Source organism: Garra rufa, chromosome 3 (genome assembly GCF_049309525.1).
Source record: "Garra rufa chromosome 3, GarRuf1.0, whole genome shotgun sequence".
NCBI lineage: Eukaryota > Metazoa > Chordata > Actinopteri > Cypriniformes > Cyprinidae > Garra > Garra rufa.
The window spans coordinates 10,050,136-10,194,314 of NC_133363.1; the positions used below are offsets into that span (position 1 = coordinate 10,050,136).

General features: G+C 35.8%; 3 protein-coding genes and 1 pseudogene across 6 annotated transcripts in view; 1 reads left to right on the forward strand and 3 right to left on the reverse strand.

The window, feature by feature from the left end:
- Positions 1-6,923: 6,923 nt before the first annotated feature.
- Positions 6,924-12,654, reverse strand: LOC141330959 (serine/threonine-protein kinase pim-2-like; annotated as a pseudogene).
- Positions 12,655-16,365: 3,711 nt separating this feature from the next.
- On the reverse strand, positions 16,366-108,952 carry mical2a (microtubule associated monooxygenase, calponin and LIM domain containing 2a). 3 transcript variants are annotated; one of them, XM_073835665.1, is made up of 29 exons: positions 108,818-108,952; positions 84,588-84,950; positions 72,466-72,673; positions 70,729-70,845; positions 63,247-63,348; positions 55,857-56,012; positions 55,335-55,435; positions 53,075-53,332; positions 52,836-52,951; positions 50,575-50,701; positions 48,987-49,077; positions 46,960-47,107; positions 42,901-43,100; positions 40,672-40,778; positions 40,519-40,587; positions 40,301-40,435; positions 38,703-38,816; positions 37,592-37,837; positions 34,572-34,679; positions 31,571-31,645; positions 29,618-29,752; positions 28,068-28,183; positions 27,888-27,957; positions 27,300-27,389; positions 24,469-24,573; positions 23,720-23,900; positions 21,282-21,358; positions 21,110-21,188; positions 16,366-16,815 (listed from the first exon to the last, which is right to left on the reverse strand). In XM_073835665.1, the coding sequence occupies exons 2-29, from the start codon at positions 84,846-84,848 to the stop codon at positions 16,772-16,774; spliced, it is 3,636 nt and encodes a 1,211-aa protein (XP_073691766.1). In that variant the 5' UTR covers positions 84,849-84,950; positions 108,818-108,952; the 3' UTR covers positions 16,366-16,771. The 3 variants fall into 3 exon arrangements, with proteins under 3 accessions (XP_073691766.1, XP_073691765.1, XP_073691764.1); XM_073835664.1 differs by lacking the exons at positions 24,469-24,573; positions 27,300-27,389; positions 27,888-27,957; ... (4 more) ...; positions 37,592-37,837; positions 38,703-38,816 and having other exon boundaries at positions 16,366-16,568; positions 16,755-16,815; XM_073835663.1 differs by lacking the exons at positions 24,469-24,573; positions 27,300-27,389; positions 27,888-27,957; ... (4 more) ...; positions 37,592-37,837; positions 38,703-38,816.
- Positions 108,953-115,408: 6,456 nt separating this feature from the next.
- dkk3a (dickkopf WNT signaling pathway inhibitor 3a) lies at positions 115,409-128,015 on the forward strand. Its single transcript, XM_073837519.1, has 7 exons — positions 115,409-115,658; positions 116,933-117,058; positions 119,434-119,511; positions 122,722-122,814; positions 125,103-125,244; positions 125,351-125,507; positions 127,239-128,015. The coding sequence occupies exons 1-7, from the start codon at positions 115,461-115,463 to the stop codon at positions 127,324-127,326; spliced, it is 882 nt and encodes a 293-aa protein (XP_073693620.1). The 5' UTR covers positions 115,409-115,460; the 3' UTR covers positions 127,327-128,015.
- A 3,561-nt stretch (positions 128,016-131,576) lies between these two features.
- The window catches only part of usp47 (ubiquitin specific peptidase 47), a 52,892-nt gene continuing 40,289 nt past the window's right edge, over positions 131,577-144,179 (reverse strand). For both annotated transcript variants that reach the window (XM_073835669.1, XM_073835670.1), the window contains 10 exons: positions 143,085-143,204; positions 141,463-142,258; positions 138,986-139,161; positions 138,762-138,842; positions 138,554-138,669; positions 135,443-135,561; positions 135,228-135,358; positions 135,104-135,151; positions 134,885-135,015; positions 131,577-133,051 (listed from right to left, as the gene is read on the reverse strand). In XM_073835669.1, the coding sequence (XP_073691770.1) occupies positions 132,877-133,051; positions 134,885-135,015; positions 135,104-135,151; positions 135,228-135,358; positions 135,443-135,561; positions 138,554-138,669; positions 138,762-138,842; positions 138,986-139,161; positions 141,463-142,258; positions 143,085-143,204 (1,893 nt within the window). In that variant the 3' untranslated portion in view covers positions 131,577-132,876. The remainder of the gene's footprint in view (positions 133,052-134,884; positions 135,016-135,103; positions 135,152-135,227; positions 135,359-135,442; positions 135,562-138,553; positions 138,670-138,761; positions 138,843-138,985; positions 139,162-141,462; positions 142,259-143,084; positions 143,205-144,179) is intronic.

Here is a 144,179-nt window from a genome sequence, read left to right on the forward strand (position 1 = left end):
AAAACAAAGAAGCAGACATGGGGAATAGTAAGAAAAGAAGAAGGCTGCACCAAAACAATTGTTTTAGTTTTGACATTTTGACATGTCTATATTCATATGTTGACAAGGAACATCAGAAGTGAGATGTTCATGAACAACCTTAACCTTTTCATTCTGTGGATGGCAGAAAGAGATAACCTTCTGCTTTTCAACGTCTGCTTCTTCTCGGTCTTGTCTGCTCAGAGGAGATAGTAGTCCAGAAAGGGCTGTAGATATGCTTCAGATGCCATACACTTTCAATTTTTTCACTTTTTTTTTTTTTTGTTTGTTTTGGCATTTTTCTGAAGGGATGCTAGAACACAAAATATTATTTGTTTTGTGATATGGATGAATGCTTCACAGACAGAGACTGACACAAATTTATATTTGGAAAACGTAAAGTAGTAGTTGTGTAATGTGTTACCATTTGATATTTTATTTTCGAAGTACAGATTAATTGTTTTTCTTTTTTTTAATAATACAGAAACCAGACTGAAAAAAGCATCCATGACATTTTAATACAGATTTCAAGCTGACCAGTAGCAAAAACAAATAATAGAGCTTTGTAGTTTATGGCGGTCAATATCGCCCTCTGCTGGTCATAAACTGTCTACAGACACTCGCCTGTCCAGAAAAACTGATAAATGTTTAAAAAACTGATAAATGTTTAAAAGCTTATTTTAGAAATATATTGCTATTTTTTGTAATGATTCAAACAAAACAACACTGAGAGCTGCACAAATAAAATGTTAACATTTATCTGTACTAATTCTATTATGCAATTAAGAAACGACTAATAGATGTTTAAAGGCATATATACAGTATAGCCTATACAGTTGAGGTGAAAAGTTTTCATACACCTTGCAGAATCTGCGAAATGTTAATTATTTTACCAAAAAAAGAGGGATCATACAAAATGCATGTTATTTTTTATTTAGCACCTGAATACGATATTTCACATAAAATATGTGAAACTATTATAGAAGGGTCAAATGGTCACTGATGCTTCAAAAAAAAAAAAAAAAAGAATGAGAAGGTGTGTTCAAACTTTTGGTCTGTACTGTATATTTTTCTGTTTATTAAAGTTTTTACTCTACATTTGTGCAGTTTTCAGTGGGTTAGTGATATTTTTTAAATATATATAAATTAATAAATAAATATTTTAAATGGGTTTTTATACAAAAACTGCTTTTTTATGTAAAATTCACCCACATTTCTAACTTTAATTCATGGGGATAACATGGATAATTTCACATGGTTTAGTGTAAGATTTTTGCCCATCTTTTGGAAAATCCAGTTTTAAAAGTAAAAAAACCAACTACAAATAACTTTTACCAGTAGGTGGCTGCAGAGCTCCACTATTTGCTATTTGACCACCTGAAAGATATTTTTCACAAGTTTTTTCAGTTGAATTCATATCTACAGTACAGACCAAAAGTTTGGACATGCCTGAATGAGAAGGTGTGTCCAAACTTTTGGTCTGTACTGTAAACCAAAATGTATTACACTCAAAATTTGTATGGAGATACCAGTGGGTGGACATCTAGATGAGAGCTTCAAAAATAGCCAATTCTCTCAGTGAAAATTCTACAATCTTTTCAGTTGTGTCTGTTCAAAAAGGAGAAGGATCTATCCAACTTAAAAACCAACACACAATTGCCAGCATATTTTTGAATAGGAAGGTAACATCATGAATTGAGACTCTGTCTGTGAAGATATTGATGCATCAATTGGCCTTAAGCATTGCCGATTTTAAAGCGTAACGTTCTGCTACCTGAACTCTAACACTCTTAAATGACCTTGAAGAAAGAATATTGTCTGACCCCCTTTTACTACTGCCCATCCAGTATAATGCTTGTCACCCTCACAGAAGCTACTTCCATCTACGAAGAAGTCTCTTAGTGGTTCATCACGCACAAAGTGTTCCCTGTCTCAAATGACAATGTCAATGCAGTCATGTTATGGTTCTTGATTAGGGTCGCAGGACCAATTGTTGTCTGCTAGCACTGTCAGTTGAGGTCTTGTGAAGGCATTTTTCCATTCACCAAGTTTTTGATTCAAGATCGAGTTCATCTTGATTTCTTCTAGCTCATGCAAAAAACTGGATAGAAATTCTAGTGAGAAATTCCACGATTTGATCCCAAGACCGGTTGAGAGTCCATTCTGCACAATCCATTCTGTCCCAAAACACAGTTGTAGTGTGTGGTCCAACAGAGTACTAAGATGGAATATTTAGACATTTCAGAATTCTCTAAATGACGTCAGAGCCTCCAAGGCTAAAAAAAGCCATCTCAAGCTTCAGTCACTGCACTGAAGGCATTTTAATCTTTGCCAATAAAATCATGATGTCCTTTAAGGGGGTCGCACACCGAACGAGAAGCGCAGCGAGGACAGCTGGAGGTATCGCACACCGGACGCGCACATTCTATACGCGCCAGCTCATTTTTAGGCTAGATTCCCATTCATCAATTAGTAGCATTTTGTATTATTATAAGCAATTTCAACATTCCTTATGCTGTAGCTAGTAATATGATTTGTTTGCTCAATAAAAAAAACTACATGCTATTTTGTTGTGTAACGTATACTTATTTCTTTGTAAACTTCAATTATAATCGTATTGTTGTTGAGGCAGTTTATTGGAGTCTTAATTAAACATGAGGGTTTGTATTTAAAATAAAATAATTGTCATTTTGTGGTCAACAGTATTGATATTTTTAAGGACATTAAATGACAATGCCTGTACTGTACATTATTTTATGATTGTACTGTACAATTACATACAGTTGCTCACTATACATTTTACCTCAGATCGTACGTAAACAAAATTGAACATTCTTACCTGAAAAACCGATGACATCTGCAATCTTCCTCCAAGCTGATGAATTCCTTATGTTAAATCTATGATTTGTTGCAAATAATTCTGTCTATTTCTATTTCCCTACTTCCTTGATCAGTTTTTCGTCGTCCATCGCGCTCAATGACCTGAATGACGGTTGTGACCTTGTAAATCCAATAGATGGCAGTCAAAGACAGTGAATGTAATAATGACAGGCAAATGTTACATAGGACTTTAGATTTTGCGTAGTCTGTGTAAAAATGTCTCGAGAAAATAAAATATGAATTAATTATATAGGTTTAAATTTTTTTCAAGCTGTAAACCTAATGTAAGTAGTATTTTGCAGCAGTGGTATCTTGTTTTTTTAATCTAATAGGACGATTTGAGACAAATATGATGTTATTTAATATAAAACTATGCAGATGGTGCTCTGTGGCGCGGCAGAAATTTGAACAGCTTCCTGACGTAGCTGGGCGCCGCGGACAGACACCGAATGGCGCCGCCGGTGTGCGTATGCTCATAGAAAACTATGTGTTCGAATTTTAAAGACGTGGCGCGACGCGACGCGGCGCTGCGCTTCGCGTTCGGTGTGCGACCCCCTTTATACGATCACGATTTCCACTTCCTGCAGCAGAAACACTCCCATAACAAGACATGTCCACCTCCACGTTTGACCATCGGAAAGGTGCTCTTCTGCTCATAAGCCTTGAATTTTCAGGCCAGTCATACTGTTGTTTGGACACAATCGCTCTATAAAGCATTCTTCCAGAACTCCACGGGCCTATCCAAATGATTTTTATCATGTTCAAGTCAGCCTTTAGTGTTGATCCTGGTCCAGAGTGGCATTTGACAAGACACTCCAACATGAAGGCCACACTTGTTTAGTGTTCATATAAAAAATAATTTGAGCCCCTGCTGATTTTTTACATTTGCCCACTGACAAAGAAATGATCAGTCCATCATTTTAATGGTGGGTTTTTTTGAAGAGTGAGAGAAAGAATAAAAAACTAAAAATCCAGAAAATCTAATTTAAAAAAAGTTATAAATTGATTTGCATTTTAATAAGGGAAATAAGTATTTGATGCCCTATCCACTATAAGATGTGTCCCATGTGTCTTTTATACAGGTCACAAATTGAGATTAGGAGCACTCTCTTAAAGGGAGTGCTCCTAATCTCAGCTTGTTACCTGTATAAAAGACACCTGTCCACAGAAGCAATTAATCAATTAGATTCCAAACTCTCCACCGTGGCCAAGACCAAAGAGCTGTCCAAGGATGTCAGAGACAAGATTGTAGACCTACACAAGGTTGGAATGGACTACAAGACCATCGCCAAGCAGCTTGGTGAGAAGGTGACAATGGTTGGTGCGAGTATTCGCAAATGAAAGAAACACAAAATAACTGTCATTCTCCCTCGGTCTGGGGCTCCATGCAAGATCTCTCCTCGTGGAGTTTCAATGATCATGAGAACAGTGAAGAATTAGCCCAGAACTACACAGGAGGATCTTACCAATGATCTCAAGGCAGCTGGGAGCATAGTCACCAAAAAAACAACTGGTAACACAATACGCCGTGAAGGACTGAAATCCTGCAAGTGTCTGCAAGGTCCCCCTGCTCAAGAAAGCACATATACAGGCCCGTCTAAAGTTTGCCAATAAACATCTGAATGATTCAGAGAAGAAATGGGTCAAAGTGATGTGTTCAGATGAGACCAAAATCGAGTTCTTTGGCATCAACTCGCCGTGTTTGGAGGAGGAGGAATGCTGCCTATGACCCCAAGAACACCATCCCCATCGTCAAACATGGAGGTGGAAACATTATGCTATGGGAGTGTTTTTCTGCTAAGGGGACAGGACAACTACACTGCATCAAAGGGACGATGGACGGGGCCATGTACTGTCCGGGCCAGGGCATTGAAGCCAACCAAGGCATTGAAAATGGGTCGTGGATGGGTATGACCCAAAACACACAGCCAAGGCAACAAAGGAGTGGCTCAAGAAGAAGCACATCAAGGTCGTGGAGTGGCCTAGCCAGCTTCCAGACCTTAATCCATGGAAAATCTGTGGAGGGAGCTGAAGGCCAAATGTCAGCCTCGAAACCTTAATGACTTGGAGAGGATCTGCAAAGAGGAGTGGGACTGAATCCCTCTGGAGATGTGTGCAAACCTGGTGGCCAACTACAAGAAACGTCTGACCTCTGTGATTGCCAACAAGGGTTTTGCCAAGTCATGTTTTGTGAAGGGGTCAAATACTTATTTCACTCATTAAAATGCAAATCAATTTATAACTTTTTTGAAATGTGTTTTCTGGATTTTTTTTTTGTTTTGTTATTCTGTGTCTCACCGTTTAAATAAACCTACCATTAAAATTATAGACTGAGCAAATCATTCTTTTCCTCACTGTATAAATAAGGCTGTCAACTGTATTTCTATTACCTCAAGTGCCTTTGAAATCTTTCTGTAGTCAAAGACTTTCTAAGGTAATAAAACAATTTCTTTTGTCTATAGCCTTTGCAAAAGCTCTTTTGACATTACCATTTTTGATTTTGATTAGATCATATTCAACTTTAGCACATACATGGGCTAAATATGTATCTGTAACAGCTCAAGCTAATTAAGTTTTGTTATAGATTTTCCAAAGGCTTGTGTTTTAATACAATTTTGTACCCTACCATAAAAACAGGTGAACTAAAAACAGCAATGTCACTCGCTGTTCAAGTATTCTCTGACTACATTTAATTTGAACAAAGATGGTCGCAAATAGCTCTTGTAACTGACGATGAAAGACCAATATGAGATCATCTCCAAGTTGTCATGTTACTGTTTGTAAAGGACTCACTGAGTGCTGAGAACCAGACACCATTTTGGTGAAGAAGAGGTACAGTAACAAACAGACAAAAAAAAGTTTATTTATTTATTTAGTTATTTTTAATTATAATTTTTAATGACAATAGCAACAACAACAACAATAATAACAATTTGTTAACAACAATATAAAATAACAATTAACATTTTACATACTTTAAATACTATGTAGATTGCATTTACATGGGGTCACCAAATATGCAAGTACTGCCAGACACAAATATTACTGCCTTAAACCAAAGTGCCAGATGCTACCAGGGTTTGGCAGCTTCACAAGATCCTAAGGCATTAGACTGCAGGTGACTGCCAATGGAGGAACCTCTGTGGCTGTTTGGTAACCAGGAACAAAAAAGAAAGAATGTATAAATCAGTCTTATTATCTACATACATTACAATTAGAAGAGAAATTTGCCTTCAGATTTCTTCTCGTCACAATAAACAAAAAAGCATTCATTATTCTTTAAAGGGGTCATCGGACGCAAAACTGACTTTTATATGTTGTTTGAACATTAATGTGTGTTGGCAGTTTGTGTACACAACCATACCTACAATGATAAAAATCCACCCAGTGGTATTTTTTTAATCTTTAAAAGTAATATCCGCTTTTTAAAATAAGGTCATTCTCAGCTTCCGATCGCCATTGTGTCGACTCAGGTGCAGGGGAAGACAAGAATGTCTCCGATTGAGCAATTGAGGTGTTCTGTTGTTGGATGTAATAATGAACATAGCAGTCGTCATTTACTCCAGACATCTGAGCCGCTGAAGACACAGAGGATTAATGTTACTTTCATTTTTGAAAGGACAGCACCGATCCCGATCTACATACGTGTCTATGTTCGTGCAAATCATTCGTGGAGTATGAGGGTTTTTTATGCATCTTTGCAAATGGCCTTTCTTAATAATGTGCTAGTTAGCAAGTTTTGCAGCTAAACACGGCTAAAGTAAACATTACGGCTCATCCAACGCAGAGAGGGGCGGGGCGAACAGAGCTCATTAGCATTTAAAGGAACATGCAACAGAATAGCTCACTCTAAAAAGGGAATGTTTTTGTCATGGTAAAAAGAGTGTTTTTTACATTACCATTGAGAAATTTTTAACCCAAGTATGTTATAGACTTCTCATTAAGACCCTAAAGAATCATATCAACTTGTGGAAAATGGGCATCCAATGACCACTTTAAAAACAAATCTAAATGTATCTTCAAAATCAATTGTAGCTCAGTACCTTAAACCAATCATGTAAAAGGATTTCCTCCAAATCAATCCGCTGGTTTGGGTTTTCATTCAGCAGGGATCAAATCAGGTGACAGCATTCTGGAAGAGAGGAAGAGATGAGAGATTGAGATTATTACTTTTAACTGCTTTCTTTGTATTAAAATGTAAGATTTGACTATTACAATACAATCAGAAAATCAGGTATAATTTCTGTATTATCCATCTTTTATAAAGCCACTTGGCTCAGGTGTTATTTTTCCCTCTTTGTTTCCTTGTTTTGTATGATTTCAATTACAGTTGGTCGTCTTTGTTGTAATGAATGGCATCTTACCGTTCGACAACTCATCCCTAAACCAGATGCCGTAATTAATCAACTCTGTGTCTTTGGGTTCTGGGAAGTCTCCACACACCAACAAGAACAAATTGGTTTCCCGTGGCACTTGTGGTCCACAAAGTACTCAGGCGGGCAGTACTCTAGTGTGCCTGAAAGAAAAGAGTTTTTCCTGATAAGTAAGCTTGAACTACTACATATATTTTCACTGTAAAAATATCTGGTGTTATTAAATAAAACATATTATGAAAGATGCATAATACATACCACAAAACTGTTCATAGCCAGAGTCCTGCAGGAGATCCACACACCCGAAGTCAATCAGTTTGACCTCAAGTGTTTCTGGGTTGATCAGCAGGTTCTCCAGCTTAATGTCCCTGTGAAATACTCCTCGTTGACAGCACATGTAAGCGGCCTTTGTTGCCTGCATCATGATAACCCGTCCTCACTGAGGAAGCCTCCCTGAAACATGGCATAATCGAACAGATCTTTGCAGGGTGAGGGACGTTCCAAGACCATGATGTAACGTTCAGGTTGGTCTTGCCAGTCCAGCAGCTGAATGATCTCTGGAACTCTGGACTCCTTATTAACAAGGAGTAAAAGGCCAATCTCTAATGGAAGGGGTGCGGGATGACCAGGCTAGAAGAAAGATCATTGTTAGATGGAGCTCCTTTCCCAAATAAGTCTTGGACAAATTGATGTCAGTATGTTTGCACAGCGAGCATAGCCTACTTACAACACTGCTGCATTTCATGTTCCTTGGCTTGCTGGCAAATTTCACTGCCACCTGAATGACAAAACAAAATATTTATTGCATTTACTGTACAACATGACAAGTGCACTTAATAAGGGACACATTGACTTACAATGGACACAGTGTAACAAAACAATGTAGTTAAGTATTGTAAGAACACGACAATACCTCAAGGCCATCCTCCCAGCGTTTCCCTTCATAGACGCAGCCGTTTCCTCCCTCACCAAGCAGTTTGCCGATTTCATACCGGCTCAGAAAGTCATCTGTTAATAGATTAACAATTATAGATGACATGAAGTGAACATTGACAGTACTGTGTGTAATGTTTAGGGCAGTAAACTTACCCTCAGTTGTCAAGTCCACTTTGCTCTGGTGAGCTGATGCTGGACTGACTGGACTGTGGTGGACTGGAGCTCAAGGGCTTCGAACCTGCTGATCTCTAGGAGGAAGGTCTTGAGGATCACTGGAAAGAGATTCCTTTAGATCATCTACCGACCAGGAAATCGACTGCAGAGAGATATGATCTAAAAAGGGAAATAACAAACAAAAGGTTTTATGACAACTGACATATGATATTTTGGAACACTCATCTTTGAGAACAGAAAGTTTCCCCTAATTCATGAATTAGATTTCCATTATTAGATACACATATTTAGCTAAAACTGTGATTTTTTATGTACAGACCTTTAGTATACAGAAAACATTTACACATTTCCAATTGGTCATTGGGTTTACCTTTAACTTGTCTCTCATATATCGTCACCTGGTCTGATCCGCTGCTCCATTTAATGGATTTAAGAGACAGCAGATTTTCCAAACTCTCCCTCCTCCTTTTCTTTCTCATTGGCATCTCCTGTTTTTCACCAGCACCGATGGGCAGATGGTTCTCAGACGTATTGGTGATGGATGTTGGTGGTGTACTGAAAGAACTTTGTTTTCTCTTTCGGCCAATGACACAAGATGTCTGCTTGGTTTCATCTGTGTTTAAAGATATATGACATGTCCTAGAATAAAAATCTGATTGTGGTCTTGATCAAACGTCAGTTGAATTTTCATTAAGTATATGATATTGTGGATATTTCAGATACTGTGATGAATGAAACGTCATCCTTGAAAACATATAATTTATAAATTAGGTTTCTAATAGATACTTATGTGTAACGTTTATGATATAAATTGCTCTAGTGAACAGAAAACAGGTGCACGTTGTCAAGTGGTTGTTGGATTTACCCTCAGCTCGTCTCTCAACAATGGCTGCAGCAATCTGGTCCTGAACTTTTTGACCCTGACCTGAACTGCTGCTCCAGTCAAACAAATGAAGTTAAATAAAGTAAGAAAATGACAATACCTCAAGGTCACTCTCCAAGCGTTTCCGCTTGTATGCTGGAGATGGAGGGGTTTGAGCCTGTTGGTCTTTGGGAGGAAGGACTTCAAGACTACTGAAAGGATCCTCAAGAGACCAGTCAATGGACTGCGGAGAAATATGTTCTAAAGAGGGATATAACAAAAAAAGGATATTTCAGTAAAGCATTTTTCATCTGTTTATGACATGTCATGGATTAAAAACCTGATCATTACCTTTGCCATTTCATATGGTGTGGATTATTACCATATGTTAACTAATGACACTTCATTCTAGAGAACAGAAACATTTATTTAATCAATTTATTCCATGAATAGATACTCATATAATAATATGTAGACTTCATGAGACAGGTCTCATGCGGCATTGGTGCTGGGTTTTGGTGGTGTACTCTGATGGAAATCGTAAACCCAAGCCCTAGAACTGTTTTTGGGGGGGATTTCCCGTCCTCTGGTCTATAGGCTACATGCCTCTGCTGAATTATTTTTATCTACCTCCCCATCTCAAATGATTCGTTATACGCGCTTTAATGTCCTGTTTTGAATCAAATGATTCGCCATGCGCTTTGACTTTCCTTTTTGAATCAAATGATTCGCGATACGCGCATTGACCCGTTCTGAATCAAATGATTCGCGAGTGGTTTGGAGCGCTTTGAAACAGTGAATCATTTTGCGACGCAGTGGTTTACTGATTCGGAGTTAAAAGGCTCTGTTAATTTGCTTACTTTCTCTATATAATTGATTCATTGTTTTAAATAAATCATTACAATTATAGGCATATATGGTGGGTATGTTTTGGCGCTGGGATGCTGGTTTTAGCTGGTTTATGCTGGTCCTTTGCTGGTTTTGTCACCGAGAAGCTGCAGCCGCGGCCGAGATGATTTTTTGGTTTGCCGTCAGAACAACGTATACGTTTATATATGCACGTTTCTTTCACGGCCGTAGCCAGCTATGAGGTCACCGAGGTCCGGACCTCGGTCATTTTTTATATTCAAAAATAAAATGTCAAGCTCTTTGAATGATTATTTAGCCGTTTAAACCACCTAATATCACATGATTGTTTGCAATTTTGCTGCGAGAAGTAAACGGAGCTTGAGAACGCGTTGAGTGAGAGCGCGGGTTCAGCCTCTGTTTGTTGCCAGATCCACCTGTTATACGTGATTTTTGACTCGTTTGTCTAATTTAGTGCGACACTTTGGGACGTTTATAAAGTGGAAAGTTGAACGTTAGTGTTAGTGATATATTAATCTTATTTACAAAACACAAGCTTTGAACTTATTTCGGATATCGTTTTCTTTCTTTTTGTAATTGCTTGTTTTTCGTAGCAATGTCTGGCAACATTGTACATTCGTAAAAAAAGCTTATAGACCATCTGTAATTTAATTGTTGACAGGAAGATACCACAATCGGTAAGATAAACGCAGTGATCATCGTTAATATCTGAAATAAATGTATAACACTATCAAAAACAATAGCATAATACAAATCTGTTCGTTACAGATGAAATGGGCTACTATGCCAAATAACGTTAACGTTACTGGCCAGCAGGAAGACGTCTCATGCTCTTTAGTTAACCTCAAGTCATCAAAAAACATTAATTAAAGCAGTGTTTCTCAACTGGTGGGTCGCTAAAACGTTTTGAGTGGGTCGCGGAGTGTGCAGTCAAAGAAACAACAAACGTAATTCTGTTTTTTCTGACGCTAGACTATTATTTTGAAAGACGTGCGTGAAAGCGGTTGACTCTTCTATCAGTAAGTTACCTGAGAAAAACGCTTTTTCCTCATTCAGTATCTACGGTCAAATATCAGATGTTATCAAGTTTTATGTCAGTGTCATTATTCTAACGTTATTTTTTATAACTTATTATAAAATAAAAATTCCCTCAGAAAAAAAACTTTCCATGTAAAACATTATACTGAAAAAAAATCTTTCACAATCATCTACATGTCTGTCTATTTTGAAGTTTAGGCTATATGTAGTGCATTTGTGGGTGTTATTATAGCACAATTCTTAACACCTTCCTTCGGACCTCACTAATTTTCAAACCCTGGTTACGGCCTTGGTTTCTTTTCCCCTCATATTCTCTACTGACGGAAATCCGTCACAGACTTGTTGCAGGTAACGGAAATCCGTCGCAGCGACGGAGAACTTTAATCCATGTTATTTTGGCAAAATATTTATCATTTTGAAGATTCTGCAGGTGTATGTAAACTTTCGACTTGAACTGTACACGCCATACATAATTAGCATACAAACACACACACACACGAATATAACGGGATGATATCCTTATAAGGACAACAACATAAAAACCAAGCAAAGTCATATTTACAAGAATGAATCGTAGAATTCAACTGAGTTTTAAAGTTGGAAACGTTTATGACTAGGACTTAAAAATAAAAAAAATACAAATAAATAACTTTTAAATATACAGATTATTAACACAAAATAATAATAAACATTTATTAAGCAGTAAAAAAAAAATCACCATATAATATAACTTACGGTCTGAGACGACTGGCCTGGCGCTGTGACGTTGCTCTGCAATTGTTCTGCTCCGGTTAAACCACTTGAGGGCGATAATGCACCATATTTACTCTCTCTCGTTCATGCCTCATGAGGCTTCTATGAATTTTGAAACTCTTTGGTCTTATTTTTATTCATAAATGTATCATTCATTCATTCATTCAGTCAGTCATTCGTGTGTTTATGACAATAGGAAATATTGTTTCTTTCCATGCACATTAGTCAAGTAGGCCTATAACCTATGGAAATGGAACTGATCCATCATCCGATCTGCAAACAGAATAATCAAATTAAAATTAAGTTTTAAATAAACTGAACTTGCAACATGCAAGCCACCTTTCCTTGTGTATTTAGATATGACTAAACAAAATCTTGCATTTGTTTCAACTGAATCTGTGAAATTTCAGCAATAGTGACTGAAATGCTTCAGGGATGTGAAGTGCAGTATTTGTCATGATCGGGGCTGTGGGGTTTCCCTCAGCCACCTGAGGTCGCTGTTCCCTGCACTGCACTTCCTAATTGTTATCACCTGTCTAGATGTCATTATCACTCACACCTGCTCACTATCAGGACTATAAGAACTCTCATTCCCCACTACTCATCGTGTCTGCATTGTCTTCCATGTCTGTCTCTGAATTCCCCAGATCAAGTCGTGTTGTGCCGTGTTGGCCTTTGGTTTGTGTTTTGTTTGATTTGTTTGTGTTTAATTAAATTATTCTTACCTGCACTTTGGACCCAGATCTCCTCCATCACTCAACCGTGACAGTATTATTTGCATATATTACATTTAAAACAGATGTCAGAATGGATTTTGGCTCTGCCTTTTAAGAACAAACACACTAATTAAAAAAAAGAGAACAAACACACTCACCTAAAATATGAAGCATACTGCTGTTTTGTGTGATAGTATCCATGCTGAAGCACAACACTGTAACTAAGTGAGATAATGATGAAGAAAGCAGGAACACTGTCACACATTAAAGTGATGCAGCCTCGACCTCAAACCCAAAAACCCCCTATCTGTCTAACGTCCAGCCAGAAAAGAAGGCCTCATCCAGTGTCACTCTGAACACTTATCAGCAGCACTTACAGGTCTTGAAAGGATTATTTTCTCACCCACTTGAGTCTGGTAATGGAAAGAATTTCGGAGTTCACTCTGGAGATGGATTTAGGGATGCACAATTGTGATGTTTACATTGTTTTACCATACTAAGAAAGGGATTTGTGAATATATGAAAAGAAGTTCAAACTGTAGATGGTATTAAAGGGGATAAGTGAGTGGAAAAAAACTAATATGAACATTTCTTATTTAAAAGTGTTTAAGGATATCATATGCATGTACAGTTAACGTTAAATGTTTACATACACCTTGCAGAATCTGCAAAATAATAATGTTAATTCTGTAACTTCTAAAGAGAAGTACTAAACGGAAAAAAAAAAAAATGATGTTTCGGCAAAATAATAAAAATGTACACATCTTCATTCTGTTCAAAAGTGTGAACCCCTGGCTATTAAAAGAGACTTTCTTCACATTTAAACTGAATTTTGAAAGTTCAAACTCGGGGCACCATATGAGTCCATTATATGGAGAAAAATAAAAATGTAGCTACACATTTCATTCTCTTCAAAAGTTTCCACCCCTGGCTATTAAAGAGTTAACTTCCAGAACAAAGAAATTATAGATAATGTACTCCCTCTTGTCATCCAAGATATTCATGTCTTTCTTTCTTCAGTCGTAAAGAAATAATGTTTTTTGAGAAAGACATTTCAGGATTTTCTTCATATAGTGGAACTTCAGTGGTGCCCTGAGTTTGAACCAAAGTCCTTTTAAGACAAGTCATGTCACCCGGCGGCCATCTTTGAAACGCCTCTCGGGCATCAAAGTGCAGCTCCTATCTCTTTGAATGGGGAAACATCAAATTCTCCAAAACTGTTCGCCAAACTTACGATTAAATTTCATATTTGAAATCTCCAAAGAAATCCAGCAAGAACTGCCTCATAAATATAGTTCCTTGTGCTTGAATAGCGTTAAAAAAACGCTTATTTTTCGGGCTAGATGAGCCAATGCACATGCGCAGTACTGAACGCACGTCTTAGAGCGCCGGCTGTTTCTATAGCAACCGGGACTTCTAACAGCAGATGCAGTGACGCGCTGACTTTACTAATCAACGATTGGCTCTTTCACTAAGAAGGCGGAGCTTCGCGGCCGAGATGACCGCTTCATTGTTCCCCATTCAAAACTACACGAGTGACATGTCTTTGGTAATCTATAGTCTTTGGTTTGAACTTCCAAAATGCAGTTTAAATGCAGCTTTAAACGATCTCAAATGCGGTTGTAAACGACCCCAGCCGGCGAATAAGTCTCTTATTTAGCGAAACGGTTATATTCATAAAATTAAAAACTTCAATTTATATAGTTTTTAACCTCAAACGCTCGTTTTGTCTCGCTCTCCCTGAACTTTTTTTGTTCAAGACAGTTAGGGTATGTCGAAAAACTCCCAATTCACATTCTCCCTCAAATTAAAAATCATCCTACATCGCTGTTTTACCTTTTTTGCTAAGTGTGTTTGATCTTCTTGGCATGTGCAAAGACTGGGACAGTACTTTTTATAGTGATGTGGGATGATTTTGATATGATTTTTGAAGTTGAGGGAGAAAATATGATGGGAGTTTTTAGACATACCCTAACTGTTTTAACCCAGATTACAGAGTTCAGGGAGAGCAAGACAAGACCAGCATTTGAATTTAAAAAGTACTTAAATTGATATCACTTGATAAGACCCTTCTTCCTTGGCTGGGATCGTGTACAACTGCATTTGGGATTGTTTAAAGTTGCTTTTAAACTGAATTTTTAAAGTTCAAACTCGGGGCACCATATGAGTCCATTATATGGAGAAAAATAAAAATTTACACATCTTCATTCTGTTCAAAAGTTTCCACCCCTGGCGGTTAAAGAGTTCACGTCCAGAGCAAAGAAATTATAGATAATGTACTCCCTCTTGTCATCCAAGATATTCATGTCTTTCTTTCTTCAATCTTCAGAAATTATGTTTTTTGAGGAAGACCTTTCAGGATTTTCTTCATATAGTGGACTTCAGTGGTGCCCTGAGTTTGAACTTCCAAAATGCAGTTTAAATGCAGCTTCAAACGATCTCAAAAGCGATTATAAACGACCCCAGCCGAGGAAGAAGTCTCTTATTTAGCGAAACGGTTATATTCAAAAAATAAAAACTTCAATTTATATTGTTTTTAACCTCAAACGGTCATCTTGTCTCGCTCTCCCTGAACTTTTTTCCGGTTCAAGACAGTTAGGGTATGTCGAAAAACTCCCAATTCACGTTCTCCCTCAACTTTTAAGTTTTGTAAGTACTTGTAATCGTCCTACATCGCTGTTTTACCTTTTTTGTTAAGGGTGTTTGATCGTCTTGGCATGTGCAAAGACGGTCGGTACTTCTGTAAGCGATGTAGGATGATTTTGATTTGATTTTTGAAGTTGAGGGAGAAAATACGATGGGAGTTTTTAGACATACCCTAACTGTCTTAACCCAGATTACAGAGTTCAGGGAGAACAAGACAAGACCAACATTTGAGTTTAAAAAGTACTTAAATTGATATTGCTAGATAAGACCCTTCTTCTTTGGCTGGGATCGTGTACAACTGTATTTGGAATCATTTAAAGTCGCATTTAAACTGAATTTTGAAAGTTCAAACTCGGGGCACCATATGAGTCCATTATATGGAGAAAAATCCTTAAATGCTTTCCCTCAAAAAACATAATTTCTTTAAGACTGAAGAAGCAAAGACATGAACATCTTGGATGACAAGGGGGTGAGTAAATTATCTGTAAATTTTTGTTCTGGAAGTGAACTTATTCCTTTAATGCATCATTTTTTCTTTCTAGAGCATCAGTGAGCATTTGAACCTTTTGTAATAGTTGCAGTAGTCCCTCAGTTGTCCTCAGTGTGAAAAGATGGATCTCAAAATCATAAAGTCATAAAGGCATTGTTGGAAAGGGTTCAAATACACAAAAATGCTGAAAAACCAAAGAATATTTGGGACCTGAAGGATTTTTCTGAAGAACAGTGAGCAGTTTAACTGTTCAGGACAAACAAGGAACTCATGAACAACTCACTAAACAAACAAACAAACAAACAAACAAAAAACAGGTAACAACATTAAGAATCATGTGTATGTAAACTTTTGAACGGCGTAATTTTTTATAAATTCAGCTATTATTTTCTCTTGTGGGCTATATGTACACATCCTTTATGTGAAATATCTTATTCAGGTCAGTACTAAATAAAATATCATGCATTTTGTATGATCCCTCTTATATTTTGGTAAAATAATTAACATTTTGCAGATTCTGCAAGGTGTATGTAAACTTTCGACCTCAACTGTATGTAACACACACAAACTAGACCATAAAAATAAGTAAAAATGACAAGACTTTGATGACAAAATCTTTCTTTTATTGCAAGTGTATGGCTTAACATAAATAAGGCAACAACTAATGTTTCAAATGGAAAACGTACAGCAAAAAGACTTCAAACAGTTTTACAACATGTCCAATAAAAGGTGCTACTTTAACAAAAGGCCTAAGGACCTGCTTTCATAGAGGCACACGGGCGCCTGCGTGTAGGTTTCTGAAACGTAAGCCACCTCTGAAACAGAAAGAAACGAAGAGAAGACAGAGGCTGCATGAGCAAGTAATTAACAAGCCTTGAAGAAAGACAGAAAGAGAAACATGTCAGACGAGACGTGCAGATGAAAGAAACAGAGGCAGGCGGTTAGTGTCATGCAGGCTCTGGAAGGTCAAAGACACAACAAGTGACCTTGCAGATGATCACCTTTGGATGAGCATTGCTCACAGCAAGTCAGGAGCAGACGCAGAGGAGAGGTCGAAATAGACTACAAGTGAATGAAAAAGGAGAAACGTACATGAGAAGTGAATCATATTAAACGCAGCCTGTAAACAGTGTTTCGAAATGAGCTGCTACTGCACAGAAAATGATTTTGTTGGATTTAATCATCCGTGCTTTATTTTCATGCATGTTGTTAGATGATCAATCTGCAATCACCGTTCATACCAATTAGATCACAATCAAACAATCGCCTTCCAGTGTCAACAAAAAGTATGTTTCATATTATTAATACTTCTCAGTAAGTTCTGACTGGAAACAAATGTGCATTTTAATTGCACTTCAATGCGTTACTTTAAAATCTACAAGTACAGTATTGCCCTGCCCTCAGACAGCAGCACATGATAGGTAGCAAATGACATCAAAAGAAACCGCAGACATAGTCCAGTGACTCAAATGAGAGGACGTTTACAAGTAGTGTTTTTGCCACAACTCACAAGTGTGACACAAGTCAAACTAAAGCTACTGTACTGGTGCATTAGTAGTTTGACGGTGCATGCAATGTGACACTACCTTAAGTGATTGAGACTATAAGAGTAAACGGATGACATTAATACATGTGCATTTGGAACTGTTCATGAAAACTATATATATAAGCCTGAGAACAAAGTATAATGCTTACATATTTGCTTTTTGTTACATGTAGGGATGCATGATATTCACCTTTTTCTTCCCGCAAGAGTTATTTTTCATTTGTAAAAACTGGAAGTCTCGCCCATAGGCTTACTTTTGCGTTAAAAGAATAAAATGGATATCTGTGGTCATGTTAGCCAGTAAATGTGACTTTTTTAATGTTAGCTGTATCGTTCATTTAGGTTAAATAAACAGATACGCCTATAATTAATTGATAAATTATGGCCAAATAATCATAGGTCCCCACATTTAAAAAAATAAACAAAAATAAAATGTTTAATCAGAGCCTGTATGATTTTATTTTTCTTTTCTATTAATTTATTTTAAATGATCATTATTTTTTTTTATAATTTGATATATTATCCTTGTTATACTTTTTTTTTTTTTACTCCAAAGGTCATCATTGTTTTTTAAAAATGTTTTCTGTTGTTGCACCTGGCATGCGAAAGTTTGGGAACCCCTTGCAGAATCTGTAAAAAAAACAATAATTTTAACCAAATAAGAGAGATTGTACAAAATGGATGTTATTTTTATTCAGTACCGTCCTGAGTAAAATATTTTACATAAAAGATGTCTACATCTAATCCACAAGACAAAAAATAGCTGAAATTATTAAAATAACCTTTTTCAAAAGTTTGGGACCCCCTTTTTCTTATTACTGTGTGTGCTTACCTGGATGATCTCATGTTTATGAGTCCCTTGTTTGTTCTGAACAGTTAAACTGCACACTGTTCTACAGAAAAATCCTGCATATTCTTCGGTTTTCCAGCATCTTTTGCATATTTGAACCCTTTCCAATAGTGACTGTATGATTTTGAGATCCATCTTTTCACATTGAGGACAACTGAGGGACTCAAACACAACTATTAAAAAAGGTTCAAACAATCACCGATTCTCCAGAAGGAAACACGATGCCGGGGGGTGACAACTTTTTAAATTTGAAGATCAAGGTAAATTGTCCTCTGGGAAACATGCAAGTATCGTCTGTTGTTTCCAAAGGGCAGTACTAAATGAAAAAAAAAAAAAAGATATTTCAACAAAATAAGAAAAATTTTAAACATGTTTAAAAGTTTTCACCCCCCTCAGCTCAATGCGTCATGCTTCTTTCTTGAGCATCAGTTGTGTTTGAGTCCCTAAATTGTCCTCTCAGTAAAGAGTTATGCAAATATGCAAAAGATGCTGGAAAACTGAAGAATCTGCAGGATCTGGAGAACTTTTCTGAAGAACAGTGTTTAGTTTAACTGTTCAGAACAAACAAGGGACTCATGAAAAACCATCAAAAAACACAAAAAAACAGTCGTAGATCATTCAGGTAACCACACACAATATTAAGAACCAACGGTTCCCAAACTTTTGCGGCTATTTTAATAATTTCAGCTATTTTTTGGTCTTGTGGACTATATGTAAACATCTTTTATGTAAAATATCTTACTCAGGACAGTACTTAGAATAAAAATACCATGCATTTTCTATGATCTATCTTATTTTGTTAAAATGATTTACATTTTCACAAATTCTGCAAGGGGTTCCCAAACTTTCGCATGCCACTGTATATCTACTGTCTTAAAAATAACTGTTAAAAAATAACTGTTATGGGCTAAAATGTCCATGTTGGTGCATCCCTTCTAACATATACAGCACTCTTGTGAAAGTTTTCATGACTTAAAGTTAAACTTTAAGATGAGCTTTATGGACAGCATCTGTGATATACTGATTAACATAGAAAATAATAGCAAAAATCATATTTACAGTAATACACTTACAATTGAAATCTACAGGACCAGACAATACATGGGATTAAATGTTAAAATGCAAAATTATCACATAGTTTTGAAAGTCCAGCCACAAGTCAGCACATTGTGTTAAAGGGATACTCAAAAATGAAAATTACCCCATGTACTTACCCTCAAGCCATCCTAGGTGTATATGACTTTTTTCTTTCAGACAAATGTAATGGGAGTTGTATTAAAAAATGTCCTGCCTCTTCCGAGGCTTATAATGGCAGTGAATGGGTGTTAAGATTTTGAAGTCCAATAAAGTGCATCCATCCACCATAAAAAGTACTCAACACAACTCTAAGGGTTAATAAAGGCCTTCTGAAGTGAATTCATTTGTTTATATGAGAAAAATATCTATATTTGCAACTTTATAAACTTCATAATCTCAAGCTTTCCAGTGGATGACGTAAGATGTAGGCATAGCATAAATATAGATTAGAATAGTCTTCCGAAAACCAAGTTTTGTTTACAGCAAAGAAAAAACAGTCTCCTCTGGGCTTATATCAAAATCGACATTTTGCTTTACAAATCTGCATTTTGTACTTCTAATTTGCAACTGGTGTTTTGTTTTGCTCTCTCCAGCTAGAGATTATGGTTTATAAAGTTGTAAATATGGATATTTTGTCTTACACAAACACATTAATTAATTTCAGAAGGCCTTCTTTCTTTATTCTGAGCCATGTGGAGTATTTTTATAATGGATGGATGCACTTTATTGGAGTTCATTTAACTCTGATTGTATTTGTATAAAACAAGAAAGTCACCTAGGATGGCTTGAGGTTGAGTAAATCATAGGGTAATTTACATTTTTGAGTGAACTATCCCTTTAATACAGACTAGTGTGTTACCTTTTTGACAATTTTACAGCTTAGACAACACACTTTTGTTTTAATGAATTTTTACAGATGCACTTTCCACTTTAAACCCTCTGGAATGTCTTATCCCACAGACTTCCACTGTAATTCTTGTTTGTTTTAACAATATCAAGATTGATTTGCAGTTATTTTCTGTGGTAGTCGATAACATTTTCACAGATGCTGTCAGTAGATTAGCTTGTGCTGAACCTGAAACATTCCTTTTAACAGCCATGCTGTATGTTTTTCATAAGAAGTGTAAACATGCGAGAAGTATGCGACTTCCATGTTCGTAAATGGTTAACAGAGTAGACGTGATGTGTTTGCAGCTTGATCGGTCAGGTTTTGTAAACTTGTAGTCTCAATAAAGAACGTTCATTAATAATTAAAAGCAGAACGTCACTCTTAATCGTGCATATAAAGGCAACTCACTCATTAAAGTGCTTGAAGTTCACTCTGTGTTTGACACTTTTTTCTCTTTACTCAAACCTTTATAACTGAGAAAGGCTTTGGTAATTTGTGCACAATCCAAACAAAGCCATTTAACTTCCACTCTATTAAAAAGTAGGAAATGAATGCTGATGTGCCGACATCTCATGTTCAGTTTGTTTTGTGCATGAAAACATCTGCTACCTTTATATCTCAAGGTTGTGTTTTTCAGTCCACAGCTATTTTCATCTACATATTAACTGTTTTAAAGTAACCTGATGATTTTGCTCTCACACTAAGGCCCAGTGGCCCATGTGCTCTTCAAGCCAGCGCTGTAGAGGCTGTAGATTGAGCGGTTCGGCATCTGCGTACATTTGGACAATCTGTTCATGGAGAACCGCGAGCAGAGGCAGACTCACACTGAGCAGTTCATACAGGAAGGCGTAATCCGCAGCATTATCCCTCAGATGGACTCCTGTGGCCCACGCTTTACCATGCAGCCAGTTAAACACACGACGAGGCACAGCACACACAGCCTGGCTCACATGCAGCGGCCAGCGCAGGCTTCTCTTCAGGGAGGACAGGATACCTGAAGACTCGTTCTGGAGACACTGCTCACGTCCTTCTGGACTCCAGCTGGAGCCGTTGGGAGAGACGTCGTTACACGTCTGAGGAAAAAACATTATTAGGAAGGGTGTGGTGTAACACAAATATTGATGAATTATTACAGTAAAAGAAGAGATAAAGTATTGAGCTTTTACCGTGTGTAGAATTGGTGTCTTTCCATTCTTGACTAAGGGTTTCCGTTGAGCAAAGTGGAGTTTGCAGTACAACTTTCCTACAGGAACAAAAGAAACCATTATAATTTATTATGTAAAAGTGTGGTCACATTTACCATTGCTCTTTTTAATATTTGTGGGAGAAATTAAGCAATTACAATAGGAATCCAAGCATTCTGGAGGTTATGGCGTAAAAATGGAAAAGATCTCCATGCAGATTACACTCATTGTTCAACCTGGTAATGCGAATAAGCTTAGTTTGAAAGTGACTTCAGTGTAAGCTGTGCTTCATGCATTGATATGCTATTGACAATGCACCATTATAAAAGCAAAATCACAATAAAATATCAGGGACTCATACTATTCTTGTGTACTGTTTATTAGGGGTTCAAGCGCGTAGGATTAGCATGCAGACCACACTAAAATGCACGCCTCAGATTTGATTTTTCAGCTATCTGGATTTTTTGCAGGCCTACTTTTGGGAACTAGTCCTAGGTTTTTCACCCTATTGGAACCAAACCAGTGCTGGAAGATTCTCTGAAGAGCAAATACCAGTAATTATTAAAAAGTCTAACTTTCAACTCACTGTCGCAAAGGGATGTCAAAATGTTCTAAATGGGTAGAGCTACTTTTAGTAAAATGCCTATAACTTCTAAAGGGAATGAGATATTTTAGCCATACTCAGAACACTTATGTAATAGCTCAATCTGAGGTCGCAGGACAAAAATCGTGGAGCTTGGCCACTTTGTGTTGCTATAAGAGGGTAAAAACATTTTTTAAAAATATACCAATGCGCCCCATTTTTTTTATCAACATGAAAATCACCGTGCACGGTCTTGATCCAAAGTGCCACAAGTGTTTATAAGCACATCTGCGCATCTCGAAAAAACATGGCGATATCACATTTTTCAAGGGCATTTAGAAAAGGGGCCTGTCCAAAATTTACCCAAAATCCCATAAAGCCTAAAGGGAAATTCAAAAAGGTGATTCTAAACAAGCATGCAAAGTTTTAGTGAGATCAGACCACAGCTGGCACTATAACAGTCATAAAGTTACAAAACATAATATTTCCATGGTAAATTACCTGCATTTCGCAAAAAAAAGGCTTGTTACATAATGTCTTTTTTCATATCTGCTTAAATGCCTTAAATGAACTCTGGTAATCGCTGCTTGCAGCTATATTTTTATATGATTTATTTGGAATTTATTTTCCTGTTTCAGTGTATTGGACATGGCCTTTTCACCTAATGCAGCATGCTATTTATAGAAATAACAATGTGCATGTTTTGCTTTCTGTCTTTTTTTTTTTTTTTTGTCTTAATAATCATTTTATTTATTGAAGAGAACGAATGAAGCAAGAATTAATTTTTTTACATTTTACACTGCAATTAGTCAAAGTGCTTGCTGTGTCGGAAAAAATTCAGAAGTGCTCAACTTCATGCAAATGTCAGGTGAAAAACACTAGGCAGTGGCCAATCGCTGTCAAGAGCAGGTAGTGAACAAATTGCAGTTTATGCAGTTTCTAATGGACTTAGTGCATAAATCATATTGTTTATTGAAACCTTTGCAGTTACATTTGTGACCCTAGACCAGAAAACCAGGGGTAAGTAGCATATAGTAGCATATTTGTAGCAATAGCCAAAAATACATTGTATGGGTCCAAACTATCATTTTCATTTCAAGCCATCATTTTCAAGCCAAAAATCATTAGGATATTCCACGAAGGTATTTTGTCATTTTCCATTTTCCATAAATATATCAAAATGTAATTTTTGATTAGTAATATGCATTGGTAAAAACTTTTTTTTGCACCCTCGGATTCCAAATATCCCCTACACCAAACCCAACCCTAAACCTACCCGATAATGTTAACAATTGCAAAAGTGATATAAAAACACATTTATTGATGCAGCCGTGCTATTTTAACTTATGCAGATTTGTTTTGTCAACCTTAGTTTAACGGGGTTCGTACCGGAGCTCTACATCACTTAAGTGCAAGACCATATTACTTGATACCGAGCAAACCTACTGAATTACAAAACTCTTGCATATGAAGCTCTATGTTACGACAACAGGCAAAAGTATTCCACTCGCATAGGATGTTAAAATTATTTTAAAGTCATAATATAGTATCCTGCAAGAAACTGTGTGAAAATTAGGCTTTGTTAATTAAAAACGCTGTACCTGTGAATCATACTTTGTGTGAAAATGACTAAAAGTTGTCAGAGTTTTACTGCCTCCAGTGTTTTGCATAATTGTGTATGAGGCACGTATTTCCAATGAGCCTATTCTGGCTAAACATCTTCTTTTGTATTCCACAGAAGAAACATGAGGTTGAGTAAATGATGATTTAATACTCATTATAGGGTAAAACATTTAATAAAAAGCAGTGAGAATGCAGTGCAGGCCCTTCACAGTACCTTCCTCTGAATCGAAGGAATGTCCTCCCTGGCGCAGCGGAGCTCTGCAGGTATGACAGCGGAAACATTCCCTGTGGAAATGAAATCCCTCTGCGCTGAGCCTCTCTACTACAAACACCCGTTTCTTACACGCATGACACACATCTCCCAGACTCTGAGGAAACTCTCTTTTTATGGAAGGCTAAGGAAAAAAACAACAACAAGATTGTGTCAATTAAAACATGTTCAAAATAGCCCTAAGAATAGCATGCACAAAGTACCTGGATGACCTATTGCAGGGGTCCAAACTCAGTACTGGAGGGCCGCTATTCTGCAGAGTTTAGCTACAACAAGCTCCAGAACACCTGCCTGGAAGCTTCTAGTACGCCTAGTTAAACCTTCATTAGCTGGTCCACGTGTGTTTAAATGGGGTTGGGGCTAAACTCAGCAGGACAATTTCGCCCCAGAAGTGAGCAATTGGCAAAAACCGCAACTGCTATTGACAAAATTATGCAGTATGTTTCCAGCAGTGCTGGGTACTACATTTCACAATGCACTGTTGAATATTGGTCAAAAATCAGCTTGGACATTTTTCTGTATTGCAGGGAAGTAAGAAATTCACACAGGTTTGTAACAACATTAAGGTGAGTAAATGATGACTAAAACTGTTAACATGAACTGAGCTGCACAGTATGACTTCATAGAATTCCTAGATTAACTCATAATTGTTTTTGGATTAAAAACAACTGAACAGCTGATCTGTGGCTTACCGGAGTGTCTGAGCTGCTTGCCTGGGGCCTATGATCATTTTCATAGAGGGTAACCAGGCTGTCAGCTCTAGTGCCTGCTATCAGAGACACTTTGCCTACTGTGCGCTATACCAGCCAATGAGAGAGCAGGGACAGAAAGTGGAGAAAAGAGAATGAAACAGAAAGATAAAGCAATACAAGGCAGAGCATGAGAGGACACGCCAGGAAAATCTGAGAGAAAAGAATTCAGAATGCATTTAACACCTTTCTGTCAAACAGCGAGTTTAATTGATTAGATACATTCTTTGAAACAGACTGCACTGCTTTATTTCATAACTCACTGAGCTGCCTAAGTAGGCTCCGTCTTAAAGCATAACAAAACATGGTGTAAAAAAAGGCAAGATGCATCAAACACCCCTCCTTGTTTTAAGCAAATTTTAAGTTAGCATTGTGTTTATAGTGATATAGGCTGACTTAGAAGGCAGGGTTTTTTCCGCCATTGCAAATGCAGGTTTATTAAATGAGAAGTTTACTTCTAGAACAAAAAATTACAGATAATTTACTCACCCCCTTATCATCCAAGATGTTTATGTCTTTCTTTCTTCAGTCGTAAAGAAATTATGTTTTTTGACGAAAACATTTCCAAAGTGGACTTCTATGGTGCCTGCGAGTTTGAACTTCCAAAATGCAGTTGAAATGCAACTTCAAAGAGCTAAAAACAATCCCAGCCGAGGAAGAACGGTCTTATCTAGTGAAACTATCTGTTATTTTCTAAAAAAAAGTACAATTTATATACTTTTTAACCTCAAATGCTTGTCTTGTCTAGCTCTGTGTGGAATACTCTGTGTATTCAGGTTCAAGACAGTTAGGGTATGTTAAAAAACTCCCATCTCGATTTCTTCTCCAACTTCAAAATCGTCCTACATTGCTGTTTTGCCTTTTTTGTAAAGGGCATTTGATCTTCTTTGCACATTCACTTTGTAAACACTGGGTCTGTACTTCTGCAGCGATGTAGGATGATGTTTTTCGACATACCCTGACTTTTCGACTGTCTTGAACTGGAATACACAGTTCATGCAGAGCTAGACAAGGCGAGTATTTGAGGTTAAAATGTATATAAATTGTCATTTTTTTTAAAAACACCAGATTGTTTCAATAGATAAGACCCTTCTTCCTTGGCTGGGATTGTTTAGAGTCCTTTGAAGCTGCATTTTGGAAGTTCAAACTCGCGGACACCATAGAAGTCCACTATATGGAGAAAAATCCTGAAATGTTTTCCTCAAAAAACATAATTTATTTACGACTGAAGAAAGAAAGGCATGATCATCTTGGATGACAAGGAGGTGAGTAAATTATCTGTACATTTTTGCTCTGGAAGTGAACTTCTCCTTTACACAGCAGTGTCTTGAAAAATAAAACACATTTGCTGAAGCAACCATGCTTTAGCTTACTTCTATAAGGCTTTGAGGTCTTTTGTTGAGTGTCGAGACCTGTGTTCAACAGGACTTAATTTTCCTGATGTGGCGGAATACGGGCGGAATATCGGACTCCAGCCATAAAAATGGAATTCGGAATTTGGCAAAATTTGGATGAATAAATCAAAAGTAGGTCATTACAATAACTTCAAATAAGATATAGACCAGTGTGAGTATTAAAAACTACAGAAAGGTTTTCACAGTAACCCATCAAAATAAAAGTTTGGTTTAACTTGAAGAAATTGAGACAGAAACATATTTCTGTAGAGTAGAATGTACGTCTCAATTATTATAACAATTCCAAAATATTATTAAAATAATTTTCATTCTATGTTTTAATTATAAGAGTAGACCTTTGTTGTTCAGCCTTTTGTTAGCCAAAATGAATGTTTAATTTCAATTGATTGTAAATTAAATTATTGTATGCCTGTATAAAACAAAACAAAACAGAATCCCAAAAATGTATTTTTGATTACTAAAATTAAATTCAACCACTAAAATGGAGTACAGAAAAATTATAATGAAAAAATATATACTAATTTGAAAAAAAAAAATGCATTTCATCTTCACATGGTAAATGCAATACTGTACTAGGTGAGCTACTGAGCAAGTTTACTATATCAGAAAATCCATAGTATATAGAGCTGCTTATGTGCTGCTTAAGTCAAAATGTTTTAACTTACAAATCATGAACTGTTGAAGTTATGAAGTACTGTTGTGTAGGGAACCACTTAAAAATTGGTCTTTTTTAATCAATCATCTGCCCCTGTAATTATGATTTGTATAAAAAGGAAGACATTTTTGCTGGTGTTTTACAGCCTCTAAAGTTAATTTCAGCTGGAAACTGCAGTGAAATGCATGTACAGGTATGCTTTTGTAGAAATGTAGCTAGAGTCACATATTTTTCAAGTATGCCATGTTGCGTCTATAGACTGTAGGCATCTCACTAGGTTTATAGCTCACAATGAGGGTTGTCAGTCATTCTGGAGATACCTCTTAGGCCCGTAAAACCCGTAAAACTTGAAAAACTCCTATGTTGAGCCTATTATGTAATAATCCAGTCACTTTGAACTGTTCAGTGGGTGGAGCTAGAGTTTCAGGTCAGGCGTCTGGCAATGGAAGAGAGGACTTTTGGAATGCTCTCTCTCCCTGTGGTCAGCTGGAATGTAAGGATGCTTACAGCCAAGTGTGCGCTACAATGACACGTTCTCATTAGAAAACCAACCATGTGAAGAGAGACAGTCCATCAAAGAGAGATGCCGCCCTGATCATAGCTCTCCAGTCCTGCCTACAACATGCCAACAATCTCACGGAAGACTCATTCTAGTCTCCTGGAAGATTGCGGATAAGCGTCATTCCGCAGATATGGTCATATACCTGTTTGGGGGCACATGAGTCTCCATTTGACTGAGGAACATCTGTTTGTTTTCGTATAGTAAAGGATGTTGTGCTACTGCTGGTGGCAGACTGAAAATGTAGATTTGAGAGTTTATTGCAGCAAATCTTTGGCTAATTCAAATGAAAATTTACCCAAAAATAAAAATTTAAAAATTGCTCCAAACCTGTATGACTTTCTTTTTGCCACTGGAACTCAAAATGAGAAATTCTCAAACAACTTCTTTCCAAGAAAACATTTTTGATTTATTTGTTCTTTTCAAAAAATGACAACGACAAAAATGCCAAAATTTCATATTTAATTCAGTGTTACTTGTCATTTCTTTGTAATTATTTGTGAACTTTACTAGCAATTTCTGAGAGAATATTGTTTTTAATTGAAAAATCATTCTTTACTGAAACTCTCAAACCTCTGAGACATGCAAGTTGTTTCTTTCATGGAAGAAAGAAAGCTATACAGGTTTAAAACGGCATGAAGGTGAGTAAATAACAATATCAGGTTCATACTGTACGTGGTTCATACGTATGTTTTACGTTCAATCAATTAATCAAACAATTATCTTGACTCACCATTTGTGAGTTACTCTTTGCTTCTCCTTGCATGTTTATGCCATAAAGTATTTCTGGATTTAATTTACTGCTTTAAAAGAGACATGAGGAGAGTGAAACTAAACAGTATTATAATAAGCACTATTGAGAACTATTGAGGACAAACAAGAAGAGTGTTAAAAGTCAAAATCACTGCTATACCTTAATGAAGAAGCAGAGGAGAATGTAAAGAAAAGATGGAGAGAAGTAGGGCATTCTGGGATGGGGCGAAATGTTATGGAATTAGTTTGATGAGGATGGATAGTGGAAGAACTGGTCTGTTTGGAGCAGAGATGGAGAGACAGATTAGACAACAGGGAAATATGACGATTTTGATTGACTGTGTGTTAATACTAATTCAATGATCTGGAGTCATTTATTTTGCTTAGCATGACTGGTACATAAACATATGTATTACTATAATATTCAGTTGAAGTCAAAAGTTTACATACATGGTTTACATGGTTTTTAAGCATTTTTGTGCATTTGAACCCTTTCCACTGATGACTGTATGATTTTGAGATTCATCTTTTCACACTGAGGACAACTGAGGGACTCATATGCAACTATTACAGAAGGTTCAAACGCTCACTGATGCTTCAGATGGAAACACGATGCATTAATAGTCAGGGAGTGAAAACTTTTGAATAGAATGAAGATGTGTACATTTTTCTTATTTTGCCTAAATATCATATTTTTTTCATTTAGTACTGCCCTTCAAAAGCTACAGAAAATTCTTACATGTTTCCCAGAAGACAAAATAAGTTAAATATACTCTGATTCTCAAATTCAAAAAGTTTTCACCCCCTGGCTCTTATTGAGTTGTGTTTCCTTCTGGAGCATCAGTGAGCGATTGAACCTTCTGTAATAGTTGCATGTGAGTTTATGAGACCTGAAGGATTTTTGTAAAAAACAGCAGATAGTTTAACTGTTCAGGACAAACAAGGGACTCATGAACAACTATCAGCTAAACAAAAAAACACACAGTATTAAGAATCAAGTGTATGTTAAACTTTTGAACAGGGTCATTTTTTTTAATTCCACTATTATTTTATCCTAATCTGCTTATTTTTCAAAAGTAATCATTTTATTAGCTGTTCAACTCTTGACAGTAGAAAAATATATTTTCCATACCCTGAAATAACAGAAACTCTGCCTATATAACATGCAAACATGTTGGTCTAGCTTTCCAAATATGTTTACTCATTGAAAATGCAAAACAGGAAGTTAAGATGGTGCCATGATACCTTATCAGGTACTTTAAAGTTTGTGTTTTCCTCTGACTGGGGGATCTGTGTTTCGCTTTGATGGCTAAAATGAGATGTTCTGCGACTGCTTAACTGTAACCACAAATTGAATCCCATTTAAAATGTCATAAAGCCGCACTCTGAACATACAATAATGATAACTAACCTACAATTATTTTGAAGATTGACTAAGTCGGTGACCTTCAGCATGCCACATGTCAAAACACTTATGGTAAATCCCTCTCTACTGTAATTATACTTCCTAACTTAGCTGAGCAATGAGGGACCACTCACCAGATGAGACAGACTCACTGATTCTCCCTGTACCTCCTGTTTAAAATGCTGCATGTGTAATGGTTTGGATCTAGAAACCTTAACCAAATGGATGCCGATGGAAGAGGACAAAAAGTAAGAATTAGATTCAGCAGACTAGGACAGTGTGTAAAATTTTGCACGTGCCCTTACCTGCTGCAACAGCAGAGAGGGACTGGAGGAAATGAGAGGAGGAGAAGGACAGGAAGCAGCAGTGCATTGCGGAATAGAGCATGAAGGGGTGGTCAGTGGGATGGAATGAGGGAAATGGAGAGATGAAGAATGAGGCTGCACAGACACAAAGCATGAAAAGAGAGTAAATTGGATTAGTAGCTAAATGGATGGGTTGAAGATCTTCAAAGTGATGATCAGGGCCAGTTGCAAAAAAGGTTTAGACTGGTCTTAGAAGTTAGTCATTAAATCTGGTCAGACTGGTCATTAATTTTAAAATTCAGTTACTTGGAAATGTTGATTAGTTGAATCCAGAAAGTAAGACTAAGTACTCCTTGGATATCTACTAGTTAGTGAAACTAGTTCTTAAGTTTATGCAACTAGCCCAGATTCTATCTAAGCTTTCAAACTTTTGGTACCTTTACCAAACTTTCTTTGGTAAAGGTGTGCCAAGAACCTGCATTGACAACTAAAACCATAAATGGAAAAAAATTCTGTTAAATCAGTGATCCCAGTGTCACTCAACACAACTTTACACAACAGTTACTTTAAGCTCAACAATCAGTTTACTGTTTGGTTTATTTAGTGATTTTTAAAAAATTAGTATTGTTATCCATATATGTATTTTTCTAATCTGATTTCATGATGAAAACGTAAATTTCATGACACGAAATACGTTATGCCATGTACGTTTTGTGACATATTCAATGTGAAATGTCTTTCAGAACAGATGAACATACATATGGTACGTTTTATGTGACGTTGGTTTTGTATGTGTCACAGAAGTTCTGACTTCATTACGTGGCGCTACAACTCTAATGCTCCGTGACATTTTAAAATAACGTACACTGTAAAAAAACAATTAGTTCAGTCAAGTTAAAATAATTTGTTACCCAGCTGCCTTAAAATTTTAAGTTAAATCAACTCAAATATCTAAGTTGTCACTTAGTACACCTTAACATTTCAAGTTGACTGAACTTAAAATTTTAAGGCAGCTGAGTAACAAATTATTTTAACTTGACTCAACAAATTATTTTTCACAGTGTATCATCTGCACCTAAACCTACCGGATAGTATGAACAGAAGCAAATGTGACGTAAAAGCGCAATTGCAAGCATGCTATTTTAGGTAGTTTTTCAATCATTTAGCTCTTTCATCGTTAGCCATGTTTTTTACAGGATTCGTAACCAAGGATTCCACATCTTAAGTTCAATTCTATGCCGGCTGAGCTACCGAGCAAGCCTGTTACGTCCGGAAAGCGAAACATATGGAGCTGTTATCATAAATGTGTACAAATACGATTACAAGTGCTCACAGTTTTACAGCCTTTAGTGTTAATTTCTGTTGGAAACTGCAGTAAAATGTACTTATTAGTACGAATTTTGCGTCTTGCGAAAAAGTTCTCTCAGGTACAATTTCATCATGAGATCAGGTAGTCATTTTCTCTATAGGAAAATTGTTTTTTAACAACTTAAAGACAGATGGGTTGTGAGCTCTGAGGTTGTTAATAGACAGTACATGTTTTTGTTAAAGCCATCTGTTCACATTTTCTCAACTGATTTTTAAAATGATCATGTTTAACAGTGGAATTCTTGAAATTCATGATTCTGAAAAAAAATTCCACCAATCAGATAGCTGTGGTGAGCAAATCGCACCAACAGAGCTCTGTAGTAATCAACATCGATTTTCCTGTAATCACGTCGATCTTGCTAATTTTCAAATGTTTTTTTTATTACTTAAAATAAAAGTTTGTTATGTTGTGATTCACCTTCAGCCGCTTGGCTTAGTTAATGGCTTATAATGCTTTAGCAAACAAGATGAATCCCTAAAGGGAGAATTTATTAAAATAATTCTTCTGAAACCAATGCTGCTGAAAAAGTAGGAAGGCACTAATGCAATCTAAAACATGCATGTAAATGTTTCAGGAAAAAGCACCTTAGAGCTTTTCGCTGATTCTCTCTTCTCTTCGCAAAGCTGCATGTCTAGCTGGCCAGCCTGAGGTATATCCGTCTTATTAGGAGTGGCGAAAAGAGCAGCAGAAGGACATAACTGATAATGATTCATTAAAGGCTGTTAAATGGGCAAGCAGTATTAGGAGTGTTAAATGGAAAGAAGTGCATGTGTAAGTAATGGCAGGCACTGTTAAAGGACAGGAGACTTTTTATGAGAGGACATGGGAGGATATACTGTAGGGAGCAGTAATGCATTCTGGGATTGGGTGTGGTGGGGTTAATGTGAAGATGGATTGGAAGGTCAGACAGCAGAGGAGTCAGTCCGTCCAGAACAGAGATAGCTTGAACATTCAGTATGAACTGAGAACATTGGATTACAGGACAGGCATTACTCAAAGGAAAATGTATTGCTTAAGATGTTGCTCTTTTAAATCCCAGGACGCCTGAGTTCTTATGTTTAACTGTCAGTAAAGAACTTTATCGCTGATGTTTCTCCAGAAATTCCATGATAAAAATAAACAAAAATACTCAAACTAAATGAGCAGTGGGAATTTAAATGGATAGCTGCAAATAGAGTATTTGATATTTGAGTACATACGGTTGGGGTCAAAAGTTTACATCCCCCTTTGAGAATCTGTAAAATGTTAGTTATTTTAAATAATCTCAAAATAAGAGGGATCATACAAAATGCATGTTATTGTTTATTTAGTACTAAGCTGAATAAGATATTTCACATAAAAGATGTTTACATGTAGTCCACAAAAGAAAATAATAGTTGAATTTATAAAAATGACCACGTTCAAAAGTTTACATTCCCTTGATTCGTAATACTGTGTTCATACCTGATAGATGTTCAAGAGTCCCTTGTTTTTTCCTGAACAGTTAGACTGCCTGTTGTTCTTCAGAAAAATCCTTTAGGTCCCACAATTTTTTGTTTTTCCAGCATTTTTGTGTATTTAAACCCTTTCCAACAAAAACTGTATGATTTTGAGATCTATCTTTTCACACTGAGGACAACTCAGGGACTAATATGCAATTATTACAGAAGGTTCAAACACTCACTGATGCTCCAGAAGGAAAAACTATGCATTGAGAGCCAGGGGTGTAAACTTTTGAACAAAATGAAGATGTGTACATTTTTCTTATTTTGCCTTAATATCATATTTTTTCATTTAGTACTGCCCTTCAGAGGTTACAAAAAGATAGTTACATGTTTCCCAGAAGACAAAATAAGTTAAATTTACCCTGATCTTCAAATTCAAAAAGCTCTTAATGTTTTTTTCTTTCTGGAGCATCAGTGTTTGAACCTCCTGTAATAGTTCCATATGAGTCCCTCAGTCCTCAGTGTGAAAAGATGGATCTCAAAATCATACAGTCATTGTCGGAAAGGGTTCAAATACACAAAAATGCTGGAAAACCAAAGAATCTGTGGTACCTGAAGGATTTTTCTGAGGAACAGCAGGCAGTTTAACTGTTCAGGACAAACAAGGGACTCATGAACAACTATCACTAAAAAAACACAGCTGTGGATCATTCAGGTAACAACACAGTATTACGAATCAACAGGGTCATTCTTTTAAATTTTATATAGCACTTTGCAGATTCTGAAAGGGGGATGTAAACTATTGACTTCAATTGAATTGAACTTTCTGTCCTTCCACTGAATTGGATCTGACAGTAATGTTGCACAACAGTGTGAGTATCTGTTTTCATTACATGGTCACTATTGCTTTGTCTGTTATTGTAGATCGTTTGATACAAACTGAGTATTTATACATTTTTCAACCTGAATCACAGCAGCATCCACCTATGAAAAACTGCAAAACTGGTAGCCAATCATAGCAGTGGGCATTTACTTCCAAATCTACAATCCGCCATGCATTCAAACAGACCGTTCTGATGAGGGCGGTTAAAAACAGGAGTGAAAACAGCCTATTACTTCTAAATTATGATGTATTTTTATGTCAAATCTTGATAATATTATAAGAGGATCTCAGAGAACATAAATAACAAAATAATTTAAAAAAACCAGTTCATGACCCATTTAATTATGCAACTTACTGTCCTTGTGGAAAATGCTAAAATTATCCATTCAGATTTAGCAGTTGTTTGAAGGCTCTGGAGGACTGTTCAACATATGTTAGTAACTCTTTGGAGTGTTTTCAAAAGCTAAATATACTCAACTGGTTCATAGAAATTACAAGGAGGAGCGCCTGGCCTGCATTTTAATGACGGATGACAAAACCCAGAACATGCGTGTTATACAGTACGAAGCCAGAGAGATGCACAAATACAGAGCAATTCACACACACTGAGAGAAGAGCTAGCATCAGTTTTTGCAGATGTCGCTTAGTTTTAATGAACTAGTGTATTTTTTCAGCGACTGCATATTCTCACAGAAGCACTGCTAGGAAATATAATAAATGCACAGAGAATAAGGATGTTTGGATCATCTGTGGACACCTGGACTGATGGTTTCTCCTTATGTTTGCAGTAAAAAAGCTTCTTTTCCAGTCTGAGAGATCAATTTAAACGCTTACAGGACTTCTGAGCAGCCCAGACCTCTTTATAAAACCAAGAGAGGCATGTGAAAGTCACCAACCCTCTTGGTTCATGAAAGAATTGCAAGAAAACATTTATTCCAAAAATCTCTTTAAAGAACAACCAAATATCACCTAAAATGTTATGATGTTCACTGGCATACATTGACTTTATTAACTCTTTGAAAGTAAAAGATGTCGTTTGAATTTACCGCGCACTACAGTACGTCCTCAGCTGACCCACATCTGTTCTGCTAGACAGATTATTAACCAATTATGGCTGAGCGGGGGTTCAGGGAATTAATTACTCAGTATGCGATGATATCTGCAAAGACTGCAGGTGCATGAAACGATGCTCAGTCACTCAGTGATCACAGGCCAAAACCGCAGGGCATGCAACAGCAGCTGAGTGAGGAAAGCAGACACACGCAGTAACATAGTCACCTGATGTGGAGAGCAGGCCTCACCAGAGAACAGAGCGCTCAAATGCACAGCCTTCTCCTTTATGCTTTTTTTATGAAACTCCCTGACCTTTTGAGTCTGGGCTTTTTTCTGAGTGAGGCCGGTAGAAAGAAAACAGCAAGAAAAAAGTGGAAGAGAATAAAGACTGAGCCTGTGGTGAACAGGAAAATCTGTGGTTAGATCCCTGTCCATTAATGTGTTTGACATTTATTACTTGTCGATAGAATTGTAATTAATGTCATGTTTTTTAGGCCGTTAACTATGAAATTGAAATACATACATATTCATACAAATTCTGAAACATACATATTCTGAAACAATATGTAACATTTATATTTCATAATTGTGGAATTAGTTTTTGTTATTTATAAATAAATAAATAAATATTCTATTATGAAGACTTCATAAGAACATATGAAAAGTTTTTTGTAGCTCAGTCTTTAGAAAGAGGACAGGACAGTAACAGTTTTAATGTCAAAATAGGTGGATGCTTTAAATGGGACATTCTATGAAATGGGCACATTTTCACTTTAAAAAGATGATTTAAATAAATTTCTGTGAGATTTTAGACTTTCTGTCTAACAAAATAATGTATTTAAGTAATAAAAAATAGCACTGCGCCATTTCAGGCTAATTATTTAAACTTCAATATAGGTTGGAATTTTACTATTTGCTTAGAAAAATGAATGGCAACAGGGTTGACTGCTGTTTTTACTATTTATATTATTAATTGACATGCTTATTAAAATGAAATGTAATGATCCTGTTTTCAATAACCAATTCTTGATTAAAAATATTGGTAACAGGGTTGATATTTTAATAAATGTGAACGTAAATGTGAACAGTATGCTACTTTGATAAGATATTCTTATAATGTTAACAGGGTTGACTGTTGTTTTCACTATTTATATTATTATTGACATGCTTATTAAAAACAAAATGTAATGATCCTGCTTTCAGTAATTCTTGATTTAAAAAAAAAAATCATGGTAACAGGGTTGACATTTTAAGATTTGTCTCCTTCTGACAAAAATGTAGTGATAAAAGGGATATTTAATATTTTAAGTTACAATAATGTAATTGTGAAAAGCATGTTATTATGATAAGAGATTCTTATGATAGTAACAGGGGTTGACTGCTGTTTTTACTATTTATATTATTATTGACATGCTTAATGAAAAATATTTTTTTCTTGATTAAAATCATGGTAACAGGGTTGATATTTTAAGATCTGCCTCCTGACAAACAAAATGTAGTGATAAAAAAAGGGATATTTACTACTTTAAGGTACAATAATGTAAATGTGAACAGTATGCTACTTTAATTCTTATAATGGTAACAGGGTTGACTGTTGTGCTTTCACTATTTTATATTATTGTTGACCTGCTTATTAAAAATAGATTCAATTATACTGTTTCAATAACTAATTCTTAATTAAAAAAAATCATGGTAACAGGGTTGATATTTTAAGATTTGCCTCCTGACAAACAAAATGTAGTGATACATTTACTACTCTAAGATACAATATTGTAATTGTGAACAGTATGTTACTTTGATAAGAGGTTCTTAAGATGAAAATAGGGTTGACTGCTGTTTTCACTATTTATATTATTATTGACATGCTTATTTAAACAAATGAAATCAATGATCCTGTTTTCAATAACTAATTCTTGAATAAAACTCATGGTAACAGTGTTGATATTTTAAGATCTGCCTTCTGACAAACAAAATGTAGTGATGAAAAGGGATATTTACTGACTGCTGATTTTACTATTTATATGACTACTGACATGCTTATTAATAGTGACACTTAATGATCCTGTTTTCAATAACCAATTCTTAATAAAAAAAAAAATCATGGTAACTGTCATGACTCTGGGCTGCGGGTTTTCCCTCAGCCACCTGAGGTCACTGTTTCCCTTCATCTTGCACTGTACTTCCCTGATTGTCTACACCTGTCTTCGTGGAAAAAATCCTCCCCGCTGGACCCATTCTGGGAGTCTGCATTCTGTCACGTGAGATAGAGGAGGTCAGGGTCCAAATGCAGGGAAGGGAAATTTATTAACAAAAACACAAATAAACAAACATAAACCAAACCAAAAGGCCAACACGGCACAACACGACTTGAACAATAAAAACATAAACTTCAGGAACGAGAATCACTGAAAACAAACCACACAGAAGACAGGTTACAGGAAACAATGCAGACTCACAAGAGTGGTGGGAGAGTGGAGATTATAAAGTCTGTGGTGATAGTGAACAGCTGTGGAGGAAACGAGTGTCATAATCAAAGACAACAAGACAGGTGTAGACAATCAGGGAAGTGCAGTGCAAGATGAAGGGAAACAGCAACCTCAGGTGGCTGATGGAAAACCCGCAGCCTAGTCATGACAGTAACAGGGTTGATATTTTAAGATATGTCCCCTGACAAACAAAATGTAGTGATAAAGAGATATTTACTACTTTAAGATACAATAACGTAATTGTGAACAGTATGTTACTTTGATAAGAGATTCTTAAGATGGTAACAGGGTTGACTGCTGTTTTCTATACTTATTTACTAATACTATGCTTATTTAAAAACAATTAATGATCCTGTTTTCAATAACCAATCCTTGATTAAAACTCATGGTAACAGGGCTAATATTTTAGGATCTGTCTTCTGACAAACAAAATGTAGTGATAAAAAGGGATAGTTGTGAACAGTATGTTATTTTAATAAGAGATTCTTATGATGGTAACAGGGTTGACACTAATCCTGGAAAAACACCTTCACGTTTTTTAAATAATATATTTTCCACTTAATATTGACTGAAAGAATAAAGACAAAATATGTCCATCTTAATAAGGGACAAAGGCAGAACCCATTATGGAGAATGTTCCATGTGCATTCAAAAAATGTATTGACACTGTTAAATATATGTTTATAGCATATCTCAAAACTGGAGGAGCCCTACTTTTAATACACATATTAGACCAGAAGGAAGATGCTGGTTGTTCACCTGGCTAATCTCCTCTTCCACCCTCTGGAGGCGCTGAAGCATTGCTCTCATGGCCACCACAGCTGATTGGCAGGTGGCTGTATTTCCTGAGTTTGACCCGGCTGTGTTCTCTGCCTCTGATTGTGTGTGAGTGTGTGTGTGAGTAGGCTGAAGTGGTTTCCTCTGTGGAATCAGAGGACTGGAATGAAGCGAGGGGAAGAGAGGAGCCGAGGGCTCAGTGTGTCGTACACAGGCAATGGACGGAAACTGTGAACACACAGCACATGTGGGCAGCGATGGATTTGGGCTGACGCACTAATAATACACAAACTTGGGGAAACTTTGGAGTGTATCTACAGCGAGGCAGAGATTTACACTGTGAAATTTAATGGTGGCTTTAATTGTATGATAAATTACTCAAGACACTCTTAAAAATAAAGGTTCCAAAAAGGAGTTTTTACAGGAATGCTATAGAAGAACAATTTTTGGTTCCCTAAAGAACCTTATGAGAACAGTTTTTAGAACATTTAAATCTAAAGAACCTTTTTCAACAATAAAGAACCTTGAATGGAAAGCTTCCACTGATTTTAAAGGTTCTTTTTGGAACCATAGATGCCAATAAAGAACTTTTTAAAGTATAACCACAAAACCAGTCTTAAGTCGCTGGGGTATATTTGTAGCAATAGCCAAAAATACATTGTATGGGTCAAAATTATTGATTTTTCTTTTATGTCAAAAATCATTAGGATATTAAGTAAAGATCATGTTCCATGAAGATTTTTTGTAAAATTCCTACCGTAAACATATCAAAATGTAATTTTTTATTAGTAATATGCATTGTTAAGAACTTAATTTGGACAACTTTAAAGGTGATTTTCTCAGTATTTTGATTTTTTTGCACACTTAGATTCCAGATACTCCAATAGATGTATCTCGGTCAAATATTGTCCTATCCTAACAAACCACATATCAATAGAAAGCTTATTTATTGAGCTTTCATATGATGTATATATCTCAGTTTTGTAAAATTTTACCTTATGACTGGTTTTGTGGTCCAGGGTCACACACACACATATATATATATGATATATAGTATTTGTTTGTGGGTGTACATTGTCTTTGGTTGTTCTACCTGTTTTTTAGGGGGTGGGGGTGGTGGGGCTTTCTTTCTGATTATGTTAAACAGAGGGCTATCGGTCATATCAAGCGACGGAGGTCTTGGAGTCCTCTCATCATTAGAGTCAGACTGAAATCATTATACCAGGAGCAGTTTCAGAGAAAAGGAAGCCAGGGTCAGAAGGACAGAAGGAAGAAAAGAGAAAGAAGAGATTAACTAGGCACAGAAATACTCAGATCACTCCTAGTAAAGTGATTCTCCAAAGCCAAAATGTAAAAGAATAGTTAACCCCTAAATGTTTCAATATATCAATATATATAGTAGTCAACATTTAAAGTGGATAACAAATGTTCATTAAAAGTTGTCCTAAGAAAAGAACGGGGGTTGTTTTGGTTTTAGGACACATTTGATGAACAGTTTTGATCTACTTGAAATCTTGACTACTGTATACTGTCCAGACCTGTATCTTAATGTCAAACCATGTGCACCACATCATGATGTAAAATATTTCAATGTTTGCGAAAGATACTTTAGAGCACCAGCAGAGATTTTCTGTTACAAACATCTATTGTATGGCTTCAGACAGTTTTTCAGACAAAATCTACTGTATAGAGCACTTTTATAGTGCATTTTAGAGCTCTACCACCTTTACTTTCATTATATGGAAAAGAGCGGCAAGAACACTCTGCTAAATAACTGTTTTTTTGTGTTCCGCTGAAGAAAAATGGAAATAATGCGGAATTACATAAGGGAGCGTAAACAATACCAGAATTTTCATTGTAGGGTAAACTATTCCTTTAAAAAAAAATGTAATGCAATTCTTCCACTGATGCTGTGAGGTCATTATTTATCTATATTTATCGATATTTACTACTTTAAAAAGTAAAAAAAAAGTATTTTATTTTGATAAGAGATTCTTATGATGGTAACAGGGTTGACTGCTGTTTTTACTAGTTATATTATTATTGACATGCTTATTAAAAATTTAATTGAATGATCCGGTGAACTATTCCTTTTAAGAAAATGTAATTCAATTCTTCCACTGATGCTGTGAGTTCAGACAAAGACAATTCTTGATTAAAAATATTGGTAACAGGGTTGATATTTAAAGGTCTGTCTCCTGACAAACAAAATGTAGTGATAAAAAGGGATATTTCTTACTTTAAGGTAAAATTATGTAAATGTGAACAGTATGCTATTTTGATAAGAGATTCTTATGATGGTAACAGGGTTGACTGTTGTTGTACTAGTTATATTATTAAAAATGAATTCAATGATCATGTTTCAATAACCAATTCTTAATAAAAAAAAATCATGGTAACAGGGTTGATATTTTAAGATCTGTCCCCTGACAAACAAAATGTAGTAATACAAATGGATATTTACTACTCATATACTACTACTTAATACAATAATGTAATTGTCAACAGTATGTTATTTTGATAAGAGATTCTTATGATGGTAACAGGGTTGACTGTTGTTGTACTAGTTATATTATTATTGACATACTTAAAATGAAAAATCAAACTGAATGATCGGGTGAACTGTTCCTTTAAGAAAATGTAATGCAATTCTTCCACTGATGCTGTGAGTTCAGACAAAGTAGTATTTACCTGTCTGCGAATAGTGCTTGCTGTGCTGTCTTCAAATTTTGCTAGAAGTTGGGTGGCCATAAACTTGACCTTGTTTTCTTTCAGTTTCCGCACCTCACTGGACAGGGAAGAGCTCTGACTGAAGGATTTGGTTGTCTGGAAGAGATGTAGACCAATCAGAGATCACTTCCAGTTTCACATTCTTTTACTGGTATGTTGCTTTATACTATAATACTGACCTCTTCTAAGTAACCGATTTTCCGTCTTCTCTTGAATATGGCATCATTGTCTTCAATCTTTTTATCATTCTAAAGGACAATATGATATTTTGCTTTAGATAGTGACACAAATTTTAAGAGTGCTTGTAATAGATCAAACGCATTGTATACTACCTTGGGTATGCGTTTACGCGGCTGAAGTAAATTCAGTGACTTGTAAAGAGGCCTGGGAGAACCTGATGGATATTTTTCTGTATTTGCATCACCATCTCGCTTTGAATCTACAATAAACCACATGACACACATTTGCATGACATTTGAGAATAAACAACTGCAACAAACAAACATTGTAACCAAACACACAACATTTTACAGCAGAAGAAGCCATCTGGATGTATGTCATTTATCTGACTTCAGACATGCTTCTGCTGTATTAACTTCTTTGAGGCCAAGCAATATATAATGTGGCATATTCATGGCCTCCTCCACTGCGGAGATGTGCGGATCTGTGGGGCGGTAACCTGGTTTCAGACAGACATGCATTCCTGGCATGACTGCGTGACTGAAGGAATTGTGTAACACAAATGTTCAAGTGCAAAAGGCCAGAAAAAAATACTTCTCTTTAGGGGTTTTCCATAAATGCATTGTGTGCTTCCTTAATGGACACACCTTATGCAAACTCTAACTAGGTGGAAGACGTACTCAAAGCAGGTAATAGGTATTGGTCAATCTAAAAGGTTCATCTCTGAACACCTTTAGTGGGCTAAATGTAACAATGTCATGTATATTTGAAGGCTTAAAGAGTTGAAGAGCTATTTTTATGACAATAGAGTAAGTACTATGTGACTATGACCATGTTTAAAGTGGAATACAAGCATAATGCTTACTGCATACTATATAGCATATACCGCATACTGCCAACTTTTACAGCATTTGAAATAACGAATATGCAATGTGAAATGTTTAATAACTAGTATGCTGGATTGTTGTCATTAATGCTGCATATTTAATTTAACAACTATATTGTATATATTTGTATTATATTTGTTTTTTTTGTTTTTTTGTTTTTTTTTAACTCAGAACAATCAAGTAGACTGATATTACATCCAGTTCAGTTGAAGTGAACGAATGAATTGAAATGAAGTGATTATTGAATACTGAACTGAATTGTTCACTATTGTTTCAAGTTTGGGGTCAGTAGGATCTTTAGTTTAAAATTAATTATTTTATTCATAGTTTCATCCAATTAACTGCTGAGTGAAATTGAAAGTGTTTAAAATAATTGTGTTTAAAATAATTGCTGTTCTTTCAATTAATCAAAATACAAAGAGAAATGTTCAAATACTAGTATGCTAGATATTTTATTTATGCGTATTTAATTAAGAAAATGCCATCCATCTCAGAAAAAAAAAAAAAAAATCTCTGGAGTTTGATCAAAATTAAGCAAACCTTGTTGTATATAAGTACACTACCGTTTAATTTGTTTTTAAATTTTTTATTCATTATTATTTTTTCTTTTTATTAATACTTTTATTCAGCAAAAATGCAATGCATTGCAATATAAATGCATTGCTAAAATGTTACAAAAGATTTGCATTTTAAATAATTGCTTATAATTTATCAAAATGCAAGGAGAAATGTTTAAATACTATATTGCTAGACACTTTATTTATGCATATTTAATTAAGCAAGTGCCATCCATCTTGTAAATAACAAATATTATTTTAAATATATCATTAAAAAATGAGAGTAAAGGCATTTATAATGTTACAAAATATTTCTATATTAATTAATTGCTGTTTTTTTAACTTTCAATTCATCAAAATTCAAGGAGAAATTTTCAAATACTAGTATGCTAAATATTTTATTTATGCATAATAATTAAGCAAGTGCTGTCCATCTTGGAAATAAAAAATATATATTTTTTAAATTAAATATTTTTGTAATATATATATATATTTTTAATTTCTGAAGTTATTGTATATATGTATTTTTTTTAGCATTTTAATTATTTTTTATTTTTATTAATCCTTTTATTCAGCAAGGATGCAATAAATTAACGCATTAAATGAAAATACTTACAGTAAAGACATTTACAAAGATTTCTATATAGTGTAAAGTATAAATAAGTGCTGTTCTTTTAAACTTTTTATTCATAAAAGTGTCCTGAAAAAATTATCAACAATTATTACATTGTAATAATTGTTCATAATAATCCCAGTTTGCACTATATTTTGATCTCTGTAGATCTTTCTGCAGACTTGGTGAGCATATGAAGACTTACTGACCCACTTTTGAACAGTAGTGTACTTATTTCTGCAAAAACGCTACAAGTAGTATCATGCTAGTTTGTCATTGCAAACACAGCCTAATAGGGGTGTAACGCATGAGTTCATGATCTACCTGAGGGAGGTAGAGGTGTTCCCCGGAAGAGCTCGTAGAATTTGGAGAGGTAGTTGCCCATGCTGGTCTTGTCCGGCTCCTGACCTGCCGCCATCTCTTTTCCCGTGATGAAAGCCTTGATGCCAAACTCCTTCTCGGCCACATCAAATGCCAGCTGAAGGTTTCTGGCACAGTCTTGCTCATTCAGAGAGTCATAATCACTACAGGAAACAAGGTGATAAGAACAGAGAGCATGGGACCTAAATTCAACAAGCTGCCCTCTTGACATTCAGGCAAAGAAAGGACAATGTGCAGCTGTGAAACTTCTCTGCTTTCTTTAAGCTACTTTTGACAATCTCAAATGACAGACTTGAAAAATGGCCCTTGATAAAGTTAAGAAATGTTGCACATGGTTATGCTGTTCAAACGCTTTCTCAGCCAAGAATGCTGAAGTTTAAAAGTCACTCTGTTTAGATGAAGTATCGCGTGGCGGGATATCTGTTTTCGAAAGGAAAAATGTGTAACACGGGAAAGCGATTTCTCAAGGGGTCAAAGTGCTTTTCACATGTCCTGCTCATGTTTGGGATTACACAGTAACTTACTGTGCAATGGCAAAAGCTAATAAACATACAGGAGAGTTGACTGGAATGGTTGCCAAAACAAAAGATGATTTGTGGGCATGTCAGGAAGCAGACCAAATATTTATTAAATGTGCTAATGACTTAATTCCATTGCTAATGTTTCACTCATCAGATGAACATCATCAAAGTGTCATGTAAACTACTGTTTACTAGGGACTGCCTGATTCATCCTTTATAATGGACAATATTAGGATACAGTGCTTTGCGAAAGTATTCATACCTCTTCATTTTTTTCACATTTTATGTTGCTGCCTTATGTTAAAGGGGTCATATGATGTTGCTAAAAAGAGCATTATTTTGTGTATTTGTTGTAATGCAATGTGTTTATGCAGGTTCAAAAAACATTATTTTCCACATACTGTATATTTCTCTCTGCGCCACCTTTCTGAAACGCTTCGATTTTTACAAAACTCATCATTGATGGAAACTGAGGTGTTCTCTGATTGGCCAGCTATACAGTGCATTGTGATTGGCCGAATACCTCAAGCGTGTGAAGGAAATGTTTGGAAATGAAGGAAAAGCATTTGTTGCATCCAGTGGGGACATAACTATTGATTATAATGAATCATACTGGCTTTTTACGCGTTGTGTTTTGTCGCGCTGCGTAAACAACCCTATGTCTGCATTTGGGATCGTAGAACGAGAAACAACAAGCACTACTCTACACTGCTCAAAACTCGCTTTTGAATAGTCAGTATTGAATTCTTTAAATATGAAAACGTACTTACAGGCCGTCAGTCAGAAGCGCAGACTTTCCTTGCAACATTGGAATTGCCCCACTTTATAGCCTTAAACTTTTATGTACAGCTGGCATTGTAAGATGCTCTCCCAGGTTCAGGAAACAGTCCTTCGTGAAATGCGCAGCACGCACTTGAATATTTGCATTGTACTGTTCTGGAACAGTGTTGTAAATATAACTTAACCACTGATATCTAGTTGTATCCTCGTTTGGAATGAAAACAAAGTACTTTTGCTTTTGCTTTCGCAATGAAACACACTGTGTCTCCACAACATGGCGGCTGCAACACTACTACAGCCGGTAAAAGTTATGGCTTCCTATTTTCCATATACATATGGGCGGTGTTATGCTAATCTACTCACCCTGTGACGTGGACATGTGGGGGCGTGTTTGAACGAGCTGTTTTAGGGAGGTGTGTTTTAGGAGGAGTCTTAACTTTTATAATAAATATCTCTTTGGATTTGAGACTTTAAGCTTTGCAACTTTACATTTCTTATCTATGCACAAACAGCTTGTAACCCTGCAAAGACAAAGGAAAACAAAACAAAACAAAAAACGCATCATATGACACCTTTAAGCTGCTAAATTACTTTTTTTCCCTACATCAATCTACACTCCATACACCATAATGGCAGAGCAAAAAACAGGTTTTTAATATCTTTGCAAATGTGCTAAAAAAAACCTTAAATGATTCCATTGCATAAGCATTCATACCCTTATCTGGGACAGTTGGAAATTTAGCTCAGGAGCATTCATATACAGTAGCTTGTAGATATTACTACACTTCGAATGAAGTTAACCTGTGGCAAATTCAATTGAATGAGTATGATTTAGAAAGGTCACATACGTCTAAATAAAAGGTCAGTTGAAAATGCATATCAGAGCAAAAACCTAGCCCTGAGGTAAAAAAAAAAAAACTGGAGAGTTTACAAACAGGATTGCATCAAGCCATACATCTGGGGAAGAGTTCAGAAAAAGGTCTGCTGGTTTGAAGGTTCACAGAAGCATGTAGTCTCTGTTACCCTTAATGGAAGATGTTTGAAACAACCAGAACTCTTCCTAGAGCTGGCCTGCTGGCCAAACTGAGCAATTGATGGAGAAAGGCCTTGGCTAGAGTGGTGACCAAGAACCCGAAGGTCCTTTTGGTTGAGCTCCATTATCATATATGCAGATGGGAGAAACTTACAGAAGAACAAACTGCACTGCTACCCTCCACCAATCTGGGCTTTAGGGTTGTGTGGCAAGACTCAATCTTCTCCTCAGTGAAGACATATGTGACCCTGGACCACAAAACCAGTCTTAAGTCGCTGGGGTATATTTGTAGTAATAGCCAAAAATACATAGTATGGGTCAAAATTATTGGTTTTTCTTTTATGCCAAAAATCATTAGGAAATTAAGTAAAGATCATGTTCCATGAAGATTTTTTGTAAAATTCCTACTGCAAACATTTCAAAATGTATTTTTTGATTAGTAATATGCATTGTCAAGAGCTCAATTTGGACAACTTTAAAGGTGATTTTCTCAGTATTTTGATTTTTTTGCACCCTCAGATTCCAGATTTTCAAATAGTTGTATCTCGGCCAAATATTGTCCTATCCTAACAAACCATACATCAATAGAAAGCTTATTTATTGAGCTTTCATATGATGTATACATCTCAGTTTTGTAAAATTTAACCTTATGACTGGTTTTGTGGTCCAGGGTCACATATGAAAACAAAAAAGCATCTAAATGACCCTCAGACGGTGAGAAACAATATTCTGTGGTCTGATAAACCTCCATTCCAAGCATCATGTTTGAAGGAAACCAGACACTGCTCATAACCTGCAGAGTACTATCCTAAAAGTAAAGAGTGGTGGTAGTAGCCTCATGCTGTGGGGCTGTTTTTCAGTGGCAGGGACTGAGGGACTCATCAGAGTGGAGAAAAAGCTCAATGCCTCAAAATGTTGAGATAGCCTTAATGAAAACCCAGTCCAGAGCATTCAAAACCTTAGACTGGGCAGAAGGTTTAACTTCTAACAGAACAATGACCCTAAGCACACAGCAAGAGTGGTTTACAGACAACTCTGTGAATATCCTTGAGTGTCCAGACACAGCCTGGGCTTGAACCCAATTATACATTTCTGGAGAAACCTGAAAATGTCTGCCAGCCCCCATCCAAGCTAACAGAGCTTGAGAGGTGAAGAGGTGAGGCGAAGTAGGGCAGATAATTGTCAAAAGTTGATGTGCAAATCTTGTTGCATCATACCCAAAAAGACTTGTAAGGTGCTTCAGCTAAGTATTGAGTTAAGGGTATGAATACTTATGCAATGTACTTATTTCAGTTTCATTTGTAATACATTCATGAAGTTGTGACAATTCTGTTTTTGCTTTGTCATTATGGTGCATGGAGTGTACATTGATGTGGGGAAAAAAGTAATTTAAAGCAGTTTAACAGAAGGCAGCAACATAAAACATGAACAAAAAAATGAAGGGGTATGAATACTTTCGCAAGGCACTGTACCATGGTACTATATATGAATAACGGTAATCATACAATATCACTACCTACACTGTACCATAGTACTAGGTAAGTGTTAGATGCAATAATTATGTGATTCTACTGATCAGGATTGTTTTTAAAAAGGAAATTTACAAAAAGGAAAGACACTGTTCTGATGATGTTTCCTGCAGAAGAGAGACGTTGTAAAGAATCATACATCAGCTGTGGTCTGAAGCGATGTATGAGAGCACAGAGAGCCAGTCCACTGCTCCAACAGGAAGTGAGGTCAGTCACATTCACACCCTTGTAGCCTTCTGTCTGCTTCTGACACCACGTCAGTAACCGACTCGGCCTGATCTCAGACTCTGTTAAACACACACAAGCAAAGGAAAATGTTATCGTAAAAACAATTCTGAGAAGCTGAGACTTCAGCTATATGAAAACATAAACAAGGGTTGATCTGGAATGAAAGTCAAGGTGACGTCTTCTCTTTGTCAGGTGTCTGAACTTGCTGCATCAATCTCACAGCAGCAGAACCCTCCTCTTACGTAACACACCACTTATTAATGTTTCAGAGTAGTATGTCACCTTGACAGCTAACAACTGTTTGTAGGTGCAGCAAAGCCATGTGTCAACATGCTCAAAAGAACAGCACTTGTGGAAAGGATTTATTGTGATTGATGTAGGAAACAGCGGCATGAGCCTAAAGATATGTGGTATTTCTGTTTTGGCCTCTTGTTCCATTTCCTCTTAAGAAAAATGTAGACAAGGAAAGAGGAAGTTCTTTTGAAAACTGCACATACAGCACATTTCTAACTGATGTATACTACTTGTCAAAATATTTTTTATGCTTTTGAAAGACATGCTCGCCAAGGCTGCATTTATTTGATCAAAAAATCAATAACAGCAGAAATACTGTGATATATTATTACAATTTAAAGTATTTGAATATATTTTAAAATGTAATTTATTACTGTGATGCAAAGCTGATTTTTTTTTAGCATCATTACTCCAGTCTCTGATTTGATGCTTATGAAATATTTCTTACCATTATGAAGCATTAACCATTTTTGCTGCTTAGTATTTTTGTAGGAACTGTGATACACATTCAAAAGTTTGGGGATTTAAGTAAGATTTAAAAAAAAATAATATTTTTTCTTTAATATTTTTAGACTTTTATTCAGCACTGACACATTACATTGATCAAATGTGACATTTCAGTGTTACAAATATTTCTATTTCAAGTAAATTGTCTTCTTTAGAATTTTCTATATCAAAGAATCCTAAAAAATTAATTCTAAAGGATTTTTGTTATTTTATATTATTATATTTGGATTATTTAAAATAGAAAACGTCATTTTAAATGGTTTCACAATATCACTGTTTTTACTGTATTTTCACTCAAATGTGTGCAGACTTTTGAGCATTCAATACCTTTTTCAATCATTCAATCAATCAATCCACATTTTTGTAGGATATAGTAGTGTATATTTCGGTATCTATTCATTATTGAAAAGTTTAATACAAATGCAAAAAAATCAGTGGAACACAAATAAAGATATTTTGTTGCTGCGGCTGTTTTTCATAAACAAAAGCAGACGTGGCAAGGGCCTCAAAAGACTTTGAATATAGTGTACAAATCATAAATGTTGTTTTTATAGCCCACTGTCATCATGTTTTATTGGACGGATATAAGCAGCATGGAAATAAGCAGCATGCATATTGTTTTTTTTAAACTTCTTTCTTTGTGTTTCGCAAAACTAAGAAGATCACACAGGTTTGGAACAACATGAGGGTGAGCAAATAATGAAGGTCAATTTTTTAGGTGAACGATTCCTTTCAGCAGCCTGTCTGGAGCGTTCCTTACTCCTTACTTAAGGTACTTCTTTTCTTATTTTGGCTCTGCTGGTAATAACAAATCTCAGTCTGGGTCGAATTCCCTCAGCGGAAATAAATTCTACCTCTCCCTGAACCTGCCACATCGTGGGAGGAGTGAGCTCGCTTTGCTGTTTTGAGAACGTTCCTAAAACAGGAGCTGCCTGTTATCTGCAGAAGGTACTGTAGGAATGCTGTAAACACTTGTCTTAACGCCAGTTACTTGCCGTTTGTCTATGATTATCAAATGCAAATCTCAGCTCTCATATACAGTGGTGGCAACTCTTGAGGAACTGGAATGTCCACTCAAATGAAAGAGCTGAGGTTAATTATAGATATGTGTTAGACTGATTAGAAGGTTCTTCTAACCTCGCCTGGCCAAGTTGACAGGGCGCCGAATCGTGGCAGCCCGTTCCAGAGAGCACGACTTCATCTCTCCACAGATATAGTTGTTGCAGACCTACAAAGAAGAAAAATACAGTAATGATAGATTCAGTGAGAGCAAATGTATCAAATTTATATTTACGACTCTAAATTCTGATGGGATGAGCCATGTTATAAAGCCTTGCACTGCAAAAAATGTTTTTCTTCTTTTTGTATTGTTTCTAGTCAAAGTACCTAAAAATTCTTAAATCAACAAGGATTTTCTAAATGACTAAAAACTATTGTCTTGTTTTCAGAAAAATCAAGTCAAAATTAAGTGCGTTTTTGCATGAAACAAGCAAAATATTCTGCCAATGGGGTAAGAAAAACAATCTTGTTTTCTGTTTGAAATAAGATTTTTTTTGCTTACCCCATTAAAATATTTTTTTTTATTATTATTATTTTCAAATTTGTTTGGCTTCCTAAAACACCAGTGTACAACAAATAACAGTATACCACAAATAAAAAGAGCATTAAGTCCCCTTTAAAGTTCAGATACAAGTCAATTCACTGACTTCTTTCTGACTTAAGTTTTCTTAGTTAAGCACATTGGTTGAAGCTCTTAATTTTAAACTTTCAAAGTGCATTAGATAGAATAATTTAACTTTAAAATGTACAACATTTTCATTTTTTTTCATTTCAGTAACCATTGTATTGTGGGCTATTATTGTGAGATATTATTATTTTGATAATGTTATATCATGATTTGGTGCTCAGTTATTATTAATTATTAATTGTGCTCAATTATTGATAATGGTTCTTATTATTATAAATGTTGAGAGTTTTGGCTGCTTAATATTTTTTATCAGATTACTTTATAAATATCTTTACTGTCACATTAATTCATCCTTGCTGAATAAAAGTATACATTTCTTTTTTTTATCTTACCTTGAGACTTGAATAAATGGTACTGGTATAGGTTTCCACACAAAAATATATCGGAAAAATTGTGGCTGCTGTAACTTCAGCTATTGCCATCAAATAATAAATTATGTTTTAAAATATAGTAAAACAATTATTAGTCACACTTTATTTTAAGGTCCAGGTCTTGCTATTGCCTCAATAAACTCCTAATTTGCTGCTTATTAATATAATAGTAAGGCAGTTGTTAAGTTCAGTTTTTGGGTAAGATTGGGGATGTAGAATATGGGGTGTCATGCAGAATAGGTGCTTTATAAGTACTAATAAATAGCAAATATGTTAATAATAGGCATGTTAATAAGCAACTAGTTAATAGAAGTGCTCCCTATACTAAAGTGTTACCCAGTGACTTAATTTTTTGTAGTAATGTTTCACAATATTACTGTTTTACTGTATTTTTTGATAAAGCAAAGCATAAGCATAACAGGCTTCTTCTAAAAATAGTAATTATTCCCAACTGTTGCCAAGTAGTTTATTAGTTTATTTATCATGACTGACATAAGTGTTAAAAGCAGTAAGACACTTGAGGTTGCAAATTGCAGTGATTTTACCATTTTTTATATTTTTTTTTTATGATAATGTATTGTATAGTACGTGATAATTATGGTCTTACCTGGTGTGGCCTCACACAGTTTGAATTAAGGTTGGGATAGCGTGTTCCTGGATCTATGGAGTACAAATCAAAGTTTTTGGCAATGTTTTCAGGTGTTGTCTGAGGTAGCAATCGGTACAGACTCTCCCTAAGAAAAAAACAACAACAAAACAACTACATTAACAAGCTATTAATGGTATAAGTACCTATTAAAAGGGAACTATTATGCAAAAATCACTTTTAGAACGTGGTTGTTTAGGGAGCCCCAGTGTGTGAAAACACAGCCTATAATGGTAAAAATCCACTCACTCATTTTTTTATAATCCCAATAAATCATAAAAAGTCTCTCTGAACACATGATTCCAGATTTCTTTCTTGTAGGAAGAAATCCTGCCCATTCATGACAATCTCTACCCTAGAGATAGACACAGCCCTAAGTGAGAAGCAGCAGTCCACCATTACTGTTTTTTTGCTGTAGATATACAATGTCAGCGCCAAAAGAGGCATTACAACTGTTGTGTTTTGGGATGCACCAACAAACATAGGAATCTCCACAGACTCCATCTGAGCAGCTGAGGACACTGTCGTTAAATTTAATTTTCGAAGGAAATGTCCCAGAAAAAAAATCAGTAAAGTGTCCTATATGTTTAGGGATCAATACCAACGCTTTGTGTGCAAACGTAAGCTCCAAACAAAGTATGTATCATGCTTTTGTATTCCCAATTGCCTTTCTGAAAGAGCTTTTTGGCACTCTGTAAGGCTAATGTTGCTAAAGCTATCATTGTCTCTGGCTGTTTTCACTGATGCTGCCTTCATGTGCTGCCAGAATGATCATAAATAGGAATGTGGTAGTTAAAAATTGCAAATGAAAGCAATGTGAATTCGACCACTTGTATACGTTCAGCTCATAATCATAAGTGGGACTTATAAAGTTTGTGATCCCAAACGATAGCACACTGAGAGCAGCTATGTTGCTATTTTTATCACGCCATGCTCCCCTTCTGTGTAACAATTATTATGCACAGTACAATCAGATGACTGACTTTTGTAAACCAATTTCGTTTCGAATATATAACACTAAACACTGCTACTGAAAGTTTCTGATATATTCAGTGCATGAGATTGTCCTGTTTTGTTTTTGCCGGCTCTTGAAGCTCCAACCTCTTTTGAAAAGAGGGCCGGGAGCACCAGCTCATTTGCATTTAAAGGGACAAACACAAAAGTGTCGTGTTTTGGCTCATACCCTAAAAGTGGCAATTTTAACAAGCTATGAAACTTTTTTTCTGTCATGACAACTCTCTGAAAAGTTGGCATGGTAATGGATATGACAATGTTAATGTATTTGGTCTTGGCGGAATAGATCTGCTACGCTGCTGCTGCTGCATTGCTGCTGCTGTTGGTTATTGCTGTAGTTGTAGATTATTGCTGCTGCTGCAAGCAAGAACAGAACTTGCTAATGTCAAAGCATATGGCGATACGATGCTGTGAGTATTTAAGACATACTGCTGCTGCACAAATAGCATAAAATGACTTGTAGCAGATCTATACAGGTGGAGCTGGGGAAAGTGAAGGGTTTCAGAGGAACTCTGAAAGCATGCTGCGAAATGCCCAAGTGAATGCTACCAGCCATTTAAATAGCTGCAAGCGCATTGGTTGCATACGCAACATGACCCAATCAGCTTGAACTAAGTCGTATAACTCTGTGATTTCATCAGTTACGTTAACAACCCATCAGCCTGAGTTGGCATGGTAATGGATATGACAATGTTAATGTATTTGGTCTTGGCGGAATAGATCTGCTACGCAGCTGCTGCTGCATTGCTGCTGCTGTTGGTTATTGCTGTAGTTGTAGATTATTGCTGCTGTTGCAAGCAAGAACAGAACTTGCTAATGTCAAAGTATATGGCGATACGATGCTGTGAGTATTTAAGACATACTGCTGCTGCACAAATTGCATAAAATGACTCATAGCAGATCTATACAGGTGCAGCTGGGGAAAGTGAAGGGTTTCAGAGGAACTCTGAAAGCATGCTGCGAAATGCCCAAGTGAATGCTACCAGCCATTTAAATAGCTGCAAGCTCATTGGTTGCATACGCAACATGACCCAATCAGCTTGTGCTAAGTCGTATAACTCTGTGATTTCATCAGTTACGTTAACAACCCATCAGCCTGAGTTTTTATGGCAGAACTAAGTAGAGTTTTTATGGCAGAACTAAGTATTTGTCTGGCATTTAGAGCGAAAACTTCACATACTGTAAACACTCTGAGGACCTTCACTGACCTCTCTGCCAGCACCTCGAGTGGATTTCTTCCCTGCGCCCAACTTTTTACCATCCAGGCTGTGTCAAAGGCTGCCAGGAAGCCGCGGGCACAGCCAGTCCCCATTGGCCAGAAGGGCTACAGTAAGACAGACAACCACAAACACGTCACCAGAATAAAACGTAATAATCATACATACAAACACGCACAAGAATGTTGATTATTTAAATATAACTGCACAGTAATGTAATATCTCCTCACTTCTAGAAGGCTGTCTCCCACTAGTGCCACCAGTACACTATGACCAAATCTCTCCCGGACCAGAGCGGCATTTTCTGAGGCGTACATGCTTGTGAAATCGAACATGGCCACATCGTGCTGATCGCAGTGGTTCATGGCGTAGTCCAGCGTGGGCAGCTGGTAGTGGGTGGCGTAGTCGGCTGCCTCTCGTGCATACGCCAGCAATGCCTCTTGGTTCACATTCTCACTGTTCAACAGTGCCTCAGTGTCGATGTAATCCTAGTTAATAAAAAAAATTATGTTACTATACTAAACAAAGTATGTCTACTGACTGATTATGCTCTGTCATAGCTGGTAATTGGGCCAACATAAAATGGCATTCACAATGTATTTTGCTTTCAAAATATGACATTTTTCTGTTTATGAATAAAACAGGCAATATGAAAAAAGCTTAAGGCTGGACTTTCATGAAATGTGCAATGACTGAGTGATTAAATTGTAAAAAGTTATTATTCAATACAAAAATACAAACAGATCATTAAGATTCTGAAACACTTTTCAACAAAAAAGCCTTTTCAGTGACATGATGGTAAATTTGTGCACTGATCTATTTTTGAAATTAATTGAAAAGTGTGCAAGATTAATAAAATGATTCTTTAGAAAAATTAAGCAGTGAATCAGTTTTGTTTGTGAAGTCATGCAGTGTGACCAACATGCAGAAACATGTAGAAAATGAAAAAATACATATGTGTCAAGGTCAGTGAGTCTTAAAATATCAGATAATTAGACCTAGATAATTTTTGACATGGCAAGGTTCAGGTTGTAACATAACTAATTCAATTTCAGGCTGTAAATGTCTAATTAAATATGATTCATTGAATTGTACAATCATGGTAAAATCACAAAAAAAGTACTGATTTTTAAAATAATTTTTGAAAATATATTTAAATACTGTTTTGAAAATATTAAGACATGTACACACATTTTTACAAGTTAAAAGTAAAATATGTTATTACTTGATGAATAAACCATTTTTTAATTTAAATTAGTTGAAAATAGTAGTGTAGATATATATTATTCAATATATATAATATTGAATAATATATAATATTTGGGATCAGTAAGATTTGTAATGTTTTTAAAGTCATCTGCTCATCAAAACTGCATTTATTTAATTAAAAATACGATAATTTTGTGAAATATTATTGCAATTTAAAATAGTGGTTTTGCATTTTAATATACTTAGAAATATTATTTATACCTAAATTTTCAGCATCATTACTCCAGTATTTATTCAGTGTCACGTGATCCTTCAGAAATTATTCTAATATACTGATTTATAATCAATTTTGGAAACAGTTGTGCTACTTAATTTGTTTTTTTGGAACCTGTGATACTTTTTCCTGGATTCTTTGATGAATAAATTTTTTTTTTTTTTTTTTTTAAACAGCATTTTTTTTTAAATATAAATATTTTCTAAAAATATACACTACCATTCAAAGTTTAGAGTCAGTAAATATTTTCTTTCTTTCTTTCTTTAAAAAAAATTTACACTTTCATTCACAAGGATGTGTTAAATTGATAAAAAGTGTTAGTAAAGGCTTATATTGTTAGAAAATATTTCTATTTTGAATAAATGTTGTTCTTTTTAACTTTTAATTCATCAAAGAATGTATCACCTGTATCACAGGTTTCCAAAAAATATTGATAATCCAACATTGATAATAAATCAGCATATTAGAATGATTTCTGAAGGATCGTGTGACACTGAAGAAAAATGTAGCTTTGCATCACAGGAATAAACGACATTTTAAAATATATTCACATAGAAAACGGTTAGTTTACATTTAAATAATATTTTACAATATTACTGTTTTTTCTGGATTTTTGATTCCACACTTCAGTTGACCAGAAAAAAATCCAGATCTTTGCAAAACAGACACTAAATAAAATATCTGGCTCCAGACAGTGCAAAAAAAATAACTGGCCACAATCCAAAAGAGAATTTCAGTGAACACCGTCAGCCGCACACTCAGTTCTAGCACTCAACTCACTTTGCCAACAACCCTAATGTGCGTCAGTGACAAGGCCCAAGAACTGAGAGTACCAGAGAGCGTTTGTGACTGTGTGTCTCTAGCCCTGATAAATATTTGCTCGTTAGGAGTGTTTATGAGCATTTGGACTCATCGTTGTGTTTTTAAGCGACTGCTCCCTCCATCAAGCAGGAAGCTGAGATAAAGAGTTCACTCAACGCCAGCCACAAAAAAAGCACCAAACTCACATGAATGATGACACCCTTGTCCAGCAGGCTTTGCTTCTTAGCTGTCATGACAAAGTAATGTGTGTTGTCTTTGTAGTAGACGATGTTCTCTAAATCAATCCCTGCGAAAGAGACAAAAACAAATCTGTGTCAGACTCTCATCTGTAACATCTCCATGCCTGTAATATGACAAAATGAATCTCTTGAGGTCAGAGTGAGTTTAATACAGGATTTTTCAGGAATTCAGTTTCAAAGGGGTACGAGTTACGACAGGTATACAAAAGCATACGTAAGTGCTTGAAGGGAGGACGCCTATAATCCTCTGGAGGATAAACATTTACGTGACAAATCTGAGCTGGAGGACGATAACTGAAATATGGCCGCTCCTAACAGCAGATAACACTGGAAAACACTAAAGAGGTGAAAGTACATAGTTGAGATGGTTGGGAGATATTTCTTTATTATCCAGAAGGGTTGGATGCTTGGTTTAGACTAACTAATGGGTTGTATTTTTAGTGGCTAATGTGGCTGTATTTTGCTCACCAGTTTCCTGTTTGAGATCCTGAAAGAATTTCTGGTTGAAGATGAAGGCAACTCCACTTATCTCCTCGACCTTTGCCTCAGCGGTGGTGTTTCTGTTGATAAAGTTTGCTGTTATGGCGATGGCCAGTTTGCCACGGAATTCCTTCCTCCTGAACCCTGGGAGAGAGAGAGAAAGACAGAGAGAGAAGAAGGGGAAAAGCTTTAAAAAATAACGTTGTGTTTGTTTCCTCATGTTTGTAGAGGTACACTAATGCACCACCATGCCACTTTACCAGTATTACAAACTCATTATTATAGGTTCAAAAATACTCAGTTTAACCGACGTCAAAGTCCACACTGAATACTGTCTATCTGAAGATATATTGGGGTTTAAAAGACAATATTCAGTAACATTATCAGTTTAACTGTACTAACTGTTTCAGGATTTCTCTCCAAACAGTGGACTTCTATGGTGCTGTTTGAGTTTGAACTTCCAAAATGCAGTTTAAATGCAGCTTAAATGGGCTCTAAATGATTCAAGTCAAGAAAGAAGGGTCTTATCTAGCGAAACAATCAGTTATTTTCTAAAATTTTTCACTTTTATATACTTGGTCATCTTGTCTAGCTCTTTGTGAACTCTGTGTATTCCGATTCATGACATTATGTCGAAAAACTCCCATCTCATTTACTCCTCCAACTTCAAAATCTCCAAAGTCCACTATATGCAGTGTTGTTTTTGACAACCATCTTAGATTTAGTCATAGTCTTAGTCTTTTGGACTAAAATGCTTATTAGTTTTAGTCAAATTTTAGTCACTTCTATATGTGATAGTTTTAGTCCAATTTTAGTCGACGAAAAGTCAAAAAGGTTTTAGTCTAGTTTTAGTCGACGGAAAGTCAAAAAGGTTTTAGTCTAGTTTTAGTCAAAAAAGGGGAAAAAGTAGTCTTTTAACAAATTAATGTAGGTCAGTAAGTATTTTGCTGTTGGGTAGTGTCACTTGTAAGTTCTGAAAATAGCAGATCTATATTTCAACACAATGTGAGCTTCCGGATCGACTATTTTCACCAATAATTACAATAATGAAGGAATGTTTTAAAACATAAAAGACAAACAAGGATGGAATGCTAAAACGGCTTGCCATACTAGTATGGCAAAGAGTATTTAATGCTAAAACGGCTTGCCATAGCGGCAGATATTTTCCGGTTTTAATTGGCATGCACAATAAGCAGAAATGTCATGCAATTTAAACGTCTGACGGACCACCCACTAACATTTTAGTCTATTCTCGTCTCGTCAACGAAAACTCACACACGTCTCGTCATGTTTTAGTCATCAACGAGCCATTTTTATCTCGTCATCGTCTCGTTATCGTCATGAAAAAAAGTGGCGTCAACGAAATGATTTCGTCATCGTCATCGTTGACGAAAACAACACTGACTATATGGAGATAAATCCTGAAATGTTTGCCTCAAAAAATATAATTTCTTTGCAACTGAAAATGAAAAACATGAACATCTTGGATGACAAGGGGGTGAGGAAATTGTCTGTTAAATTTTGTTCTGGAAGTGAACTTCTCCTTTAGTAAACTGAACTGAAACAACATTGAACTAAATTGAGCTAAATTATGACACTATTGTCTTCTATTGAGCTGCCTCAAATTTTTAATCATTTTACAGAATTGACACAGTTATTTTCCTGTTGAAGCTGGTTTAAAACAATCTGTATAGTATAAAGAGGTATGTAAATAAATGTGACTTGAGGTGACCATGGTTATTATTGCAATTAAAACTAAAACAATAAAAACATTATCTAAAATAAAATAAGCACTAACTGAAATAAAATCTTTAAAAACGTGCCAGGGCAACATTTTAAAATGTAACTTATTCCTATAAATTTTCAGCATCATTACTCCAGAGTCCAGTCTTCAGTGATCAGAAATCATTCCAATATGCTGATTTGCTGTTCAAGAAACATTTATTATTATTATTATTATTAATATTAATATTCAAAACAATTGAGTACTTTTTTAACATTATAGAGAAAAAAATATAAACTAATACTTTTATTTAGCAGACATGCTTTAAATCGATCAAAAGTAATGATATTTGACATTTATAACGTTTTTTGAGCAGCAAATCAGAATATTAGAATGATTTCTGAAGAATCATGTGACTAGAGTAATGATAATAAAAATTCAGCTTTGAAATAACAGGAATAAATTACATTTTAATATATATTAAAATAGAAAACAGTTCATGTAAATGGTAAAAATATTTCAAAATCGTATTGTTTATGCTGTACTTTAGATCAAATTTAATTTAATTTAATTAAATTTAAATCTAATTCAAAATATTAACAAAAGCAGTATATCAGTAAGACAGAAATAACATAGTAATCAATGTTTAATAAACAGTTATGGGCCTTGCAAAGGGCCACACAAATACAATATTTATGAAAACGTTTTCTCTATATTTTGATCTCTTTCCACACATTAGCTGAATTTTGCAGTTGGTTATTGAAAATGCTGACACAATTTTAGGTGAACTATCACTGTGAGTCTGTGAATTAAATCTCTCCAGTTGTGAATGCCTTTAATATTCAGCTGTGGTTTTTTAAAGCCCCTTTGCATTTTATGTAAATAAGTTCATCCCAGCCTGGCAAATTTTACAAAAACAGCACAAGCTGTTCATTTTTAATGGCCGCTGAGAGGGCTGACTTGGGTCGTGGAGAATTGGCTCTGCTTTCTCATCCTAAAAAATAATGTATGAGGCTCTACAGAGCTTCTCTTAACCAACAGACACAGATTTGATCAAAAGCCAGAACTGTTCCATAACTGCCATGTTATTAACTCACCAAGACATCAGTTCTCCTCTTCATCATCTGCGTTACTCTGTCAAAATTCAGCTGCTTTCGTCTGACCACTGCTCTGCCTCAGACTAGGATATATTTAACTTTCCCTAGACGCCCTGAACTAGCTCAGTTAATGTCCAAAACAAGCTGGGTTTCTTTTTTCCCTGAAGTTACTCATAATTGGGCAATGAGCTAACATCTCATAGTTTGGAAGGCCCCACAAATGACCTTTTTTGGAAAAAGCATCTGATTAGGAATAAGCGCAAAGATGACGAACCTGGAAAACAGTCTCCAACGGACACACATCATCAACTGAAAAGCGCTCAGAAACCCTGAGAGCTCCTCAAGAGCACATGTTGATTCGCTGATCTCATATGTAACCCGTGGGCGGCTGGTGACATCATGCTGTATCGCTTTACACAGCAGAACTTGATTTTATGGCTTAATAACCTTCTTGGATGAAACAATCCATTCTAGGGACTTCAGCCAAGAGCACAGGCCAAATTTTAGGAGTTGCTGAGGTTGTTTTAATGATAGAAAACGCGTAAGAATGAGAGGTTTTGGATTATATCTAAAGAAGTTTTATTAGTGCTGTTCACAAAAAAACTTATTCACCCTCAGGCCATCCAAGATTTAGATGAGTTTGTTTCTTCTTCGGATTTGAGAGTTCAAAGGTCCCATGTTGTCAAAATCGAAATTTCCTGGCTTTTTTCATGATAACTGAGGTCTAGGGGCTATGTAACTACCATATGAGTTTCAAAACAGTCAATCCACAGTAAACTGCACACAGCCTGCTTAAAGTAGTTTAAACAGCTTGAAAAGAAACAGCTTTCTTATCTACTCAGTCACCGCCTTCAGTCACCACCCTGAACACCAACCACTGTCCCACCCTCCTTTTGTCAAACCCAGACAATAACGCATCCATTCCATTGTTGAGCAACAACAACACGAAAACAAGTCGAGAAAACGCTGTTCAGTCCATGGATGTCAGGAAACTACATCATTGCACAGGCTTCTGAACAACGTTAATATAAGAGACCAGTGGCAGTCAACTTCAGCCTCTTTCACACAGCCATTCCGGTAAATACATGGATAATGTTTCCCATGATTTGTTCCGGAGTTGTTTAATTTGGTTCATTCACAGTTGTTTTCCGGAATCTGTGCGTGCTTTACACACAACCCATAAAGACGTGTGACGTTTGGATGTGAGATGTAATGCGACGTGTACGATTAAACTGAAACTAACCTGAACAATCTGTGCTTCAGTGCTGATAGTGAGGAGCTCCCTGATCGCTGCTTCATTCCACTTTGCACGTATTTTTTCGTCGTGAAGAGTTGCAGGGTAACGTGCATCATCACTACAACACTGCCTTTATGGTTCTGGCTTTTGTTCACACAGCGCTCGTCCCGTAATTTTCCAGAATGAAAATTGTGAAAGGGGCTTTACTAAAGCAGCAGTTATGTAGCTTACTGCATTCGGTGTTTGAAAAAGAAAAAACATTAATGATCATTCTGAAATATCCTGTTGAGTATCAGCAGGCTAGGCTCTCTCTATGGCTCTGGGCTCGGCTAAAGCATACATGACCGTAGTTACCTGTGGTTGGCCTGGCTGTGCATCACTCAGAAAACAACAGGCCAATCAGAAGAGAGGCTCATGAATATTAATTAGATGGGCCAAAATCGACATGTTTTGACAGAGCTCCTAAAAAAGGAGCTGTAAAAATATATTGAGATGGATTTTGGCACTTATACCGCAAATATATATTCTTAAGGACATCAACAACTAAAATAAACCTCCAGAAATGTGTACAATATGGGACCTTTAAATAACTTGTTTACCAATGGGTCTACTTCAGTAAATGGGTGCCGTCAGAATGAGAGTCCAAACAGCTGATAAAAATTGCACTATACACTCCTAAAAAGGAAGGTGCTTTAAAAGGTCTTCACAGTGATGCCACAGAAGAACCATTTTTGGTTCCTCAAAGAACTATTCAGTCAAAGGTTCTTTAAAGAACCATCTCTTTCTTACCTTTTTATAATCTACAGAACCTTTTTACGCCACAAAGAACCTTTTGTGAAACAGAAAGGTTCTTCAGATGGTTCTTTATGAAACCATTTAAACAAAAAAGGTTCTTCTATGGCATTGTGAAGCACCTTTATTTTTAAGAGTGTAGTCCACAATCAATCCATACAGCTTTTTCCTTTAGAAGACATTAATAATGGATTGGAGTGATGTAGATTACTTGTGAATTATTATGATGTTTTTATCAGCTGTTTGGACTCTCATTCTGACGGCATTCATTCAGTGCAGAGGGTCCATTGGTGAGCCAGTAATGCAATGCAATGCAGTGCAATTTCTCCAAATCTGTTCTGGTGAAGAAACAACTCATCTATATCTTGGATGGCCTGAGCATGAGTAAACTGTCACCACATTGTCATTTTTTAGGTAAACTATTCCTATATGTGACCCTGGACCATAAAACCAGTCATAAGGGTATTTTTTTTTTTTTTTTTTGAGATTTACACATAATCTAAAAGCTGAATAAATAAGCTTTCCACTGATGAATAGTTTTATTAGGATAGGACAATATTTGGCCGATATACAACTATTTAGAAATAAAATGTTGTCCAAGTTGTCCAAATGAAATTACTAATCAAAAATTAACTTTTGATATATTTATGGTAGGAAATTTACAAAGTATCTTGATTTTTGGTATAAAAGAAAAATCGATAATTTTGACCCATGCAGTGTATTTTTGGTTATTGCTACAAATATAGGGTATCGCCTTTGATATTATTTTTCTCGAAATCACTAGATGGCAGAAAAACATGCTATAGCACTTTCCAAAACATCTGCTTTTCAAGATACACGTGCAAATTTGGCTGATGCTTGACAGGATTGCGGGCAGCAGCGAAAAGTCGATTCTGTGCTTACTTAATCGAATATTTGATGTTTGTAAAAATGTTGTAGATTTAAGTAGCAATTGAGTATCGCTAAAATTCTTGAATATATGTGACCCTGGACCACAAAACCAGTCTTAAGTCGCTGGGGTTTGTTTGTAGCAATAGCCAAAAATACATTGCATGGGTCAAAATTTTTGATTTTTCTTTTATGCCAAAAATCATTGAGAAATTAAGTAAAGTTAAGTAAAGATTTTTTGTAAAATTCCTACTGTAAATATATCAAAATGTAATTTTTGATTTGTAATATGCATTGTTAAGAACCTAATTTGGACAACTTTAAAGGTGATTTTCTCAGTCTTTTTGATTTTTTTTTTTGCATCCTCAGATTTCAGATTGTCAAATAGATGTATCTCAGTCAAATATTGTCCTATCCTAACAAACCATACATCAATAGAAAGCTTATTTATTGAGCTTTCATATGATGTATAAATCTCAGTTTTGTCAAATTTAACCTTATGACTGGTTTTGTGGTCCAGGGTCACATATCTTGAGACAAAGGTCTTAATGATTTTCAGATTTGTTTAAGATAATTAAATCAACTGTTTTTAAATAACAAAACTATATCTAAAAGTATGGTATTTGGGGTAAAAAGCACCCCTGTTGTTGGGGCTAAAAAGCACAACAATTGACATGATAATTAAAAGAAGGCTGACTTTTCCATTTGTTGACATGACATTGTTAGGTTCAGATGGTAAATATCATATATTATGTTGGATGTCCATCTTAGCGATAATCACCATGTTTAGAATGAAACCATCATATTTGAAACATGCTATTAATCATATTATATAATAAAATATAATTTATTGTTACTACTGTAAATCTATATTAAATTACTATGGGATCTCTTTCAACGCTTTCAGAATCTTTACATTTTAAAATGATTTTGTGTCTGTATTTTAAAATATATGTTTTATTTTAACATTTTAATGACAGTATATTTATTGAACAAAATTGTATTCTTTTATTTTTCAAAATAAGCAGACAATAGTACAAACTTTGTTAAAGTGAATGTTTTGAACAAGTATTAACAAGATTTTAACCATCTGTTTCTCCATACATTTTTCTGCAATCATACACTTTGGGCACAATGAAAAGCTAATTTTTTTCTTCGGGTGTGCCTTTAGCCCCGTTTTACCCTACCTGTACTACTTAAGACTGGTTTTGTGGTCCAGGGTCACATATATGCTGTTTTACTCCTATTTTGCTCATATTCTAACTTTGGCAGATAACCCACCCTGCACCGTTTGTGTTCTAGACTTCAATGATGCCTAAAATTGTGTGACTTGTTGAGTAGTGTGCTATTACATTTATTTGAAAGACCATATGACATGCTATTTTCATGCTATCATATTTTAGGCAGGTATAATTTTAGTTACTGCTAGAACAGTTTGTAATCATAGAGCAAAGATTATTATAGCCTCTTAGTTACTGTGCAAACAGAAACCCTCCATGTGTATTTATTTTAGTCTTTATAATATATGTAATTCAGCACGGCATACAGATTTGACATTTAATTTCTCATGAGAATATTTTGTAACGGTTTTGTTAAGAATTGAGCAGCAATTGCATCATCTTCATTTAAGTGAGCTCATACCTTCTAAAGAGTTTCGTCTCCCATCAGCTCCCACCACCACATCAAAGTCGAAGTCGGCCACAGGGTGATCCCCAGGCCGGATCTCTGCCCTCCAACCTGGCCCTGTAGAAACAAAAGTATTCATTCAGTCTGAAAAATTACAATTGAGATCTCTTTAATATCTCATAGAAAACAATGAGATTTCCAGACACTTATAGATGCTTCAACTAAGAAAATGACCCTAGTAATCATGTGTTTCCTCAACAATATCTCAAACTGTGCTCATATTTGGCAAAATATCAAAAGTCAGCAAAAGTCTAAATCTTAAGGAACTTAAACACTGCACATCAAGAATTTTCTGAGCGCATTTGTTTAGGAGGTTAGTTCACCCAAAAAAAATGAAAACTAGCCCATGATTTACTCACCCTCAAAGCATCCTAGGTGTATATGACTTTCTTTTCTCAGACGAATACAATCAGAGTTATATAAAAAAAAATGTCCTGGGTCTTTAAAGTTTTTTAATAGCAGTGGGTGGGTGTTTCTGTTCAACAGTCTAAAAGAAGTACAATAAAGCACATCCATCCATAATTTAAAAAAAAGTGCCTCACATGGCTTCACAATGGGGTGAATAAAGGCCTCCTGTAGTGAATCGATGTGTTTTTGTAAGAAAAAAATCCATATTTAAAAACATAATAATAATTTTTCTCTAGCTTGCGCTAACTATCTTACATGCAAGCCATTCCGTGTGGATGATGAGAACATATGTATATCGCATGCGCTGCTGATCTCGCAAAATCCAACGTTTGTTTACAGGAGTAAAGTAAGTAAAGTAAAGGAAAACCAGTCTCCTCTTGGCTTATATCGAAATCCTCATTTTGTACTTCTAACTCATGACCATTGTTTTATTTTGCACTCTCCGCTATGCTTCTGCGTTCGTCACTTCTCAATAGTGCATGTGCTATGCATACGCCCTATGTCATCCGCTTGGAATGGCTTGCGCAAGCTAGAGAAAAGTGATTATTACATTTTAAATATGAATATTTTTCTTGCAAAAATGCATCGATTTACTACAGGAGGTCTTTCTTCACCCCACAGAGCCTTGTGAGCCAACTTTTTTTATTATGGATGAATGCGGTTTATTTGACTTCTTTTGGACTGTTGAACAGAAACACCTGCCCACTGCCATTATAAAGCTTGGAAGAGCCATGACAAATTTTAATATGACTTCAACTGGTTTCATCTGAAAGAGGAAAGTCATATACACCTAGGATGCCTTGAGGGTGAGTAAATGATGGGCTAATTTTCATTTTTGGGGGAACAAAGCCTTTGATAGATCTACACTTTTACTGCATGTCAACAATTGACTAATTTGTTAGGAGGAATAAAAACAGACTTATGATGCTTTTCAGATGATTCTACTGAGGAAAGGGTACCCTAATATCCTATTTGTTTTTCTTCTTGAGTTTCAGAGATGACAAATTGGCAAAGATGTCAAATTCTGCAAAACTCAGAGTTTTAAATATGAGCTTAAACATTATTCATCAAACTCTCCAAAGACTGAGATGCTACCGCTTTAATTTCACAGCTCTATACCCTTACTGCAGACCAGGCACTGACTCATTTGTTAGGAGATATAAAAATAGATATAGCATGCTTTTCAGATGATTCTACTAAGAAAACAACCCTTGTAATCAATGTGTGTTCTCTTGAGTATAAGAAGAGGCCTTAACAATGTCCATAAACAACTCCAAAAACACAATTATCTAAGCTGTTATTCATGTTTCTTTTATACACTACCAGCCAAAAGATTTTTTGTTTTTTTTAAATATTTTTTTTCTTTGCTCACCAAGCCTGTATTTATTTGTACAGCAAAAACATTTATTATTATGTTGAAAACAGCTGAGCAGAATTTTTCAAGTCTCCTTGATGAATAGTAAGTTCAGAACTGCATTTATCTGAAATGGAAATCTTTTGCAACCTTATAAATGTCTTTATCATCACTTTTAATCGATTTTAAGCTTACTTGCTAATTAAAATCTGGAATTTCTATCATTTCTAATGTTACAAAAGCTTTTTGACCCTTCTATTCATCAAAGAATCCTGAAAAAAAATTACTCAGCTGTTTTAAATATTGATAATAATAATAATAAATGTTTCTTTAACAGAAAATCAGCATATTAGAATGATTTCTGTATGATCATGTGACACTGAAGACTGTAGTAATGATGTTGAAAATGTAGCTTTGATCATTACTTTTAAAAATAGATTCAAATAGAAAACAGCTATTTAAATAGTAAGAATATGTCACCATTTTGCTGTTTGTGTTGTACTTTGAATCAAATAAATGCAGGCTTGGTGAGCAGAAAACACTTTTTTACAAAAATTAAAAATCTTACTGTTCAAAAACTTTTGACTGGTAGTGTAGCTCTATATTCTTACTCCATGCCAACGATTGATTATGTTGTTTCTATTTTTATTTCTTCTAAGTAATTTCAGAAGAAGCATCTAAGACTTGACACAAAACTGGGAACTCATTAAATCTCCCAAGCAATATTTTTTTCTCCAGGGAGGACAGGAGCTGGGTGGAGCGATAGGACAATAAATACAAATATGAAAATATTTCAAGACACTTCACCCAAGTTCACTTCAGATGAACTGTTCTTGCCGTAAGTGAACCGCAGGTTGTTTGAAATGAAAATAATCTGCTAAATGAAAACATATTTGTCTAGCAGCTACATATTTCAACAAGATTAGGTAATGTTACTCATATATGCATTATGCAATCTTGTCAAGCACACTCTGCATTCCAGAAACACACAGTCATAAGTCATTCAACCATTAATAATAAAAGCCAACTATCAGAGTACAACTTAAAAGCAAAATCAACCAAAACTGTCTAACACATACAAGTTGAGAACTTGAGATCAAACCCAACTATGAGTATCGCTTCAAGGCCATAGTACAGGGTCACAGCAAGAACACATGCTTAATTTAGAAAGCTCTTTTGTTTTTATCAGCCTGCTGTCATTGCTGTTGAAGGGAGAAAGATAGATTGCTAATGGTCTAGAAGTCTAGGGGAGAAGCTTACGCAATGTTGTTCTACCATAGAAGACCAAAGTGGCCACATATGGAAATACGCTCCTTGGACCTATGAGTTGTGTTTCTAATTATCAAGATCAACTAATCAGTTTCTTTGTTTCTCTGATCTTAAAAATCTTGTGAAATGAGATAGGTGTGTAACAGGTGAACGCTATGCATGCTATGTAGTCATAAAATGACGCTTGGATGCGGCAGGGGAGAGAGAAGTGGATCTGAACACTTTCCATGGGCATTAAAATTGCATTAACAACTCTGCAGGTGTTGTTTGGTTGTCATGGAAACAGCTATTATAGTGAAGCAGGAAGCACTCCGTCCGTTCATCTTCCTGATAATGACAGACCAGTCCAGAAAACCTTAAACAGCTCCAAAGAAAACGTCGTAATACAGAGGCAGCAATCAAAAGAACCGAGATTTATCAAGAAGACTAAATGAACATTTTAATACTCAACCATATGTGGTGTCTAGTAAAACTATGGGTATATAAAGTTAATTAAATCAAACTATATATATGGGATATATGAGCTTTCTTGATATATAAACAGGCTTAGAAAGCAAACTGAATAGTCAGTGCATTTTTTATACCAGTAAAAAAGGACACACTTGACTAAATGTAGGCCTATGTTTCTTTTAATTAACACAGACATTTTAAATATTTTTTTGTTGTTTTAATGGATAAGTTGCATAATCATATAATGAAAGAAAAGCAAAAAATGTCCAGCATGTGTGTGAACTCTCCCAAAACTCTTCCATAATGGAAAAAATAAAATAAAATAAAGCTAAATAAATCTTGAAATAAGAATAAAATAAAATCTTAAAATAAAATAAAGCAAAATTAAATCTTAAAATAAAACCTCAAAATACAAAAATAGAATAAACTACATTTTTAAAATAAAACCTTAAAACCTTATAATAAAAAATAAATAAATAAAGTCAACTCTTAAAATAAAACAAAGCAAAATAAAATCTTAATATACAAAAATAGAATAAAATTAAATTAAATCTTAAAATAAAATAAAATAAAAATGTGACATTATTTTTGGTTCATGTTCCCTTTTAAACACTGCTCGTAAATCATTAGATTAAATTACAAATTATTATTTTTTTTTTTTATCATTATTTTCCATTATTTTAAAATTGTTTTCCAGAGAATATAGTAATGCATTTATAATACCAGTGAAAATGACACACTTGAACTCTCCTAAAACTCTTCAATAATGGAAAAAATTAAATAAATGAAAACAAAATAAAATAAAGCAAAATTAAATCTTAAAATAAAACCTTAAAATAAATAAAATAAAACAAAATCTTAAAATAAAATAAAATAAAGCAAAATAGAATCATAAAATAAAACCTTAGAATAAAAAGTAAAATACACACATCCTGATATAGAAGGCATTATGGTTGAAGGAGAGAAGCATATCATTTCGCTTTATGCTGATGACATTATGCTGTATCTGTCTAATATAGCTACATCGCTCCCTACCCTCTGCGCCCTGTTAGAGGAATATAGCTGCGTCTCTGGGTATAAGATAAATAAGCAGAAAAGTGTCATGATGCCTCTTAACCCAGCTGCTCAAGGACTATCAAGGAAAGACATTCCCTTTTATTGGGACCCCTGTAAACTATGTTATCTTGGTCTGCAAATACCCAACCAGCCACATCAGATTTACTCTTTAAATTATGAACCGCTATTTAAAAAAGTTGAGGCAGATCTGGATAGATGGAAATCTCTTCCAATATCCCTAATTGGAAGGATAAATTGTATTAAAATGAATATCCTACCCAAGTTCCTTTACTTGTTTCAAGCACTGCCAACTCCAATTCCGAAAGCGTTTTTTAAAAATCTGGACAGACTGATATCTAGATTCTTATGGAACGGTAAAACTCCCAGAATTAAGCTCAAAACCCTTTGCCGTCCCACTGAGCAGGGAGGATTAAACTTGCCTGATTTTCAGTTATATTATCTGGCTGCCCAATCCAGAGCTATTTGGATCTGGATCCAAAACTTGGAACACCCTCCAGCTTGGAAACAGATTGAACAGTCCCATACGGCGGAAGCGTTGTCTAGCATCCCATTTATTTACCGTTATTACAAGCAGAAAAATGTAACTCAAAATCCAATAATAAAACTTACATCTAAAATCTGGGAGGAAATTAGAACAAAGTTCCATAGTGTCCGCACATTGTACAGATCTACCCCATTCCATTTTAATCCGGTTTTACCTGGGATATTAAAAGATGGCATTACTAGAGACTGGTATAACAGAGGCATATGTACTTTTGGACATCTATATGAGGACAATAATTTGAAATCCTTTGAACAACTAAGACATTCTTTTGGGCTCCCCTCTGCACATTTCTTTAAATACCTACAAGTTAGGGACTTTATTAGGGTGCAGCAGGGTGGGAAACTTATCCCCTTGGAGGATTTTGAGGTAGACTGTATGATGCGAGACAAGCATAACTCTAAAGGCTTCCTATCCTATGCTTATAACAGACTAATGAGCCTGGCAAAAAATAAAGCTCTTACTGCAAAAGCTAAGTGGGAAGCGGACATTAATTATGCTTTTAATGACTTTGAATGGAAGGAGATTTGCAGTAGCTCTCAATTATTCTCCTATAACAGTCGACACAGACTCTTACAGTTTAATCTTATACATAGGGTTTACATGACACCTCATCGTCTTCATAAGATAAGTAGTAAATATTCTGAATACTGCCCTAGGTGTAAGACTGAAACAGGGTCCCTTCTTCACATGTTTTGGACGTGTGGGTGTCTGGAGCAGTACTGGGGATCTATTTTGGACATTATTACAGGAATTTTGGGGGTGGAAATCCCAGCCAATCCACGGCTGACGATATTAGGAGACCTGTCGGTCTTACCAAATAACACGAAAGACAAGACTCGCTTCGTCAGACTAGCCCTAATTGCAGCTAACAAATGTATAGCTATCAACTGGAAAAGCGAGGAGCCCCCTGGTGTTTCTTTGTGGCTTAAAGAGCTCTCGTCGTACCTGCCACCAGAAAAGATCATGTTTAATCTCAGGAAAAAACCATCAGTCTTTGATAAATGCTGGGGAGGATTTCTGACCTTTTTACATAATAGAGCTGCCCCTGTAAGCAGTGTCCATGGTCAAAATTGAAAACTGTACTGCAGTGGCCTGCAGGAGTCCTGGGTGGTTCCCAGGGCAGGGCTGATGCAACTTTCCCCAGGCCGTTTGTTGTCTCTATCTTCTGTATCAATCTATCTCTGTGCATCTTGTTTTTAATAATATTTAATATATATATTTTTCTTTGTGTTGTTTCCTTTATTTTAATTTTTTTTTTTTTTTTTCTGATTATTACTGGTGTACTGGGGTATGGTGTATTGCTATGATTTCTTGTTTTTGTTTTTCCCCACTCTTGTCCAGGGGAAGGGGAGGGAGGGGGGTTAGGGGGGTAATGTGGGATGTTAATTGATTGCATTGACCTTGAAGTGTTGTACGAAATCTTAATAAATAAATTGTTCAAAAAAAAAAAAAAGTAAAATACAATAAAATCTTAAAATAAAATAAAGCAAAATAAAATCTAAAAATAAAACCTTCAAATAAAAAAATAATAAAATTAAATAAAATTAAATCGTAAAATAAAAATGAGACATTATTTTTTGTTAATGTTGCCTTTTAAACATTGTTTGTTAATCATTAGATTAAATCACAAATTATTTGACTATTATTTTTATCATTATTTTTCATTATTTTTAAATTGTTTTCCAGAGAATACAATAGTGCACAACATTTTAAATAAAATACGTTTTTTGTTTTAATGGATACGTTGCATAATCATATAATAAAAGAACAGCACCTCTTTCTCACACATGCCTCCCAAAACTTTACCATATTAGAAAAAAAAATAAAATAAAAAACCTTAAAAATAAATAAAATCTTAAAATAAAATAAAATTAATAAAATAAAATGCACCTTTAAGCAAAAAGTGACATTATTTTTGGTTTAAATAAAATAAAACCTTAAAAATAATACAATTAAATAAAAGCTTGATCCAAACAAAGGGTAGCTTTTGAAGAAGTACATATAGAAAATAGCACTTTATGATGGCCCCATATTACCATCTGTGTTTTTACAGTTTTCTATTTTTTTATTAGCCAAAAACAGCAGAGCATGGTGCTAGCAACACCAAGGTCATTGTTTCAGTTCCCAGGGAAAGCAAGAACTGATATAAATGTAAAATGTGTACTTTGAATGCAATGTAAGTCGCTTTTGAATAAAAGTGTCTGCCAAATGTAAATGTAAATGTAAATGTTTACTATTCTTAGAAGTAGCAATAATAAACATTGAGTAGGTGTGTCCAAACTTTGACTGCTAGTCCTGAGAACTAGCAGTCTGGATCTGATGCCGTCAGTCTCACCCTCATTCTCCTGGTCCTCTGGAGGTTCCACCAGTTTGACGAACTCCACATTAACATGAAACTCCACACCCAGAAGCAAAGCGATCTTCAGGAGCATGAGCTGGAGTTGCCGAATGCCTGCCAAACCCAGCCAGAGCAAGAACCATTAGCCTCACAGTCACGCTAACGCTGCCTCACTTATAAAAACACCAAGCAGAAGAACTAACAGATGTGAGAACAGAAATATCGTCATTGGAGTGGCAGGATAGTATTTTCACTTAGTGCTTCATCATTTGGCTAGTTCATCCAAAAATGGAAATTCTATCATCGGCTCTTTTCCATACAGTGAAAATAGATAGGGACTGGGACTGTCAAGCTCCTAAAAGGACATTAAAACTACATAAAAGTAGTTAATATGACTTTTGTGACATATCCAAAATCCTAAAAAGTTATACGATAGCTTTGCGTGAGGAACAAACTGAAATGTAAGTCTTGACAGCCACTGGTCACCATCTACTTTGACTGTATGGAGGTAGAAGCCTTTTCTTTTGCATTCTATATATATGTGACCCTGGACCACAAAACCAATCATAGGTAGCACAGGTATATTTGTAGCAATAGCCAACAATACTTTGTATGGGTCAAAATGACCAATTTTTCTTTTATGGCAAAAATCATTGGGAAATTAAGTAAAGATCATGTTCTGTGAAGATATTTTGTAAATTTCCTACCGTAAATATATCAAAACATAATTTTTAATTAGTAATAAGCATCGCTGAGAACTTAATTTGGACAAATTTAGAGGCGATTTTCTCAATATTTCGATTTTTTTGCACCCTCAGATTCCAGATTTTCAAATAGTTGTTCGACCAAATATCCCATATATCAATGAAAAGCTTATTTATTCAGCTTTCAGATATTTCAGGATTGCAAAAAAATTACCTTATGACTGGTTTTGTGGTCCAAGGTCACATATATACAGTGCCTTGCGAAAGTATTCATACCCCTTCATTTTTTATGTTTTGTTATGTTGCAGCCTTATGTTTAACTGCTTTAAATGACTTTTTTCCACATCAATCTACACTCCATACATTTATGTATGAGTATAACTGTATTTTGTACATTAAATATGATTAATATGCTGTTAATTCAGTATATTTTATTATACTTGCCCTTTAAGTTATTTGTACTTAAATACTTAATTTAATTAAAAGACTACATTAGGTGAACTCAAAGTTTTTTTTAGCTACTATTACTAAATTAAATTGAGTTTGACATTGTTATTTTTGTATTATTCATATATTATTGTAGTTTTTATTAATATTTTATATTCACTTACATTTTTAAAGCGTTTGTATTTTTTTATTTATTTTTGTTTGATTTCTTGAAATTATTTCTAGTAAAAATGTGATGTGCTTTGTCATTTATTTATTTATTATTTATTTAATTTTTATTTCAGTTTAAGTTATTTATCTTTCATTCCAGTTAGTAATTTTAGTGTTTTAAATTTATTTAAATTTATTTAAATTAGTTGCCAACTCAATTTAAATTAACAAATATGCTTTTAGTTATAGTTAACCATAATAAACATGCTGAGGGAATGAGTTTCCTCAAATAATTTACTTATTAGGGTTTTGTTTTGTCAAAACAATGAAAAGGAGAATTAAAAAATGATTGCTGCTTTAAACAAGGAAGTTATGATAGGGTGTTTATAATATGATTAAATGAACACAGAGAATAAGTTGTTTCAGAACTCACTGATGTGGTCTATTGCTCCAGCACAGAACTTTCCGTAGAACTTCTTGGCTCCTAAGGCCCTGAGGTCATGAATGGTGTAGGGCCAGAGATGTAGGACGTTGTTCCTGGAGAACGTGTCTCTCTTCTCTATTACCACCACTTTGGCTCCGAGGAAAGCTAATTCGATGGCAGTCCGCAAGCCACAGGGGCCTCCTCCAATTATCAAGCACTGAAAGTTGGTCAGAAATTGAGAGAATCAGCAGGGCAAGCATTTAACCAAGGTCACTGTTTTCATTCAAAAAACTAAGTACAGAACAAATGGGTGGTGCATTGTTTTCATTGCTTTTGAATTTCCACAAATATGTACAAAAGAAGGGAATACAGATGTCTAAAGACATCTTTTCCTCTCTAGGACCTTTGTGTGCTTTGTAATACCTTGTGTATTTTGCTTTATTGAAAATCAAGGAGCCTATTTTACTCTGCGGTGAGCAAACAGCTCTTGCCCACTCTTTGAGGAAGTGTCCCTGAAAGCAGAAAATCTTAGCAGACAAGCTTAAGAAAAAATGAAGCAGTAATGCAAATGTTTGTCCAAACACCACATCACAACCGGTGTCAATAACTGGAGGCGCGTGTGTGATTTCCTCAGCATTTAATCATAATTACAGTCCTGTCATATCAAAGGCATGATTCATGCATCAGGCTTAAATGAATGCATGAAGTCAAGACGTCAGGTTCCAGGACGTGTCTGAGAATGTCTGCTGTGGGTATGACTTCATCCTCTCTGGTTTAGTGATGAAAGATCACTTTTTATGTGGAGAGATGATCTCCACACAAATCTATTCTTGAGTCACAGAAGTGAGCCACATCTTGGACTCACATCAGGCTTTAGCTTATTTTCAGTCCAGATGGTACAATGTACCTTTTTTTCTACTTGATCTATTCATTTCCTACCCCTCCTTTGATTTCCCGCACACATAGTCAACTTCAGGACGGTTAACTGACCTCAAAATAAGGAAGCAGCAGTGAGGGCAGCTAGCGCTTCCTGTCACAGTGTGCGTACGGCAAAGACTCTCTGCCTGTGCTGTGATCAATATTGTGATATGCTCGGGTTTCAGCCCCTCCTGATCCTGGATCTTATCATGTTTATGTAGACCTCACTGTCTGTGTAGATAGTTGTCCCTGGCACTGTGTCAGTTGTGGCTATTTACGGATCTCAGTCTGCTAGAAGCACAGATAATGCCATTAAAAGGTCTTCAGCTTTCATTAATAAAAATAAGACAAAAATTTAGACATTCTGTGCTTTGTGAGTGTGCGTGTAAGTTTCAACCCTGTTACTTACAAATATATTTGTGTGTGAATAACATGGTTGATAGTGCCAATAGGAATGTGTGTGTACTGTTGAGTTTCAGGGTTAATAGCATCAAAAGGAGTCTACAAAAATATATTCAAAAAATAACAGGGTTGAATGTTTCAATAGGACTCGTGTGTGTATTTTTGAGTAACAGAGTATCGATAGAAACTGTGTATGTTAAAGTAACAGTATTACAGGTATCAACAAGAATGTGTTTGTGTTTTTGTGAATAACAGGGATAAAAGTATTAATATAGACTGTGTATTTTGAGTTTGAAAAATCAACAGCAATTGTGTATTTTTAAGAAACAAGACTAGAAGGAAAGGAATGAAAGGAAAGGGCATGATGTGTGCCCAAGTATGGTGTCCCATACTTGGAATTTGTGCTCTGCATTTCAGCCATCATAGTGCATACACACACAGTAGAGAGTAGTGAACAAACACACACACACACACACACACACACACACACACACACACACACACACACACACACACACACACACACACACACACCTCAGTTGTGGTATTGAAGGTGGATGAGAGTACTGTATTAGAGCATTTACTCCCCCTACCTACAATTTCTGCTGGTACCAAGATACAAACTCTCTAACTATTAGGCCACAACTGCCCTCAGCTTCCAAAAGCATCAGCAGGAGTGTTTTTGTGAATTACAGGGTTGAAAGTATTAATATAGACTGTGTGTATTTGAGTAACATAGTTGAAAAAAAATCTACAGCAATTGTGTATTTTTAAGTAACTGGATTAAAAGTACCAGTGTGAGTGTGTTTGTGTATATGTGACTTACAGGGTTGAAAGTATCAACAGAAATTGTGTATTTGAAATAACAAGATTGCAGGCATCAACAAAAGTGTGTTTGTGTATTTGTGAAGAACAGCGTTGAAAATGTCAATATCGACTGTGTGTGTGTTTTCTGAGTAACAGAGTTGAAAGAGTCAATAGAAATTGTGTATTTGATGTAACACGACTACAGGCATCAACAAGAGTGTGTTTGTGTATTTGTGAATAACAGGGTTGAAAGTATTAATATAGACTGTGTGTATTTTAAGTAACAGCGTTATATAAAACAACAGCAATTGTGTACTTTTAAGTAACTAGATTAAAAGTATCAGTAGGAGTGTTCTGTGCATTTGTGAGTAACAGGGTTGAACAAATCAATAGAAATTGTGTATTTGAAGTAACATAATTGCAGGTAACAGCGAAAGTGTTTGTGCATTTGTGAATGACAGGGTTGAAAGTATCAGTATTGACTATGTTTGTTGAATAACAGAGTTGAAAATATCAGCAGAAACTGTGTATTTTCAAGTAACAAAATTAAAAGAATCAATAGGAGTGTTTTGTGCATTTGTGAGTACCAGAGTTCAAAGAATCAATAGAAATTGTGTATTTGAATTACAAGATTGCAAGTGTCGACAAAAGTGTGATTGTGCGTTTGTGAATAACAGGGTTGAAAGTATTGATATTGATTGTGTGTGTTTTCTGAGTTGAAAATATCAACAGCAATTGTGTATTTTAAAGTAACAAGATTAAAATAATCATTAAGAGTGTTTTGATCTGAATAACAGGGTTGAAAGATTAGAAATTGTGCATTTGCAGTAATAAGATTGCAGGTATCAGCAAAAGTGTGTTTGTCTATTTGTGAATAACAGGGTTGAAAGTATTGATATTGATTGTGTGTGTTTTCTGAGTTGAAAATATCAACAGCAATTGTGTATTTTAAAGTAACAAGATTAAAATAATCATTAAGAGTGTTTTGATCTGAATAACAGGGTTAGAAGATTAGAATTGTAAAGATTAGAAATTGTGCATTTGCAGTAATAAGATTGCAGGTATCAGCAAAAGTGTGTTTGTCTATTTGTGAATAACAGGGTTAAAAGTATCAATACTGACTGTATGTTTTGTGAGTAACAGTTGAAAATATTAACAGCAATTGTGTATCAAGTAAAAAAATGAAAAGTATCAGTAGGAGTGTTTTGTGCATTTGTGAGTAACAGGGTTGAAAGAATCAATCGAAATTGTTTATTTGCAGTAACAAGATTGCAGGTATCAACAAGTGTGTATTTATGTATCTATGAATAACAGGGTGGAAAGTATCAGTATTGACTGTATGTTTTCTGAGTAACAGTGTTGAAAATATCAACAGCAATTCTGTATTTTTAAATAACAAGATTCAAAGTATCACTAGGAGTGTTTTTATGAATTCGTGAATAACAGGGTTGAAAGAACCGACAGAAACTGTGTATTTGAAATAAGATTGCTAGCATCAACAGGAGTGTGTTTGTGAGTAACGGTGTTGAAAATATCAGCACCAGTGTGTAGCAGTAGTGGAGAAAGTATTGTGGTTGGAGGAATGCATACCGAGAAAACAAGCAAGTATTAAATGCCTGAGGGGAGATCTGTTATTCATCAGTGCTGCAGGTATGAGGCTGGCAGACGCAGGTGGCCACTGCACTGTCTGGACAGGTCTGTCTCTGCACTGCTGCTTTTGATTACACTGGATGGACCAGTTACCACCAGCACAGACTGACAGGCCAGGTGCACAGTTTCTGTTTGACTTTACCTTAACTAAAAGCCGCAGAGAATGAACAAAGGCAGCCTATTCAGAAAAGACAGAGAGCCTCGCAACCACTCCAGGGAAAAGATTTACCATCCCCACAGACTAATGAAACGCTCCATCAGTCAGAGCAGATATGAACACAATGATAACTCTTTTGTTTCTGCTCATCCCCACCCTGAAACCGAGCAGAACAGTAGTCCAGAGGTGAAGTTTCCTGTTGAGTCAGCATGGACCTGTTTCCTGCCATCAGTGGGTGCCCAAAATCATGCACTTATTTTGGTTGCCCATAGTACAGAATATCTTCTTTTCGTAATGAAATCAAATTGAGAGCAAATGTCTAATAACTCCTGCTTGTCAGATTTTTTTTACTTGAGAAGTTAGTTATATCTGTCTCCACCAGAGTTTCAGAACATCTCAATAATGTCTCAGATTGTTTTTCTGACCAACAAAATCTACAACCAAAAGTCTGAAATTTTCAACATTTAAACACTCAATATTAAATCTACTATTACAGTTTGTCAATAATAGGCATGTAAAAATTTTTTTTTAGAAAAATCTGAGACAAATATTACTCAAATTGAATATCAATTGGACAACTGAGAACATCTAATTCCCTAAGCTATGAAAGAACAACCTCAGAGCAATAAAACAATTCTGTGTCCTCTTTTTAAAGTCCAGCCAATCAGTGTACAGGCCAACGTCAGCTACAAAATCCCATCACACCACTGGTACTTCAGGCTGGTTCAGCCTCTTTTATCTCATGGAAAAGTCTGTAGGAAAGGAACTGGCGGCATGACCTGCCAGATGAGACTTCCTGGTGAAAGCCACGGTATGTGTTGAACCAACAGTCACTTTACACAAAGCCCAGTGGAACAGAGACCACCTCGCTGCGGGACCAATAACTTAAACCCAGACACACATACTTATCCTGCTTCTAGCACACAATGTGATCACAGTTTGCTTGAGCAGTTTGCTCAATTAGACATCACACCACTAGAGAAAGCTGCTCGATGGACTGAAGCAGACCACCAGGAGAGCAACCCAGACTCACAATCATTGAGGCCTGCATGAGAATAAAAGAGGCAGCCGAAATTGCTGATACTTCTAGTGTAATGGAACAAAAGTCCTGGTAATGGGTGTTAGCATATAATGCCACTGTATGATTTGTTTACATTTCCCAAGTAATCACTGTTGATACCTCAAAATCACAGCTGTAAGCATATGTCTAGCAGACTGCACACATGCTTAAACATACACAAAGAGAAGAACTTGACTTTCCCAATGTGGAAAACAGTGCCTCTTTGCATGAGCTCACAAGAGTCTGGGTCAGGAGCTCACTCTGCTCAGACTCAGCTCCAAGTATTTACCACAAAATCCGGTGGTGAAACCACTACACCACCCCTGAAAAACAGTCCAAAAATGTATGAGACACTTTTTGTGTCAGCTTTATTTAACTGCTGCCCAATGTGGGACTCCATTTAAGAATCATTCTGTAAAACAGATCAATTCCATAACAACGGGGAAAATTCATTAAGTATTTCAAATATGAATGACAACAAAGAAATTAATAATTTTATTTAGTAAAGATGCAGCTGATCAAATATTATAGTAATTACTTTTACATTATTACAAAATATTTATATTTTTAAAAAATCTATTCTTTTAAATGTTCTTTTTATTAAAGAATCTGTATTTTTAAAGTTTCCACAAAAATATTAAGCAGCAAAACTGTTTAACATTAGTGTTTGGCATGAATAATAATAAGTAATGTTTATTTTCCACCAAATCAGCATTTTAGAATAATTTCTGAGGATCATGTGTTACTGAAGACTTGCGTAATGATGCTGAAAATTCAGTTTTATTCATAGGAATAAATTACATTTGAAGCTATATTAAAATAGAAAACATTTATTTTAAATTGCAATACTACAGTTTTTCCTCTGGAATCTAATGTTAAAATTATTGTCACACTTTTTTTTGCACTGAAAGTCCAAACTTTCAGATTAAGCCTTTGGTAATAAAGCCAGTATAAAACAATAAAACAGGCAGTTGAGCTGTCCCGCTGGTTGATAAAGAGAGAATGAGCTCATATCCTGGACAGACTGTGAATCTGGCAGACAGTTGGAGGCTGGTGAGCAGTGATATCGTGTCACTCTTCCTAAACCACACCTTTTTTTTTCCCAACTCAACTCAAGTCACAACAGGATGAAGGGGCAGATGGTCTGTTATTCATCAGGATGTTAAAACACCTTTCATATGCCAGTTTCATGTGCAGAGTTAACTAGGTGCAGAGAGGGGAAAAAGTATTTGATCCCCTGCTGATTTTGTACGTTTGCCCACTGAAAAATAAATGATCAGGCTATAATTTTAATGGTAAGTTTATTTTAACAGTGTAAGAGTTTATAAATTGATTTGCATTTTAATGAGTGAAATAAGTATTTGATTCCCTATCAGTCAGCAAGATTTCTGACTCCCAGGTATCTTTTATACAGGTAATGAGCTGCAATTAGGAGCACTCTCTTAAAGGAAGTGCTCCTAATCTCAGTTTGTTACCTGTATAACAGACACCTGTCCACAAAGCAATCAATCAATCAGATTCCAAACTCTCCACCATGGCCAAGACCAAAGAGCTGTCCAAGGATGTCAGGGACAAGATTGTAGACCCACACAAGGCTGGAATGGACTACAAGACCATCGCCATGCAGCTTAGTGAGAAGGTGACAACAGTTGGTGCGATTATTCGCAAATGGAAGAAACACAAAATAACTGTCAATCTCCTTCGGTCTGGGGCTCCATGCAAGATCTCACCTCGTGGAGTTTTAATAAACAAGAGAATGGTGTGGAATCAGCCCAGAACTACACTGGAGGATCTTGTCAGTGATCTTAAGGCAGCTGGGAGCATAGTTACCAAGAAAACAACTGGTAACACACTACACTGTGAAGGGCTGAAATCCAGCGCCCACAAGGTCCTCCTGCTCAAGAAAGCAAATGTACAGGCCCGTCTGAAGTTAACCAATGAACATCTGAATGATTCAGAGGAAAACTGGGTGAAAGTGTTGTGGTCAAATGAGACCAAAATCTTTGGCATCAACTCAACTCGCCGTGTTTGGAGGAGGAATGCTGCCTATGCCAAGGCACTGAAAATAGGTCATGGATGGGTATGACCCAAAACACACGGCCAGGGCAACAAAGGAGTGGCTCAAGAAGAAGCACATTAAGGTCCTGGAGTGGCCTGGCCAATCTCCAGACCTTATTCCCGTAGAAAATCTGTGGAGGAAGCTGAAGGTTCAAGTTGCCAAATGTCAGCCTCGAAACTTTAATGACTTGGAGAGGATCTGAGGAGGAGTGGGACAAAATCCCTCCTGTGATGTGTGCAAACCTGGTGGCCAACTACAAGAAACGTCTGACCTGACAAGGGTTTTGCCACCAAGTACAAAGCACGGTTTTACTTACTTATTATACTCATTTCACTCATTAAAATGCAAATAAACCTACCATTAAAACAAAGACTGATCATTTCTTTGTCAGTGGGCAACGTACAAAATCAGCAGGGGATTAAATAATTTTTTCCCTCACTGTAAGCCATTTGAAGATTGGTTTCCAGAGTGAAGACACTTTGTCTGTTTCAGCAATTCAGAAAGCCAACCTCTGACTTCACAAGGTGAAACAAGCTCTTTGTCTGATCAATGGCAGATGGAAATTGTCTTAAAAAAGCCTAAAATCTTAAACTAGTAAGGGTCCAATGGTTAATATGACTATTTAAATACTCCTATGAATCATTTTGCAGTTATAGCATACCTGTCTTGTCTGAAACACTGCCATTAGTTAACACTGTTCTGGCTTTGATTAAAGTGTGCAGAACAGCCCTCCGTCAGCCCTACTGTATATAATTACAATCTTTATTACAAAGAGCTAAATTACACTCTAGAAAGAGCTGAATAATTACGCTCCTTCACATCAGAAATGTTAGTGGGCCGTTTATTGCTCATATGAAGTGAACTTGTTAAATTATGCTCTCTTTGAAACACTTCAAACACCCGCTAACAATAAGCTGAGGTTGATTCCATGCAGCCTTTCAAACTGTGCATGCATAGTGTGTGTGTGTGAAGGGGAAAGTTCTCATAATGAACAAGTCAAGTCAAGAGTCTGATCTTCTGAAGTAATCATATCTGCTGAGTGATGCTGTCTCTGGAAGAGTGTTATGATGAGTGTTACTCACTAGCACATGGACCTTAAGACAAGCTTTTATATATTGAGGGCTCTTTGAGAAAGGTTGTACATTAGCACATTGCCCGCCCACTTGTTGCACATGCAAACCCAGGGAAATCTGAACCCCTCCTCCCTGAAACACTGTAGCGGATTCCTGTGGATATCATCATTTCGAGAAGATGATGTGCTCTGCTCTGTGAGGGTAAATCCATTGGGGTACAGTTAGGGTATGTTGAAAAACTCACATCATATGTAGGTGTACAAACTGCAATGCTTTATCAATATGTTTTTGCATTGGGCTAACGCATATACCATGGCTGTTTTGGTGTTTAATAGTAATGGTAATCCGTTTTCGACATGCGCTGCATGCAGCCGACCAATCACAAACCGCAGATTAGCGTCACACAAAGGAGGGGTTCGGAAAAATGTATCGTTGAATGATTTGTTTGGGTACTTGGGTACTACTAAAGGTTCTTCATGAAATTACAGATGCCAATAAAAAAACTTTGTTTTTAAAGGGATAGTTCACCCTAAAATGAAAATTTGATGTTTAACTGCTTACCCCCAGGGCATCCAAGATGTAGGTGACTTTGTTTCTTCGGTAGAACACAAACAAAGATTTTTAACTCAAACCGTGGCAATCTGTCAGTCAGATAATGGCAGTCAAAAAACATACACAAACCCAATTAAACTTGAGGTCTTAAGACAAAAATTACCATTTTGAGTAGCCACTATGCACTGTGTAAAAAATGAGTGACGTATACGTGTGACAGATCGCTTCCACATGTGCGTCTACTGTGGCAGATCGCGTTGGCGCGTCACGTGTAGGGTTGGGTATCGTTTGAATTCAATCGATTTCGATTTCGATTCCGATTCCACTTATCGATTCCGATTCTTTTCGATTCCCAATTTCGATTCCAATTTAGTAAAAAAACAACAACAAACACAAAAGTCAAACATTAATATATCATACATGTTTATTTTCAGTGCTAGCTTGCTACATATTATTTTATTACAGGGGTTCTCAAACTTTTTTATATCAGGGCCCATTTCTTCTCGGGTCAATTTTGCAAGGCCCCCCTATGCCTGACATTTCCAACAAAAAAGGTGTTTATTTCTGAACCTTTTTTATTAACCTAAACATTTGTTTTGCCTTTTTATTTTTCTCCTGCATGTTATAAAAAAATTCAAACAAAATTTAAATTAAATCTATACTTTTGAATTTAAAAGAAAACCCTCTGCTCTAACTTTTTGCGTGCCTAATGTACGACTCTGATATACAAGAATGAATACATTAGGCACGTGCGAGTTTGTTACTATTACTCTGGTCATCTTTGCCTTTACATTACCAGGAGGGTTTGTTTCGTGCAGCCAAGAGATGAAGTAGATACCTGTCTTCCCTCCGGGGTATAAGTTACTTTTATGTGGGCTTTTGCAGGGACTAAATAACATATATTCCTTCTGGAGCGGGCGGGCGCAGGACTAAAATCCGTCCCTTGAAGATCTCTAAGATGAAGTTTGCGTGCAGCGGTAGATTTGTCTTCGGTTTTTACAAAGCGTAGACACACTTTTAAACGCTTACCGCGATCCATCTTATCGACTGATGTTTACATTACCACGTAAGGTCCTGGCAGATTGCACGCGCGGAAGGTCCTGGCAGATCACTAGATGAAAAAATGCACCCAGGAATCGAAACGAGGAATCGAAATTTTAATTTTATAACAAGTATCCGATTCTTTATCTTAAGTATCCGATTCCAGAATCGGAATCGATTTTCGATTCCCAACCCTAGTCACGTGCCGGCTGGTGTGAATGCACTCAGGACAGTTGAATGTTGCGGTGAATCAGAGGTAAATAATGATATAAATACTGTTCAGTTTCTTGCACAGACCAATTGTTTTGTGTGTTAAGACCTCACTGTATCTTCACGAGCCGTAGAGTTTAATTTGGTTTTGTGTGTGTATGTTTTTTTGACTCTCAAAGATTTGGTGCCCATTAACTGCCATAATATGACTGACAGACTGCAACGGTTTGAGTTAAAAATCTTTGTTTTTTGTTCTACTGAAGAAACAAAGTCACCTACATCTTGGATGCCCTGGGGGTAAGCAGATAAACATCAAGTTTTAATTTTTGGGTGAACTATCCTTTTAAGAATGGTATAAAAGTGTATTGTGTACAGTGTAGTGTTGTCAAAAATATCGATATTTCGATAAATATCGATACTGAAATATCTGAACGATACCAATACTAATTTCCCGAAGTATCGATACTAGCCGAGCTGTCACTTTCACTTCTCCACAAAGACGCGTGACCGCAGTGCCTGTCTCTTCTCATTCAAGTGAAGCGAATAGAAAGGCGGGTGCGGTGCCCCGCCACCGGCTTTGTTTGATAAAGAACACAGCAGGAGTGCTATCTGGAAATATTTCGGATAATGAACATGGAAAGCCGAAGTACACAAGCAAGCCAATATGTAAGAGTTGCTACAGAGCAGTGCTAACAAAAGGCGCTAACACCACTAATTTCGCAAAGCACCTGAAAGACAGACACCCGAGTCTATATAAAGAAGAACTGTGCTCATTTTAACATTATCATCTGAATCATTAAATAAGATTGCCTATTGTTGCTAATATGATTGTTGTCCCATTTTTTACCGTAGTTCGTTAATATAATCAGATTGAGGAATCTTAGACGAGTAAATACTTTAACTGCGGTCAAATGTAAATTAACTGCGCTTATTTAACTTTATTTAAAACAACTCATTACTTAAATTCTGCAATTTGTCTAAATGTCTATCCAGAGCATTGTTTTTGTGTGTGATGCACGCATGTTTGCTTGCGTGTTTCGTTGATTATGAATCCGGCATTAAAATCTGTTCCTCAAATAATGTTAATGTATTAACCAGCATTTATGAACGATGAGCAATGCATTTGTTACAGAATATTTGAATCTTTGATAACGGTAGGTAATAAAAACACAACGGATCATGTTAGCTCTGGTCCAATAAAAAATATTAACAGATATAACTTTGGATTTTAATTAGTTAATGTAGTAGTCAATTATACTTTAAACTAACTTTAACTACTAACTTTAAATTAACTAAGATTAATAAATGTTTTGGAAGTATTTTTCATTGTTTATTCATGTTAACTAATGTTAACAAATATCTTTTACCATTAACTTAAGTTCTAAGATTAGTTAGATCAGTTCAGTTAATTTTAAAAGTGTGGTCTAGAAAAAAAAAAAAAAAAACTTTACGACCTACACTACCAGTTATATTTGAACAGCAAATAAAGTATGAAACAAACTCAAATGAAGCTAAGAAGCTGAACAGGGCTGTAGCAGTGTACATATGCATATACCTCATTGTCATGTTCTAGACTATATCTTTAAATTAAAAAAAGAAACTTACCACCAATTGTGGCAGTTTTTTTCTCTGTGGTATCGAAAATAGTATCGAATATCGATATTTTTCAAGGTATCGTATCGAAGTTAGAAATTCCAGTATCGTGACAACACTAGTACAGTGTACTGTAAGCAATCATCCTGTATTACTCATTTGGCATACTGCCCTTCACACAGTAGAAGGTAAGCATATTTTGGTGTGGGATCTGATGAAAATGTATGTGTCATTTGTCATAAGAAATCAACTTAAATTGAGGTAACGTGAGTTATTCATTATCAGTGCACAAATGGTGCAGGGTGACTTGCGTGTTATAGTATGAGCAATAGTAGATGTTTGCCTCGCCACACACCTCAAATAAACTACAATAAAAGAACCAGAACTCATTCATCTAATGAACAACATGTGTCATGATATCATATGATGATGTCATAGCATACAAAATCATGTCTGTTATAAAGATTTGCATTTAGGGCAAATCTGAGATGGAATCTATAAACCAGCTCAATTGTTGATTTATAAAGATCTAAACAAATGTTTGCCAGCTCATTTAAACATCATAACATATTCCAGTATTGTTATTGACTTGGCATTTTGCAAGCTTACCTTAATGCCTTCACAGGCTTTGCCTTTCTTGTACTCTTTGTTACTGGCTCTCTTATCCAGCTTACTCCAAAGGGCTTTGGCTTTCCAGCATGTCACTGTGCTCTTCAGGCTGCTATAGAAAGTACTGTGCTCCAGAGGGTCAAGCTCTAGGTAACTGCACATAATATTGAAGGCCTGCAGGGTGCTTTTACAGTCAGTGGCCTGAACAAAGTTCTCAAATAGTCGCCCTGTCTGGTTCTTCTCAACTTCGAATTCACCCATCTTCTATTTTGTGAGAGTGCGGATGCTGTGCTTGTAATATCTTGCTCCTTGCTCCACTGCACAGCTACGCCCACACTTCAGTCTCCTCACTCATGGTGAAATCTGAAAAAATAATTAAATGTCTCTTTTTAATATTCAAAAAAATAAAATGTATGAAGCATGGCCATTCAAAACTCATCAGAAACTGCTAAAGAAGTTGTTTTTTTAGGGGTTCAAGTGCATAGCGCTGAAACCCTATTGTAATTTTTAGAATGGTCACAGATCAGTGATCTCCACGTAAAACTGGTTGTGCAGACCAAACCATAAGTTGTAGAAACTTAGAGGGATGGTAGTATTCACATTGCCAACAACGTCACCAAGGCTCGTCCCAATCAGCCTGACGGGGGCTCTACAGCGATCAAAAGTGTGAAATCGCTCAGAACTAAACCTTCAGTCACAGGTTTAATTGTCTTATGTCGTTGGAATCCTTGGCTCACACTGGACAAAAACGCATGCCTCAGAAATATTCGGGTATTTTGGATTTTTTGCAAAATCTACTTTTGCCAACTAGTCCTAGGTTCTTTGCCCCAATCGGAACAAAAAGAAAAAAGTCTCACTTTGACTCACCATCGTAAAGGGACGCCAAAATGCTCAAAAGGGGCAGGGCCACTTTTAGTAAAATGCCTGTAACCCCTGAATGAAATGAGATATGTAAGAGCTCAATCTGAGGTCACAGGACAAAATTAGTAGTGTTTGGCCACTTAGTGGCGCTATAAGAGGGAAAAAAACAAAATTTTTTGTATTTCAAAAAAACATGGCTGCCATTGGCCAATGAAATTTGAGCGCCTATTAGACATGGTGGCCGATTGGAACAAAACTTGGTGGGCCTGTTTGACTCATGGCCCCAAAGGTCTGTGAGAAATTTGAAATAAATCGGCCACTGGGGGGCGATATTGTGTTTTATGAGGTCGGAAACGATTGTGCATTGTGTGGCTTTTCGGACATACACGCGATATTCATACTATATGACAGAACTTCTCATTCTGGACAACTTTGTCTCTGGAACCACTGCTGTCAATCAAATAATTTGTTAAATTTTAGAAAAGGGGCCTGTCCGAATTTACCAAAAATCCTATAAAGCCTAAAAAAAACCTCAAAACTTCACAAAACCAGGTGAGCACATGCGGCAGGTGATTCTAAATGCAAAGCATGCAAAGTTTTAAGGAGATTGGACCACAGCTGCACTATCACAGTCATAAACGTTACAAGACATAATATTTCTGTGGTAAATGACCTGTATTTGCAAAAACAAAAAAAGGCTTGCTACATAATGTGCCTTAAAGCGTTTGAACCCCGGTAATTGCTGCTTGCAGCTCTATACAGTGGTGTGAAAAAGTGTTGATTAATATTTAAATTTGTTTGATGATCTGAAACATTAAAGTGTGACAAACATGCAAAAAAAAAAATTAAAAAAATCAGGAGGGGGACCAACACTTTTTCATACCACTGTATTTATATATATATATGTTTAGTATTACTTAGAAAACAATAAAAATAATTTTAAATTAAATTGAAGTCATGTGATGCAAAAGAAAAACAAAAAACAGACTGTGTGTCAACAAGTCTCTTAAAATAACATAAAATTTTACCTTTTTGTGAATAGGCAAGGTTAGTTCATGGTGTATAATGTCATATGATAGACCAAAAAAGTATATATAAAATATATTATAATATTATAAAATAATAACATCTAATTCATTATACAGGTAGAATAAAATATTTTTACTTAATGTTTCACCACATATTTATCATTTTATTGTTAAATTAAACCTTTCTTGAAAATTGTATACAAGTTTTTTTTAAACCATGAATATAATGATTACATAACTTGCACATATATTTTAAACATTTAAAAAAATATATCTTTATCTTTGACACTCATTCACGTGGCTGCCAGGAAATTTTTTTTAAATGATTTTTTTTTTTTAAATCCTCTGCAATTTAGGTTGCCACACTATACTACTGCCTAAGGCAGGAGGCCACACACACTGCAGAAACCAACTCCTTCAAATGTTCGTAAATTGATACATTAAAAAGTACATCAACAACAACAGAAGATGAAATATCTTATTTTCCTGACAGGAAGAAAAAAGCAGAGGCTGTATCGGTTACATCTTGACACCGGTTTGACGTCAGATACATCAGTTAATCCATCGACAGAATCTTACTGTTGACTAGAGATAACAGCTGATTTAACCTGACTGCCAGCTATGCACTTTTGCAGAGAGCATAGGGAAAAAAATCTGTTTGTCTTGTGGCTTTGGCCTGGTGAACCATGAACAGGACAGAGGTGCACTTTCGCAGGCAGTTGGGGACACGTCGCTACCCTGGCAACAAACTCCACTGGTGTGTATTTTTAGTGAACTCCCTTATAAGATTTCAAAGCCCCTCTGCTTCCTCAAGAAAATAAACACACTTTAAAGATGCCACGAAACATTAGCACACTTTCAAGAATAAACCTAACACTACATAGAAATGTCCTTTACTGTAATTATATACATACTGTACACTCTGTGAATATTTAATTAGACGCAAAATGTCTAAATATTCATAATATGTGCTGAAAATGAAAACATGTCCTTTCTGTTTGCATATAAAGATGCCTTGAAAGCAGACATGGTAGGTTTGCCATGGTATTAATACTAGACTCATTTTACTCCAGAACACGTTTTTTGGGGGGACACTTTAATTTTGTGGTGAGCCAGAGTCAATATCCAGTGATATAAAGGGAAAGACAGCATATTTGCAAACATTCTGCTCTTTTTATATCTATCCTTTAAAAGGAATCATTACTGCATGGCTTTCCTTCTTTTGTAAAACTGAAAATTAGATATTGTCAAAGCTGCTATATCCATACAACAAAAGTAGATGACAACCAAGGGCTGTAAAGTAGGGGTCTCAATATTTTCTGGAATTTTGTTGATAACAATAATGAGACAATATTTTGCGTGTGTTTTTGTGCTGGTGCTTTTACTGGTTTAGACTCCCAGACCTTTTTATAGTCTTTATATTCTGTGCAGTGGTTAGTCAGCATTGACAGAAATTAGCTTAATTACCTTCAGATTTTAATTTCAGTTTACTTCCAGAAAAAAAAATCCTGATAATTTACTCACTCCCATGCCATCCAAGATGCTCATGTCTTTCTTTCTTCAGTCAGAAAGAAATAAAGGTTTTTAGAAAAGCATTCCAGGATTTTTCTCCATATAGTGGACTTTCAATGCAGTTTCAAAGGGCTCTACACAATCCCAGCCGAGAAATAAGGATCTTATCTAGCAAAACTCTTTTTTTAATTAATATTTATACACTTTTTAACCACAAATGCTTAGATAACATTAGCTCTGTGATACTGGAAAAGGTCACGTGTAACGTAGGCGGAAGTACCGACCCAGTGTTTACAATGCGAGCGTGCAAAGAAAGTCAAATGCCCTTTGCAAAACAACAATGTCGGATGATTTTTTACGTTGGGGGAGAAAATTAGATTTTGAGAAATGAGAAATTTTTGGCCCTACCCAACCTTTTTTAACCGAAGTACACAGACGAAAAACATGATTATGTAATGTGTGAAGGTGTGCATGAGCATCATGATCATTTGTGGTTAAAAAGTGTATAAATATTATTTTTTAAAGAAAATGACAGATCTAGATAAGACCCTTATTACTCGGCTGGGATCCTGTAGAACCCCTTGAAGCTGCGTTGAAAATACAATTTGAACCTTCATCCATTGAGCAGCATTGAAGTCCACTATATAGAGAAAAACCTGGAGGTGAGTAAATTATCAGAAAATGTTAATTCTGAAAGTGGAGTAATCCTTTAAGGGATTATGTTTGCAAGAGCATTTTTATGCTCACAAAGGCAATTTTTTGTAACTTTGTTAGATGTACAGTCATGGCCAAAAGTTTTGAGAATGACACAAATATTAGTTTTCACAAAGTTTGCTGCTAAACTGCTTTTATATCTTTGTTTCAGTTGTTTCTGTGATGTACTGAAATATAATTACAAGCACTTCATACGTTTCAAAGGCTTTTATCGACAATTACATGACATTTATGCAAAGAGTCAGTATTTGCAGTGTTGGCCCTTCTTTTTCAGGACCTCTGCAATTCGACTGGGCATGCTCTCAATCAACTTCTGGGCCAAATCCTGACTGATAGCAACCCATTCTTTCATAATCACTTCTTGGAGTTTGTCAGAATTAGTGGGTTTTTGTTTGTCCACCCGCCTCTTGAGGATTGACCACAAGTTCTCACTGGGATTAAGATCTGGGGAGTTTCCAGGCCATGGACCCAAAATTTCAATGTTTTGCCACTTAGTTATCACTTTTGCCTTATGGCATGGTGCTCAATCGTGCTGGAAAATGCATTGTTCTTCACCAAACTGTTGTTGGATTGTTGGAAGAAGTTGCTGTTGGAGGGTGTTTTGGTATCATTCTTTATTCATGGCTGTGTTTTAGAGCAAAATTGTGAGTGAGCCCACTCCCTTGGATGAGAAGCAACCCCACACATGAATGGTCTCAGGATGCTTTACTGTTGGCATGACACAGGACTGATGGTAGCGCTCACCTTTTCTTCTCCGGACAAGCCTTTTTCCAGATGCCCCAAACAATTGGAAAGAGGCTTCATCAGAGAATATGACTTTGCCCCAGTCCTCAGCAGTTCATTCGCCATACTTTTTGCAGAAGATCAATCTGTCCCTGATGTTTTTTTTTTGGAGAGAAGTGGCTTCTTTGCTGCCCTTCTTGACACCAGGCCATCTTCCAAAAGTCTTGGCCTCACTGTGCGTGCAGATGCGCTCACACCTGCCTGCTGCCATTCCTGAGCAAGCTCTGCACTGGTGGCACTCCGATCCCGCAGCTGTATCCTCTTTAGGAGACGATCCTGGTGCTTGCTGGACTCTCTTGGACACCCTGAAGCCTTCTTAACAAGAATTTAACCTCTTTCCTTGAAGTTCTTGATGATCCTATAAATTGTTGATTTAGGTGCAATCTTAGTAGCCACAATATCCTTGCCTGTGAAGCCATTTTTATGCAACGCAATGATGACTGCACACGTTTCTTTGCAGGTCACCATGGTTAACAATGGAAGAACAATGATTTCAAGCATCACCCTCCTTTTAACATGTCAAGTCTGCCATTCTAACCCAATCAGCCTGACATAATGATCTCCAGCCTTGTGCTCATCAACATTCTCACCTGAGTTAACAAGACGATTACTGAAATGATCTCAGCATGTCCTTTAATGACAGCAATGAAATGCATTGGAAAGTTTTTCTCGGGATTAAGTTAATTTTCATGGCAAAGAAGGACTATGCAATTCATCTGGTCACTCTTCATAACATTCTGGAGTATATGCAAATTGCTATTATAAAAACTTAAGCAGCAACTTTTCCAATTTCCAAATTTTTTATGTAATTCTCAAAACTTTTGGCCACGACTGTAGAATAATAAGACACTACAGGCTGTTACCAATGAAATGAAATCAGTATTTTGCACTGCAGAAGTAGCACAGAAGCTGTATCTAAATCTGTATTTAGATGTAGTTACACTGCAATTACTGCATTTAAAGGAAATTATGCTTGTAAATATGAAACAAAAACCACCTGCAGGTATTGACAAGTTATTAATGTGTTACTGAATCATTTGAATGGTTTGTTCAAACAGTTGATTTATTCACTCATAAAATGTTATATATTACTCATTACATGTTACTCCTTTCTAAGTAATATTATTACTTTACTTATTCCTTCCTGCCAACAGTAATTAGTTACAGTACTAGTTACATTACTTTTCCATTTCACCCCAAATAATTGGTAATTGCATAATATTTGCACCCTTCTAAAGGTACTGATATTTGAAGAGTACAACTGGCTCTTTTTGTCATCCTTTCTCCCTATGAAATTAAAATCATGGCTGTATTTGGAATGATTGAATTTTTGAATTTCAAATCACTAGCAATTGTGACAAAAAAGTAACTAATAACTAGCCTTTTCTTTACAACAGTAACAGTAATATTATCACTAAATAAAACTGTAATACATTTTATTAATAATTAGTTACACTTCTAGTTACCAGGGAAAGTAATGTTATTTCTTTAATGCATTATTTGTAACTAGTTACTGCCCAACAATGTTCAGGAATAAAGAAAGTGAGTATCTTTGTAAATGGATCACTGAATCACTGATTCGTTCAAAAAAGCTTATTCAGAGCTGAAACTGTGTGTTGCTCGGACACAACAGCTCCGCTGCGGCATTGTTCTGAACTATTTTCATTGACGTAAACAGTCAATTCTGACTAAATGGTGTCTAAAATGTAACATACAATAGTGCATTCTTGTTTATTGAATGTTTCAATACATATAAAATCAGTATCACATTTTGCATCATGCTTATATTTTGGAAAAACAGCATGTGTGCTTGTGTGATATTGCCTAACTATCTGGCGCAGAAAAATAAGGGACAAAAACTCTACTGTAGATTGATGTTTGCATGCAATCATGCAATCATTGCAACCATGCAATCTCAAGTCATGTTTTTGTTTTGTCTTTTTTTGCAAATTGAGCTACAATTGTATCATAGACAATTTGTATTGTTCACTCTTCATCTCAACATCATAGAAAGTCATTTGTGTTACAGTTGTACTAGGGAAGAGTTGAGGCTTGGATGTTGTTGCAGAAGTTTTTCTGAATAAACAAAAAACGCAATCCACTTTGGGGGGGGGGGGGGGCAATCCATAAACCGCAACAGCTTTTACAAACAAATGCAAAAACAACACAGGGCAATATGTAGACAGAAATAACAATAAACTAAACTACACACAAGTGAACTCAATCTTTCACTACAGAAACAAACCAGTGTATTAGTAACCAAGGAAACTGAAGAAACAGGAAACACAAACACAAAAACCACAGAACCAAATAAACTTCACAATAAGAGTCTTTAGACAGAATAACACAAACAAGATGTGGCAATACAATAGCTCAGCATGAGGAATAGGCTGAAATTTAAATCTACATTCCCTGAAAAATCTCAAGGCACTAAGTTTGACTATGCAAAAGCTTGAATATAAACAAAATGACACAACACATGAGGATGAGTAAAAGCCAAATTGTAATTCCCAGGTGCACTATTGCTTTAAAAAGCATGGACAGTAGTGGAAGTATCTCTGCAGTTACCTTAATATTTCAGTGCTTCCATAAAGTCCTTCCCTCCCTTGTTCCTTATGTATACATATCATTAATACTGTTAAACTTACAGTCAAGTATCCACTTCTACAGTGAGACCTACAGTTCGGTCTGCATTATGAGGCACGATGGCAGTTCTAGTGAGGCCAGAGCTCAGTGCCGGGTGTGTTTTTAGGACACTGTTTTGCTAGCGGTGGTCTGAGTGAGGGGATGTGTCAGCTCTTGTCATGTGGGTGTTAGACGAACTCCCTCTGGAGACAGACACGCTAATGCTCGCGTACACTGCATTCCAGCAGCCAGAAGCCGAGCAAAGTTATGCATCAGACCACACCTCCACAGTCACTCTTATTTACATGAATGTGAGAACAGGCCCTGCAGAGGCGCCGCAACGGGCACAACTGAAACATATCAGGCTGCAAACACCTCAAATGCAGCTTACAGGTTTGTGTTATGCAACTACTCGATTAGGATTTAATGGTCTTGCTGCATTAAAAAGTTATCAAATCATGTGATCTGCATAACAAACTGCATGTTACTTCCTTCTGAACATGTAGATCTTTTTTTGGAGGGAATGTTCGAAATGCAAGAATGCTTGGTTAATGCACTGGGGATTAAAAAATCATTATACAATGATCATTCAAACTGCTAGCAGTGTGCAATATTGACAAAAAACAATATCTCAGCATTTAATAGGATTTTCAATAACGATAATTAAACTATATTTAACTGAGTGTGTTTTTGTGCTGGTACCTTGGCTGGATCAGGCCTGTCATGGATAATTAAATATTTCTCTAAAATGTCAGTAGATGGCAGCAAGTCACTGTTTTAATGAGTGATTCACTGAATTGTTCATTGTAATGACTTGTTCAAAAAACATCTGATTCATTTAGAAAAAAAGCAAGTGACTGATTTATGAATGGATTATTATATCACTGACTCAAATTACTTGTTCGGTTGGCACCGGTAGCCTCACAGGTAGATGTCCTGGGTTCTGACTTGCGGACATTTCCCAATCCTGTCCCCATCTCTCTCTCCCACTTCACTTCCTGTCTAACTACTGTCCTGTCGACATAAAGGCATAAAATGCCAAAAAGATTTGTTAAAAAAAACAATGCATCAGCATTTAGATGTAGTTACGCTGTAATTACAACTGCATAAACAATGCTATGAAATTAACATTATTTTAAATTATGAAATTATGGAAATTATGCTTGTAAATATGAAACAAAAGCCACAAGCATGAGCCACTTAATGAATGAGTCACTGAATCAAAAAAAAAAAAAGATTTGTTCAAAAGCAATGAAAAATAAGAGTGTCCACAATAATGAAAAGTTGCATTGTTTTAAAAAACAAATTTCAAATGCATGTGCATATTATTATATTTCTGTTGCACACTGAACATTTTGTGGAATTTATCCAGTTAAGGTCAAAAGTTTACATACACCTTGCGGAATCTGTTAATCTGATTCTGATTCTGAATCTGGAATCTAATAAATGTTCATTATTTTACCAAAACAAGAGGGACCATACAACATGCATGTTGTTTTTTATTTAGTACTGACCTGAACAAGATATTTAACATAAAAGACGTTTACATATAGTCTACAAGAGAAAGTAATAGTTGAATTTATAAAAATAACCTTGTTCAAAAGTTTGCATACACTTGATTCTCAATACTGTATTGTTACCTGAATAATCCACAGATATGTGTTTTGTTTGGTTGTTAGTATAGTGATTAGTTGTTCATGAGTCCCTTGTTTGCCCTGAACATTTATACTGCCTGCTGTTTTTTAGAAAAATACACATTCACATTCTGTGGTTTTTCAGCATTGATGTGTATTTGAACCCTTTTCAGCAATGACCGTATGATTTTGAGATCCATCTTTTCACACTGAGAACAACTGAGGGATTCATATTCAACTATTACAGAAAGTTCAAATGCTCACTGATGCTCCAGAAGGAAAAACAATGCATTTAGAGCCAGGGGTGTAAACGTTTGAACAGAATATTTTGCCTAAATATCATATTTTTTCATTTAGTATTTGCCTTCAGAATCAACAGAAAATAAAATATTAAATGTACACAGAAGATTAAATTTACCTTGATCTCCAAATTCTAAAAGTTTTTACCCCTAAATGCACTGGTTTTCCAACTGGAGCATTAGTGAGCGTTCGAACATTCTGTAATAGTTGCATATGTAATAGTTGCAGTTGTCCTCAATGTGAAAATATGGATCTCAAAATCAAACAGTCATTGTTGGAAAGGGTTCAAATACACAAAAATACTGAAATTTGTAAGAACTGAAGAACAGTGGGAAGTTTAACTGTTCAGGACAAACAAGGGACTCATGAAGAACTAAAAGTGTTAAGAATAAAGTGTATGTAAACTTTTGAACATGGTCAATATCTTGTAGACTATATGTAAAATAAGGCAAACTATTCTGTTCAAACGTTTACACCCCTGGCTCTAAATGCATTGTTTTTCCTTCTGGAGCATCAGTGAGCATTTGAACTTTCTGTAATAGTTGAATATGAATCCCTCAGTTATTCTCAGTGTGAAAAGATGGATCTCAAAATCATACGATCATTGTTGGAAAGGGTTCAAATACACAAAAATACTGAAAACCCAAAGAATTTGTAAGAACTGAAGAACAGTGGGAAGTTTAACTGTTCAGGACAAACAAGGGACTCATGAAGAACTAAACGTGTTAAGAATAAAGTGTATGTAAACTTTTGAACATGGTCAATATCTTGTAGACTATATGTAAACATTTATGTGAAATATCTTATTCAGGTCAGTACTAAATAAAAATAACATGCATTTTGTATGATCCCTCTTGTTTTGGTAAAATAGTTACAATTTTGCAGATTCTGCACGGTGTATTTAAACTTTTGACCTCAACTGTAAGTCACCCAGGTTTTTAATGCATGCACAAAATGTGCATACTGTGCACAGTACACATACTGTATCCTGCAGAAATAAGAATACTTTGTTGCTAAAGCAAAATAGCCGGAGACCTTCAGCTGAATTATTTTATTACAAAAAAGCTTGTGTTAAAACATCATAAACACGCAACCACTCCACCACAATAGCAGCTACTACATCCAAATCCATAGCAGCTATAATATGTGGTCATTTTAGTATGTCTGCTTGGAAGGCTAAATTAAAATGTGTCAATAACTATAACTGAGCGGCTGGCGTGTCAGGCTTCACCGATGGAAGAAAACAGCTATTAGATCCATCTGCAGAGGCATTCCTCTTGAGCAGTGGAAGGTAGGGCACACTGTCCTCTCCGTTTGCTCTTTCAGCTGAATCTGCATTGTGCTGACTTACATACCAGGACTTCACCATCTGACAAAATGGAAAGGGCCACTGCGGGCAGACAGCACGAACCCACAGAACACCAGTAAAATGTCACACGTGCACGCACACATATCCCTGCATGCACACACAACAGGGGAAAAAAGATTACTGGGAATAATTGTGGCAGTGCACTTATTAAAATACTATCAAGTCTACCCTTTAATCTGATGATGGGAATTCCAGAGATGTTAAATATATCCTACAATAACATCTCTGCCCCAGATGCCATCTATTTCTACATGAATTACCGCTGTCTTATTTCTCTACTCAACACAATTAATTGCGTTGAGCTTTAGGGATTACAGTGATATATTTAAAAAAAGACCACTGATTTAGTTTTCACGTTTTGAGCCAATTTGATGAACTTAAGTCACAGTCCACACCCTTTATTATCGTTAAAACCTTGAAAGTGTTTTTATAGGGGACAGAGTCCAATAAGACAGTCTGCCAGCTAGCAAATGACTGCTAGAAAAACAGATCCCAGGCATGAAGTGTGCAGTTTGCTGTTGTTGCTGTAGAGAGCTTCCAGCTATCAGACCAAACAAAAGGAAGCTGATGTCAGTGAGGAAACAGAGGGAAAGCTGGGAGCCGAATGTAGCGGACTTAATTGCCACCCTATACAAAGAAAACCAGGAAGGAACCCCCATCTGATAAGCAGACATTACGCCTGTTAGCTCCATTGCGATCTCAAAAAACAATGTTTCCCAGCATCCCTCATGGGCTTAACCTTTCCCCGTGCTGCAAACACACTCCCAGTGTCTCGTACTCGCAGTAAAGACACTGCTTCCACGAAAGACTACCAAAACAAAAGGAAGCCGTCTTGGACAGAAGTACAAACAGTGTGTTATCTAAGTGGCCTCAGTGAACGTCTCATAAGAAAGTCATTAATTCACACAGAAGTGAGAGCGCGAGACGGTGCAGCTGCATGCTGTCTTAGAGGTCCGCCTGACCCTTTCCAGAAGGAAATTTATCTTGGGACACTCATGTAAGTTTGGCAAAGCACTCTGGAGAATAACCGTTTGCAGAGATGATTATACAAATAGTTTTATAAGCCTCATTCTTTCACTTTGAGGAATAACATGTTACTTAATATAACTAACGGAAAAAAATACCATAAAAGTAATGATAATTAGGGGGGACAATGCTTAATTAATATAATATTAAAGTTAAACATTAAAAACAAAAACATTTTGTACCAAGTACCACTGAAGTATGAATTACGAAACCCAGGCTCACTAGAAAAACGATTCATAATTGACAATAAAGATTTAATTAAAAATTATTATAAACCTGCGGGAACTTTTTCGCAAGATGCAAAATACGTACCAATAAGTACATATCACTGCAGTTTCACAGAAATGAACACTAGAGGTGGTAAAGCAGCGAGCACTTGTGATGGTTTTCATACACAGTTAGGATTACAGCTCCATACGTTTCACTTTCTGGACTTAACAAGCTTGCTCAGTAACTCAGCCGGCATGAAATTGGACTTAGAATGTGTAATCTTTGGGTACAAATCCCGTGAAAAAAATGACTCACGATAAAAGAGCTAAAAGGCAGGCCTGATAGTGGAAAAAATTCCTGAGCCTGAACTTTTTTTTCCCTTGCCCCCAAGGTGAGTGGGGTGGAGGTACTATGTATGCGACGCACTTTTACACATAACTTGTTGGTTCAGTTCAGTCAGATAAAGGTTTTTCACAAAAAAAGCTTATAGATTGGCATTTCAGCCTTTATCCCATTAAAATGAATAAATCAAGTATATAATGCATAACATTTATTTAAAACAATGTCCTAATTGTTTCGATTTTTAGAAAGCACATTAACTTCTTTCACATTTACAACTCTGTGTTTGCATAAAAAACATTGGTCGAGATTTGCAATAATCTGACCAAAAACAGCTAAAAATTTGGACGTGCAAATTAATTCTATGTCACGAGGGGGCGCTTTAGGAGCGCTGAAATATTACGGTTTCCCTAAGAATGGCTGAAAGCAAAGCAGCATTAACGCTGTTTTATCCGTCATGAAATGAAAATGCCAACGACACGTTTCTGAGGACAGTCGGTTCCCTTCAGATACATTCATATAAAGACAACAGTGCCGCGTTTTGACTTTGAAACGTGCAGTGAGCATATTTATTCAATGAAATCATTGCCTCTTAAAGTTTAATCCAGCTCTATCGCGATTCTCGTCTTTCCGTCCCCAACTGTAAGACCTCTTAAAATAATTAATCCTCTTCTTTTACTATTTAAAATATTTACCACTTTTTATGGCCTTAAATTTGATACAACTAAATTGAGGAGTTTTAAGGACCCCATGAGCCCTCTACTTCAGGATAGCCCGTCGGGCAGCCGGTCAAATAATGTTGGTAGCTCGACTGGAAAACCCAATAGCTCCGGGACGTCGGGCTAGCGATTTTGCGAGCCCTGTAAATATGCCTTTATCGAAATCCTTAATGTCTTCCCCTGGCTTCATAAACATAGCCATGACTTACGGTTTGAGTTGCCAGTAGGAGACAATTGTACAGTATGCGAGCTAAAAACACCTTCGCGCATGGAGCATTGCCTTAACCTGTATCAATCTATTTGACAAAGACACAAGGCCCGCCCCTTCCCTACTTCTGATTGGCTCATCGGCTAGAATGTGACTTGTTTGAGTCGTTGAGCGTTAAAGCTGCTCTCTGACCTGCACATCTCAGATTTAGAGAAATGACAGAGCAATATCCGCGAATCTGATTTTTTTTTTCCCCGCAGCCACAGTACGCCGGAAATCCGGCGTGGTGCCGGAACGCTATCACCCCTGAAAAGGTGATCGAAAAAAACAAGCTAAAGTCAGAACTGCGGTGACACATACAAAACCAACATTACATAAAATGTATCATATGTATGTTTATCTGTTCCGGAAAAAACAAACACTCTTTTAGCACCACTCAGTGGACATTTCACATCGAATATGTCACGAAAACGTACATGGCGGTACGTATTTTGCGTCTTGTGTTTTCATCATGAGATCAGGTTGTTTACATCACTTTTTACTAGTTCCACATATGTATGGCTTTTCTGACGTAGTAAACTTGCTCAGTAGCTCACCTGGTACAGCATTGCCTTGCAATGCGGGCCACTGTGGTACAAGTCACAATAGAAGAGCTTAAATACTTCAGCAAATGCATTTTCATCTTACGTTTGCTTTTGTTAACACTATCCGTTAGGTATAGGGTAGAGTTTAGTGTAGGCGATATGTTATTTTCAAATGCAAAAGAGAACTAACTTTTTTAGTGCCACCAGACATTTTAATTTCTGAACTGCTGCGATATGTAGGGGTGTGCGATATATATAGTTTACGATAATATAGTAATTGTTGTTTTAAAGGTGCAATGTGTAATATTTAAGATGACCCCTAGACAGAAATGCAATATAGTATACATAACTATGTTTTCAGGGGTGTATAAACACCTTATTAATGAACCATTACGTTTTTATTACCTTAGAATTATCAGTTTATATCTACATAGACCGCGGGTCCCCTCACATGGAAGTCGCCGTATTGTTTCTACAGTAGCCCTAAACGGACAAACTGCTCTACAGATCGCGTTTCATCACTGTTGTTCTAGCGGAAAAACACTGACACAATGATGAACAAGTAACTGTAATATTCACAATAACATTGTTTTATTGAATTATTAAGTAAATATAATTCCTTAATTTACGTTTTAAAAGAAACCTCATTACTCTTTGCTGTCTAAAACGACGACATCTTAATCCCGTGTGGGCCACCGTAGCTTCTGTAAAGGGAGGGGTGAGCGGTGGACGGGAGCCGTTGGTTGCAATTCACAACCTCACCACTAGACGCCGCAAAAATCTACACACTGCACCTTTAACAATGTGCGATTTGACATTATCAAGTATGCAAACATAACACACCTAAAAAGTGCACGCATACATTACATGGTGAAGTCTATAAGTGAGGTTAAACTAGTGCATGTACGCATTAGAGTGTGTTATTTTACTGCATGATTCAGTCTATTAAAATGCATTTAGAATGATCACATAATTCAAGATATGGGGCAGATATGGATATATTTATTTAATTTCATATAGTTAATTAATATCACATGAAGAGAGCCGATTTTTCTTACAAAATCAGCATGGTTACAAATGTTTTACTGCTTTTATACAACAGTTCAATACACAAGACGGTAATTAAGACACTATATTGCCTATTTAAAGTATCTTTTAATTTTTAAATCATTTCAAATATCATTATGAAACGTTTTATGTTTAAAATATCAAAACTATTTATGCATTTGTAAAGCTTTCCATGTCCCTCTAAGCTGCATTAAACTGTTTGTGTAAATTCCACTTCAGATGCAACTTCTGAAAAGATAATTTTAGTTGACACTGATTTCATTTGTATTATTATTATAATTGACTGATTACATGTGAGAATTTGACTCAAAAGATGATGCACACTGGCTTTATAAAGGTAAAAATGCCCATAAAAGGTAAAAATAAGTTTAAACTTATTGTAAAATAACAATTTCTATCACTGCTGTGAACTGAGCATATGAAGAATATCAAAAACGTTAGGAGTCAGCGGTCCACATCCTTAAAATATTTGCACAATTACACACTCAGCAAAATATTGTCTAATTATCGTTGTCTATAAAATCCCAGAAAATATAGAGATTTTTTGTCAATATCGCACACCCCTAGCGGATAAAACTGAATGCACTTCTATCACCACTCAATGGACATATTAATATGAAATTGGTGCAAAACATGCAAGAAACACTGTAATAGCATTTGGCAGAAATGTTGCTACAGGCACAGTTTTTCCAATGAGCCTGGATTGAAATTGCCATCTGAATGATTCACTGTACCATAGTGTTGCCTCACTGTGCTTTTACACTGGATTCCAAAACAAGGTTTACATCACATTTTCACACTGACATCACTATGACCTTTGAAATTGTTTTGAGGATATCATATCATCGTACTTCATGAGGCAGCACCTAATAAATGCTTTGAGTCAACCGTATGTCCTCAGTGAGGACACGCATTGACTCTGCAGACATTAGAATCCTGTGATGGGCTCTGAGGATCAACTTGCATTACAGCAGGGCAGAAATAGGGAGGCAGAAGAATTGATACGTGAGCGGACAGGCTCAGAATAGACAAGTCTCGCATTCCAGGAGAAAAGAAAAACACATGGCCATGCAGACCCAACTGCTACCTGTAACAGGCCACCTGAAGGCCACTGCGGCCTCCGCACTTGAGACCAATAGATGTCAGAATGACTTTGATGTAATCCCAATCATTTAGATGGAGAGAAGTGAATGTTTTTGCACATTCTTGTAAATGAGGGATACAATTTTACAGTCCAATGACCTAGGGGCACCTCTTTAAGAGCCAAATATGCCTTAAGGAAACATTTTAATGCTGCCTTTTTTGGCACTTGCACTTGCTGAATGGGAGGCATCATCAATGAAGAGGGGGAGGGGAAGTTGATGTTTTGGATTGAAGATTACGTGGGCATATGAATTAAAAATAATTATGCAAACATTGCAAAAAAATGTAATAATTTGCATTACTATCAAAATTATGTGCATTTTGCAATGAAGCAAGTTTTGTATACAGTGCCTTGCGATAGTTTTCACACCCCTTAATTTTGTTATGTTGCAGCCTTACGTTAAAGGAGAGGTTCACTTCCAGAACAAAAATATACAGATAATTTACTCACCCACTAGTCATCCAAGACGGTCATGTCTTTCTTTCTTCAGTCGTAAAGAAATTATGATTTTTTGAGGAAAGCATTTCAGGATTTCTCTGGATATAGTGGACTTCTATGGTGCCCACGAGTTTAAACTTCCAAAATACAGTTTAAATGCAGCTTCAAAGGGATCTAAATGATCCCAGCTGAGGAAGAAGGGTCTTATCTAGCAAAACGATTGGTTATTTTCTTTAACAATTTATATGCTGTATTCCAGTTCAAGACAGTTAGGGTAGATCTCATTTTCTTCTCTAACTTCAAAATCGCCCTACATTGCTGAAGAAGTACAGATTCTGACCCAGTGTTTGCAAAGTGAACATGCAAAGTTGATCAAACATCCTTTACAAAAAAAGGTAAAACTGGGATGTAGGACAATTTTGGAGTTGGAGAAGAAAATGAGATGGAAATATTTGACATAGCCTAATAATAATAATAATAATAATAATAATAATAATACATTTTTATTTGTAACGCGCCTTTCTTACACTCAAGGCACTAACTGTCTTGAACCGGAATACACAGAGTACAAATTTTGTGCTTTGTTATTATGGTTTATGAAGTGTAGATTGATGTGAAAAAAGCTATTTCAAGCAGTTTAACATAAGACTGAAACATAACAAAACATGAAAAAAATAATGGGTATGAATACTTTTGCAAAGCACTGTATTTAAATTGATACTTTTAAACTGAAGTTTTCTGTTCTTTCAAATCCGCCAAGTCACATGTATTTATATAGTGCTTGCTTTATACAATACAGACAATTTCAAAGCAGCTTCACATTAATAAACGATGTTATTGTACTAAACTCATCACTTATTAAACAAATTTAATTTCAGCTATGAAGCAGCTCCACAGAAGACAATAGTGTCATTATTCAGCTCAAGTCAGTTATCATCTCAATTCAATAACTCACTTCAGTGTCAATGTTGTAAAGTAAGTATCATTATGCAGCTCAATTGATTTGCTCAGTTTAGTTTAGATTTTGTTCTCATCCAGTGTCAGTGCAGTTAAATCGATAATATTACTGATATTATTTGTCTGAGCAAGCTAAAGGTGACAGTGGCAAGGAACCAAAACTCCATCACGTGACAGTAGTGGAGAGAGAAACAAACAACCTCAGTCTCAGTTCTCCTAAATGAAGCATATGAAAAATTGAATATTAAAGCAAAATTCTGTAGAAAACATTGATATGACAAAAACTAAATGTGATGAAGACAGTGTTATGTAAATAGGCAGTTAGCCAGATATTAGTGTTGATGAATTCTTTTTGCTTTTCTAGAGAGTCTAATGCATAACCTTCATGCTCACAATGACCATATTGTTTCTCACCAAAGTAATTCTGAGTTCCTCTGAAGATCATGCACACCTACAACCCACTGGAAACATATGTATCTCCTTGTTAATAAGACTTCATTATATTTTTGGATTGAGTTTTGCACATATTCACCCACCTGGACGACCTTTACAAAATTGCTGAACAGGAAGCGTGGATTCATGGAAAGGTGTTTTTACAGGGGAAAAGTAAAGTTCACAGGTCTAATCTTAAACAGGGCTCCAGTCTGACGACTGTGCTACATCATGTCATGTTTTTGATCCAGTTCAGTTGCCACGGAGACCCTAAATATTGTGTTGAGTGTGATGTATTAAAACGCTTTATTGTGCTAGTTGATGATGAGCTCATGGAGAAACGCTGCTTTTATTTTAGGATGATGGCTTATGTAGTGTGTCTGACTGTACAGTTTAGAAACCGTTTACAAACTCCCCAAGCGCCAAACTTGTGTTTAAATCAAGCTTTACCGAAAACCACTAATTATAACTGAGACGCCGCTTCCAGCAGATGCACTTTCAATCCAGCGCTGAGAGGACTTGCAACAGAACGTCTTCGATGACTCATGAAACGCTAAGAAAACTGAATACATGCCAACAGTTTTAACGTCAGTTGGATTTGAACATTTTCTGACCGTACAAATCGGCACCAAAATGTTACTAGGCTAACTGTGACTTTTTATCTCAGAACTGTGAATTTATATCATACAATTCTAACTTTATAACACACAATTGTGAGAATTGTGAAAAATAAAAGTCAGAATTGCGAAATATAAACTTTATAATGTGCAATTGTGAGAGTTGTGGGGGAAAAAAATAAAATTGCGAATAACAAATTACACAATTATGACTTAATTTTTTGCAATTGTAAGTTTATATCCTACAATTTTATAACTTACAACTGCAGGTTGGTATCATGCAATTCTAGAAAAAATGATATGAACTCGCAATTGCGGAAAAAAGTCAGAATACTGACTTTATTTTTTGCAATTGCAGGTATATCTTGCAATTCTGATTTTATAACTTGCAATTGCAAATTTATTTCATGCAATTCTAAAAAAAGGGGGGGGGGGGGAATTGTGAGATATAAACTCGCAATTGCGAGAAAAAAGTTATAACTGCAAGAAGAAAGTCAGAATTGCAAGTTTATATCCCACAATTCTGATTTTATAACTTGCAATTGCTAATTTATATCATGGAATTCTGAGAAAAAAGTCATAATTGTGAGATATAAATCTGTAATTGCAAGAAAAAGTCAGAACTGAGCATTTACATCTCACAATTCTGACTTTATTTTTCGCAATTGCAGGTTTATATCTTGCAATTCTGATTTTATAACTTGCAATTGCAAATTATATCATGCAATTCTAAAAAAGGGGGGAGAATTGTCATAATTGCAAGAAGAAAGTCAGAATTGCAAGTTTATATCCTATCGCCTTATAATTTTAAGTTCAGTCAACTCAAAAGTTTAATCAACTTGAAATGTTAAGTTGTGCTAAGTGACAACTTAAATATTTGAGTTGATTCAACTTAAAATTTTAAGGCAGCTGGGTAATATATTATTTTAAGTCGACTTAACAAATTGTGTTTTTTTTTTTGCAATTCTGACTTTATTTTGCACAATCGAAAGTTTTTATCCTGCAATTTGATTTATCAAATTGTTATCTGATTTAATAACTTGCAACTACAAATTTATATCACACAATTCTGACAAAAAAGCCAGAATTGTGAGATTTTAACTCGCAATCACAGCTTTTATTTATTCAATGGCAGAAAAAAACAGTGATTCTTCATTATAGGGGTTTGTTCAAATCACTAGTGTTGGTTCTGAGTCCACCTTGTCGAGTCTTAACCAGGACTAAAGTTTGCGTGGAAGATGTGTCCTCCAAAATGTCCAGTCCATGTCATATCTAAGTACAAGTCCGGCCAAGGTAATTGATAATTGCAGTCCGAATCCCGAGTTCAAGTCCCCCAACTCCACAAATCACTAAGGCTATGTATGAACAACAGTAATATCGAAGCAGAAAAGGCTTAAAGGAACACTCCACTTTTTTTGGAAATATGCTCATTCTCCAATTCACCCCGAGTTAATAAGTTGATTTTTACCGTTTTGAAATCCATTCAGCCGTTCTCCTGTTCTGGCGATATCACTTTTAGCATAGCTTAGCATAGATCATTGAATCCTATTAGACCAATAGCATCACGTTCAAAAATGACCAACGAGTTTCCATATTTGTTGTATTTAAAACTTGACTCTTCTGTAGTTATATCGTGTACTAAGACCGGTGGAAATGCAAAGCTGCGATTTTCTAGGCCGATAAGATTAGGAACTACACTTTCATTCCGGCGTAATAGTCAAGGAAATTTGTTGACGTAATATGGCCGAAGCAGGCGGAGTATTATCAGAAATGAGTTCCCAGCTAGTTTAGCATTTGCACATGTGCTGTGTGGTATTACTGCTCCTGTCTTAGTACACGATATAACTACAGAAGAGTCAAGTTTTAAATAGGACAAATATCGAAACTCGTTGGTCATTTTTGAACGTGATGCTATTGGTCTTATAGGATTCAATGATCTATGCTAAGCTATGCTAAAAGTGATATCGCCAGAACAGGAGAACGGCTGAATGGATTTAAAAACGGTAAAACTCAACTTATAGACCAATTATCTGTTTGTAAACATCCGGGATGCGCGCGCATCTTGGTTGCAGAAAACCCGGGAGACATAGCGTTTACGAATAGGAAATTACACGGATATGGTACAAAACAGTTCGATTCTAAATTATTATAGATTATTTTGATTAATGTTATTTAAAAAATGTTTACCGCATATTACAACAGCTTGTCACCCAACGATAAGAATGGTTATTCAACGAAATTAACGTTAGTGAGTGGGATTGGTCTGACAGATCCGTTTGCCATAGAGGTAATCGTGTACCCAAATCAAGTCAAGTGCAAATTACATGTATAAAGCATGCCTCAACAGGCTTCACAACACAATGCAGACATACAAAAACGATCAATGTCTAACAAATTAATTTAAAAACACGATGTGACATTACTTGCCATAAATTCTCTGAATTTTAATGCCTGCAATTTAATCCCTCTTAGCAAATAGAGACAATATTTACCTCAAATATTTAAGTTTTGCTTTGCCTTTGTTTATTTCACACTGGGTTGAGTTGAGTAGGAAAAGACAGAAGTGACGAATGGATACCGATCTCCTGTACAAAAAGTGTATTCTAACGTTAGTGACTGACAGTAGGATAGTTCGCTATAACTTGTTAACGTTAGTAGCCAAGCTTACGAGACTAGCCGTGTAACTTTACCCACTGCACAATACAACATTTTCACGGTTGTCTTTCCTTCATTTTCTGATTTTTCTTTCGGGTTTTACGCTGCGTTCCAGGCAGGTTTTTTAACTCGTAAATCAGGACTTCAAATCACGACTCACATCTTTGTAGCATTCCAGGCAAGTCACCCCAAACTGCCTGAGCGCATTTATTATTATTACATTATTATTAATTTGTTTGCAGTGTTATATTGTCCTAAAGTCTATTTTTCACTGTGTACCTCTTGCATAAACACCGCACTCGTAGGTGCTGACATAGTGGTTTCGCGGGCTATGTCACGTCAGAACTCGGAACTGGGAGCACATCGATCTAGTACGAGTTCACGAGTGGGAAGTCACGGGTTTGACTGTCGTTTGGGTGCACTTTCACTGATAGAAGATCGGAAAAACACGAGTAACGGGTTGCCTGGAACGGGACATTATAGCGGTTTCCGGTCGTCTTTTGCAACCGACATGCGCAGTTGAACCAGCGTGACGCGTGTGTGACGTAGGCTGATAACTGGTCTATTAACTCGGGGGGTGTTGGAGAATGAGCCTATTTCCAAAAAAGTGGAGTGTTCCTTTAACAATGGTTACCAACTGCCATTTTTGTGAACACACCAAATAAGGGGACATCGTTGGTCAGCGTTTAAACAGATCACAGCATAAAAACAAATTTATAAGTATAACAGATGCCCAACATCCAGATTCACATACAACCTGATCGTTTTCATGTCCTGCCAAAAAAGCATTCTTTCCGGACTGTTTTTGTGCTTAAATCAACATGGCAAAGCTCCTCAGTAGAAATTCCTTATTTAACAGTAACACATGGACTAACTTCTGACAAATGAGGGTGTTGGAGTACATAGTGTGCAGGACACACAACTGGCAGACTGCGCTTGGCAGTGTCAGATCCAGACGATAACTTCAGAGGGATGCTGCACTACTGCACTATAGTAGTCAACAGAACTGACCGTTATTAAGGAAATTCCAGCCAAAAAGACAGAAGTCTGGTTTAAATAAAAATGCAATGCATGTTTATCATACTTTCAGCGTGTTGAATGCTATGTGGACTGTAAAAAACAAGAATTGATCACCTCTGCTGAGGTTTATATCATTTGCTAATGAATTATGTGGACTTGCAAAAAAAAAAAAAAAACTTTTAATAATTAGACAGCAAAACAAATCTGAGCTTTAATTGGCAATAAATAATATAAATAATTAGGAAGTGTGAATCATGTCCTCATGAGGAAAAGAGATGTTTTCAGTTTTTCAAGAGAGGAAGCTATTGCTCATCCACAAAGGAAGATGACACTGTTTTTGTGGCTGCCTTGTGAATCACAAATCTAACAGGACTAGTTAAAGAACAACCTTCAGCAGAGTTAAACTATGTGAACACTTACTTAAAAGTCTGTGCATAATGAAGATATGCATAATATCTTAAAATACATATTGTGATGCATTATGTTGTCTGTTTTCATGATGTTGTTTTTGAATCATAATAATGTGCTTCTGCAATTATTTACACAATGGTTCTTTGTTGCTGAGAGGTGGGTCACAACGTCAATATTTTGCTTGTTTGTCATCTTCAGGCAGCAAATTTCAGGTTGAGCACAAACAATGACAGCGTTTAAAGTCCAAAAGGTGAATGTGCTGAATATCCAAAGGGTGAATTTCCAGTTTTCCAATATTCACTGTCTGGTTTATATTTCTAAACATCTCATTGAGGTCGGGACAAAGAAAACTGTGTGATAATCGAGTGGTGTTAAATCGACTAAACTTCACACAAGTTCAAGTGCAGGTTACTGAACAAGCCACTGATTCCTTGAAGAAACATTAAAGGGAGTATTATCTTTCTCACACTGAGAACAACCAATCATTCATCTCTCTACCTCCTCCTTCTCTCTCTTTCTCTCTCTCTCGCTTTCTTTGAGACAGCACAAACAGTTGCATTTTTAATAAAAAGCTGGGTCTTAGGAGTTGAGTCTGCATAAACATATAAAGTGATTTGATAATGTTGATAAATTTGATAATAATAAGTAATGTAATGTTTCAAACTAACTACTTATGACCATATTTCATACAACATAATGGCCTCAAAAATTCTGGACACTTAAGTCACACTTAAAACTGTCTGGCTGTCTTTTCATTAGAGACATAATTGCATCCATACACGCTTTTCTCAAACCTTCACATTTTATACTTGCCCCAAGGTGATTTTAACAGAAACATCTGACAAGAAAGTGTCCAAAATATAAAAAAAAAAAAAAGATTAAAATAATATTGTTTTAAACCTGAACAAACGTTGTTTTCCCTATAAAGTAGGTTTAATATTTTGTTATAATGTTATTAATACATTTTAAGTGTGAAAATACCTTTGGAGTCTTTTGCTGTTGTTGAATTCACACCTCTGGTGGTGTTTCTGTGTCCAGTAATTTACATACTAATGTAATGGCATCCTTAATAATGCATTTGATTATTAAATGACAATGAAAAGAATGCCAATAAAAAACAGGTCAAACTGACGTTTGCATAGAAAAGGAGAAGCGAAGCAGCTTCCTCTTCTACTGTACATAAAGATGCCCTACTAACTACTTTAATTAAGCGTAGTCAAATTAAATAATTGAAAAATATGTGTCAGATCAAAAAGGATCTGTTGTCGGCTAGTAAGCTGTCCTTCGTCAGATTAAGTAGGCTAATCAATAAATGAACCAGACTTATTGACTCCGGTATGTTTTGGCGGCTGATTCATAATATTTACACTAAATACACTAAAATATATTAAAAACATTCGGTAGTTTTCTGAAGGTTAAGTTGAACCGAAACAACCTGTCATTAGAACGCAATGGATAGAAATGGCTCTGTTCAACAGAAGAAACTAGAGTAGCGATTTAACACTATGAATATTCTGCTCACACAAAATTTATAAATACTCAAAATATCTATTTGAAATCAGTAAAAGGCACTTACTTTTCAGTATATGTCCTTGTGGGACTGAAGGTACAGGTACAGCGATTCCGTGTGACAGTCAGTCAGTCAGAAGTGAAAGGCAGCTGAAGCGGGCGCGCATGTGTTGAACTGTGAGTCAGTGACTGAAGCTGTAAGCATGTGTGTCAGACGCAATCAGTTTACCTTCTTTCACAACAGACGAAATATACTGGCTCCACATTTGGAGAAAAAATATGACGTCTGAGGACATGCGAAGTAGGGTTTCCTATTGGCTCTGTGTATTTTATAGCGGAGGCAGAACCTAATGTGTCCAAATCAAGTGTTTATGTGTATATGTAGAGTGTTCTATATGAAATCACTGCAATCTAAATTACTTGCTGACATAATCCAACGATAAGGTATTTCACTCGCCCTATAGACTTGCGGAACATTGCAACAGGTGATAGTTCATGCTTTTTCATATCTACACACATATTAGGACGCAAAGGTAAACAATAAACCAGAGAATCACTGATAACATATATTATTAGGCTATCTACTGTATAAGCGCCAAATTTTAACTGTTTAGGATGAACACTTCCCTGCAGTGATATTAGATGAAGCTGGAACGCTGAACGAATTCTAATTCAAGTCAAACTCAAACTAGACAATGGCACCACCCAGTGGATTGAATGCGCAGTTTGTCCATCAGGTTTATGTGTCCCTGGACAACAAAATCAGTTATAAAGGTTATTTTTTTGAAACTGAGATAATTCAAAGGATAAATAAGCTTCCCATTGATGTATGTTTTGTTAGGATATAACAATATTGGGCCGAGATACAACTAGGGGAGAGTGGCAGTTCCAACATGGCTTATTTCTTCAAGCAGGAATAAGATACAGAGATGTTAATTATACTGCACGTGTTTTATTGGCCCCTCATACATCCTAGAAGAAATCAGCCACATGTGATCATTCCTTCTACAAAAAATCAATTTCATGGTAAAAAAAGTTTTTTTTTTTTTAAAGATGAGATTTTTGGTCATAGTGTCTAAGTTGTTTGTGTGAAGCACTGTAAAAACATAACATTTTAATCAGTGCATTCTGAGCATCTGATAGGCATAATATACCAATTTTATCATAGCTATCTATCACTGTAGGGACAGTTGCAACACACTGTTGCAACCATCCCAACACGCTGTCCCTTACCACAACATTGATTTAAAAGCTTGCCATAACATTACAAAATTGTAATTTCATAATGATAATAATAATAATTAACCCCTTTAATAGTTAGTTATCTCTCCTTTTTTAAGTGAATAGGTAAAAAATCTACTTGTTACTTAAGAATGTTTTTCATTTACTATTCTTTGTTTAGTTTGTTTGTTTTTACAGCCAATTTGCTTTATTAAAGACCCTGACTGCACAAATAAAATACAGAAAAAGCAAAATGATATTTAAGAATGATTTAATTACATTTTATTGAATGTTGCAACTGCCCCTGTTGTGGGACAGTTGCAACATTTCACTTTGTCTATTTAAGTGTAAATTGTACGTATATTATCATATGTACACATGTTGTAGCAATATGGGTGAGTAGCAGACAGATGTGGCTTTATTATATTAAAATTTTGGCTTTCCAATACAGTCTAAAGGAAATGCAAAAAGTGTTGCAACTGTCCCCACTCTCCCCCTATTTGAAAATCTGGAATCTGAGGGTGCAAGAAAAAATCAAAATATTGAGAAAACTGCTTTTAAAGTTATCCAAATGAAATTCTTAGCAATGCATATTTGTGATACTAAAATATAATTATGGCACATTACTTAGTATCCTAATGATTTTTTAAGAAAAATCGATAATTTTGGCCCAAACAATGTATTGCTGGCTATTGCTACACTTCCTGCAAGTATGAAAAAAATAAAGGGTCTCAATTAAATATGTGCAGTTTCACATGGTTAGTGTAAATTGTCATATGACCAGAGCAGTTTATTTCCTGTTTGCACCATGAGACGATGATAGTTGCATAAAAGCTTCAAAACATAAGGCTAGTAAAGTATGTTAACACAAAGATTTTTGGTACACATTATGTCCAAGGTGTCTAGTATTAATATATAAATTCACATATATTCAGTGTTGTTGAGTGTTGTCATAGGATGAGGAAACATGTTGATGGTCACAATTGTGAGCGGTGGGATAACAGTGAACTTAGGTATACAGTATAAATCCAATGCAGTTGCTAGAGAAGATTGCACTCAGATGTTGCAATGACAAAATATTGCACTAAATCAAAAGTTCAAATGTAACAAATAAGTTACAATATTGATGTTGCAATACTGGCAGCACTAATATAACAAGTTGATAATATATATTTCAATAAAGTAACAATTTTTAAATACGTTGATGATTATATTTTTTCGTCTTTTTTCTTAGTATTTCATTTCAATGTTGTATAAGGGTTTTTTATGCATAATAGCAACCCTAGAATGTGATCAAACAGTTTAAAATAGCTTGACTAAGATATATAATCTTTTTTTTTATGATTGCAGAAATATGTTAATTCATTATACACATTATCCCACCGGTCACAATTGTGACCAACTATAAAACACAATTTTTCACACACTTTTCCAAAAAAATAATTATTGATAAGGGTTACTAATGACACATGATTTGGATATTTTCATGTCTGGGAAGATTTTGGGATTAAACGGGTTAAGACTTTTTTACTGTTAAGGTTTTGTGGTTCAGGGTCATATATATGCAGTGTTGGGTGTAAGTATACTGTAATTTTATTACTTTTCTCTTGAAAAAAGTAAGGGTATAAGTTACTCTTATTTTTTCTGTAATTTAGTTACATTTACTTCTTATGTAATTGAACCTAATACTGTGTACAGACTGTAAAGCATTTATATACAATACAATAGTGGATTTAACATTAACATTTAAAGTCTAATCTTAAAATGCATGCTTTTTATGCTTATCACTCAACACTTTGGTGAGTTGGAAAGAATATTGGTAACACTTTAATGTCCAATTCTCACTATTATAGTTGTTTTTTAGCATGAATATATTACTGAGATATTGGCTGTATATCATTATTAAAAAAGTACATATTAATGTCTTATTCTGCAAGACCTAATTCTAAATGTTTACTCCTACCCTTAAACTTAACAACTACTTTACTAAGTATTAATAAGCAGTAATTAGGAGTATATTGAGGCAAAAGTCATAGTTAATAGTTAGTAATAGTAATATTGAGAGAACTGGACCCTAATCTAAAGTGTGACCAGAATAATTTATGTAGGCTAGTAGGCTATCATTAACTTGTCGAGGTTGATATATCATTTAGAAAGTCATTAGTAATAATTAAATACTTTTTGGAGAGAGTAATTTGTACAGTAAACTACTTACAGTCGTGGCCAAAAGTTTTGAGAATGACACAAATATTAGTTTTCACAAAGTTTGCTGCTAAACTGCTTTTAGATCTTTGTTTCAGTTGTTTCTGTGATGTACTGAAATATAATTACAAGCACTTCATACATTTCAAAGGCTTTTATCGACAATTACATGACATTTATGCAAAGAGTCAGTATTTGCAGTGTTGGCCCTTCTTTTTCAGGACCTCTGCAATTCGACTGGGCATGCTCTCAATCAACTTCTGGGCCAAATCCTGACTGATAGCAACCCATTCTTTCATAATCACGTCTTGGAGTTTGTCAGAATTAGTGGGTTTTTGTTTGTCCACCCGCCTCTTGAGGATTGTCCACAAGTTCTCACTGGGATTAAGATCTTGGGAGTTTCCAGGCCATGGACCCAAAATTTCAACGTTTTGGTCCCCGAGCCACTTAGTTATCACTTTTGCCTTATGGCACCAGGCCATCTTCCAAAAGTCTTGGCCTCACTGTGCGTGAAGATGCGCTCACACCTGCCTGCTGCCATTCCTGAGCAAGCTCTGCACTGGTGGCACTCCGATCCTGCAGCTGAATCCTCTTTAGGAGACGATCCTGGCGCTTGATGGACTTTCTTGGACGCCATGAAGCCTTCTTAACAAGAATTGAACCTTATTCCTTGAAGTTCTTGATGATCCTATAAATTGTTGATTTAGGTGCAATCTTAGTAGCCACAATATCCTTGTCTGTGAAGCCATTTTTATGCAACGCAATGATGGCTGCACAGGTTTCTTTGCAGGTCACCATGGTTAACAATTGGAAGAACAATGATTTCAAGCATCACCCTCCTTTTAACATGTCAAGTCTGCCATTCTAACCCAATCAGCCTGACATAATGATCTCCAGCCTTGTGCCCGTCAACATTCTCGCCTGAGTTAACAAGACGATTACTGAAATGATCTCAGCAGGTCCTTTAATGACAGCAATGAAATGCAGTGGAAAGTTTTTATCGGGATTAAGTTAATTTTCATGGCAAAGAAGGACTATGCAATTCATCTGATCACTCTTCATAACATTCTGGAGTATATGCAAATTTCTATTATAAAAACTTAAGCAGCAACTTTTCCAATTTCCAATATTTATGTAATTCTCAAAATTTTGGCCACGACTGTACACTGTTAAAGATGTAATTACTGTAGTAACTAAGCTAGAAATTAACTTCTTAATTATTTACTTAATTTAATTTTTATATTTTAAGGTATGATTCAAACTGTTTTTTGAATCAGTTCACACGAGTCAGTATTAATTAGGCTACGTTTATGAAAGTTCGAAACGGATTGTTCTTAACTGATTCATTCACCAATTTGGACTGATTCGGTTCTCCAGTTCAAATGACACTTATTTTCCAAGTGTTTAAAGAAAAGGGGGGGGGGGGGGGTCAGCAGGTTGTGAGAAACAAAAACAGAACTTAACTGAACAGAACAATTAGTTAATGCACAGTTGAGGTGATTTTGATTCATTCTGTGACTCGAGTCATGTATTCTCAGTGAGTCATACATCACAAATTGATTTGTTAAAGGTAAACAAAACATCAATAAAACGCCATTTACTTCGATGCTCTCTAATATTTGGTCAGACATAGCTAACATCAGATGGGTTAAACAGGCTCTCTTTTAACATTGCTTGTGTTTGTGACTATGTTATTGTTAACCATTGCAATTTGGACCAACGTAATTTTTTTATGTTTCCAGAAAAATTCTATTTGCTCTTTTGAACATTATTTTAAATGAATGAATGAATGAATAAATAGATATAAATAATAATAATAATATAAAATTGAATAATAAAAATACTTTTTGTAAAACGTGTAATTTAGATACCTAGATGTTTTTTTCTTTTCTTTTCTTAATTACTTTTGTTACCTGTAAGGTCCAGCTATAATATTTCAATGTGAATACAGTTTATAAATTGTTCTTTGCAAGACGTATACCAATAACATTTGAGGTCATGTACTCCAGGCAAATTTCTTTTTAGGTAAAGTGGGCCACCTGGTCTGGTAAAGTGGCCCATCACTTATTTATCAAAAATTATTCTGCATTTTAATTAAAAAACACATGATTTATTAACACATATGTTCAAACATAACTAACAACATATTTAACAAATCCTCAAAAATATATAACCCACAGGTTATGAGTAAAATAAATAATCTCAATTCATGTGTTAAATTCCAAACAACTGAAAGAACATGTTGACATTAAATTTGATGAAATCTTAATATCAATCTGAATATTGATTAAAAAAATAACTCAATATATTAAAGATGTGACTATAACACATGCAACAACAAATAGGCTAAAAATAAGAAGAAGAACATTTAAAATGGTACACAATTTAAACTTATTTATTTTTTAATTGTGTCCATATTTCAAAGCTTTATATTCAGCATTTATATTTTTCTCCTCTCATCCTTTCTTCACTTCACAGATTGAACTTCATACCTCGAATTTTTGTTCTATGCTCTCTATTTTTTTTTTCATCAATCTCTGACTTTAATTTCCTGACTGCAGTAAGTTATACATGTCAGCTTTAAAATATCCAGTAAATGTCAATTTATTTAATGAATTTGGGTTTAATTGCTGAAGGTTAAAAGTCAGCCCATTTTACCTGAATACCACTGGTCAACTTTATCTAACACATTCAGTCAAAGTGTGCAAGCAATATTTAAACACCTTAGAAGAACATTTAAAAAAAAAATACATAAATAAATAAAATAAAATAATAATAATAATTTGCATTTTATTCCCCTTAATGGTCGCATTGAATAAAACAGGAGCTGTCACAATAAGTTTTGTTTCCATTTAGTGAGCAACCAAGTTAAAAATAAAAATCTTATGTCAAATGACACATAACCACACCCACCAGGGTCATATTGCATCAACCAAAACTATTTAGTCATTTAGAGAAATAGTGTCCCTTTAATTAAAAACCATTGTTATGATCTCAAAGTGTAAACCTCTTTGAGTAGTCAAGCTCAAACGGCCCACTTTAACTTAATTCAGTCTAATAAATCAAACCAAGAAAAACCTGAATACGAAACATTATTAATGTTAACTAAAATATAATGTAATTGTTTATAAAATTAGCGTACAATCACAAATGTGAATGGTCAGAGATGCAGCACAAGGAGGTTTGTGTTTGTGTGGATGCGCATCGCCCCGCCTCGACTCGTGCAGCTGGAGCTTCTCTGATCTTCATCACACGCACACTGTACAGACACCAGCCGCTCTGTCAACATGTTTCTGCTCGGATTCAGCCTGTGCCTGGCCATCGTCCATGGAATTGTCCCCGAAATATCCAAAACAGACATGGACATAATTGCAAACATGGAAACAAATGTAGAACAAGGACAAACGACACTGAGCGATATGTTCAAAGAGGTGGAGGAACTGATGGAGGACACGCAGCAGAGGCTGGAGGACGCGGTGCATCAGGTTTTTGATTTAAAATACAGTCGAATTGTTGCTGTTTACTAATGAATCTCTCTCAGAGTAGATTTAGAGAAATATTTTTAACTTCTATCATAACTAATAGCTGGTTAGTTTTAATAATAGCATCATGGCTACAGTACATGAGCAGAGTTTTCCTAAAATTATTAATCACAGGTAATTCATCATTATGACCAATAAGGATTATTTTCATAATCTTAAACTACACTTTTAATACTTACCTATGAATTGTTTTTAGATATTATTCTTCATTCCCCCAAATTAGCCATTTACCACCAACCTGATATAACCTGATACCTGATATATAAAAGAACTGATGACTGAATAAAGTTGAAAAGTGAGTGAACAAATATATATATTTATAAATTGATTATCAGATTATTAGTCTTTATAAACATTTTACCTCTTTACACAAGAAAATATAAACAGGTAACATTGGTATGTGCTTAATGTGATATAATCTAAAGTGGTTTCATCAAAAAATATAATTTTATATGTGACCCTGGACCACAAAACCAGTCATAAGGGTCAACTTTTTAAAAATTGAGATTTAAAAAATGGAATCTGAATAAATAAGCTTTCCATCGTTGTATGGTTTGTTAGGATAGGACAATATTTGGCCAACTATTTAAAAATCTGGAATATGAGGGTGCAAAAAAATCAAAATATTGAGAAAATCGCCTTTAAAGTTGTTCAAATGAAGTTTATAGCAATGCATATTACAAATCAAAAATTACGTTTTGAGATATTTATAACAGGAAATGTACAAAATATGTTCATGGAATTTATTTATTTAATATCCTAATGATTTTTGGCATAAAAGAAAAATTTATCATTTTGACCCATACAAAGTATTGTTGGCTGTTGCTACAAATATACCTATGCTACTTAAGCCAGGGTAGTCCAGGGTCACATATTACTGATTAAACCTTTAAAAAATGTGCCCATTGTGAGGAAAGTCATTCTGAAGTTTTCCATTATAAAGAATGATAAAGTTGTGCAAATTATGAAAGACTTTTAGACTTTTTTCCTTCTTGTTAGACCCAGAGCTAAAGTGAAAGCTGCTAATTGTGAGTATAGCCTGTTAAAATTGTATTTTAAATCCTTACCCAATAATCAAGAACTGAAGAAGTTATGGAAATTCATTGGTCACAAGGTCTGGGAACCTTTACATTGCTGAAAGTGATTTTTAAGGTCAGGTCATGTAGATTTGGTAGCTGTCCAAATGTACTTATTGCAGAGGTTTCCTTTTTTCTCAGATGGACAATGAGACAGCAAAATCCAGCCTCCATCCACAAAATGTCTCTTCAAATCTCCAAAATTACAGCAGTATTGAAGTCAAAGCTGGGAATGAATCTAGTTACATTGCTGAGAGAATCAATAAGGTGGGTAAAGAGCTTTCATCTGCTTGAGTAAGGCAGTTTAAATCAATTTATAGGACTCAAGAATACTTGATTTTGATTGGTCAAATCATTTGGAGGAATGACCACTTACACGACCACTGTTGTTTCTTTTACCATTGTTTACGTCTGAATCTGGTATTTTTAAAGGGATAGTTCACCCAAAAATGAAAATTCTGGCATTAATTACTTTGTTCATCTTCAGAACACAAATTAAGATATTTTTGATTAAATTTATGATCCTCTATAGACAGCAAGGGTCCGTCCATGTTCCATATTTTGTCAATGTTCTTGGTACCTTTTCTGGACCTTAAACGTGGAAGGATCCTTGCTGTCTATGGAGGGTCAGAAAGCTCTTGGATTTCATCAAAAGTATCTTAATTTGTGTTCAGAAGATGAATGAAGGTCTTACAGGTTTGGAATGACATGAGGGTGAGTAATAAATGACAGAGTTTTCATTTTTGAGTGAACTATCTCTTTAATATGCTTAAACACCATGTGTGAATTCATCAGTCAACACCACTGCTGAGCATTTTCTCTTTAAAAATGTTTACAAACCAATCCTATCAACTTGTGGGGTGTGGCTTTTCATATCATTAGCTGTCTGAGTTGGTGAACAGGAACACGGTATGTGTAACACTAGCAACACATCATTAGCTGTTCTTCCTCATCTTCTCTTCTTCTTCAGTTTCAGTTTCAAACATGTCTAAATTAATCCAAGTGAAAGTGGAGCAGGTCCAAGCTGGTGTAATTGAGTGGAGGCAGGGACTAATTTGCATATTTATAGTTTTGCATTTACTAAAGTTTTTTATTATGAAGGGAAAACAAAATCCAAACCCACATGGCCCTGTGTGAAAAAGTGTTTGCCCCCTAAACTTAATAACTGGTTGGGCCACCCTTAGCAGCAACAACTGCAATCAAGCGTTTGCGATAACTTGCAATGAGTCTGTTACAGCGCTCTGCAGGAATTTTGGCCCACTCACCTTGACAGAATTGTTGTAATTCAGTCACATTGGAGGGTTTTCGAACATGAACCACCTTTTTAAGGTCATGCCACAGCATCTCAATAGGATTCAGGTCAGGACTCCAAAGTCTTTATTTTGTTTTTCTTCAGCCATTCAGAGGTGGATTTGCTGGTGTGTTTTGGATCATTGTCCTGCTGCAGAACCCAAGTTCTCTTCAGCTTGAGGTCACGAACAGATGGCCGGACATTGCCCTTCAGGATTTTTTGGTAGACAGCAGTATTCATGGTTCCATTTATCACAGCAAGTCTTCCAGGTCCAGAAGCAGCAAAACAGCCCCAGACTATCACACTACCACCACCATATTTTACTGTTGGTATGATGTTCTTTTTCTGAAATGCTGTGTTACTTTTACGCCAGATTTAATGGGACACACACCTTCCAAAAAGTTTGTCTCGTCAATCCACAGAGTATTTTCCCAAAAGTCTTAGGGATCATCAAGATGTGTTCCTGCAAAACTGTGACGAGCCTTTATGTTCTTTTTGCTCAGCTGCAGTTTTCGTCTTGGAACTCTGCCATGCAGGCCATTTTTGCCCAGTCTCTTTCTTATGGTGGAGTCATGAACACTGACCTTAACTGAGGCAAGAGAGGCCTGCAGTTCTTTAGATGTTGTTGTGGGTTTTTTGTGACCTCTTTTTGAGTCGTTGCTGCGCTCTTGCGCTAATTTTGGTCGGCTAGCCACTTTGGTGACAAGCAGTTCTCAGAGACTGTTAACTTTAGCTGCAGAACTTGCAAACTAGCACATTATTAGGAAAGGCAATTTGCAATGATTCTTTAAAAATACGTATACTCACTTCTGTAGGTGAAGCTGGATCACGAATGATTTGCGCGAACATAGATGCATCTAGGTAGATTGGGGCGCATTCCCTTCAAAAACAAAGGTAATCCTCTGCATCTTCAGCGGCTCAGATGTCAGGAGTGAATGATGACTGCTTTGTTCATTATTACATCCAACAACAGAACACCTTAATCGCTCAGGAGCCATTCTTGTCTACTCTTGCTCCGGCATCGAAACAATGGCGGACTGTTCACAGCTCACTCAGGGCAGGTCCATGCTAAAACAGCCATGTCAGTCAACAGTCGTAGGATGAGCCTGCTAAAACTACGTCACTCTGCCAGAATCTGTGAAAGGCTTGATCTGAGAAAGTGGTTATGATTTATGGGGATTTAAAAAAAAACACTGGGATTTTTATTTTTTTATTATTATAGGGGGGTTGTGTACACACTTCCAAGACACATTTATGTTCAAACAATGTGTAAAAGTGAATTTTTTATCCGACGACCCCTTTAAATAGATGATCTCAGTTGCTAAATTCATTTCTGTGTTTTTACTCCCAGACAATGGACAATTCAACCGAAGAGACAAACAACTCAACAACCATACAGCCCAGAGATAAAGAGAACAGCATTGATCACGTAAGCTGTCTGTCTGTCCGCTTGTCTCTCTGTCTAATTGTGTCTGAAAAACCAAGTATTTATCTTGCTCAGCCAGACACTGCCACAACCAAAACCCTTTTATTAGTACACATCTTCTCAGAGACGTCAGGAGGAATAGTGTTCGGGAAGAGGAATGCTCTTCCTCAGCTTTAATTTCCCGTCTGACTGAAATGAGGCTGTCTGCTGTGTATTGACTTGCTTTTTTAAATGGGAGGCTTCTGGATCTGAGGTGACAGTTTAGCTGATAAGGCAAGATAACACCAGATAATCGACGGAACTCGTCGGAGGCTTTACGGATCTGTTTGACATTTTAGATCCACTAATTCTAGTCGTCCAGGGAGCTCAGACAAATAAAGCAAAAACTCCAGAATCAGCTTGTTAACAGATGAATGAATACATTTTGAGGTAATTCTTTTGATAACATTTATTGATTTCCTTTCTGTCAAGTGAGTAACCTGTTCTGTTATCTGCATTTGATAATTTAAAATACATGAAATAATAGTCATACATTTTTAATGGAACCGCTTCCTGAATCTTTATATCAAATTTAAACAATTTTTAAACAAAAGTTTGCTTGTGTTTTTATTGAGTATCATTTTTTATACTTAAAGGAACTTTCCACTTTTTTTGGAAATAGGCTCATTCTCCAACTCCCCCCGAGTTAATAAGTTGAGTTTTACCATTTTGAAATCCATTCAGCCGTTCTCCTGTTCTGGCGATATCACTTTTAGCATAGCTTAGCATAGATCATTGAATCCTATTAGACCAATAGCATCGTGTTCAAAAATGACCAACGAGTTTCAATATTTGTTCTATTTAAAACTTGACTCTTCTGTAGTTATATCGTGTACTAAGACCGGTGGAAATGCAAAGCTGTGAGTTTCTAGGCCGATAAGATTAGGAACTACTCTCCCATTCCGGCGTAATAGTCAGTGAAGTTTGCTGCCGTAATAAGGCCGAAGCAGGAGCAGTAATACCACGCAGCACATGTGCAAATGCTAAACTAGCTGGGAACTCATTTCTGATAATACTCCGCCTGCTTCGGCCATATTACGGCAGCAAAAGTTTCGGTGACATCTTCAAACAGTGTAACCAGTAGAGTTTGAACGTCATCTTCGGTGACGTTTTTTTTTTGGGTGTTATCCCTTAAAATTTTCACATTGCCGAAACAGTCACGACCGAAACATGCCATCATTTGTTTCAGTAGTGACAAAAGGGAACACATAATCCTCATATTTGGATATTAAATTGTATAACTGGCATTTGTAAAAATATTTTTGGAAAAAGACATTTTTTTCAAGACGTTTCCAATTCTGACTTTGGACCAATTCTGTAGAATGGCCCATATACTCAGCTGAGTGATCTGAAAATCTGACCATCCTATAAATTATGTCAGAAGTGTGAATCAAGTATTTTCTTGATCCCATAAGCACAGTTTTTCTTCCTGACATTGAAAGGCTCATTCTTCCTTTTTTAAAACACCCAATAGACTTTAGATCACATGAACCATAATTTGCTAGTCAGTTGTAGGTAGTACCAGAGGGAGGGACATTTGTTGTAGAGAGCATTTGATTGGACAAAAATCTGTGTAGTGCAGGATGAGTCATCAATATTTTGCTCAGTTTTTCAAGACGACACTTTTCGATTTTAAATGTGTATATTTGCAAAAAATAAACATTTAGGAGTGATTTACTAAACCATCTTTTGGTGTTAACATATTACTGTCAGGATTTACTAAAAACACACAGTGAAGAAGTAGCTCTGAAAAAGCGTGGACAGTTTTTTTGCGGCTGACCTTATTGAATATGCATTTGTAAGAGTTTCCCCTTCAGACGTAAAAGTTATAGTAGGAGAGTATTAAAATATATCACACAATGCAATTTACTAACGTTTGCGCTTGTAAAATTACTGGTATTTGCGCCACTATTTAATGGCCCAAAAAGCATATCTTAAACAGGCAGTAATTTGTGCTGCTCTTGGTAGATTGCACTGGTCATTATGGAAATGATCTGGCTGCATCTCTGTTTATTAATGTGCGCATTGTCAGTAAATCACACGCAGTTGGCACTTTTATGGAATTGCGCTCAACGCTAATTTGGCCTGTTTATTAAATCTTGCACATAGACTAAAATTACAATTGATCCGTAAAGGGATATTCCACCCAAAAAGGAAAATTCTGTTATTATTTATGACCCTCGTGTAATTTCATGTCTTTTGAAGACATATTACATAAGGAAGATAATTTGGGAAATTATTTAAAAAGCTCTCAGTGTTTTTTTTTTTTTTTTTTTCTATACAATGGAGGTCAGTGGTAACTAAAATGGTTTGGTTGCCAACATTCTTCAAAATATATTTTGTGTTCTGCAAGAAAGGAAGTCAAAAGTTTGGAATGATATCAGGGTGAGTAAATGTAAACCTGGACCACAAAACCAGTTATAAGAGTCAGCTTTTTGAAATTGAGATTTATACATTACCTGAAAGCTGAATAAATAAGATTTCCATTGGTTTGTTAGGACAGGACAATATTTGGCCTATTTTGGGTGCAAAAAAATCGAAGTATTGAGAAAATCGCCCTTTCTTAAGTTCTTAGCAATGCATATTACTAATCAAAAATTAAGTTTTGATAGATTTACAGTGGGAAATTTACAAAATATTTTTGCCATTAAATAAAATCAATACTTTTGACCCATACAATGTATTTTTAGCTACTGCTACAAATATACCCATGCTACTTACAACTGGTTTTGTGGTCCAGGATCACAAATGATAACAGAATTTTTATTTTTGGATAAATGGTACATTATGTAATGCCTTATACAATTGGAGTGACTGTATTTAATATGTTTAAATCACTTTTTTTATTTTAACGAAAATGGTAGAGGTGACATTTGCCCTGTTAAATATTTATGAGCCAGGATGAAAAAGAAAGTAAATGGAGCATTAAGTGATAAAAAGCGTTTTGTCCAACAGCCTAAATGTGGGGATGTAGAAAAATACCGCACCTATCTTATGACCACCTCATATCCTTCTAAAATCCTTTGAATGTTGTTTCAACTCTGTGGTGAAGTACAGCTCTGCTATTGATTAGTTCCTCACATAGATGTGTGGGTTATGTTTCTTATTTTAGTTCACATGTTGCTTGATCTGTTCCTTCCTGAAGGTTCTGAATGATTTTCCTCTGTCTCTCAGGAGTGTATCATTGATGAAGACTGTGAGAAGGGCAGCTACTGTCTGTACGAAACGCAGAGCTCAAAGTGTCTGCCCTGCAAACACACTGATGTGGTAAGCGGTTTCAAGTTTCACAGACCTGGCACATTTACAGGTACACTTAACCTCTGCACCTATCCATTGCAAAAACATCTAGTGTGCTTATTACAGGTGTTCAGCCTAGCCCAGGGTTATTTTCGTTTGCTCATTATTTTCTGGTTTCTCTTGGTCTCTGCACAAATACAATACCCAGTAATGTGGCTTTCCAATAATATGATGCAACTGAGCCTGCATTGTGACTGCATTGCAGTATGAGTGCACCTGGAATCTGATATGCTGAAGCGTTTCTCCTTTGGGTTTCACATCAAAGTGCGCAGATTGCTAAATATGAGCAGCTTCTCTGGCCCCAGATAGGGCATATTGAGTTCACCTCGAGGCACAGGAAGTAGGGTAGCCAAGTAAGCAGAATACAGATGTGCATTACTGTTGTTGAAGCAGATTCTAACACCCAACCAAAACAAACTGTGTCTGCTTGTTAGAAAGCCTTTTCCTGGCTCGGCTAAGCTTGTGAAGGTTTTGAACAAAAATAGGCGCATGTATGAAACATTGTGCTTATAACTAAGAATGCTTCTAAGCATTTTTTTAAGGTTTTTTTTCTTGACAGATGATAAAATATTACATTGAAGGCTTACACTGACATGAGTGACACAAGAAGATTAAAGATTGACTGTTGTGAGAAAGAATAACCCTTTTACTGGTTCTTTTTGGTGAACATGCAGCACGTCCAGAGGAGACGTCTCAAATGAATGACTTTTAATCAGTCAGTTCTCATTATTGAATTAGTAGCGTAAAGCAACACCAGTAGAGTTTGATTCCCTAACAAATGACTCTTATGAATCAGTCAATTTATAGCGTACAGTGTAACCAGTAAAGTTTGATTCCCTAACAAATGACTCTTATGAATCGGTCAATTTTGTAGAGTTTGATTCCCTAACAAATGACTCTTATGAATCGGTCAATTTATAGCATACAGTTTAAACAGTAGAGTTTGATTCCCTAACAAATGACTCTTATGAATCAGTAAATTTATAGCATACAGTGTAACCAGTAGAGTTTGATTGCCTAACAAATTACTCTTATGAATCAGTTCTTTATAGTAAATTTATAGCATACAGTGTAACCAGTAGAGTTTGATTCCCTAACAAATGACTCCTATGAATCAGTAAATTTATAGCATACAGTGTAACCAGTAGAGTTTGATTGCCTAACAAATTACTCTTATGAATCAGTTCTTTATAGTAAATTTATAGCATACAGTGTAACCAGAAGTTTGATTCCCTAAAAAATGACTCCTATGAATCAGTAAATTTATAGCATACAGTGTAACCAGTAGTTTGATTCCCTAACAAATGACTCTTATGAATCAGTAAATTTATAGCATACAGTGTAACCAGTAAAGTTTGATTCCCTAACAAATGACTCTTATGAATCAGTTCTTTATAGTAAATTTATAGCATACAGTGTAACCAGTAAAGTTTGATTCCCTAACAAATGACTCTTATGAATCAGTTCTTTATAGTAAATTTATAGCATACAGTGTAACCAGTAGAGTTTGATTCCCTAACAAATGACTCTTATGAATCAGTAAATTTATAGCATACAGTGTAACCAGTAAAGTTTGAGTCCCTAACAAATGCCTCTAATGAATCAGTTCTTTTAATAAATTTATAGCATAGAGTGTAACCAGTAGAGTTTGATTCCCTAAGAAGAGACTATACATAAACCAGTTCTTTTTTTACCTGAATTAATAGCATAAAGTGTACCCCACAGATTTTAATTTGCTAATAAATGACTCTTTAGTCAGTTCTGTTTAGTAAATCAATAGCATGCCGCACAACCAGAAGTGTCAAAAGTCCATATCCTGAATGACTCTCATGAGCCAGTTTTTTTTTTTGAGTGAATCAGTAGCGTGCATTGCAATCAGTAGAATCTAATTACTAAATAAATGAATTATGAGCCAATTAATTTTGATGAATCATAAACAATTATTAAATCAGCCATTCCAGTTAACCAGCTAGAACCACAAGTTAATAATTTTGTCTGAGTAAAGATCTTTTACAGGAATTGCTTTACAATTCTGAGATGCTAAACTTGTTCTGCAATACTGCACTTCTTCAGACATGAGTGAATCATTCATGGAATCATTAAAGAACCAGAATCATTACATTCCTAACAATTCTTATTTTTACTCAGAACAGTTTAGAAACAACATAGTAACACCTTGGCAGCAATATTGCACAGGTCTGACAGAATTAATTACTTTTGATTTCAAAATTAGACATTGTGTCATGTATCCCCCTCAGGCGTGCACCAAAGATGAGGAATGTTGTGCGGGACAGCTGTGTGTGTGGGGTCAGTGTGCAAACAGCACAAAGGGCGTGGCAGGAACCATCTGTCAGTACCAGAGCGACTGTAAGGAGGAGTTCTGCTGTGCCTTCCATAAAGGTATGAGCGTTCTGCATCATATGAGCATGTTATATTGTCTGTTAAACATTATGATCTGCACCTGCTGGTTAATGCAGACTGTTAACTACTTGCTTTCAATTTTCAGCCCTGCTGTTCCCAGTGTGCAGCTCTAAGCCAATGGAACGTGAGCGCTGCATCATTTCAGCCAATCACCTGATGGAGCTGCTGTCATGGGATTTGAAGGGGGAGGGTCCTCAAGAGCACTGCCCATGTGCTGGTGACCTTCAGTGCCAACATCTTGGGTAAGAAGCCGTCAACTACGGGTTGTTTTAACTTAAAACGACCTAAATATGTACTTATTTAAATATTATATATAAATGTTTAGACACTAGGTTTAAAATAAGATTTCTTTTCACCATTTGTTTTATTAAAAATACAGTAAAGTGGTAATATTGTGAAATATTATTAGTATTTAAAAGAACTGTTGGCTATTTTAATATATTTTAAAATGTCATTTATTCGTGTGATGGCAAAGCTGAATTTTCAGCAACACTACTCCAGTCTTTAGTGTCACACGAATACTTCATGTTTAATGAATACTTTTATTCAGTAAGGTTGCGTTAATCTGAGAAAAAGTGACAGTAAAGACATTTATGTTACAAAAGATTCAATTTAGAATAAATTCAGTTCTTTTGAACTTTCTATTCATCAAGGAATCCTGAAAAAAATGCATCACTGTTTTCTTAAAAATAGTAAGTTTTCAGCATTGATACAGTTGAGGTCAAAAGTTTACACCCCTTTCAGAAGCCTGTGAAATGTTAATTTTACCAAAATAAGAGGGATCACACAAAATGCATGTTATTGTTCATTTAGTACTGACCTTACTAAAACATTTTTTCATTAAAGATGTTTACAAATAGTCCACAAAAGAAAATAATTGCTGAATTCATACCCCGTTCAAAAGTTTACATCCCCTTGATTTATAATCCTGTGTGGTTACCTGAATGATCCAATGTTCTTTTGTTTAGTGATAGTTGTTCATGAGCCCCTTTTGTCCCATGAGTCCCAGTTTGTCCTGAACAGTTAAACTGCCCGCTGTTCTTCAGAAAAATCTTTCAGGTCCCACAAAATCTTTGGTTTTCCAGCATTTTTGTGTATTTGAACCCTTTCCAAAAATGACTATGATTTTGAGATCCATCTTTTCACACTGCGGCAACTATAACAGAAGGTTCAAACGCTCACTGAGGCTCCAGAAAAAAAAAAAAAAAAAGGAAAACCTCCATTAAGGGGGGTGAAAACTTTTTGAATTTAAATATCAGGGTCAATTTAAACTAATTTTGTTTTTATGGGAAACATATAAGTATCTTCTGTAGCTTCTGAAGGGCAGTACTAAATGAAAAATATGATATTTAGGCAAAATGTACACAATTCAGTTCAAAAGATTTCACCCCCCCCCGGCTCTTAATGCATGTTTTTTTTTTTTCTGAAAACAGCGGGCAGTTTAACTGTTCAGAACAATAAAGGGACTCATGAACAACCATCACTAAACAAAAAACAGCTGTGGATTATTCAGGTAACAACACAGTACAAAGAATCACGGGGATGTAAACTCGAAATGGGTAATTTTTATAAATGTAACTATTATTTTCTATTGTGAACTACATGTAAACATATTTTATTTGAAATATCTTATTCAGGTCAGTACTAAATAAACAATAACATGCATTTTATATGATTCTTCTTATTTTGGTAAAATACCATTTTGCAGATTCTGAATGGGGGTGTAAACTTTTGACCTCAACCCTATAAGAAATGTTTTTTGACCTGCAAATTAGCATATTAAAACTATTTCTAAAGAATCATGTGACGCTGAAGATTGGAGTGAAGATGCAGATAATTCAGCTTTACCATCACAGGAATAAATCACTTTATAAATATATTGCATGTTATTGTATTACTGCAGCTTAAGAAAATGCAGCCTTGGTGATCATAAAGTACTTCTTTCTTCATGAAATATTGATATTGTCAATCAGACGAGGTGCACTGTGCCTGAAGAGTCAGAACTCCAGCGAGGAAGAGCTCACTGACACCCTCTACTCTGAGATTGACTACATCGTCTAGCGAGACTCAGCCAGACAGACAGATGAAGAGAACGTGCTGAACCAGACATGAACGCTTCATCATCACTCCAAAGCTTTGTAGGAAACGCCTTCATTATAATCACTCAAACAGCCTCTAAAACGCAGCTGTGAATGTGCAGCAGAAGGTCTGAATCTAAAGAGCGTTCACACTGACAGTGATTTGAAGCATGAAGCAGTCTGGAAGTCATTCATTTTCAGAGAAACTTGGCGATTTGAGGGGACACGAGTGATGGCTATAGTTGAGGGTAGTGCATTCAATGAGTGTCAATGCAACAGTTAAATGAGAGATACTGTAGTTGAGTGAGGCAAGATGACCACATTCCCTGCAACTTTGATTCATGCACTTTTTCACAAGATGATGATTTGGTTCAATTGATAATTGGTTTTGTGATCAGATATTTGGACCTCAAGCAGATCAAATCATTGTCAGTGTGAACATCCCTTAAATGTTGAAACTCAGCTGTGGAAAGAAGCACTTATTATACATGTACTGTACTAATGCTTTAAGAATATGTTAGAGAAAATATGAAGAGGAAAACTCTTAAGAGTCAATCCATCTTAGTTTAGTGTAGTAGATAAAGTGATGCACCCATACAACAAACCTCATGTAATTTCCCCAAGTAATAAACAAAAACTCACTCCAGACAATAAAACGTTCAAAAACATGAATATTGTTGTTTTATCTTTTTTTTTTTTTTTTTTTTACATAAAATCTGAACCAAAGTGTGCATTTATGATTGTTCTTGGATTGAATCTGTGCTTTTTTACTCTGGAAATCCAGAGGTCTCGTGAGAGTACAATTTGAATTGTCTCTGCAAGACACTCTGGCTTCGAGCAATGATGCACGTTACTGCATTACGTAAGCAGTTCTGGGAACCAATCAAATCCGTGTATCCGATGTAGGTGGGCCAGAGGCGAGCTAAACTGATGACGACAGCGCTGCGACGTCCGGAATCATTTAGTAAACATTGAAAGATGGCTACAGATGAACACCAGTTGTTTGAAACGGCTTTGGTCGCTACAATGAACGAGTTAGACTTGGCTTTTCATATAAAAGAGGAACAGAAAACCGCGCTAGAATTGTTCCTTTGCAAGGATGTTTTTGCTGTTTTTCAGTTAGCGTGTATCACCGTGTATTGTTGTGATTGGTTGTGGCGTTATCCAATTGCGTGCGGTGAGAGTTTCAAATGCATGCTTGGTGCCGCCCCTTGAGTTAGGCCCTTTTTAATTGCTCGATGCCATACCCTGAATCTTAATAGATTAGGGTCTGGATTTTTTCCAGGCTTGTGCTTTTTATGAATGCATCGCAAAGCCCTCTTGATTTGCTTCTGAGCTTGGTTTTCAAATGGAACCCTGGGTATCGTTACTTGTATGGCTTAATATAATGTAAATTTATGTCTCTTACTAAAAACCCCATGAAAGATTTTCGTTATTTAAAAAATGTTTTATACATACAGTGTTATGGACTATGAAATGGTTGCGCTCAGTGAGCTACTGGCTCTAACCGTTCCTAGTTTTACCACAACACAATTCAGAATACACAACTCTAAAAAGAAAGCACTAACACAATGGCCACAGCTACTGAAAGTGCTTACAGGTGGCAATGGATGTAAATGTAGGCTTAAACCAAATTCCGTACCATCAATTCTCCCCACAAGGAGTCTAAGCGGTTCAGGATACCTGCTGAGAAACTCCTTTAGTGGCTGCAAATTCATGCAAGCACCAGCATGTTTACATCCTGCCAGGATGGCATCTAGCATTTCTTGTCTTTGCCATTTGTAAGCTCTTTCAGTAACTGTGGTCTACTAAAAGCATCAGGGCTAAAGTAGAGAGAACAAAAACGCAGGTCTTTAGAAAGTTTTATTCATCCACAGGCCTCTTCCCATTCTTTGCTCTTCTTCTTATCGCTATGAAAAGCAGTGAAGACTTACATCACTTCTCTTGTTGCCCTTTGACAGAAATTAAAACAAAAAACTGCACAATGTGGCATTGTATCAGTATTTATAGAGTTGTTTTGCTGTAAAAATAGCAACAACTAGTGCCAGTAGCTCATTGAGTGCCACCATTTCACATCATTGAAATAATGGCGCCTCCCCTAGTCCAAAATATGTAGAAAATTTGTTAACTTTCATGGGGTTTCTGCTACTTATTTCAGTAAGACATGGTTACGTTATATTAAAATAATCATTTAAAAAGTTCAAAAATGTTGAAGCGAATTACAAGAGTGTTCACAGTGGGCTGTGTTTACATTAATCTCACGTCATAAAAGCATAAAATCTGAGGTGCAAGTACATTTAACCACTTACTTTACGCAGCCAAACACACAACCGCTCTTCTTCCTATGCATTTAAGTGTATTGGTTAAAAACTAGCCTGTAATGCCATCTACTGTTAAAAATTAAGCTCAGAATCAATTCCAGAGAGAACTGTCCTGCATTCGTAAAATCGAATCGAATCAATTCATCACCACACTCCTAATTTATGAGGGTTTTGAACTAAAATTTGTACCTGGGATCCACTTTTCCATTTTTTGCAACTTAAAAAGTGTAGGTGTGGTCATGTTTACCATTGTTCTGCTATTTTTTTTTTTACAGGCGAAAACCAGTCAATTCAATAGAAAACTGTGCAAAAAATTACCTTTGAATATTGTGTTCAAGTTGGTCATGTAAAATAAAAAAGTGGCTTAGTCTGTAAAAGATTACTGTGTGAGCTGTGCTTAAGAAATAGCTAAACTTGATAGACTTTTCACCAAAATGTTACTAATGTGACTTAAAAGTGTGGCCACATTTAATGTCATTTGGCAGTTTTCACAGGTAAAATGAAGTCATTTCAATAGGAACGCATGCAATTGTGAATTTTCCCTCTGCGATTTCTCAGTGGGTTCCAGTTAGCCGTGAATTTGCCCGTCAACCAACAAAAAGCTACTCAGTCTGAAAGTAACTTCTGTGTAAACTGTGCTTTATATATTGCTACATATGACAACAGACCATAGACATTTTTTGCATGAAATGTGACCACACCTTTAGACTACCCAAACACCATCTTCCCATGTGAAATTGTTACCATTTCTGCAGTTTAAGAGGATTGTTCAACCTCAAGTCATTCGAAACCTGTTTTCATCCCCCCTTTGTTGAAAAGATCATTTGAAGAATATTAGTAACTCGTAACCAGATTATTATGGAAGGCAATGGCTACCTAGTCTCAGCCTCAGGCATCAACACCCACGGGCCGAATTCTGATGCATATCACCACAAGTCTTATGTATATTCGTATATTGTATATTTGTTTTATTTATTTCCTAGCATACATTATTAAAAGAAGTTGTTCACTTCCAGAACAAAAAAATTACAGATAATTTACTTACCCCCCTTGTCATCCAAGATGTACATGTCTTTCTTTCTTCAGTCGTAAAGAAATTATGTTTTTGGGGAAAACATTTCAGTATTTCTCTCTATATAGTGGACTTCTATGGTGCCTGCAAATTTGAACTTTAAATGCAGCTACAAAGGGCTCCGAATGATCCCAGCCGAGGAAGAAGGGTCTTTTCTAGCTAAACGATTGGTTATTTTCTAGAAAAAAAAAAAAGACAATTTATACACTTTTTAACCTCAAATACTCGTCTTGTCTAGCTCTGCATGAATTCTGTGTATTCTGGTTCAAGACAGTTAGGGTAGGTCGTCTCCAACTTCAAAATTGCCCTACAACGTTGTTTTACCTTTTTTTGTAGTTGGAGGAGAAAATGAGATGGTAGTTTTTAGACATACCCTAACTGTAATGGACCAGAATACACAGAGTTCACGCAGAGCTAGACAAGACGAGCATTTGAGGTTAAAAAGTATATAAATTGTAATTTTCAATCGTTTCACTAGATAAGACCCTTCTTTCTCAGCTGGCATCATTTAGAGCCCTTTGAAGCTGCATTTAAACTGCATTTTGGATGTTCAAACTCGGGGGCACCATAGAAGTCCACTTTATAGAGAGAACTCCCGAAATGTTTTTCTCAAAAAACTATTTCTTTACAACTGAAGAAAGAAAGACATGAACATCTTGGATGAGGAAATTATTTGTAAATTTTGTTCTGGAAGTAAACTTCTCCTTTAATTCCAAGCATAATTTCATTAAATCAAGGAAAATCTGTTCCCTTATATGACCCCATAGAACCGCAGATCATATTCTTCCTTAAAATATGAGAGTTCTCATATACGCCAACCTGGAAGCAGGCAGACAGAGATTGATTGTTGCTTTTTATTTCAGTATTGGCATTTCTACTGTGAACAGCTTGTGGCAGCATTATTAGCCCAGGTACCTTCAGAGGTTCAGTCGAGCTCCGACACTGGCGATCCTCCAGTGGGGCATCCGCACCCTCCGCTTTCCAGCTACGCGAAAACAGCTGCGAGAAGCATTTCCACGCATGCAAACAAGTACACCTGCCACATCCGAACCCACAGGCTCTGTTCACATTGTGAAGAAATAAAAACCAAAAAATGAAAAAGAACACAGGACATGTCTAAATGGAAAAAGAAAAAGCCGAGTACAGATCAAAAAAATTAAAACGCGTGCCATTAAAAGTCACTCACAAGACCTACTGTCATCATCATCAGTCTGTAGTGAAATAATTTACAAGAAAACAAAACAAAAAAACGAAACGGGTGAACGAAGCACACTACTTGATTGAAATTCGCCCTACTCTTAAAGGCTTGCAAATTCATATGTACCAGTGTCATTAGCCCCATTAGGAAGTGAAGTAAGAGGAGGAGGGCGGAGCTCCCTATGAAGTGGGCAGAGCTTCAGCAGTCAGTGGGCGACGCCCACACACAAAAGGAAGCATGAACTGCAAGAATAGAACCTCTTCAGCCAGAAAAGAAGCATTTAATTTCACAACTATGTGTTAAATAAACAAAAGGAGAGATATCCCAATATGCAAGTGAGAGCATCATACCCAAAATTTCAAGTGAAAGTGTCACAAGAGCTCTACACAATGGAAGATGAGCAGTGCCGTCAGCCCTGCGGGCGTTTGGAGGTGGCTGGATACGTTACACGCTGTGCTCGAGTGCCGAATAGACTCGGGATGATGGACGTCGAGAACGTGAGAATTCGACGCATCTCAAAATCAGAGAGCGAGTGATGGACAAACAGCAAATGCAGAACGACGGGACGAAAATGAATGGAGATGGTGCACTGAGAGTGCAAACAGACGAAAGAAATGAAGAGGGCGATAAAATATATCTCCCAAACTGCCCCCTTTCCTCTAACAAGTGCACCCATCTCTGTATTATTAAATTGATTTATCTGAATGATATTGAACTTGAAATAGCTTTTGCACTTCCCTTTAAACTTTACAGTACAATAAACTATGGTGTACTCTGAGCCACGCTATGCGCTCTGGAGCTCAAAGAAGAGAGCGTCAGCCGGACAGCACTGGTGACGTTGATTCAACGTGGGGCCCAAACGCCAGGGTCGCTGGCGAGGCAGCGCTACACTGCAGCGGGCAGGCCAGATAGAAAATAGGGAAGGATAGTTTCCTCTCCCTCTCAGTCCTGTCCTGGGTCTTTGGTGGGCCCTCCGTCTAAGTAAATTTTCAGGGCCTTCTCTTTGCGGGGGGAGTAGCTGACCCGGTGGCCCGTCTTCAGCAGGCGGCTGCTCTCCTTCTTCATCAGTTCATTGCGCTCCTCTTCAGACAGTTCCATCAGCTCCTCAGTGCTGTCCCTGCAGAGACAGGCACAGGGAAAAAAAAACTCTATTAAAGACCAAAAAGCAACTAGTTAATAACCGTATCGACACGAACATAAAACAAAGTTTCTTTTCTTGGAAATACATCTAAAAAAACGTGGTTGTCTTGTATTCAGGGTCTAGATTATGTCAATAATACACCCACAACAATAGGTAAAGTCAAATATGCATAAAACGAGTGTGCCTAGGTAATGAATTGTGTGTTGCATATATCATTAGTCATGAGCGTCATGTCGCCTGATGGGACCAAACTTCCTCTGTAAGTGATTTTAAATAGTAAGACCCAGATTTGAAAACTTCACTTCTACTGCTAATGAAATTTTGGTAGGCTACTATGAGATAGATTGTGTAATTGTTATAAGTTGCTATATAATTCAGATGGGCCACCTATTATTTTTATGGTACATCAAAAAGTGTATTTTTTAAATGGGATTGTTGGTACATTTTACCAGTACTTTTTCAAAACAAAAATGAAATAGGAAAAATAAGAAAAAATTTGGTTTTCAAAAAGCCTTTTTCCAAAAGGTACATCTTGAAAAAGTCTTATATTTGGGTCAATATGATACTAAGGTGACTAAGTTCATCTAAATATTTCTGTTATCTTTAATAACAATGATAATTTTTTTTTCATTTCATGTAACTAATTATGTGATATCATTTTGATTTGTGGATTAACAATAAGCAAATATAATTTATTTATTATTACTTTATACATTGATAAATTTACAAAAGTCAAAAAACTAATTTATAATAAAACAATTTATATAACACATTTTATATTGATATAAAATTTATTTATTATTAAAACAAAAATAATAATAATAGTAATAATTAACAATAATAATAATAATAATAATAAGAAGAAGAATCAATTTAATATTAATAATAATGATAAACAATGATTTCTGGTTGCAGGTAACAAAACAAAAAAATTAATTCAATAAAAAAAAGAAAAAAAAAGAAAGTAATATATAATCAACCTAACATATACTAGCCTAATTATAATGGGTTTTCATAGAACCAACTAAACTAGTCTTTCTGAAAAATCACAAACTGGTTAATTTTGAAAATGTAACAATGCAAAGCAGATTGAAAATTGGCAATTAACTTTTAACAATTAAAACTACATTATTAAAACAGAGACAAAATAAAATAAAATAAAATAAAATAATATAATATATGACCCTGGACCACAAAACCAGTCAATAGGGTCAATTTTTAGTCAATTTATACATCATCTGAAAGCTGAATAGTTTGTTAGGATAGGACAATATTTGGCCGAGATACTTAAAGATATTTAGATACTATAAAAAAATCTAGATTCTGAGGATGCAAAAAAACAACAATCAAAATAATGAGAAAATCGCCTTTAAAGTTGTCCAAATGAAGTTCTTAGCAATGCATATTATTAATCTAAAATTAAGTTTTGATATATTTACGGTAGGAAATTTAAAAAAAATATATCTTCATGGAACATGATCTTTACTTAATATCTGAATGATTTTTGGCATAAAAGAAAAATTGCTAATTTTAACGCATACAATGTATTTTTGGCTATTGCTACAAATATACCCGTGCTACTTAAGTCTCGTTTTGTGGTCCAGAGTCACATATAATATAATATAACCATTTCATAGGACCAGCTGAACTAGTCTTTGACAACTTACTGATTGGTTGATTCTAAAAGTCTGCATTTTTGCACTTCAAACTGTTGTCCGTACTGTTGCCCATAGTATGTCTTAAAATCAAATTACTTAACTAGTTAAAAAACTAGTAATCAACTTTATATATGAAAGGGGAAGGCTTTACCTGTAGAAGATCACGGCGCCATCATCACAGATGTAGAGCGGCCAGACATTGAGAGTGGAGACTTTGGGATTCCAATCTAAATCTTGATGGATCTCCAACACTGAAATGTCACAAGGAAAAGTTCCTCGTCCCTGTAGGAGAAACAAGACAGTCAGATCTGAAGTACTGCAGAAAGGGCATGCAATTCAACCAAAACCTGATGCGCAAAGACTGTCGTACCTTGGCAAACTCCAAGTTTTCAAGAGGAATTCCACTCAATTCACTGAGCTGAGAAAACAAAATATGACATTAGAACTCAAACGAAGAGAAAAACAGAACTGTTAGCATTTCATACTTCACATACTTTCTCCTTGAGCTCCTCCACACTGCTGCTCTCCAGCACCACCTCTCGGAAGGCCTCCAGCTTCATCTGGGCTGGGCACCAGCGACGGGTCAGAACCGCCAGCTGGGACATAGACTTCATCCGCTCCGGTTCTACAAGAACAGTCAATGGATGACTACATTTATGGGCTGTTGGACAAGAATATTTATGACAACCACACTGGCCACAGTCTTCACCTTCAAGGACTTCTAGGAACACCTCCCAGTTACTGGAGATGTTGATGTCCTCCTCATAAACGTGATAATCCAGAAACACTGTGCCTGGGTTCTTCCAGGTCTTCTTCCTGAGTCTAAACCTGTGACACACAGAGCGACACACATCTTGTTAGTATTCTGAGGCATTAATCCTCCTCCGCTGTGAGTCAGTGCATTTAAAAGGTCAGCTGCTGCAGTGAAGCACTGAGATGCGTCACTGCAGCGTGCAAAGTTGGATGCGTGTCCAAAACTGCTGCAGCATATTCATGAGTCAGGCCTGTGACAACAACAGCCATAAGCACGAGAAAATGGAGATTTCAGATGGTTAACATTATGAATGTCTATTCAGGAAGCATTACTCATTTCACATGCTAAAAGATTAGCCAGTCGTAACAAAAGATGTTCATATAGATGTTTCTAATGCAAAAATCTTGATTAACAAAAGTAGACCTTAAGGTCCTCATATGCTTCAAGTGAAATCAAAGAATCAACTGGTGTGATGTCATTTCAAACAAAATCAAGGCAAAAGTTTATTTTAGGAGTTCGAAACAGCTAGCTAAAGCAAACATTTGGAAAAAGTTAGCTTCAACTGGTAAACGCTTTCAAAATACCACTTCTTTGATGTGGTTAATTTCTTCTGTACAGTCTATTGCAGTCAGATGTGAATAAATACATGAACAAACCGGAAAGCTGCTTTACAGTAGAATTTGTGATTCTAATCGAAAGCAACTATTTTTTTTCATATTTAATAAATACTGTAAACACGTGAGAAGTGACAAACGTGACTTTTGCTTTGCATGTTGATGCATCCCAGATATACACACGAATGCACTATTTTAAGACTAATAAAATGTAGAGTATAACTAAAACAGTTCACTTCTTCACGTAGTTTTCATTTGCTGTAAACAAAATGTGGTTCTCGCTTAACAAGCATATTCTCACAGGAGCCGACGTCATCCGCTGGAACGCCACTCTGTCGTGAACATGTGTACAACAGTTAATATATGCTAGATTACGGTTTATAAAGTTGTAAAAGGGTCAATGACTTAACACCTACATTTTTTGTCCAACTGCATTTTTTCTGTGAAAAATTGGTTTAAATGCATTAAAAAAGACGCTATGTATAAGTAGCACGTCTCCCATGTACGTACTTGCTTTAACTTTTCAAAAAAACATTAGTTATTTGTAATTTTTATGTTATTCAAAGTGTCAAAACATTGCGTGGTGCGACCATCTGGCCATAATTGTTGTTTTGGAAACATCTTTGAAATTTCCCTAAATTTATTCAGATTAATTTTCTGCACTATTTGGCATGATTTCCAAAAGTGTTTTGCAATCTTGTATAAAACTGCAAAGCATTTCTGTTTTTTTTCCCATCATAATATACAAACAAACTGTGTTTGATGTTGTCCATCTTATGAAATATCATGTGGTGCGACCATCAAGAAAGTACCATTTTAGGACTTTTATATTGAAATCCATTCGAAGGTAGGACTTTGCATCATATACCAATTTGCCAAGGACTCATGGAAGCATCAAAAAGGTTTGGAAAAAAAATAACCATTTAGCAGGTGGAGTGTAGTTACCACATTTGGATATCATGTGGTATGACCTCAAAAAAAAAAAAATGAATATTAAGTTATTTCTACAACTATTCATTTTTTATTATAAATTTTATAGTGACCTTTTGTGGGAAGCTAGCTTGTTTTGATCAGTTGGCCAATTCTGTGCTTGTACATTTTGACTAAATTTAAAAAAAAAAATCATGTAGTGTGACCACTGTAGAGTGTTTTCCAATATAGATATGTCCCAGATTGGCAATTTTTGTGCCTTCTTATTTAAATGATGGTTTATATACATTAAATACTTTATTTTAGTATCATTTCAGCATAAGAATTGTTCAAATAGCCTGTTAAGTTCAGAAATAACTGGGGCTAAAGAAATGTCTGCAGTTAATGCCATGTGCTGCACTTTTCACAGATCTCTTTAAATATATGATAAAAGGTATTTATGTCATTTGGAGTGACCACTCATCATGTGGTGTGACCACTAAAAGCAATAACTCTATTCAATTAAAATAAAATATCTAACTTCTGTGGTTGAAATATAAATCACTCCTACAGTATGCTTAAGTGAAGGGTATTTTTAAAACATTTGTAGCAATTTTTATGGAGTTTACAGGAGAAAAAAGTAACTATAGAACAAAACATGAGATCATTATTTACAAAAAATGCAAATACGTTGTTTCTAAACGCTTTAATTATTAGAACATCTAAAAAAAAAATGTTAAGCATGTTAAGAAAATTTATTAATTTTAATATAAATCATGGTCACACCACATGACATTTTTTAAGGCTACGGCCAAATCATCTAGGAGGAAAAAACACTAAAATGTAACATTTTAATATGAATTTATATGTATTCAACATTCCTAATGTTTGAACAATTACAATATATGTTATTTTTTGTATTTTAAAATTGGCCTGTTGAAAATATGCATATTTTTTTATTTATTTTACAAGTCAGGACATTCTTTAATATAACTCGTCGTATACAACTAGGGTAGCTTGAGGATGAGAAAATCATAGGGTAATTTTCATTTTTGGGTGAACTATCCCTTTAAAAAAAAAGGGGTCCTCAAATAGTGGACTGCAGTCTAGTTATAAAGGCCAGGAAAATTCTCAGACACCACTGCTTTGGCTCTCGGCCCAATTACCTCATCTTGGATGACTATTTAGGAGTCTTATTTGTTTTTTACAAAGTACGACTAGTGCCTAGATCGAAATTTATAACTACTTAAAAAAAAGAATTGCCCGGACCTCTGCTGGGAAGGAAATTTAGAGACTGGACTTCTCGGAACAATAATTGATCGCCCCTGCTTTAAGGCAATCTATTATATAAAGTGCTATATAAATAAACATAACGTGACTTGACTGCCAAATTTCAGAGCTTGTGTAAACATATCCACATTGCTGTGATCACATGCTTTTAATTTCTGCTTTCCTATGGCTGTCTTTTTGGTGCAAAAAGCAATATAGAACTTCACCGTGAGTATTTCAGTGCCTTTAGAAGGAAAAATCTAAAAGGGCTTACCTATCTATACTGAGGTCCAGTTTGCACTGGTCTTTGAGTTGAGGCAGCAACTCCTCCTTAGACTGCCGAACAGTCATGCCCTTTGCGAACACAGTGTCCAAAAGGAACTTACAGGGCTGTCAAAAAAAAAAAAGCATGTTAAATATGCACAAACATTTTTTTTTTTGTCAATTCCAGAATATTAATTTCCAAAATTTTGGTTTCTCACCTCTGGGTCATTGACTAGCAGCTGGTACACCTTCACCCTGTATTCTCCTTTCTTCAGTGCACGTCCCAATCGAATCGTGATCTGTTCAACAGCAGAGCATTCAGTGTGTCAATTATGTGCCTCAAGTGGCGCCAAATGGAATTGCAAAAATAACCCAAGACATGTCAATCTAGCTGACTTTGCATGTTATTCTGGGACAGGATAAAGTAAATTTAGAATCTCACCTTGTTGTCATCAGAGAAAGAGGAGAGCGTCTCATTAAGCCGCACGCTCTCAAACTCCTGGTTGTTGGCATAAACTCGGAAGACCTTAAACTGTGTGGAAGGGACGCCAACAAAAGGCTCTAGATTCTGTTTGAATGCTGCCAGTGTGATCCTCTTGTCAACATGGACAAGTAAACCTGAAACAATCAACATTAACTTGTTTACTAAAATGTATGTCCAACAGAAACAGATGGATATTTAGTTTAAATGCTATTGAATTATTCAAATCAAATCACTACAATTCCTCAGAATTTAAACTCAAACTGTTTTTTCAACAAGGTTACCAGTCAATTGACTAAGGTTACACAATATTGGAAACAAAACTGACACACACTCACTCACACATACATATATTTACACATAAACACTTTATATATATTAAATTTTTGTATTATTAAAATGTCTTTGTACTCTGAATACTTTGAGTGCAAAACAGGGGTCAACCGATTATTGGCGCCGATATTAAGCATTTTTATGGTTATCGGTATCAGTCATTTTCAAAACCAATTTGCAAATAAAATTATTTAAACCATTTAAAGAATGTTTTTGTCAGAGCCCTTGTTATTCTTTATTTTGGCATTTAATTTTTTACACAAGATATATATATATCGGTTTAAAACATTGGTTATCGGTCTACTTGATCTGTAATAATCAGTATCAGCTTCAGCCCCGAAAAACACATATCCATAAACCCCTAGTGCAAACCATAATCTTTGGAATGAACGATTTGGGAAATACTTGATAAATGTAGCATTGGAAATGTATACTATAATAATACTACTGTTCAGTAAATTGCAGGAATTTAATTAAACAATTTGAATAACTTTATTTTATTTTACAGCAAGCTATACAATTACTGATATTTCACTCTAAATTTTAACATCAAACCATCAAGTTTTACCTTGGACGATTATTGGTGCTGATATTAAGCATTTTTATAGTTATCTGTATTGGTCATTCTCAAAACCGATTTGCCGATAAAATTATTTAAAGCATTTAACCCTTTGGGGTCTGAGGGTGTTTTGGGGCCCTGAAGCAGTTTTGACATGCCCTGACATGTGCTTTTGTATCTTCAAAACAAATTAAGTCTGATTACACTGTAACAATAATATGTAAGCAACATGAATATACATGTTTGTGTTTTTGAGAAAACAACGTTCATGTGTTTAGCGAAAAACTAAAAAAATTAAGTCATTGAAATAAGGCCATGAAACACATACAGATCATTTGTTCACTAGACTTTTGAGAACTGGATGTGGTAGGCTAGAGTTTTTTCTACAAAATGATCAAAAAAAATCACCTCGTTCACTCGTTCAGAGCAAACAATATATTGATGTAAATTTTCTAAAATTTGTGATCGAAAAGAAATATGCAAAGGAGTGGCAATGACCTTTTTTGTCAGATTCCTTGTTTATTCAAAATTTTGCCATTCATTTTCTATTTTATACTAGACATATATATCGGTTCAAAATATCGGTTATCGTCTATGTGATCTGTAAGCATTTTTATGGTTATTGGTCATTTTCAAAAACGATTTGCTGATAGAACACTTTAACGCATCTAATAAAAGTTTTTGTCAGAGCCCTCGTTATTCTAAATTTTGGTAATAAATTTCATTCTTACGCCAGATATATATTGGTTCAAAATATGCTATGGTTATCGGTCTACTTAACCTGTAATAATTGGATGATTTGGGAAATACTTGATAAATATAGTATTGGACATGTTTACTATTAAATTATAATAGTACTACTGTTCAGTAAAATGCAGGAATTTAATTAATATCAATCATTTTATTTTATATTATTTAGACATTTCAGTGTAAATTTTAACATTAAACCATCAAGTTTTACCTTGGCCGATTATTGGCGCTGATATTTAACATTTTTATGGTTATCGGCATTGGCCATTTTCAAAACCGATGTGCCAATAAAATAATTCAAAATATCGGTTATTGGTCTACTTGATCAATAATAATCGGTATTGGCACCAATTAACATATTGGTTGACCCCAGGTGCAAACCATCCTCTTAGGGATGAATGATTTGGGAATAATTGATAAATGTAGCATTGGATATTTGTCTTATTAAAGTATAATAATATTACAATATTACCGTTCGGTAAAATGCAGACATTTTATTAAACACTATCAATAATTTAATTCTATTTTAAAACAAGGTTTAAAATTACAGATATTTTAGTCTAAATTTTGACATTAAGTTGCCGGTTATCTAGGCAGTTTGGCAAATGAAATATATGTGCAGCATTATATGCAAGGTATATCAAAATAAAATCCTTTATGTGATTTTGCATTTTTTTTAATGAATAAAATATATTCCCTGCCATTTAAGACTGAAGCACGGCACTGTTCATTCAAAAAACTAAATCTTATCCTACGTTCACCTAAATAAAACAATAATCAATCAGAGAGACTTTACATTTCTGTCCTTCTCCAGATCCATCCTCCTGAGAGTTTGGCTCTGCTTTGAAGTACAGGTACTGGGCGTCAGCTTTGATTTTGCCGTTCTCATCGTACTCGCTGTCTGTGCCAGAGTCCTCTTCTGCCGTGTCCCACGTCTCCTTCTTCCCCTCGTGTGCTTTGGAGCGCCGGCTGCTGGTGATGCTGTGCGAGTCAAGGCCGTTAGCCAGTGGCAGCGGGCCGCTGTCCGCGTTACACAGCGTGTCGCTGCTGTGGCTGGAGCTCAGGATGTCACTGTCTACCGAGCTGGTGCTGCGGTCATTGTTGACGTCCGAGTCCGAGCGCTCCTCAGAGGGGAACTGGTTCTCCGTGTCTGATGCGACCCGTGTGCAGTTCTCCTTCTGGGAAGGCTGCGAGGCAGCGTCTGTCTCCTGTGCTGGTGACTCGATGTGCTCGAAGTCGCTGTGTTCTGAGCTCTTCTGACTGTCACTGGTGCTGGAGGATTGCTGCTGCTGCTGCTGCTGCTGTTGTTGTTGCTGTTGCTGTTGTTGTAAAGAAAGGTTCTTCAGCTTCTCCGTACTCTCTTCGAGAATGGCCTCTACTGACTTTCTGCTACTCTTCGCCCCATCAAAAGAGTCCTCAGAGTCAGCACTAGCTTTGGGGCAACTAGTTCTGTTGGCCAAAGAGCCTGGCGACTGCTCAGGCAGGGAGACAAACAGTCTGATTGTGTTTCCGTGCCGATCCAGGAGCTTCCACAAAACAGAGTCAGTGAAAACGGCCTGATGATCCGTTGAGTCTGAGCTCTCCACGAAAACCTGAGGATAAAAAAAGAGAATCTCAGCAAAAACCTCACTTTCAGAAAGGATCTTAAACACTTGTGAAACTTAGTTTTATAGGTTTTGGAACAGACTTGTAAGGCACAGGCAAGGACGGAATGTGAAGGCCTTTCAAAAATGTAGGTCAGCTAAAGATCGCAAAAATGTGGCAAAGTGCTAGGGCAGGACTTCTACAGTTAAACTTACTCTTGCAGCAAAACTAAAGTGGGCCAATTTAGTCCCAAGAAGTTTTCAAATAGCACAATTACAAGTATACTAACTAATACACTGATTTATACCCGAAATTAATTTTAAGTATACTACTTTTTTGGAATAGACTGCATATTCTGAAAGCTAAATAAATAAGCTTTTTTTAATGATGTATTTGTTAGGACAACTATTTGAAAATTTAAAATCTGAGGGGAAAAACGCCTTTACAGTTGTCCAAATGAAGTTCTTAGCCATGCATATTACTAATCAAAAATTAAGTTTAGATATATTTACATTAGGAAATTTCCAAAATATGTTCGCGGAACATGATCTTTACTTAATATCGTAATGATTTTTGACATAAAAGAAAAATCTATCAAATATACCTGTGCTACTGAAGACTGGGTTTGTGGTCCAGGGTCACATATTTAATACCAGAATGCATTGCATGTATTTTGTGCTTGTATATATTAAGAGGGATAATCAAATCTGCTGTATGAACATGAACTGTCGCATGTATGAAAAACATTTCAAAATCAGTAAAGTTCTACTTTAGTCAGGATACTGCCTTAGAAAGCAGCTGCCCATGTAGACAGTAAGTGTTATGCAAGTGAACCTTGTTACTCCTGAAGAAACCCTCTGCTTTCAGAGTCTTGTTGGGCACGTAAAGAAGTCGAAGGTCATTATAGCAGCGCTCTAAGACGACACGCATCGTCTCCGCACAAAGCCCAGTGGCCTGAGAACACACAACCAGGTGAAAAGACGTTAGATGGAAGCAGATATCTCAGCAGCTTTTGTCACTTTCCACAAATAGGGAACAAAACAATCCTTAAAAATGAAATTATTATTCTATTAAAATAAAAATGAAACAAGTTAAAATAAACATACATGAAACACAAAATATTTTTTAAAACATACACCATTAGTCAAATGTTTTTGGACAGTAAGATTTAAAATTTTTTTTTTTAAAGAAGTCTCTTCTGCTCACCAAGCCTGCATTTATTTGATCCAAAATACAGCAAAAGCAGTAATATTGTGAAATATTTGTACTATTTAATATAAATAGCTGCTTTCTATTTGAATATATTTTAAAATGCAATTTATTCCTGTGATCAAAACTGCATTTTCAGCATCATTACTTCAGTCATCAGCGTCACATGATCAGAAATCTATTTGCTAAATATTTGTATTATAATTATTATTATCAACATTTAAAACAGTTCTTTTTTTCAGGATTCTTTGATGATTATAAAGATCTGCATTTATCTGAAATAAAAAGCTTTTGTAACATTATACAATATGCCATTTAAAATCTTAAGTCAGTATTGGAGTCAGGAAATTATGGAAAGTAATACTTTTATTTTATCATCAAAAGTGATGATAAAAACATTTATGATGTTACAAAAGATTTCTCTTTCAGATAAATGCTGTTTTTCTGAACTTTCTATTAATTAAAAAATCCTAATAAAATCTACTCAGCTGTTTAACATAATAATAATGTTTTTTTTTTGAGCAGTAAATCAGAATATTAGAATAATTAATATGACTGGAGTAATGATGCTAAAAATTCAACTTTAAAATCACAGGTATACATTACATTTAAAAATATATTCAAATAGAAAAGTTATTTTAATTAGCAAAAATATTTCAAAATTGTACTGTTTTTTCTGTACTTTGGATCAAATAAATGCAGGCTTGATGAGCAGAAGAG

Excerpts from the sequence above, each read along its gene's own strand:
- mical2a (XM_073835665.1), bottom strand. The coding sequence starts at position 84,848 with ATGGGTGAATTCGAAGTTGAGAAGAACCAGACAGGGCGACTATTTGAG. Across the intron at positions 31,646-34,571 it reads AGGCCTGCTCTCCACATCAG|ACGGATATACCTCAGGCTGG; the intron begins GTGACTATGTTA and ends ACTCCTAATAAG. Across the intron at positions 21,189-21,281 it reads AGACACCAATTCTACACACG|ACGTGTAACGACGTCTCTCC; the intron begins GTAAAAGCTCAA and ends TTTTTTCCTCAG.
- dkk3a (XM_073837519.1), top strand. The coding sequence starts at position 115,461 with ATGTTTCTGCTCGGATTCAGCCTGTGCCTGGCCATCGTCCATGGAATT. Across the intron at positions 119,512-122,721 it reads AAGAGAACAGCATTGATCAC|GAGTGTATCATTGATGAAGA; the intron begins GTAAGCTGTCTG and ends TCTGTCTCTCAG. Across the intron at positions 125,508-127,238 it reads CTTCAGTGCCAACATCTTGG|ACGAGGTGCACTGTGCCTGA; the intron begins GTAAGAAGCCGT and ends ATTGTCAATCAG.